This window comes from Salvelinus alpinus, chromosome 38 (genome assembly GCF_045679555.1).
Source record: "Salvelinus alpinus chromosome 38, SLU_Salpinus.1, whole genome shotgun sequence".
Classification (NCBI taxonomy): Eukaryota; Metazoa; Chordata; class Actinopteri; order Salmoniformes; family Salmonidae; genus Salvelinus; species Salvelinus alpinus.
Window position 1 is genome coordinate 2,129,303 of NC_092123.1, and position 142,857 is coordinate 2,272,159.

At 43.4% G+C, this 142,857-nt stretch overlaps 7 protein-coding genes and 1 pseudogene across 14 annotated transcripts; 5 read left to right on the top strand and 3 right to left on the bottom strand.

Annotated features, from left to right (window-relative positions):
• The window catches only part of LOC139566226 (complex I assembly factor TIMMDC1, mitochondrial-like), a 7,689-nt pseudogene extending 2,327 nt beyond the window's left edge, over positions 1 to 5,362 (top strand).
• A 1,246-nt stretch (positions 5,363 to 6,608) lies between these two features.
• On the bottom strand, positions 6,609 to 38,787 carry LOC139566400 (ATP-binding cassette sub-family C member 4-like). The gene is made up of 8 exons (XM_071387537.1): positions 36,662 to 38,787; positions 35,753 to 35,873; positions 35,359 to 35,583; positions 35,181 to 35,270; positions 34,523 to 34,686; positions 33,873 to 33,998; positions 6,876 to 7,087; positions 6,609 to 6,780 (listed from the first exon to the last, which is right to left on the bottom strand). The coding sequence occupies exons 1-7, from the start codon at positions 36,715 to 36,717 to the stop codon at positions 7,069 to 7,071; spliced, it is 801 nt and encodes a 266-aa protein (XP_071243638.1). The 5' UTR covers positions 36,718 to 38,787; the 3' UTR covers positions 6,609 to 6,780; positions 6,876 to 7,068.
• Positions 38,788 to 39,961: 1,174 nt separating this feature from the next.
• Positions 39,962 to 57,220, top strand: LOC139566439 (ATP-binding cassette sub-family C member 4-like). Its single transcript, XM_071387610.1, has 22 exons — positions 39,962 to 40,285; positions 40,399 to 40,506; positions 40,615 to 40,704; positions 41,818 to 42,009; positions 42,129 to 42,223; positions 42,320 to 42,406; positions 42,942 to 43,038; positions 43,264 to 43,482; positions 43,616 to 43,738; positions 43,931 to 43,968; positions 44,074 to 44,180; positions 44,335 to 44,481; positions 46,816 to 46,895; positions 47,032 to 47,182; positions 47,278 to 47,544; positions 53,612 to 53,712; positions 54,108 to 54,455; positions 54,595 to 54,684; positions 54,792 to 54,964; positions 55,210 to 55,315; positions 56,043 to 56,177; positions 56,266 to 57,220. Exons 1-22 carry the CDS (start codon positions 39,962 to 39,964, stop codon positions 56,341 to 56,343), a joined length of 3,156 nt encoding a protein of 1,051 aa, XP_071243711.1. The 3' UTR covers positions 56,344 to 57,220.
• A 1,463-nt stretch (positions 57,221 to 58,683) lies between these two features.
• LOC139566438 (ATP-binding cassette sub-family C member 4-like) lies at positions 58,684 to 91,920 on the bottom strand. Of its 3 annotated transcripts, XM_071387607.1 has the most exons (30): positions 91,694 to 91,904; positions 89,875 to 89,985; positions 88,474 to 88,594; positions 88,092 to 88,316; positions 87,518 to 87,607; positions 86,408 to 86,571; positions 84,725 to 84,850; positions 82,096 to 82,345; positions 81,265 to 81,372; positions 80,460 to 80,549; positions 79,538 to 79,729; positions 78,856 to 78,950; positions 78,673 to 78,759; positions 73,046 to 73,142; positions 72,598 to 72,807; positions 71,828 to 71,965; positions 71,670 to 71,707; positions 71,446 to 71,552; positions 71,158 to 71,304; positions 70,941 to 71,020; positions 70,694 to 70,844; positions 70,496 to 70,615; positions 70,224 to 70,334; positions 68,455 to 68,555; positions 67,196 to 67,543; positions 66,980 to 67,069; positions 66,703 to 66,875; positions 66,047 to 66,152; positions 64,623 to 64,757; positions 58,684 to 64,453 (listed from the first exon to the last, which is right to left on the bottom strand). In XM_071387607.1, exons 1-30 carry the CDS (start codon positions 91,765 to 91,767, stop codon positions 64,367 to 64,369), a joined length of 3,972 nt encoding a protein of 1,323 aa, XP_071243708.1. In that variant the 5' UTR covers positions 91,768 to 91,904; the 3' UTR covers positions 58,684 to 64,366. The 3 variants fall into 3 exon arrangements, with proteins under 3 accessions (XP_071243708.1, XP_071243709.1, XP_071243710.1); XM_071387608.1 differs by lacking the exons at positions 88,092 to 88,316; positions 88,474 to 88,594; positions 91,694 to 91,904; XM_071387609.1 differs by lacking the exons at positions 58,684 to 64,453; positions 64,623 to 64,757; positions 66,047 to 66,152; ... (2 more) ...; positions 67,196 to 67,543; positions 68,455 to 68,555 and having other exon boundaries at positions 70,227 to 70,361; positions 91,694 to 91,920.
• Positions 91,921 to 117,276: 25,356 nt separating this feature from the next.
• On the top strand, positions 117,277 to 118,880 carry LOC139566317 (claudin-10-like). The gene is made up of 4 exons (XM_071387431.1): positions 117,277 to 117,653; positions 118,276 to 118,437; positions 118,521 to 118,602; positions 118,734 to 118,880. Exons 1-4 carry the CDS (start codon positions 117,434 to 117,436, stop codon positions 118,852 to 118,854), a joined length of 585 nt encoding a protein of 194 aa, XP_071243532.1. The 5' UTR covers positions 117,277 to 117,433; the 3' UTR covers positions 118,855 to 118,880.
• A 3,359-nt stretch (positions 118,881 to 122,239) lies between these two features.
• Positions 122,240 to 124,649, top strand: LOC139566431 (claudin-10-like). The gene is made up of 5 exons (XM_071387597.1): positions 122,240 to 122,723; positions 123,026 to 123,187; positions 123,293 to 123,374; positions 123,469 to 123,579; positions 123,685 to 124,649. Exons 1-5 carry the CDS (start codon positions 122,492 to 122,494, stop codon positions 124,082 to 124,084), a joined length of 987 nt encoding a protein of 328 aa, XP_071243698.1. The 5' UTR covers positions 122,240 to 122,491; the 3' UTR covers positions 124,085 to 124,649.
• Positions 124,650 to 127,298: 2,649 nt separating this feature from the next.
• On the top strand, positions 127,299 to 130,285 carry cldn10d (claudin 10d). The gene is made up of 5 exons (XM_071387316.1): positions 127,299 to 127,732; positions 128,787 to 128,948; positions 129,226 to 129,307; positions 129,410 to 129,517; positions 129,628 to 130,285. The coding sequence occupies exons 1-5, from the start codon at positions 127,501 to 127,503 to the stop codon at positions 129,806 to 129,808; spliced, it is 765 nt and encodes a 254-aa protein (XP_071243417.1). The 5' UTR covers positions 127,299 to 127,500; the 3' UTR covers positions 129,809 to 130,285.
• On the bottom strand, positions 130,015 to 142,039 carry LOC139566259 (cilium assembly protein DZIP1-like). Of its 6 annotated transcripts, none has more exons than XM_071387315.1 (19): positions 141,884 to 142,039; positions 141,040 to 141,139; positions 140,087 to 140,658; positions 137,864 to 137,948; positions 137,402 to 137,535; positions 137,134 to 137,280; positions 136,884 to 137,009; positions 136,736 to 136,798; positions 136,443 to 136,571; positions 136,095 to 136,143; positions 135,875 to 135,925; positions 135,593 to 135,652; positions 135,046 to 135,203; positions 134,618 to 134,822; positions 131,874 to 132,009; positions 131,262 to 131,647; positions 130,957 to 131,084; positions 130,647 to 130,809; positions 130,015 to 130,556 (listed from the first exon to the last, which is right to left on the bottom strand). In XM_071387315.1, exons 3-19 carry the CDS (start codon positions 140,111 to 140,113, stop codon positions 130,477 to 130,479), a joined length of 2,127 nt encoding a protein of 708 aa, XP_071243416.1. In that variant the 5' UTR covers positions 140,114 to 140,658; positions 141,040 to 141,139; positions 141,884 to 142,039; the 3' UTR covers positions 130,015 to 130,476. The 6 variants fall into 6 exon arrangements, with proteins under 6 accessions (XP_071243416.1, XP_071243412.1, XP_071243411.1 ...); XM_071387311.1 differs by having other exon boundaries at positions 137,864 to 137,903; positions 140,087 to 140,625; positions 140,919 to 141,139; XM_071387310.1 differs by having other exon boundaries at positions 140,087 to 140,625; positions 140,919 to 141,139.
• Positions 142,040 to 142,857: the final 818 nt, after the last annotated feature.

A 142,857-nucleotide genomic window follows, 5' to 3' on the forward strand; every position in this document is an offset into this window, starting at 1 on the left:
TAGTATACCCTCAGCCACTACGCAGCAGCAGGAGGTGAGTTACTTCAAATGGAGAGAATGCCTCAATGTATTATACACACCCACACTTATTCAATTACTTTACAGTAATAATTCATAAGCCATAGAGTACCAGTCATAAGTTTGGACACACCTACTCATTCAAGGGTTTTTCTTTATTTTTACTATTTTCTACATTGTAGAATAATAGTGAAGACAGCAAAACTATTACATAAGACATATGGAATCATATAGTAACCAAAAAAGTGTTAAACAAATCAAAATATATTTTATATTTGAGATTCTTCAAAGTGGGGAGGCCCTTTGTCTTGATGAAAGCTTTGCACACTCTTGTCATTCTCTCATCCACCTTCATGAGGAATGCTCTTCAGAGGCTCCCACATATGCCGAGCACTTGTTGGCTGCTTTTCCTTCACTCTGTGGTCCAACTCATCCCAAACCATCTCAATTGGTTAGAGGTCGGGTGATTGTGGAGGCCAGGTCATCTGATGCAGCACTCCATCACTCTCCTTCTTGGTCAAATAGCCCTTACACAGCATGGAGGTGTGTTGGATCATTGTCCTTTTGAAAAACAAATGATAGCCCCACTAAGCGCTAACCAGATGGGATAGTGTATCGCTGCAGAATGCTGTGGTAGCCATGCTGGTTATGTGTGCCTTGAATTCTAAATAAATCACCCGACAGTGTCACCAGCAAAGCACACCATCACACCTCCTCCATGCTTCATGGTGGGAACTACAAATGCGGCAATCATTTGTTCACCTACTCTGCTTCTCACAAAGACACGGCGTTTGGAACCAAAAATCTCACATTTTCCACCAGTCTAATGTCTATTGCTTGTGTTTCTTGGCCCAAGCAAATCTCTTCTTATTATTAGTGTTCTTTAGTAGTGGTTTCTTTGCAGAAATTTGACAATGAAGGCCTGATTCACGCAGTCTCCTCTGAACAGTTGATGTTGAAATGTGTCTGTTACTTAAACTCAGTGAAGCATTTATTTGGGCTGCGATTTCTGAGGGTGGTAACTCTAATGAACTTATCCCCTGCAGCAGAGGTAACTCTGTGTCTTCCTTTCCTGTGGCGGTGCTCATGAGAGCCACTTTCATCATAGCGCTTGATGTTTTTTGTTACTGCACTTTAAGAAACTTTCAAAGTTCTTGAAATTCTCCGATTGACTGACTTTCATGTCTTAAAGTAATGATGGACTGTCGTTTCTCTTTGCTTATTTGAGCTGTTCTTGACATAATATGGACTTGGTCTTTTACTGTTAATTATGATATAATTTATTAGATAAGAAAACGCTGATAATGAATATACTTTTCCTACAGTGTCTTCAGAAAGTATTCATACCCCTTGAATTATTCTACATTTTGTTGTTACAGCCTGAATTCAAAATGGATTAAATATATTTTTTGTCACCCATCTACACACAATACCCCATAATGGAAAAAGTGAAAACATGTTTTAAGATATTTCAGCAAATTTGTTGAAAACTGAAAAACCTATCTAATTTACATAAGTATTCACACCCATTTGCTATGTTGAGCTCCGGTGCATACAATTTCCTTTGATCATCCTTGAGATGTCGCTACAACTTGATTGGAGTCCACCTGTGGCCAATTCAATTGTTTGGACATGATTTAGAAAGAAACACACTTGTCTTGATAAAGTCCCACAGTTGACAGTGCATACATAACAGTAAATATTCGAGAGAGAATTGTGAGGAGGCATATATCTGGGAAAGGGTATAAAACCATTTCTAGTGTTGAAATTTTCCAAGAGCACAGTGGTCTCCATCATTTGGGAAATCTGGGATTTATGGGAGAGTGGCCAGACGGTAGCCACTCTTGAGAAAAAGGCACATGACAGCACGCCTGGAGTTTGCAAAAAGGCACGTGAAAGACTCAGAGCATAAGGCAAAAGATTCTGTGGTCTGATGATTTGACCTGAATGGAAAGCGCTATGTCTGGAGAAAACCAGGCACAGCTCATCACCCATCTAACACCATCCCTACCGTAAAGCATGGTAGTGGTAGCATCATGCTATGGGGATGCTTTTCAGTGGCATGTACTGGGAGACTGGTAAGGACAGAGGGAACAATTAATGGAGACAAATACAGGCAAATCATTAATGACAACCTGCTTCATTGCAAACAACCATAGACTGGGGCAAAGATTTACGTTCTAACAGGACAATGACCCCAAGCATACAGCCAAAGCAACGCTGGAATGGCTTCAGAACAAGACTGTGAAAGTCCTTGAGTGGCCCAGACTTGAATCCCATTGAAAATCTGTGGAAATACACCACCGCAAGGAAGAATGGGAGAAAATTCCCAAATCCAGATGTGCAAAGCTGATAGACATACCCAAGACGACTCAAAGCTGTATCCCCACCAAAGGTGCTTCTACAAAGTATTGACTTGAGTGTGAATAGTTATGTAAATGAGACATTTCTGTATTTCATTTTCAATACATTTGCTAATTTCTAAAAACATATTTTCACTTGTACTTTTGAATTCAGCCTGTAACACAACAATGTAGAATAAGTCAAGGGTATGAATACTTTCTGAAGGCACTTGGTAAGTGTGATTTTGTAAATGTGTGAGTATGACATTCCTGCCTGTGTGGGTTTGAGCAGCTGTGACAGGAGGCCTATTCAGGCTGAACCTGGGTCTGGGAGGACTGGTGGCAGGCACGGCCATAGGAGCAACCATGGGGTGAGATATGATATAAGGGTTTTCAGTGGCAAAATAACGGGCTGGTTTTGAACAAAGGGGTTACCTGGACTAATAGTGTTTACAGTGGAGAAGAGGTTTGAGGAGCAGTTTGAGGGAGCCAGATACTGCAGGGCAAGCCCGGACTATGGTAAAATATGAACTATGAAGCCTGAAGAATGTGAGAAGCAAGTCTCTGGCTGCCAGCTGCGCCCCCTCCCTGCAACCCCTCTGCTACCCAGCTGCCCCCCTCCCTCCCCCTAACCATGCGCTGGGTGCCAGAGGGACTCATGTGCGTTGCAGAGGGTTGTGTTTTGGGCAGAAGAGCAGGGAGGGAGGCCAAGGCAGCAGCTGCCCCTCTATTTTTACCACCCCATTGTTATGCCAGCGTTTCATCTCCATCCAGCTCCCGCTATCTCTGCTGCACTAGTCCCTTCTGTCCTCTCCTCTTCACCTGTCTTCTCCCTCTTTTTCCTCTCCTGCCTCTCTTCCCCCTTTTGATTTGTATGTATATCTAATGTGTCCGTGAAGGTTTTTAGAGTAGTAATGGACTGGGTGTATGTGATCCAACATCCATGTTGCTGTGTCTCCAGAGCGAAGCAGAGTGCTGTCCATGTCTGCCTCAGTGCCCAGCCACCTGGACTGTGTGTTTGATGTGTGCAAACAGTCCCGGGAGCACCCACAGCCTCAGCCAGGTGCAACGTGGGGCGTGGGGGGATGAAAGCAGGCAGCTAATCAGATAACACATCACGCTCCAAATGTCTGCCCCTACCTCCCTCATAGTCCTGACACATGGACGAGGTGATAGGGGCGGGGCGGGTTACTAAGTGAGTGACAGCCACCACAGCTCTTCATGCTAAACTCAGTTTAGGGGGGTTGGAATGAGAGCTGTAGTTGATATCGTGTGAAATGCTCAGAGAGGCAGCAACATGGCGTCCATCTCTGAAGTTGGCCAAACTCTCTGTATTGTATAACAGTCTGAGAGTAAGTGACAGCCACAGTGACAGAATTTAATGTGACGCAGAACATTGACATGTTGGAATGAAGGTGATGTCAGCTCGGCTCATGTCATCTCGTCAGGGTGCCGGCAGGAGCTCTGATCATCGCCATGCAGGGATTGGCTGGAGCTCTGATCATCGCCATGCAGGGATTGGCAGGAGAAACGGTCTGGGAGAGGAGGAGGAGGAGGGAGCGCAGAGAGCTGTATGAACTAAAACTGGCAGAATGGTACATTCCATGGGCATCAAAACACACACACACACAACACTTTTACTCCTAGTATTCACTCACTTTTTCCTACGCCCTCAAGGAGTGCCCGTTTGTAGTTGACGGATGACCTGACTGCTGATTTGAGCAGCAGTGGGCGGACCCAGGATGTAGACAAGGACATACAGAAGATCCAGGAGCTGCTCAGTTTACCACGGAACGAGTCCTTGGCCCAGGACTGACAGCAGCTGAAATACTCAGATACCAATCATAGCCATCCTCACAGACAGACAATGGTGGGTGGGACTTTCCTCACCCCTGAGGACATACTGGTTTCTGTTGATGTTGACTACTCTATTCTTTTTACTTCTGTTGAATGGAAAAGGGGCCCTACTTATTCGCTCAACAAAATATGTATTGATGCTGTATTATGATTTATACTGTAAATGTGATTGCTTTGTCTGGAACTTTTAAATGATTTCCAACATATTTAATATAAATGGCAATAATGACACAGTATTTTCAGGTCTGAAATTCACTGCATTAGTCATAACATTGTGTGCAAAGTACATGAGGCTGAGAGCCAGTGGGTCTGAAGTTGTGTTCCCATTATTCAGAAGAACTTTGAGGAAAAGCACTACATTTTAGTCATTTAGCTAGACGCTCTTATCCAGAGCAACTTAGGGTTGTGTCTTGCTCAAGCGCACATCAACAGATTTTTCACTTAGTCAGCTCGGGATTCAAACCAGCGACCTTAACCTCTAGGCTGCCTGCTGCCCAGTGTGTAGGTTAAGACACAATCACATTGCCATTATGTTCAGATAAATGAACAAGCAACCGACTGCTAGGCAATTCCATGGTAATGATGCCGAGACTCCGATTTTTCAATTTAAAATGTATGCCAAACAAAAACCAATGATTGCAAAGTTAAACAAACCATAAAACTCTATGCACAAGGACGACTTAACAATTTCCATTGAACATTTTACAAAAACATTGGAAGAACAGTGCAAATACGACGTTTGTTAACAGAAGAATGGTTTGTGCCGTCCTTCTGTTACCAAACTTTGCATCTGCACTGTTCAAGTAAATGCATTTTTGTAAAAATATTAAACATTTAGAATTGAAAAATCGGGGGGGTCTCAGCATTCTGTTAGCATGGAATTAACCTGTTTTATTCTTTCTTAATCACAGTGGGGCGTGTGTCTAGAAACATACAAATTGAATTACAATCTGTGTGTCTGTGTGTTTCCATGTTTGTGATGTTGGCCCCTAGGCTTGTCAGCAGCAACTAGGTCAACCATAGCCTATGCCCCTGCTGTAAACAAGATGTGGCACAGTAGCAGCTGGGGCTCGGAACAGGACTCAGACTGACAACATATAGCCACAGCTAACATTCTAATTCTACTTTAAAGGTTTGGTCAGTGACGATCGGTTACAGCTGTGTGCTTTATTGTGTCATTAAGTTATGATTTTTTTATTTATTTAACTAGGCAAGTCAGTTAAGAACAAATTCTTATTTTCAATGAAGGCATAGGAACAGTGGGTTAACTGCCTTGTTCAGGGGCAGAACGACAGATTTTTACCTTGTCAGCTCGGGGATTCGATCTTGCAACCTTTCGGTCACAAGTCCAACACTAACCACTACCTGCTGCCCCATCATCTGAATGAATTACATTTCATGTCCTATCAGAGGTAATCTCCTCAGATCAACAAGTGATGTAAGCATTATTATGCAAATTCGTTTTTGTTGAAATGCAACGCAATAGTGTCTCCTTTTGTTCCAGGGAGCTATTACTAAAGAAATGCATTCCTCTTCACCTCCCAGCTGAAGGCTAGCCTACAGTCCAATTTAAATAATTGGATTGGAATGGCATTAGGAATGTATGGAATTTATTTTCAGGGCACTGGGCAGCATGTTTTAGACAAAATGACAGGCTTTTAAAACATATTTTACCAAAACAATTCATGCTGCTGTACATTGCATATATTGTATAACATCTCTACGCCTACAGTGTGTATGTAAAGCTGTCAAAGCTAATGGGATCTCCGTATAGGGCAGGCACACTATAACCGAAATAACATTGGAAAGGTAGGTGTCTATAGAAAAGCAACCTCAGAGGTAACGTGAGAAAATGCGAATGAAAACCGACCAATTTTGTGCAGTTGAAAACCTCACCACTGTCAGTTCCTTGTCTCACTGCATCAATATTGACATCGCCATGTGCCCGCTAACAACGTTGGGTTACGGAAGTAGCCTTGGTTCTCTGAGTAGAGTCTGTCGCCAAGCGATTTATGGGAACTCAATCACGCGATGTGATTGAAATGCATAATATCAAATGTTTAAGTGATAATTTTTTACAACGGGTTACCAACGTATTGAAATAATGATCGACATATTTTAATTAAAAAAGTAATTTTGATACATGTATTCGTACTATTTCATCCTTCCACGCTCTGGATAAGAGCGTCTGCTAAATGACTTAAATGTAAATGTAAATATAGTCCCGACACAAATCTAGGGTTGCTAGAGACGCGACCCAGTCGTTCGTTTTTTTTGTTCTGTATCTGTGGACGCGACCCAGTCGTTCTTCTAAATGCCATACTGACTGGCAACATTCTTATTTATCCCTTGCGGGACACTGTTCAGACAAAATAAAGACAATCCATGATATTCATTTGAGCTGATTTTAATAAATGAAACCATACATTCACGTTGTTATCCACCACAGCTGACTTAAGTGATAATGCCCGAGAGGCCGGTGTTTGTTGGATATATTGGCACCGGTGTCTCCCTTGGGTCCAGATGATTCTTTATGGCCTCGTTATATGCGAGAGTGGCGTATCTGAGAGAGAGGATGCATTGTTATTATATTGTTTTCCAGTAGCCTAATTACGGGTGCAACTTAGAAATTACACAAACAGGTTATGAACAACATACCTTAGGCCGTTGGGCTTTAGTTGTCTGTTCCCCACTTTTCCTCTTCGACCCAGATGTAACTGGAGGTCGAACCACACTTTCTGGACCAGACCGCTTGGTGTTGCGGGATTCAGAGCCTGGGAGTTTTGGAGCTGGGCCATGTCCTTATCGGTGAAGGGAGGGTGGCTGTTTGTGATATATTTTCCTTGCCGTCTTAGCTGTTCGATGTTTCCCTGAAATACATGATTCGATGTGGTAAATTCAGTGTCCTGCATAAGGCACCAGCTGCAACCGATGGGTGGGTCATTTAGAAACCCGTTGAGCCCACTCCGGAGTGCCAGGTAGCTACTTATGCTGTACCGCCCCTTCCCATTTCGTACATTTCCATAAAACTGTCGGAGAAGGATGTTAAATTCTTCCTTAATGACCGTTTTGAAGTCAACAACTGTTTTATTCTCTGCTAGCCAGCCCTCGAAGCAACGCACAGCTCAGTTTGTATCTTAACTGTGTTTTTTTCCGTTGCGGCTTTTCTCTAGGTCATTCAATGCGGTATCCTTCAAATCTGCATGCCTGGGTATTATTGGCATCTATTTTTCCCATTCATCCATAGTCATGCCGCCGAAAAGATCAGAATAAATGTTCCACTCATCCATTATAGTTTTCGCAACAAAGTATCGATTTAGCCAGCCAACTGAAAAAGTTGTGCATGTTGCTATGACAACCAGCTCAAATTGCTGTCAGTGTCGTTCTGATACATTCATTTTATATGGGACGGTGGAGATCGCAATTCAACATTGAAACAATATTGAAAAGGTCAGAGAAACAGACAGCAAGGTTTATACAAGTCTCTGCTGTTGAAAACCAAATGCTGGTCTATAAAATAAATGGGAGATCATGTCTAGATGCTTTTAATAGTGGAGATCAAGTTTATACATTTCCTGGCAGGGTGGATGAGACAGTGGATTGTGCAGTGAGATGGAACAGAGTAAATAGGCATTTCAACGTCATAGATTTAGCCGGTGGTAATTTGTGAAATAGACAGCGACTGGAATGCGGTTTTAACCAATCAGCATTCAGGATTAGAACCAACCGTTGTACAGTCACTCCACACCCTTACTGTACCCACGTGACCTGTCATTATAAAAGGTGGCGTGGCGTTACATACTGTCTATTACTTTACATAACCCCATGGAGGTGGCGGAACGACATGAAAGCTTAGCGACCTGTTACTCTACTCTGAGAACCAAGGTTACATCCGTAATGTTCTCTTTCGTTTTCGTAACATGTCACCAAACAACCTATGGGAGAGGCTGTACCAAAGAGTTCTTTCTGACAACAGAGTGGGATAACCCCCCATTTAACTTAGTCCAGATGAGTCCCAGGGACGTCCTTGTATCCACACAGGATGCAGCAAAATATAATTACCCAACAGGGTAACACAGAATTTCACCTGTCATATACAACCTTATACACAAGCAAGCTGAAAGCTAGAACTTAAAACATGAGGCTTCAACTGGGTGCAACAGCACCAAGAGAGGAACGCCACTGTTTAGAACGTCCATCTCACTGATGGTTTACATTTACATTACATTTAAGTCATTTAGCAGACGCTCTTATCCAGAGCGACTTACAAGTACATACATTCATACTTTTTTTGTTTGTTGTACTGGTTGATAAGTATGTACAAGGTTCACGGTATCGGTCACTTTTCTGGGTTGAGCTAGTGTGCTGTGTCCAGATTCACACCCCCCCACTGATGTTGTGGGCATAACATTGAGTGTGTAGTACCTCATGAAAGTCATGGGTGTTTCCCAACTTGCATCAGCACAGATAGAGTCCAGGGAGGCCCCTCTGAACAGGGCCCATGAAGTGACCATACCCCTGGTGGAGCGTATAGTTTTGACAATGCACCAATGTACCAGTCTCTGCTTCAAAACAGTGCAACCTTTGGTGTTCTCCACATAACACACAAAAAACTGTTCCGGTTGACAAACAGTGCTTGTTGCAGCAAGATAGGCAGTCAATTCCCTAACTGGGCAAAGGGTATGCAACTCATGACTCTCTTGTGGGGAGGCAGGTGAAATGCTGCTATGATTAAGGGCTGGTTAGCATGTGATGATGAAAGCACCTTAGGTAAGAATGCTAGATTTGACAGAAGCACTGCCTTTTAGAGCCATTTTCTGCTGAAGTGAGGCTGGAAGGATGGGTAGAAAGAGCATGTAATTATCCAACACGCTTGGCTGAAACAATAGCCAATTGACTGAGAGCTCACATACACTATATATACAAAATGATGTGGACACCCTTTCAAATGAGTGGTTTCGGCTATTTCAACCACACCCGTTACTGACAGGTGTATAAGATCGAGCACAAAGCCGTGCGATCTCCATAGACAAACATTGGCAGTAGAATGGTCTTACTGAAGAGCTCAGTGACTTTCAACGTGGCATCATCATAGGATGCCCCTTTCCAACAAGTCAGTTTGTCAAATTTCTGCCATGCTAGAGCTGCCCCTGTCAACTGTAAGTGTTGTTATTGTGAAGTGGAAATGTCTAGAAGCAACAACGGCTCAGCCGCAAAGTGGTAGGCCACACAAGCTGACAGAACGGGACCGCCGAGTGCTGAAGTAAAAATCTGTCCTCGGTTGCAACACACTACCGAGTTCCAAACTGCCTCTGGAAGCAACATCAGCACAATAACTGTTGGTTGGGAGCTTCATGAAATGGGTTTCCATGGCTGAGCAGCCGCACACAAGTCTAAGATCCCCATGCGCAATGCCAAGCTTCGGCTGGAGTGGTGTAAAGCTCGCCGCCATTGGACTCTGGAGTGATGAATCACGCTTCACCATCTGGCAGTCCGACAGACGCATCTAGGTTTGGCGGATGCCAGGAGAACGCTACCTGCCCCAATGCATAGTGCCAACTGTAAAGTTTGGTGTTGGAGGAATAATGTTCTGGGGCTATTTTTCATGGTTCGGGCTAGGCCCCTTAGTTCCATTGAAGGGAAATCCTAATGTTACAGCATACAATGACATTCTAGACAATCCTGTGCTCCCAACTTTGTGGCAACAGTTTGGGAAAGGTCCTTTCCTGTTTCCTGTTTCTGCTTGACAATGCCCCCATGCACAAAGCGAGTTCCATACAGAAATGGTTTGTCAAGATTGGTTTGGAAGAACTTGACTGTCCTGCACAGAACCCTGACCTCAACCCCATTGACCTTTGGGATCAATTGGAACGCTGACTGCGAGCCAGGCCTAATCGTCCAACATCAGTGCCCGGCCTCACTAATGCTCTTGTGGCTGAATGGAAGCAAGTCCCCGCAGTAATGTTCCAACATCTAGTGGAAAGCCTTCCCAGAAGAGTGGAGGCTGTTGTAGCAGCAAAGGGGGGACCAACTCCATTTTAATGCCCATGATTTTGGAATGAGATGTTCAACCAGCAGGTGGCCACATACTTTTGGTCATGTAGTGTAGGTCAAGTGAAGACAGAGGCTCAAATGGTGGGCTCATAAGTGATCATAGGACAACAGCTAACGCCCATGAGGGTATTAAAGGAGCGTTGGAGGGCCGTAGCCTGTGGGCACCTTTAATGAATTGTAATTCTAGAATGCCCCTGATGATGCACCTGCAATCTGGCCATGCCATATACACTTTTAATGTATACTGAACAAAAATATAAACGCAACAATTTCAACGATTTTACTGAGTTCATATAAGGAAATCAGTCAATTACAAAACATTAATTAGGCCCTAATCTATGGATTTCACATGACTAAGCAGGGGCTTTATTACAGACAGAAATACTCCTCAGTGTCGTCAACCGTCCAGTTGGCTTGTCTCAGATGATCTTACAGATGAAGAAGCTGGCTGTAGAGGTCCTGGCTGGCATGGTTACATGTGGTTGTAAGGCCGGTTCAACATACTGCCAAATTCTCTAAAACGACGTTGGAGGCTGTTTATGGTAGATACATGAACATTCAATTCTCTGGCAACAGCTCTGGTGGACATTCCTGCAGTCAACATGCCAGTTGCGTGCGCTCTCAAAACTTGAGACATCTGTGGCATTGTGTTGTGTGACAAAACTGCACATTTAAGAGTGGTATTTTATTGTCCCCAGTACAAGGTATACCTGTGTAATGATCATGCTGTTTAATCAGCTTCTTGATGTGCCACACCTGTCAGGTGGATGGATTATCTTGGCAAAGGAGAAATGCTCACTAACAGGGATGCAAAAGAAGAGAAACAAAGCTTTTTGTGCGTATGGAACATCTCTGGGAACTTTTATTTCTGCTCATGAGACATGGGACCAACACTTCAGTATAGATGGGGACTTCCCTGCAGACATAAGCTACTGGAGAAAAGTCAAATTACAGAACAAATTCCACTTTCCAGCAAAGAGGATGCCCTCTCTGCCTGAACTGTATCAATTACCAAGGAGGGCAACCCTGCAGCTACAAGGCAGTCACGTTCAGGGGCCACATCCACAACTTCAGTATGCTGGGTTAGGGTGCCAAAGCTTGCCGTTCGCTTGTGACAGGAGGTCCTTTCGAAGAGGGGAATCCCATGATTGGGTGGTTGTCAGCTGTACAAGGTCTGAAAACCAGTGATGCTGTGGCCAATGTGGATCAACAAGTAGAACTGACGTGCTCTCGAGACTGATCTTCCTCAAGACCTTGATGGAGCAAGGGAATTGTTGGAAACTCTTCTAGCAGCCCACTGTATCCGCCAGGCTGAAGGATAAGGGCCTCCACTAGAGAGAAGGTATGCTGCCTGATTCTCCACACCCGGCAGGTGTATTGCTCTGAGGGATGTAAGGTGTCTGTTTGCCCAAAGCAGTAGCTCCATTACTACCTGCTGCAGTGCTATAGACCTCAGTCCGCCCTAGTGGTTGATGTGTGCAACCACGTTGTCCTATAGTACTGGGAGGAAGTGACGGAGTGCAAGGTGAACCGCATTGAGCTCCAGTACGTTGATGTGAGGTGTTGTCCATGGTGCTGACCATACAAGATAGACCCCTGACTAGTTCAAGGCTGTTCCTCATCCCTGTAGGGAGGTGGCTGTGGTCAAAGTCACCTGGTTGTAAACTGTGGCTAGGAGAACTCCACTGGGAGTTTGAAGTGCTAGGCACCACCATTGTATTGCTCTCCAGCAACTCATTGAAATTGTCAGCTTTTTGTGTTAGTCTCTTCTGGGACACCAGCACTGTATTGGCCACATGTGGAGCAAGCCCAACGGTACACCATGGACTGCAGCAGCTAGGAGGCCTAGGAGCCTCTGACTCTCTAGCACTGTCACCTGTTTTCTCAGTTTGAATGTTGAAAGGCAATTTGGCAACGACACCACTCTTTCTGGAGAGAGTGTTGCTCACATGATTTGAGTGTACAGTGTCAAGCCGAGGGGCGAGTGAAATAACTGAACACACAATTTTTCGAAGGTAAATCTCAGGTATTTTCTGTGTGCAGGTAGAATGGGGATATGAAAGTATGCGTCTTTCAGGTCCACTGTGGTGAACCAATAACCTGGTTTTACTGACTGAAGGATGGTTTTGATTAGCAGCATTTTGAAGGGAAGTGCTGAATGATTATGATTAAGACACCTTAGGTCCAGGATCAGACCGAGGCCTCTGCCCTTTTTTGGCACCAGAAAATAGATTTCGCTCTCTCCCACAGAGGAGGGGAGGGGGGGGGGCTGCTGGATGATCGACCTTCACACTCTGTCGTAAATTACCAGAGGGAGACTCTCTCTCTCTACCCTTTAGTATCAACCAAAGGAATGCCCAAAACTCTAACGTCCAAAAAGTGAACACTGGAACAATATTTCTAACATCCGATTGTGTGGAATGATGAGAGATGGTCTATGGAAAACTAATATCTATTTTGTGATGTCATTAAAAATGGTATAAAAATGGCAATGTCTTAACAATCCTATGAATAGGACTGGAATTTTTGTTTTCTAATGAGATAATTGTTTTTCCTATAAGCTATGCACGTAACTAGCCACGTCCGAGTGAGCTCAGAGATCGTATCAGCATGACGGAATGTCCCCTTGGCCAGAGTGCATAAAAAGCCTTGGTGACTAAATCAACCTTTAGACCAGGAAAGGTGAGGAGGAGAGAGCTACATGTTTTGAAATGGTTGACGCTTTGAACCTCAACACGAGGTGAAGAAATTAACTCACCTTCCTTCAGAGAGACTAAGAGCTGCAGCTCATGTCCATCGTGATCCAAATCCTGAATGCCAACACGAGGAGGAAGAGAGGAGAAGCTCACCTCAGACAAATCACTGGTACAGTTGATTAGCTGTTTTAAGCCAGGTATCGAGAAAAGTGAATTTAAGTGAGGCTATCTTACTACGCTCATCATCAATGGGAATCATTTAAACTACAGACAATTTAGAAGAGGTACATTGTGACCTCTTGTGGACAATCAGAGCCTTACACCAACAGGAAATCCCACCACAACAACTTTTCGAGAAGGCTTGGTTCCGACTGAGATTAACCATGAATGAAGGAATTTCACACGTAAATACATTCATTATTTCTTATACCAAGCGGGCGGTGGTTTGGGTGCAAGGTATATGATTAATGTGAGAATAGTTATAGAATGTGTCTCTTTTTCTCTGTCTCTCTTTTTCTCCATCTCTGTGTAATAAGCCATTATATTTTGTCAGTCCACTAGGGACCCTTGTCTCATGTAAGTGTGTATGCGTATTCTGTGTTATTATTTAGTTAGCTAGTAAATAAATGATTAAACCAATTTGTGTAGTACTGAATAATGTTCAAGGCTGGGGTTCTTGCAGATCCAAGAAGGTTACAAATGTTCAGTATGAGAATTGATAAGAGGTTATGATTAATATGTTGACTGTGTTATGGATGTTATAGGTAAAGACCTTATAGAGTTTAATTCGGGAGATGGTAACTCTCTAAACAACTTCTTCCGTCGTGCCCCAAATCCTAATGAGTTAATTGTTACACAATGAATAGAAATCGGGTAATATTAAACATAGCTAGTGGATTAAATAAATAATCAGATTAATGAAGGTAAAGTCACGACACTTACGATTGGCCAACAACAAGCTACACGCGCCACTCTCGTGAAAAGCAAGAGCAGCAGCATAAATTATAACATTTCTCTGTCTCTCTCCATACTGCAGCATCGCGTTTGGATCTGTACAGGTCCTTCCGGACAACTCAGTTATAATTACACATACCCGAGACCCGTGACAATCATATCAGATTCGACCCAGACCCGTGACAATATATATATATAGAATTCTGTATCCGAACCCGCTCAGGTCCAGGATCTAGTCTCGGGTATTCGGGCACAGGTGGATTCGTGAAGACCTCTAGTCTGAACTGTGACGGAGAGATCAGGCAGAATAAGCGAAGCAAATGATTTGTCCATATGGTGGAAATGGTCTAAACTCTTTGCATCTGCACTATGAACTGTAGTTAAGCTGTACATTTGCTTGGCATGGCTAGGGTTCTGTCATTTGGCATGGTCAAAGTGCATTGGAGCTCACGCACAAAGTAACGGGATGGATGTCTCAGTCTTTGAAGAACTGAATTCATCAAACTTGGATGAGGATGCCAAGGCAGTAGGTGTATGCTACACACTGAGGTTCCTCCTTACACACTCTCAAAGATTTCAGACAAGGATATTTTCTGGTCGACTGTCACTGCCAAGTCGGCAGGCTGGGACTGGTCGATGCTAGAGCTGTGGTTCATAGCATCATCATTAGAGTGCACGTAGTCTCTGTCATAATAGTGGGAAAGTGTCACCCGATTCAATAACGACGCTCCGTTCAGAGGTTGGGTTTGGTACCGGCGGGGGAAAGCTGGCCATGATGTGCACGAGGGCAGACTCAATAGTTGCAATACGACTGTCCAGTGACTTAATCTCCTTGGCATCTCAGTGCATCGAGATTTGTGCCCAGGATGAGGGATGGCGTTTATTGGGCGGTGGTTCACGAGAGGAGTGAGTCGAGATTTCAATGTTCTCGGTTTTAATTTCTGACAGTGACTGTAAACATTGACGGTATTTAGTGTCTCAATCACATTACAGGAAGGAGTTCCCATAGGTAATTTGGCGACCCGTTACAAAAACGAAAGAGAACTGCTTGTAAAAATTAAAAACCTCTTAGGGATCGGATCTTGCTAGCGGGATCAAATTTGACAACATCCTGTGAAATTGGAGCGCTCCAAATTCAAATTACAAAATCGTAATATTAAACATTCATGAACATACAAGTGTCTTAAATAATTTAAAAGGTTAACTTCTTGTTAATCCAACCGCTTTGTCAGATTTCAGAAGGCTTTACGGCAAAAGCATACCATGCGATTATTTGAGGACATCGCCATTGATTTCAGTAATCCACTCCTTCAACATGCATACAAAGGAATCCAAACATCTACCGGTAAACTTTGTCCAAACAAGTCAAACAATGTTTCTAATCAATCCTCAGGTACCCTAATATGTAAATAAATGATAATATTTCAGACGGAAAGAACGGTGTTCAATAGAAAAGGATAATAATGAATAGCGCGCCCTCATTCACGCATGCCAAAAGCCTACCTTTCCTGATGAGAACACCTTGGATAAACTACAACTACTTGTTAATTTTTCAAGCAACAAGCCTGAAACCCTGCATAAAGACTTGACATCTAGTGGAAGCCATAGGAACTGCAAGCTGGGAGCTATTTTTTGTATATCCCATAGGCTTGCATTGAAAAGGCCTGTGAAAAAAATTCTGGATGGATTTTCCTCGGGTTTTCACCTGTCAAATCAGTTATGTTATTCTCACAGACATAATTTTAACAGTTTTAGAAACTTCAGCGTGTTTTCTATCCAATGCTACTAATTATATGCATATCATAACTTCTGGGCCTGAGTAACAGACAGTTTACTTTGGGCACCTCAGTCAGCTGGAAATTTAGGATACTGCCCCCTAGCCTTAAGTTAATTTTAAGGAAGTAATTTAGCCATTCATTGTACTCATTGCAATCTGTAGAGTTGTTATTTTCTCAAGTTTTCTTGTGACATTCCTGGATTACTCATTATATTAATAAAGTTTGATTAATCAACAAATACGTTAGTCAGTTGAAAAAAGGTTAAGGGTACAAGACTATGTACATACTGTACACTGCTGTTGGCAAAATCACAAAATATCCCATCAAGCCAAGCGGGTAAAGCTTCCCGTTGTCACAGTTCCAAGACCAGTCAGAAACACCCAGCTAACCCTATGCTAATGGCGCCGCTGCATCTCAAAACTCAACTTGGATCCGCGTTAAGTAGCAATGATATCCTTCTCCACCGTCGTCTTACGACAGATATCTCGAACCAGTCATGACTTCAATAAAACAATACATAATTTAAGTTGCTTTCCAGCGAATTTCTTAGTTACATGTTTATATAACTAACAAAAGAGTTTTGAAGTTGAGGGTGCAGTATTTATGAAGATTCGCAATGAGGACGAAAACAAGCATAGTTCAGCTAGCCAGCTAGTTTAGCCCAGTAGCGGTGCGTGAGTAAAATCCCTTGGGAAGCCAATCCAGGAAAAAAAGCCATAATTGTGTTGTTTGCTCTATAACCTGTTAGTTCATATGCCTTGCTACTGTGACATATAGCGTGATATATAGGCCTAAGGCGGAGACAATAAGACAGTGGCAGAAATACATTTAACCACACCTTTGTTTCATCACAAAAATGAGAGCAACAAAGCATATTACATGGAACAAACAGTTACATCAGTGGAGGCCGCTGAGGGGAAGACGGCTCGTAATAATGGCTGGAACAGAGCGAGGGAATAGCATCAAACCATATGTTTGATGTATTTGATACCTTTACCCTATTCTGCTCCAGCCATTACCACAAGCCTGTCTTCCCCAATTAAGGTGGCACCAACCTCCTGTGAGTTACATGACCTACAGCATGATCAAGGAAGTTAATGTTTCCGTCATTTTCGGATCACTAAACAACTATTGATTTAGAACCACAGAGTTACCGCAAGTCGCAAAGAAAACAGGAGCTGCCTCCACTATTCCAGTACCGTTTGAACTTCAACATTTCAACATCATCAAATCATATATGCTTTGTCTAATACAGTGACAACCAAAAGATACCAAAAACAATTTAGTCCAATCAACGTAAGCTAAATACGATGTGACTGTCTATAGTACTGATTACTGTGTGTGTGTGTGTGCGTGCAAGTAGAAAAAACATGACTCACCCTACTTGTAGCGAAACGCCAATGACATCCTTCATGTTGATGAAACGGTCAATGACTCTGTCATACAGTAGGCCTAAACACTTAGTTGTTGTTGTCCTAGGCTACCTGGCTAAAATGTTTGCTCGCTAGCCTAACTTACTCTCAAGGGCAACAATGCGCCAGGCCAGCTAGATTACATTAACCTACTACATCTAGCTACATATTTAACTTCCATCCTCTCAGGCCAGGGGCACAATGTATGAATTTATGTTTGGATCAGAATCGTCATTGTAATCATTGGCCAGTACGGAGATTTAAGTAAAACCAGCACAAATCCCTATCTCCATCAATGGCTAATTTAGGAACGAGACGATTTTAGCTAGCTAGCCACTGGAGAACAACGACACTACACGATGCATCAATTCAAGTTTCTGTAAATGATGTTTTGCTTTTGATATGATTGGTGTGAAGCCAAATCCAAACGGGCTTTTTTTTGGTATGCCAGGACCATTCACAGTTGAGCTCACACAGTTTAGCTCAACGCTGATTGCCTATTATTTTATTTGGTATCAAGGGAGGCCAAATACTCGCTGGCTTTCCTTACATTCAATGCTATGGGCAGCAACAATGTCATACCCTTTTTGGCCAGACAGCATCAGATGGGCTACACATACTGAGACAGAGGGGATATATTTTGCTCACTCGGATGCTTTCTCCATTGAGATACAAGGAAAATTATGAAACACAGAGACAAATAAATGATTTTATATGTTTTTTGGGGGGGAGGCCTGGTTTCCTTGGCATCTATGAATAGTGGAGGCTGCTGAGGGTAGAACGGCTCATAATAATGGCTGGAACGGAACTAATGGAATGGCATCAAACACATGGAAACCATTTGTTTGATGTATTTGATACCATTCCACCTATTATGCTCCAGTCATTAACACGAGCCCGTTCTCTCCAATTAAGGTGCCACCAACCTCATGTGATGAATACCTGCCACTGGTTTAGCCAGGGAAACCAGTTCTTATTATACCTCGGTAGGAAAACCGGGGAAAACTAGCTCAGGCCATGTGCGTGTGTGTATGCCATCCCACCCATTCCGCTTCTGTCATTAACATGAGCAGTTCTCCCCAATTAAGGTGCCACCAACCTCATGTCATGAATACCTGCCACTGGTTTAGCCAGGGAAACCCGTTCTTACTATACCTCAGTGAGAAAACCAGCTCTGGCCACAAGACTAATTCAGGAGAACTTTTGTTTTATGGCCTTATATCAGGAGCTGGTGACGAAAGGTTTGATTAAACAATTCAGACTGAAACAAATAAATCAGATGACTTATTTATATGTAAGTATAGCAAATCAATATACAATCCCGAAATCAGCTGTAATTGTCAATAGTAAAACAAAGCTTAAAACGATATTTGAGTGAACTCTGAACCCTAAACACAGAAAATGAATGGTGAATTCGACTGGACACAGTAGACTCCTCCTCGTATTTATTTACACATTTTGGCGTGGTGTCATTGCACAATGGAACAACTGAAGAAAGATGTGAAATTTAATCCATCAACAACAGCCAATTTCTTTTCACGGGTGTTTTTCTGGTAAGTACTTGTTTACAGTTAACACTGTAGCTCGATCTTTTAAAAGTAGCCAGTTAATAAAGTGGCTGGCTATTAAGGGTGCGTTCATAAATTCGCTCTGGCTATCTACTCCGATTTCAGAGCACTCTTGTCTGAGTGTGCCAGAGTTCAGAATAACAGGAATTTACGAACGCTCAACACCCGTTGACTATGGCAGGTGTCAGTAAACGTAGGCCAAAAAAGCGTGATTAAATTGTTGCCAGCAGCACAGTCACCAATGATATGGGTAACATAAAAACAGCCTAACCAGCTCTGCTAGGGCGAGTAAAATGGTCAGAGGTCTCTTCTCATTTGGGTCTGGAAGTAGCTGTATTTGGGTCTGGAAGTAGCTGTAATGTAGTGAACATTATGCCACAATCCAGTCCGTGTATTCATTCTGTGGGGTTCCAGTTCCATGTTTTACAGTAGCCAGACAGTAGGAGTGATATGCCATGTGAACTATAACGCCGGCATACTTAGGAGTAAAGTTAAACTAAAGTATACGAACGCCCGGACATCAGTCCTTCTAAACATAAGACATCTAAACAACTGTGGATGTTACATTTGGCGACGAGTGAAACGCACAAGAGGCGAATGCAATTTACAAGACGAACTACGTGCCTATGTGAGTAAACGCAGATAGCAACAACAGCCTAGTTAACATTGTACATTACAATACCATGATGTGCACACAGGACCCAGTTCAATCGGCTCGAGGTCGAAAAAATGGATCAACAGATTCAACAATTTTCTAGTGGCATTAGACATCGCGGATAACACACAAAGGGCATTACTGTTACACTATGCAGGGTCGGATGTGTACGATATATTTGACACACTGCAAGATACCGGAGCAGCTGATGGCTATGACACAGCTGTAGTCAAGCTCAATGCATATTTCTGTCCAAAAGTCAACACAGAATATGAAACCTACGTTCAGGCAAACAAGACAAAATGAAAACGAAACCTTGGATGCTTACCACACAAGATTGGGGCAATTAGCATACACATGCGAGTTTGCAAACGTTGATAAAGAAGTCACAGATAATACTAAGCTGCAGTTCCGCGCGCCTCCGCTGGATGGCGCTAAAGGATGGTTCAATGGCTTTCCAACAGCTACTTGATACAGGCAGGGCAGATGTCGGATAAACAAGCTGCAGGCATTGAGAATGCTCAATCAAAATCACAAAAATAACTCTCAGTGCGTGTTGTACAAAATAAAAAATATAACAAAAGCCAGGGCTATGAAAGTGACAAACGTCAAAACAATAACTGTGGAGGAAAATTCCCACATGATGGAGGACAAACAAACTGCCCTGCAGGGGGGAAAAGATGTGAAGGATGTGGAAAGTTGAATCACTTTCAAGAATGTTGTAGATCAAACCACAGAGTCCACTCCTCCATGCTGAAAAACTAACCCAATGGCGTCCGAAACAGTCACATGATGACCAGACACAAAAACAAAACACCTCACCAAGCTTGGATGATTATGTGTGTACACTACAGAAACCGTCGCAACCACACATCCAAGTTACCATTATGAACACAACTGTGGATGTTATTAGTGATTTGGGAGCACGTGTTAACATTGTTGATGAAAAAACAGGCTAAGGCAAATATCTTTGCTTATGGCTCACCCGAACAATTTCCACTGAGAGAAATTCACTTCACCAATCCGCTCCAAGACTAAGACGGTGGATACCACTTTCTATGTAATCAAAGGTGACTCTGGCTCACTACTTAGCTGTCAGACAGCAACAGACATTGGACTTCTGAAAATAATCAACCCACTATCCACCCCAGCTGATGGTTCATTTATAAGCCAGCTTACCAATGAATACCAGGTCCTCTCAACAAAAAAAACAACGTACACCAAATGGCATGTGAGGAGTGCTACCCGAACAAGCATAACACAGTGTATGCATGTATGTATATTTATTTATTTTAACAAAGTCATGGAAACTGGAAAGAGGTGTCCGGCTCGTTTTTCAAGTTAAGTCGCCATTGTCTATTACTCCTCAGTTGAGTTGACTTCACATTTGATAGCTAATGTAATTGATTTGTTTGCCAGAGCAAGTCTAGACCGCACAAGCTGTATTATGCCGACAACAGTGCAGTTTGTCAGCCAGGTGTATCTCTACAGCATGGGCATACCTCTGGGTGAAGTGGACATCCCCATGCATGCACCGTATCAAAATATGACTAATTCAGTACCATCCCGTTCTCGATGCTTTGCCTGAAATCATAACCAGTAGTGCACATACCCAGTAGTGCACATACCCAGTAGTGCACATACCCAGTAGTACACATACCCAGTAGTGCACATACCCGGTAGTGCACATACCCGGTAGTGCACATACCCGGTAGTGCACATACCCGGTAGTGCACATACCCGGTAGTGCACATACCCGGTAGTGCACATACCCGGTAGTGCACATACCCGGTAGTGCACATACCCGGCAGTGCACATACCCGGCAGTCCACATACCCGGCAGTGCACATACCCGGCAGTGCACATACCCGGCAGTGCACATACCCGGCAGTGCACATACCCGGCAGTGCACATACCCGGCAGTGCACATACCCGGCAGTGCACATACCCGGCAGTGCACATACCCGGCAGTGCACATACCCGGCAGTGCACATACCCGGCAGTGCACATACCCGGCAGTGCACATACCCGGCAGTGCACATACCCGGCAGTATTGGCACCCCTGGTAAAAAAAAATGTTTATGCTCAGTCTTTCATTCAAAAATCTAACCTTTTTAATTAAAATAAAAAATGAATTATCATAAAACATATTGTTTAATTAGGAGTTTTGGCAAGGAAAATGTCTTTGTTCTCCATATGCTCTCTCTCTCCATACTGAGAGTTTCCACCAGGAATTTATGACTGTTGTAAAACCTGATGTGAGAGAGGGAGGGAGCCACGATATACACCCAAAAGAGTCATGACGTGACACATTGTTTTTAAGAGTGTTTAATCATGATTTCTGCTGACAGACTTGATAGGCTACATATGTTTTATTATTAAGTTATTGACGGTTCTAAGTTCCCTAGTGGCCAATTTCAAAGCTGCAAAAAAAAAACTTGTTGAGGCGACCCTCAGATAAACACATTTTTTGTGCCCTCTCGGATAAGTGATCATACCTTCTGTAAAATTTAAGAGTTAATGTGTTGATATATGCACATTATAGTAATTAATACCCATGAAATATGCTATTTCTTACCAATTGATAAAATGGGTTTTTCATGCTAGCATTCGTGCCTGCATGTCACACAGTAGCAACATAACTTGCTGATCTACAACAAAATAATATGCATTTTGTCTTATTTTACAGTTAAATTAACCTTGCATTGTTATACAGTGCCTTGGGATGGTATTCAAATCCCTTGACTTTTTCCATATTTTGCTACGTTACAGCCTTATTCTGAAATTGATCAAATAGAACATTCCACAGCAATCTACACACAATACCCCATAATGAGAAAGTGAAAACAAGTTGAGTAATTTTGACTAATTTCTTAAAAATAAGACATCAATACCTTATTTACGTACAGTCGGAAGTTTACATACACCTTAGCCAAATACATTTAACCTCGGTTTTTCAGTTTTTTAAACTCAGTTTTTATTTTAGGTCAGTTAGGGTCACCACTTTTATTTTAAGAATGTGAAATGTCAAAATAATAGTTGAGAGGATGATTTATTTCAGCTTTTATTTCTTTCATCACATTCCCAGTGGGTCAGAAGTTTACATGCACTCAATTAGTATTTGGTAGCATTGCTTTTAAATTGTTTAACTTCGGTCAAATGTTTTGGGTAGCCTTCCACAAGCTTCCCACAATAGGTTGGATGAATTTTGGCCCATTCCTCCTGACAGAGCTGGTGTAACTGAGTCGGATTTGTAGGCCTCCTTGCTCGCACACGCTTTTCAGTTCTGCCCACAAATTTTCTATAGGATTGCGGTCAGGGCTTTGTGATGGCCACTCCAATACTTTGACTTTGTTGTCCTTAAGCCATTTAGTCACAACTTTGGAAGTATGCTTGGGGTCATTGTCCATTTGGAAGACCCATTTGCGACCAAGCTTTAACTTCCTGACTGATGTCTTCAGATGTTGCTTCAATATATCCACATCATTTGCCTACCTCATGATGCCATCTATTTTGTGAAGTGCACCAGTCCCTCCTGCAGCAAAGCACCCCCACAACATGATGCTGCCACACCCGTGCTTCACGGTTGGGATGGTGTTCTTCGGCTTGCAAGCATCCCCCTTGCTACTCAAAACATAACGATGGTCATTATGGCCAAACAGTTCTATTTTTGTTTCATCAGACCAGAGGACATTTCTCCAAAAAGTACGATCTTTGTCACCATGTGCAGTTGCAAACCGTAGTCTGGCTTTTTTATGGCGGTTTTGGAGCAGTGGCTTCTTCCTTGCTGAGCGGCCTTTCAGGTTATGTCGATATAGGACTCGTTTTACTGTGGATATAGATACCTTTGTACCCGTTTCCTCCAGTATCTTCACAGGGTCCTTTGTTTTTGTTCTGGGATTGATTTGCACTTTGCGCACCAACGTATGTTCATCTCTAGGAGATACTACGCGTCTACTTCCTGAGCGGTATGAGAGCTGTGTGGTCCCATGGTGTTTATGCTTGCGTACTATTGTTTGTTCAGATGAATGTGGTACCTTCAGGTGTTTGGAAATTGCTCCCAAGGATGAACCAGACCTGTGGAGGTCTACAATTATTTAAGTCTTGTTTCTTTTGATTTTCCCATGATGTCAAGCAAAGAGGCACTGAGTGTGAAGGCAGGCCTTGAAATACATCCACAGGTACACCTCCGATAGGCTAATTGACATCATTTGAGTCAATCAGAAGCTTCTAAAGCCATGACATAATTTTCTGGAATTTTCCAAGCTGTTTAAAGGCACAGTCAACTTAGTGTATGTAAACTTCTGACCCACTGGAATTGTGATACAGTGACTTATAAGTGAAATAATCTGTCTGTAAACAATTGTTGGAAAAATGACTTGTCATGCACAAAGATGTCCTAACCGACTTGCCAAACCTATAGTTTGTTAACAAGAAATCTGTGGAGTGGTTGAAAAACAAGTTTTAATGACTCCAACCTAAGTGTATGTAAACTTCCAACTTCAACTGTAAGTATTCAGGCCCTTTGCAATGAGACTCGGAATTAACCTCCGGTGCATCCTGTTTTCATTGATCATCCTTGATGTTTCTACAACTTGATTGGAGTCCACCTGTGGTAAATTCAATTGATTGGACATGATTTGGAAAGGAACAGACCTGTCTATATAAGGTCCCACAGTTGACAGTGCATGTCAGAGCAAATACCAAGCCATGAGGTTGAAGCAATTGTCCGCAGCGCTCCGAGACAGAATTGTGTCGAGGCACAGATCTGGGAAATGGTACCAAAACATTTCTGCAGCATTGAAGGTCCCCAAGAACACAGTGGCCTTCATCATTCTTAAATGGAAGAAGTTTAGAACCACCAAGACTCTTCCTAGAGCTGGCCGCCCGGCCAAAATGAGAAATCTGGGGAGAAGGGCCTTGGTCAGGGAGGTGACCAAGAACTCGAAGGTCACGCACCTAAAAACGCTCAGACCATGAGAAACAAGATTCTCTGGTCTGATGAAACCAAGATTGAACTCTTCGGCCTGATTGCCAAGCGTCACTTCTGGAGGCAACCTGGCACCATACCTATGGTGAAGCATTGTGGTGGCAGCATCATGCTGTGGGGTGTTTTTCAGCGGCAGGGATTGGGAGACTAGTCAGGATCCTTGATGAAAACCTTCTCAGGACCTCAGACTGGGGCCAACGTTCACCTTCCAACAGGAAAATTACCTTAAGTACACAGCCAAGACAACGCAGAAGTGGCTTTGGGACAAGTCTCTGAATGTCCTTGAGTGGCCTAGCCAGAGCCCGGACTTGAACTCGATTGAACATCTCTGGAGAGATCTGAAAATAGCTGTGCAGCAACGCTCCCCATCCAACCTGACAGAGCTTGAGAGGATCTGCAGAGAAGAATGGGAGAAACTCCCCAAATACAGGTGTGCCAAGCTTGTACCGTCATACCCAAGAAGACTCAAAGCTGTAATTGCTGCCAAAGTGCCTAGAGCAAGTACTGCGTACAGGGTCTGAATACTTATGTAAATGTGATCCTTTTTAAATTTATTTTTATATATACATTAAAAAAACGTTTTGCTTTGTCATTATGGGTGTGTGTGTGTTTGTAGATTTGGGGGGGGGTGTAATCAATTTTAGAATAATGCTGTAACAAGATGTGGGAAAAGTAAAGTGGTCTGAATACTTTCCAAAGGGGATACATTTTAAATTTGACGTTTTTACAAGTTTGGTTTGAAGGGTAGCGTAGCACAAAAGCACTCCCTCTATGCAGAATGTAAATGGCTATAAATAAATATGGTTCAACTGGCATTAGATAGACAAGTTCAACTAACAAGAATAGCAGTACAGCAAATGTGAATCAACTTTCAGATAATGAATTGAAAGTGGTGTGTGTTAGTCTTTGTGCATGGCTTCTTATTCACAGAGGGCCAGTGTGGGTACAGGGTTGTGTTCTAACCAAACAAAATCACACCTGATTCAACCAATCAGGTCTTGAGTTAAGTCTTCGATTAGTTGAATCAGGTGTGTGTACTGGTTGGCAAGAACAAAAGCCTAAGTGTACATTCATATCTGTGGATACAATTGGACACCCCCCTGTTACGAGTGCTACTTTCATCATGATGAATAGTAATGATCAGTTTATTTGAGTAACTTTAGGGGACATTTTACTTAAATGTCCGTTTGTAAGTTTTAGACATTTGGAAATTAATTATGTAAGAGGTGGGCTTATTTGGAACACACACGGGCTGAAAGCGTACATTCGGTACCCATTAAGCTCAGTCTGGACTTTAAACATATTTTATCAAATATTTGTATCTCTTGTTAAATGTTGTAAGTAAAGTCATAAAACTTGATCAGAGATTTATCTTAAATTTTTCTCCACTTAATTTCTTTATTTGATCCCCCCCCCCCCACAAAAAAAATATTGAGGGCAGTATGTATTGGACATTTCTAAACTTAGATTTTGGTGGGCTTATTAGGTACACACAAATACTAAAATATAGTTTTTGGGTGGAATTTTCCTTTAAGTGTCAGTGGTCTTTTTAAAGAGAATCTGGATATTCTCTGCTGTTACATGCTCATTTCAGGTATTAAAACCCCAAATATGGTTGTACTTGTATTACCCTTGTTTATATTTTTGTTGTCTTTTGAGTCTTGTAAAGCATCTATTACATTTGAGAGCAGTTACATTTCTCCAGCCACATCCTTCAGTTGAAGTGGCGGGGCTGGCCACAGACAATGCTTCCTGATTATCCATTCAGCGTTTTCCAGGGTTAGGAAATACCACAAAATCAGTAGAGCAAAGCAAGCAAACTGATCACAGGTCAGTCAAAAAGTTAAGCATCTATCCCATGTGTCATAAAGCACCACTAGAGTTCAGAGAGAATGTTGCACAGTGTTGATGCACAGTGTTGATGAACTGGTTGTTTTGAGCAAGATAATGTTCTTTCAAGCTGAAAAACAAGGTAACAGTAGCTAGGTTTCCATTCAATTAGCGACAGATTTCCATGCAAATATAAAAAGAATCTGCATAAAACAAGTTGCACGTTTTAGACCAGAGATGTTTACATCAAACTGACTTTTTGCAGATAAAAGGCTGTGCATGATTATGCAATGCACATCAAAATAACTTTTGCCATTTAAATTGGGTGCACGTTTTGGTTTTTGCCCTACCACTATACAGCAGATAAAAATAATTCAAGCTCGATGATGAGTTGGTTATTTCAATCAGCTGTGTAGTGGCAGGGCAAAAAACTAAACGTGTACCCAGGGAGGGCCCCAGGACCGAGTTTGGGAAACCCTGCTTTAACCAACAGCTCGCAAATCAAATCAAATCAAGTTTATTTTGTATTTCTAGCTCAGTGCCTCTTTGCTTGACATCATGGGACAATCAAAAGAAAACAGCCAATGCAATTGTAGACCTCCACAAGTCTGGTTCATCCTTGTTAGCAATTTCTAAACGCCTGAAGGTACCACGTTCATCTGTACAAACAATAGTATGCAAGTATAAACACCATGGGACCATGCAGCCGCCATACCGCTCAGGAAGGAGACGTGTTCTGTCTCTTAGAGATGAATGTACTTTGGTGCGAGAAGTGCAAATCAATCCCAGAACAACCGCAAAGGACCATGTGAAGGTACTGGAGAAAACAGGTACAAAAGTATCCATATCCACATTGAAACGAGTCCTATATTGACATGACCTGAAAGGCCGCTCAGCAAGGAAGCCACTGCTCCAAAACCGCCATAAAAAAGCCAGACTACGGTTTGCAACTGCACATGGGACAAAGATCATACTTTTTGGAGTAATGTCCTCTGGTCTGATGAAACAAAAATAGAACTGTTTGGCCATAATGACCATTGTTATTTTTGGAGGAACAAGGGGGAGGCTTGCAAGCCGAAGAACACCATCCCAACCGTGAAGCACAGGGCTGGCAGCATCATGTTGTGGGGGTGCTTTGCTGCAGGAGGGACTGGTGCACTTCACAAAATAGATGGCATCATGAGGAGAGGAAATTATGTGGATATATTGAAGCAACATCTCAAGAAATCAGTCAGGAAGTTAAAGCTTGGTCGCAAATGGGTCTTCCAAATGGACAATGACCCGACGCATACTTCCAAAGTTGTGGCAAAATGGCTTAAGGACAACAAAGTCAAGGTATTGGAGTGGCCATCACAACGCCCTGACCTCAAGCCTATATAAAATTTGTGGGCAGAACTGAAAAAGCGTAGGTGAGCAAGGAGGCCTAAAAACCTGACTCAGTTACACCAGCTCTGTCAGGAGGAATGGGCCAAAATTCACCCAACTTATTGTGGGAAGCTTGTGGAAGGCTACCTGAAACGTTTGACCTAAGTTAAACAATTTAAAGGCAATGCTACCAAATACTACTTGAGCCTATGTAAACTTCTGACCCACTGGGAATGTGATGAAAGAAATAAATGCTGAAAAAAATCATTCTCTACTATTATTCCGACATTTCACATTCTTACAATAAAGTGGTGATCCTAACTGACCTAGTATAGGGAATTTGTACTAGGATTAAATGTCAGGAATTGTGAAAAACGTATTTCAAATGTATTTGGCTAAGGTGTGTAAACTTCCGACTACAACTGTACATCACGGACAAAGCACATGCCTGCAATCCTTACATCGTAGCGCAGCAGGAGAGAGTGGTTTCATCATGGGAAAATAATAGATCAATTTTTAAAAAGTTTGTCATAGATGGACAAGATTAATATGAGATGAAATGAGAGTTCCTAATGAGTTCAGGAAGCCAAGCTAGAGCTCAGACGTTCACAGCGATGGGGGCAGACGTTTTGATCAAGAGCGAACTTTAGAAAATATGAACATTTTCTCAAACAATAAACATACAGAAATGTATTTTACAGTCATAAGGAACGTGAAATATTAGTAGTTTTATAATTTTATTATGCTATATTTAGAAAGCATATACAGTAAGTCATTTCAAACCATATTCATACAGTTTTGTTGAACAGGAAATAAAATTAAAAAATGTCACTGTGTACTTGAGCTTGTGTCCTCAAGTGTCTACACCTAAGCAATTTATAACTATTTTTACCAGAAAGGTATGATTTTAGCCTTTCTTTGAGTACACATTACTAGTTATTGTTTATGACCCTCATGATAAATAATTACTTTTGGGGATTATATAGATTACATTTAACTGGTTAATCCCGAAAAATGTCTCCAAGTTTTCACCATCATTATAAGGCCCTAGTTATTTTGTTGCTTTGACAAAGTCATTTCTGAAGATGATTATTTATTTAATGTGAGTGATTCATCTTATCACATGAAATGTCTGTCCCTCATTTTAAGGTCAACTCCGTTACATTAACTGAACACTGGTTTTAAAAGAAACAAACATCTTATAGTCAAGTCAGAGTATAATAATGTGTTTTGTAGTAGAAAACTGAGTGGGTTGAGCATAACCCTGTTACAACAAGCTTCCATTCCCCCTGTTAATGGAATTTATGGATGATTTAAGATGAAATCGTCAACCCCGTTACAGTCTACCCTGTTAAGGTCAACACTTACTTTATTTGGCACATAATAGGCACTTACTATAGTCCATTTTATTTCACCTCTTGAAATTGAAAAAAAAAATAATAATTCTTAAAAAAGGAAAGGTTCACTCATTTTGAATGTTATATTGTTTTTGTGCATCTCTGAGTGACGTTCTACCGATTCCCTGGGTCATTTCATGGTTTCGTGTGTATCCGAGTCATTGGCGTTCAAGCAGGCAGAACTCCGTCCGGTATGACGTAGCACTGTGATAAAGTCGCTCTCGCTACACTGGAAGTTAATAGGAATACTTTTAGATTGTGAAAACGTCTATAATACGTCAGATTTCAATACTGGCCCATGTCATAACTCAAATGTCTTCTCTCGAATGAGCCATTGATGATATTCGTGCTTCTACACCTGCATTGCTTGCTGTTTGGGGTTTTAGGCTGGGTTTCTGTACAGCACTTTGATATATCAGCTGATGTAAGAAGGGCTATATAAATAAATAAAAAATGATATTCCTACCTCGAGAAATGTGTAATTTAACTGAGGGTCTTCTGGCACATTTTTCCTATTTACCTGCCTCTTTAGTTCAGGGTGCATTGCATGGTGCCGTAGCCAGAGAAAGTATAGAAAGAGATAGGAATCCAATGATTTGAAGAAACGTATAACGCCCCACCCAGCAGACTGTCGACCAATCGCGTTCACGGTGTCATGTGGTTGCTAAGCTAATCATCACACAATCCCTTCTCAAAGTCAGTGTATATGTACACTGCTCAAAAAAATAAAGGGAACACTTAAACAACACAATGTAACTCCAAGTCAATCACACTTCTGTGAAATCAAACTGTCCACTTAGGAAGCAACACTGATTGACAATAAATTTCACATGCTGTTGTGCAAATGGAATAGACAAAAGGTGGAAATTATAGGCAATTAGCAAGACACCCCCAATAAAGGAGGGGTTCTGCAGGTGGTGACCACAGACCACTTCTCAGTTCCTATGCTTCCTGGCTGATGTTTTGGTCACTTTTGAATGCTGGCGGTGCTTTCACTCTAGTGGTAGCATGAGACGGAGTCTACAACCCACACAAGTGGCTCAGGTAGTGCAGCTCATCCAGGATGGCACATCAATGCGAGCTGTGGCAAGAAGGTTTGCTGTGTCTGTCAGCGTAGTGTCCAGAGCATGGAGGTGCTACCAGGAGATAGGCCAGTACATCAGGAGACGTGGAGGAGGCCGTAGGAGGGCAACAACCCAGCAGCAGGACCGCTACCTCCGCCTTTGTGCAAGGAGGAGCACTGCCAGAGCCCTGCAAAATGACCTCCAGCAGGCTTTGTCTGCTCAAACGGTCAGAAACAGACTCCATGAGGGTGGTATGAGGGCCCGACATCCACAGGTGGGGGTTGTGCTTACAGCCCAACACCGTGCAGGACGTTTGGCATTTGCCAGAGAACACCAAGATTGGCAAATTCGCCACTGGCGCCCTGTGCTCTTCACAGATGAAAGCAGGTTCACACGCACATGTGACAGACGTGACAGAGTCTGGAGACGCCGTGGAGAACGTTCTGCTGCCTGCAACATCCTCCAGCATGACCGGTTTGGCGGTGGGTCAGTCATGGTGTGGGGTGGCATTTCTTTGGGGGGCCGCACAGCCCTCCATGTGCTCGCCAGAGGTAGCCTGACTGCCATTAGGTACCGAGATGATCCTCAGACCCCTTGTGAGACCATATGCTGGTGCGGTTGGCCCTGGGTTCCTCCTAATGCAAGACAATGCTAGACCTCATGTGGCTGGAGTGTGTCAGCAGTTCCTGCAAGAGGAAGGCATTGATGCTATGGACTGGCCCGCCCGTTCCCCAGACCTGAATCCAATTGAGCACATCTGGGACATCATGTCTCGCTCCATCCACCAACGCCACGTTGCACCACAGACTGTCCAGGAGTTGGCGGATGCTTTAGTCCAGGTCTGGGAGGAGATCCCTCAGGAGACCATCCGCCACCTCATCAGGAGCATGCCCAGGCATTGTAGGGAGGTCATACAGGCACGTGGAGGCCACACACACTACTGAGCCTCATTTTGACTTGTTCTAAGGACATTACATCAAAGTTGGATCAGCCTGTAGTGTGGATTTCCACTTTAATTTTGAGTGTGACTCCAAATCCAGACCTCCATGGGTTGATAAATTTGATTTCCATTGATAATTTTTGTGTGATTTTGTTGTCAGCACATTCAACTATGTAAAGAAAAAAGTATTTAATAAGAATATTTCATTCATTCAGATCTAGGATGTGTTATTTTAGTGTTCCCTTTATTTTTTTGAGCAGTGTATATGACAAGAATCCTGTCTATTTTCCTCGAAAGTACGTAATGTCACGATTACAAAGCTGTACGACATGACAGATAAGTTAAATACCTCACATCTCGGGAAAGGATTTGTAATGTTGTACTTTTTGTTGACGAAATTCATGCTAATGTGTTTTTTTAAGCTAGCGCCCAATAGACTCCCATTCAGTCCTTGAAGGAGAGCGCTCCTTGTCCCAGAATCGCCCAGAATGCACCGCGCGGCCCAGTGACGTGCATGGGTAAGGTTTCCTATCTCCTCAAAAGTATATCTGTCATTGCGAATGTTAGACCAATCTGAGAGACACATCGATCTGCAGTTTGAACATGGTGAGATTGTAGATTGTAGACTCCTAAATTGAGAGTGCAGTTTGTTTAGGCAATTTTAAAGCTAACTACAGTAGCTACTTTACATGCTGATATTGTCTTTGGTATTATTGTGTGTAGCTAACTTGGCTACAAAGCTAGGTAGCTAGCCAGCCCATAGAGAGAGAGCATTGCGGATTTTGTAGTCGACTTGAGCTGGAACCGATTTCCACAACGATTTTCCATGTTGCTACCAACCTTATTATAACACCAAAATGAAACATTTGTTCACAAAAAATATTGTTCTCACAGTGTTATTTAACACTATAAATGTAAGGAATGAGTGGTTTTTGATGGATTTCTCCTTTAAGTTGAACATGTGCACAAAAATGCCTAAGTTACACTACACAAAAGGTATTAATTTGGTGGAATGACCTTTTTATTTTCAGGTTTTTGATATTCCCCTTTGAAAACAACAGTTGCAAGCTTGCAAACGTTATTTTCAATTTAAATCAATACATCTTAATTGACCCAGAAGGGATATTCATATAAAAGATATAGCTGCAAGCAGCCATGGCGGGGTTCATGCACCATCGCTCCACAGCACCACCATCAGGACAAAATAGACTGAGACAGTACAAGGAATGAGAACGTTAAAGAGATTGATCCCATCTAGCTGAGGGTCGTTAGTTTATCATACCGTTTGTGTATCCAGCTAATATTTTATTTGTTTTACCTTTATTTAACTAGGCAAGTCAGTTAAGAACAAATTCTTATTTTCAATGACGGCCTAGGAACACTGCCTTGTTCAGGGGCAGAACAACAGATTTGTACCATGTCAGCTCGGGGATTTGAACTTGCAACCTTTCAGTTACTAGCCCAAAGCTCTAACCACTAGGCTACGCTGCCGCCCCATAATAGAAATAAACATATACAATTTATGTTACTATTGTAAACTCAGCAAAAAAACGAACGTCCCTTTTTCAGGACCCTGTCTTTAAAAGATCATTCGTAAAAAGCTAAATAACTTCACAGATCTTCATTGTAAAGGGTTTAAACACTGTTTCCCATGCTTGTTCAATGAACCATAAACAATTAATGAACATGCAACTGTGGAACGGTCGTTAAGACACTAACAGCTTACAGACAGTAGGCAATTAAGGTCACGGTTATGAAAACTTAGGACACTAAAGAGGCCTTTTAACTGATTCTGAAAAACACCAAAAGAAAGATGAACAGGGTCCCTGCTCATCTGCGTGATGACTGCAGATGTGGCCAGGGCAATAAATTGCAATGTTTGTGCTGTGAGACGCCTAAGACAGCGCTACAGGGGAGACAGGACGGACAGCTGATCGTCCTCGCAGTGGCAGACCACGTGAAACAACACCTGAACAGGATCGGTACATCCGAACATCACACCTGCGGGACAGGTACAGGACGGCAACAACAACTGCCCGAGTTACACCAGGAACACACAATCCCTCCATCAGTGCTCAGACTGTCCGCAATAGGCTGAGAGAAGCTGGACTGAGGGCTTGTAGGCCTGTTGTAAGGCAGGTCCTCAACAGACATCACCGGCAACAACGTCGCCTATGGGTACAAACCCACCGTCGCTGGACCAGACAGGACTGGCAAAAAGTGCTCTTCACTGACAAGTCACGGTTCTCACTTTGGGGTGATGGTCGGATTGGTGTTTATCGTCCAAGGAATGAGCGTTACACCGAGGCCTGTACTCTGGCGCGGGATCGATTTGGTGGTGGAGGGTCCGTCATGGTCTGGGGCGGGCAATCTCAACGCTGTGTGTTACAGGGAAGACATCCTCCTCCCTCATGTGGTACCCTTCCTGCAGGCTCATCCTGACATGACCCTCCAGCATGACAATGCCACCAGCCATACTGCTCGTTCTGTGCGTGATTTCCTGCAAGACAGGAATGTCAGTGTTCTGCCATGGCCAGCGAAGAGCCCGGATCTCAATCCCATTGAGCACGTCTGGGACCTGTTGGATCCGAGGGTGAGGGCTAGGGCCATTCCCCCCAGAAATGTCCAGGAACTTGCAGGTGCCTTGGTAGAAGAGTGGGGTAACATCTCACAGCAAGAACTGGCAAATCTGGTGCAGTCCATGAGGAGGAGATGCACTGCAGTACTTAATGCAGCTGGTGGCCACACCAGATACTGACTGTTACTTTTGATTTTGACCCCCCCTTTGTTCAGGGACACATTATTCAATTTCTGTTAGTCACATGTCTGTGGAACTTGTTCTGTTTATGTCTCAGTTGTTGAATCTTGTTATGTTTATACAAATATTTACTCATGTTAAGGTTGCTGAAAATAAACGCAGTTGACAGTGAGAGGACGTTTCTTAGTTTTTACCTTCTGACATCATTGACCAGTGCTGAGAAGGGCTTCTCCCAGGCATACATTTTGATGATCCTGATTCCAGACACCACTTCATTCATGGTGCGTATCCTATTGTCAGTCAAGGCAGCGGTTTTACTCCTGCAAGAAAAGGAGGTCACTCAGTCAGTTCAGTCACATCTCTTTGTGAACAGAAACTACTGACGTTTCCTGAGTTTAACGAGTCGATGGCAATGTTTCAATTGCATTCAACTAAGAACTCTTTCGTAGAATCAGAGAAGTCTGCATTGCTTTAGGGTTTCATAACGCCTAATCAAAGCTATTACTTCCAGCACTTGTTTTGTTGATTGTGTGAACAACTGCCCAAGCATGAGTTCACGGTTCAATTGCCAGCCAACATATGAAGCTAACTTTTCTTCACATGTGCTTGGAATGTTCTAAGAGGTAAATCATTAGTCAAAACAGAAAAGGGGTTTAAGACAAGGACATCATTTTAACATATAGGTTGACCTATGGGTTACCATTGAACAGGTAGCTCTGACATAGTCAATGAAGCATAGGAGCCACTCACTGAAAAACATTGCCCCCTATAGATAAGGACGAGGACAACTTCTCAAGAAGACCCCACTAAGTTCAAGCCATGTCATGTAACTTATGTAATTCACCTGAGGGAGCCGAAGAGCTTTCCAAACATGGTCTGTAGTGGCAGGAGGAACACAAGGACAGCCACGCCTGCCAGGCACGACGGGCCAATCTCATACCACAGGAGTATGATAACCACCACAGCCTGCAGAGGTGCTATCCAGAGGTAGTGCAGATTGGTGGTCACCTGCAAAGACCAGTGATCCTTGGTTCACTTAGCTGTTACATGTTTCTATGTAGTTGCATTTAGCATAACACAGATAATGAGCCTTCGAGCTGGATTCATGACCTACTACAGCGGCCAACAGGCCACGCTTGTCTTCATAAGCTGCATGGGCTCCCCATGTTATATACGTTCAGTCTGGTTTGAGTTTAGCATCGGATAATTGTAAACATTTGTGCTACGCAGCAATCTGCATTTTCCATTCATCCATGACTTTGTTCTCTCTGTGGATTTAACTTATGTACTTTAGTTGCAAAGACAGGATGACAGACGGCTCAAAGGCATTGCGGATATTGGTGCATTCCATTCCTGTACATTTGACGAAGGGTCAATTGTTATATGTGGCCTCTGTCATATAAGCTACAGCCATACTCTTCAGAAACCTACGGAATGAACTGAGGGAGATGATGTGCTCAACCATTTCATCCAAAGTAACCGCATTTACTTCCTGCTTTTACCTCATCAAACTTGTTGACATCGTTGGATAGCAGGTTCACTATTTGGCCTGTGGTTGTTTTTCCCATCGCTGCACTGCTGAGACACAGGGCCTATGGGGGAAATTACATTTACTAGTAAATTGTTCTTAAAGATTTTAGTTTGTATAATGCTGTATGCAGGTATGTAGCGTATAATGACCTTCTTGTAGATCATGTGACACATGGCCACTCGTATCTTCATGCCGGTCCTCAGGACGTGGTAGTAATAATGAATTTGGAGGACGGTCAGCGCGACAGTGGACAGAGAGATACCAGCAGCGTAGCCTAAGGCCTCATACAGCGCGTTCATATCATCAGGATCGTACTTCTCAAAGTACTGGATCAGCTTTCCCAAGAACACTGGCTGGATCACCTTAATCACCTCCTATTGGAGGAACAAGAGAAGAGGTAGAGAGATTTCAACCTGAACTCAAATCCACTTATTTACACTGTAAAAGCTGACATATATGAATAGAAAACCCACTTACTATGTACTATATGTACATAGGTCAAATGTTATGTTCAAGAACCAGAAAACGTATATTTCTACATACTACAGTGAAACTAAAGATCCCCAGCACTGCGTAGGGTTTCCCATAGCACTTCACAATGGCTTTGGTGAGTTTGGGCATCCGCAGCTCCTTGGCAGCCATTCGAACCTCCTTATCCCAATGCCTGGAGAGATTAGCACATTGTTAGACTATGATCAGAAAACACAACAGAGCCTAAATACACAATGGTGCTAAGTTCAGTGTTTAGCATGAAACTCCAAATAGAGCCAGGGAAAGTTCTGTCTCAATGCTCTGAAAACAAAAAATACAATAAGGGATGTAAACAATGAAGAGGGAAAGGGCTAGGCTAGGGGATAGGGCTAGGCTAGGGGAAAGGGCAATGTCCTAGGGAAAGGGCTAGGGGATAGGGCTAGGCCAGGGGATAGGGCTAGGCTAGGGGACAGGGCTAGGCTAGGGCAATGTCTAAGGGAAAGGGCTAGGCTAGGGGATAGGGCTAGGCCAGGGGACAGGGCAATGTCCTAGGGAAGGGGCTAGGGGATAGGGCTAGGCCAGGGGACAGGGCAATGTCCTAGGGAAAGGGCTAGGCTAGAGGATAGGGCAATTTCCTAGGGAAAGGGCTAGGCTAGGGGATAGGGCTAGGCTAGGGGATAGGGCAATGTCCTAGGGAAAGGGCTAGGCCAGGGGATAGGGCTAGGACAATGTCCTAGGGACAGGGCTAGGCTAGGGGATAGGACAATGTCCTAGGGACAGGGCTAGGCTAGGGGATAGGACAATGTCCTAGGGACAGGGCTAGGCTAGGGGATAGGACAATGTCCTAGGGACAGGGCTAGGCTAGGGGATAGGGCTAGGACAATGTCCTAGGGACAGGGCTAGGCTAGGGGATAGGGCTAGGCTAGGGGATAGGGCTAGGCCCTAGGGAGCAAAATAGAGCTGGGCCACAGTATGTCATACCTCTGTAGTTCCTCTCCCAGGACCTGAGAAGCATCATCAGGAAGCACATGGTACATGTCATCTTCCTCTAGCCTCCGCTTATTTCCAATACTGAATAAAGGGGTTACCCAACTTATAAAGAAAAATGAGAGAGCAGGTTAATTAACCAATGTATTAATTAACCAATGCAATAACCTATTAACCAATGCAATAATTAGCCAGTGCAATAACCAATTAACTAATGCAATAATTAACCAATGCACATTGAGGAAAGAGAACACAAAATAGGAAGTGGATGTGTATGAGCAACATTTAATCCATGAACCCCAACGTCAAAATGCACTGTACTAAATGTTCTGCTTTATGTTTTTTATTTTATTAGGATATACATGTAGTAGGAGGGCCTGGTTTGTTTGCACTGCCCTACGACAACTTGGTTGAAGAGTAACAAATTAAAATGTACCTTGAAAGATAAAGCTTCTTAATTACGAATTACTGATTCAGGGTTCAAGTGTTAACTAATAGCTCATTTGTTTTAGTTGTGTCAGCCAACTTTACATGACCTCAGGCACTCTCCCTCAGCAGTGTCACTGATAAAGGAATTAGTATGATACAGGTGGCAACTGTTGCGTGATCAATTTGCATGCAAGAACAATGTTTTTACATCTAAATGCAAGGAACACTGTGTACTTTTTCCCTTTCTCAGTACCACAAACCACACCGGTACAATTTAAAATAGAATTTGTTTGTTCGACATGGTGGGATCTTTTTGTGTCGGTAAAATTAATTATGTGAGAAATGGCAGTGGAAACCCTCTATGCGCAAATATTGATATAATAACCATAATATCGTAGTACATTTGGAGTCATGAGATATGTTGTGTGGTCCTCCCACTACGACTTGGGAAAGCATGCAGTTTAAGATACAGATTAAATCAATTATGATGAACTTCACAGGGTGCTGAATTTGCAAGATGAGGAGTTTGATGCTCCTTTCCAATAAATATCCAGGGTCTTATTCTGGCGACATGATCGATGCTTGGCTGCCGTTTGACAAATAATAAATCGCTGTTATCCATAATAATCTCATAATGTAGGTAGCCTACCCGCACTGCATCTACGTCTTGTGTCTCAGCCTCCAGTATTTATGCTGCAGTAGTTTATGTGTCGGGGGGCTAGGGTCAGTTGGTTATATCTGGAGTACTTCTCCTGTCTTATCCAGTGTCCTGTGTGAATTTAAGTATGCTCTCTCTAATTCTCTCCTTCTCTCTTTCTTTCTCTCTCTCGGAGAACCTGAGCCCTAGGACCATACGTCAGGACTACCGGGCATGATGACTCCTTGCTGTCCCCAGTCCACCTGGCCTTGCTGCTGTTCCAGTTTCAACTGTTCTGCCTGCGGTTATGGAACCCCTACCTGTCCCAGACCTGCTGCTTTCAACTCTTAATGATCGGCTATGAAAAGCCAACTGACATTTATTCCTGATTATTATTTGACCATGCTTGTCACTTATGAACATTTTGAACATCTTGGACATGTTCTGTTATAATCTCCACCCGGCACAGCCAGAAGAGGACTGGCCACCCCTCATAGCCTGGTTCCTCTCTAGGTTTCGGCCTTTCTAGGGAGTTCTTCCTAGCCACCGTGCTTCTACACCTGCATTGCTTGCTGTTTGGGGTTTTAGGCTGGGTTTCTGTACAGCACTTCGAGATATTAGCTGATGTATGAAGGGCTATATAAAATAAACTTGATTGATTGATTAAGTCAAGGTGTATGAATATAGTGTGTGCATGTCTGCATGTGTGATTTATAGTGTTTGGCCCTGTGCCAGGCACCCCTAGCAGGGACTCAGAGGGAGCAAAGCCACATGCACTTCACCAGCTGCCAACAAACAGCTATCAGTTACATCACAGGTCTAGTCCCCTGATCCCTCTGAGACCTGGCTGTAGTCTTTCTGCTTCTCTTTGTTCTTTAACACGAGGATAAGTTGCATTTATTTGTCTGAGAATGTTATTGAATGTTACATTATATGGTAGCTTTTAGTGGAATGTCTGGGGCATTTGGGGAATTCTCCAAACACTATCTCCCATATTCCTGGCTGCAGCAAAGTGCATAATAGCTGTAATAGTAATTCTGCCGTTCTTCTTCCATGTTTCCTCAATGAGTGGAAAAACCTATTAAAATCCTTCAGTATCTAAAGGACATTAAAAAAATCACCAGCAAAATCTGTCAATTTAATGTTTTTTTGCATAGGGAATCGGACAAACACGATTTGAGAAAATGAACTGCAATTTTTAAAGGAACTGGAAGACTGTCTTTTGGCTAGCTAGGTCTTTTTGCGGAAGAGCCTTCTGCAACTGTGGTGGGAAGTAGCAGAGCTACAGCGCTACAAACTAATATGACCCCACTGTGGAAATGGGAGACTCTCATGAACACAATGGTGTACTCTTTCTTTTTTTTCTCTACGACCCCAACAAGTGTCACGGAAATCATCTGAAGGTAAACCATACAAAGGAATGGAAGTATGGAGGTATTTTTGTGCCATCAAATAAGGGGTTAAATAGGTGTCCAATAAAAGTAAATATATCTACTAGAACCTTATTCCTTTATGTACATTTGGCTTTTTTCTGTTGTAATTTACTAATGTGTTATTCACTGCGAATCTATGGGTTACAGTAATAAAAGCCAAATTCAATATTTTATCAAATAACAAAAATATCAACCAAGTTTTTTTTTTTTTTAAATACACACACCTAAAGGGGTCCTAAAATTCCAAATCAAATGGCTAAATGATCCATGGTATGACCCCCCCCCCAACGGCTTAGACTTTTATAGGTTAATGGTGTTAGGTTCTAATTCTCAGAGTAAAAACTCAACGGACACTATGAAAGCTCAAACCAAGTTTATTCTTCCCAGAGGGTCAATACAGTTGCATTAGACAAAGACATTGTTCACACAAGCACTGATATTAAACCCTTTCTCCTAGGCTGAGTCTCCTCCTACACATCTGAACAGCCAAAGCATCTCTGTTGCTCAACAGAACCTTAGTGATATCTGTTCTTCCTCACTTCATCTGACCTGACCTCTACCCCAAAGGGCTCACTCCTCTTATCAATGCCTGCCACGTGATCGCTTTCCCTGCACTCAACACATTCCAAGCTTAATAGTACACACTATATACCTTCCTCCTACAGATAACCATTAACCTCTGGTGTAGACCATTGAAACATAGGCACTCAATATTTCAATAGGATACCTGATAATTAACCCTATCCCAAGTTTAGGAGCTAGAACCCAGAATCCATCAATGGAAAGGTTTAACAGATGTGTACCGGTAACAGAATGTTTTGTTTTATTACATTGTTATTATTGAAAGACTTCTTTCATTCTTCCCTCAGGGAAGAGATCTCCAAGATCATGTCAAGCTCCTACCTGCGAGGTCTCAACATGGTCTCCTTCTTTGCGGCCAGTAAGATCATAGTCTTCATCACCTTCGCCGTCTACGTCCTCCTGGGGAACACCATCTCAGCCAGCCGGGTGTTTGTGGCAGTGTCTCTGTATGGTGCCATCAAGATCACAGTGACCCTCTTCTTCCCACAGGCCATAGAGAAAGTTTTCGAGACCATCATCAGTATCCGCAGGATCAAGGTACTCTATAGATCATCTGGCACAAAATGGCTGCTGTGCCTCACCTAGGTGCAATGAGTTATTGTGGTTTAGTAAGGTTTGTTTGGCTGCATCATCTCTCTGTTGACCCACAGAATTTCCTTCTGTTGGATGAGATTGAGAGACCCAACATGAGATTTACCCTGGAGGAAAAGAAAGACGCCTCTGTTGAGATCAAGGACTTAATTTGCTACTGGGACAAGGTGAATATTCTGGTCAAATGTTGATATACAAAACAAGAATACGCCTGTCCTGTGTGGTAGTTTCATGTATTGCTATGAAATGTAATTTCTCTCTCTCTCTCTCCACAGAGTCGGGACGCTCCATCTCTCCAGAACCTGTCACTCACAGTGAAGTCGGAACAGCTCGTTGCTGTCATTGGACCTGTGGGGTCTGGAAAGGTCAGAGGTCATACATAGTACACATACTTTTGTATATATATAGTGAACACCCCTTCAAATTAGTTGATTCGGCTATTTTAGCCACACCCTTTGCTGATAGATGTATAAGATCCAGCACACAGCCATGTAATCTCTATAGACAAACATTGGCAGTAGAATGGTCTTACTGAAGAGCTCTGTGGCACCGTCATAGGATGCCACCATTCCAACAAGTCAGTTCATCAAATTTCTGCCCTGCTAGAGCTGCCCCTGGCAACTGTAAGTGCTGTTATTGTTTTTTGGAAACGTCTAGGAGCAACAATGGCTCAGCTGCGAAGTGGTTGGCCACACAAGCTCACAGAACGGGATAGGCGAGTGCTGAAGCGAGACGTGTAAAAAAAAAAGTAAAAAAAAAAAAAAAAAAAAGTCTGTCTTGGGTTGCAACACTCACTACCAAGTTCCAAACTGCCTCTGGAAGCAACGTCATCAGAAGAACTGTTCATCGGGAGCTTCATGAAATGGGTTTCCATGGCTGAGCAGCTGCACACAAGCCTAAAATCACCATGCGCAATGCCAAGTGTTGGCTGGAGTGGTGTAGTAAAGCTCGCCGCCATTGGACTCTGGAGCAGTGGAAACACACTTCCCCATCTGGCAGTCCGACAGACGAATCTGGGTTTGACAGATGCCAGGAGAACGCTACCTGTCCCAATGCATAACACTGCCCACGTGCACAAAGCGAGGTCCGTACAGAAATGGTTTGTCAAGATCGGTGTGGAAGAACTTGTCATGCCTGTACAGAGCCCTGACCTCAACCCCATCGAACACCTTTGAGAGGAATTGGAACACCACTGTGAGCCAGGCCTAATCGCACAACATCACTAATGCTCTTGAGGCTGAATGGAAGCAAGTCCCCAACATCTAGTGGAAAGCCTTCACAGAAGAGTGGAGGCTGTTATAGCAGCAAAGGGGGGGACCAACTCCATATTAATACCCATGAATTTGGAATGAGGTGTTCGATGAGCAGGTGTCCGAATACTTTTGGTCATGTAGTGTGTGTGTGTGTGTGTATATATGGTAAAATATGTAGTAAGCCATATCAGCCAGCTCACATGTTTACCAGCCCATCTCCCACAGTCCTCTCTGCTCAGCGCCATCCTGGGGGAGCTGCCTCACGACAAAGGGGTGTTGAGGGTCAAAGGTCAGCTGACCTACGCCTCCCAGCAGCCCTGGGTATTCCCTGGAACCATCCGCAGCAACATCCTGTTTGGCAAAGAGCTCCATCCTCAGAAGTATGAGAAGGTCCTGAGAGCCTGCGCCCTCAAGAGGGTAAGACACACTGAATGGAGTTCTCATGGTATTTAACGCTGGGAGCTTTGCAGTGGTTGTAATGGCTTTGTGTTCTGACTGTTAGCCCCTGTCGTCTCTGTTGTCCCTTCTGTGTTCAGGACATGGAGCTGCTGCCAGACGGCGACCTGACATTGATAGGGGACAGAGGAGCCACCCTCAGTGGGGGACAGAAAGCTAGAGTGAACCTGGCCCGGTAAGACCACAGCTCCACTTCAAACCAGAGTAGAAATGGTACATTCTATAGATGAATATCCTCCAGTCTCTATCTGAAAGCCTTGTTGTGTCTCAGGGCTGTGTACCAGGATGCTGATATCTACCTGCTGGACGACCCTCTAAGTGCTGTGGATGCTGAGGTCGGGAGACACCTGTTTGAACAGTGAGTGAACCACAGTTTCAGCTAAACAGGCTGTATTTTTTTAAACCTTTATTTTACCGGACTCGTCCCATTGAGATAAATAATTACTTTACAAGAGAGACAAAATAGCAGCTCAAAGTTTGACCCATTTACAACATAAAACACAACGCACTACAGTTTAAAAATATGCATTTACACATTGAGCAGCAAGATGATTTGGGGAGGTGTGGTGCAACTATGAAATGATGACTTCTTCCTAAATATATGGTGACATGATTCATTTTGCGTATGGTTTCCTAGAAACAAAGGGTGTCTCAACTAACCCTTTGGCTCAACTTACCCCACTACCCTCTAGTACAACTGAACTACATTCTTCCCAGACTCCGATTAGATCTACTTACTGGCTGCTGCTTTAGGGCAGGAATGGGTTTTTGTATAGCATTTACAAGTTAATGGATGTTCAGGGTCATGTGGATTCTCTGACGTTAGAACAGGCCTTCACTAGCAGTGTGAAACTGCACTTAAACTGTCTGTCTCCATGTGTCTGTGTGTCCAGGTGTATCTGTGGTATTTTGAAGAACAAGCCCCGCATCCTGGTCACCCACCAGTTGCAGTACCTCCAAGCAGCCAACCAGATCCTCGTCCTCAAGGAGGTGTGTTTCTGGCAGAATTTAACATTCTACACATGCTTTGTAACCTACGTATGACCACAGGTGCATTTCTGCTTACCTTTTTACTTTACTGAGCACATAACATGTCTGCTGTCAATCTTTATGAAAGGAATAGTTCACCCAAAGGCATATTCATTTACATATGAATACAGACTCCAGAAGTTGGGCAGGGTGTGACGTGTGTGTGTGTGTGTGTGTGTGTGTCAGGGTCACATGGTGGCGAGGGGGACATACTCCGAGCTGCAGCACTCTGGGGTTGATTTCACCTCCCTGCTGAAGAGGGACGAGGAGGAGGAGCCACAAACCAACAACAATCCCTCAGTGGTCAAACACGCCTTTTCCCAGAGCTCAATTTCCTCCTGGAATTCAGTGGTCTCCCACACCTCCTCCATGCACTCTGTTAAAGATGGAGCTGAACAGCTTCCGGTGGGTCCAAACCCCACCCACTTCCTTTCAAGCTCTTAGACACAGTCACAAGGAGGATTTTCATTCTGAAGTATCCCAGATTGTCCCTCCTTTAGTTAACAGGGTATTATGTCCATGTCTCCTCCCTGTCCAGACAGTAGCAGAGGAGAGCCGATCGGAAGGCAACATCGGCGCCACCCTCTACTTCAAGTACTTAAACGCAGGAGCCAGCATCCTGGTTATGCTGGGCACAGTCCTCCTCAGTCTCATCGCGGAGGTATTAACACATCCAAAATGTCAGGCAGTGAATAACCATATGTCACTATTCTACCGCCTAGCATCTACAGTAAATACAAGCATTTTGACTTCTGATAGATGCGTGCAAAATCAAACTCTGACCAGATTAAGGCATTGGAACCAATGACATTGCAATGATCTAACCAACTATAATATAATTTGTCACCCACAGGTAGCATACGTTCTTCAGGACTGGTGGCTGGCCTATTGGTAAGAATCATCTATTGTTACAGTAGTACATCATTTGTTTCACAGTTCAGTTGGACCATAGCAATGTGAATGTTCAAATAACAACGCTGACTGTTTGATTGACAGGGCTGGAGAGCAGGAGAAACTCAATATTAACGGCACTGTGATTGTCCAAAATGGCCTCAACATCACTCAAGAATTGGACCTCAGTTTCTACATGGGCATTTATGCAGGTATACAGAAGAGCATTACTAAATATACTGTATATTTACTTCTCCCTTCAAAGAATGGGAATATTTTCCAAGTAAGTATGAGGTTGTCCCCTTACCTGGGAGGAAGCTTGGGAAAATCGTGTAATGACTGACAAGTCACCTTCTCTGTGTTCAGGTTTGACTCTGGCCTCGGTCATCTTTGGCTTTGCCAGGAGTCTGGTGATGTTCAATGTGCTGGTAAAAGCTGCTCAGTCTCTGCACAACCGCATGTTCAACTCTATCCTCCGGACGCCTGTACGCTTCTTTGACATCAACCCAATTGGTGAGAGACCCCTCGCATGCAATAGAATCTGTTTGTGTTGTCTTTTTCTTGTTGAGTACAATACAATTTCTTGTAATTGAGTCCTGACCTCAAAATGCTTTGAAACTGGTTGGGTGAGAGAACAGACGTCATTTCCACATCTATTTTTGATTTACATTTGGTTGGGTTGTCAACTAATGTGAATTCAACAAAAATAAATAAATGTCACTCCTTGTATTTAGGTTAAAAGTTGGGTGGAGAAAAAAAAACTAAATTCCCTTAAATTTGTTAGGAATTGAAAACTGGTCAAGTTGTGGAGAAATGCTAGATGCAAAATATAAGGCAAACAACTTCTATATTTAAAAGGTTTAATAGACAAACGTTCCTCTAAGAGGTTCGCTGCAAATCTCCCCTCCAGAGGAGAGGGCGGAACTAAATACTCGTGCCTTACCTGTTCGCTGTTTCACCCTTCCGTGTCTCGTGCCAAAGCATTAAATCAAGGCTGAGACCTTGAGGTTGAATAGATTATACATTTGAAACGTCTTAATTGCTTAGGACACCCATGGTCGATTTTTATGCCTCAGAGGCCCAGATACCAGTAACTAAGACCTGATTTACGGTGCCCTCTGGTCTTAGTGTACCTACAGTCGTGGCCAAAAGTTTTGAGAATGAGACAAATATTAATTTTCACAGTCTGCTGCCTCAGTGTCTTTTAGATATTTTTGTCAGATGTTACTATGTAATGCTGAAGTATAATTACAAGCATTTCATAAGTGTCAAAGGCTTTTATTGACAATTACATGAAGTTGATGCAAAGAGTCAATATTTGCAGTGTTGACCCTTCTTTTTCAAGACCTCTGCAATCCGCCCTGGCAAGCTGTCAATTAATTTCTGGACCACATCCTGACTGATGGCAGCCCATTCTTGCATAATCAATGCTTGGAGTTTGTCAGAATGTGGGTTTTTGTTTGTCCACAAGTTCTAATTGGAATAAGGTCTGGGGAATTTCCTGGCCATGGACCCAAAATATCAATGTTTTGTTCCCCGAGCCACTTAGTTATCACTTTTGCCTTATGGCAAGGTGCTCCATCATGCTGGAAAAGGCATTGTTCGTCACCAAACTGTTCCTGGATGGTTGGGAGAAGTTGTTCTCGGAGGATGTGTTGGTACCATTCGTTTATTCATGGCTGTGTTCTCAGGCAAAATTGTGAGTGAGCCCACTCCCTTGGCTGAGAAGCAACTCCACACATGAATGGTCTCAGGATGCTTTACTATTGGCATGACACAGGACTGATGGTAGTGCTCACCTTGTCTTCTCCGGACAAGCTTTTTTCCGGATGCCCCAAACAATCGGAAAGGGGATTCATCAGAGAAAATGACTTTACCCCAGTCCTCAGCAGTCCAATCCCTATACCTTTTGCAGAATATCAGTCTGTCCCTGATGTTTTTCCTGGAGAGAAGTGGCTTCTTTGCTGCCCTTCTTGACACCAGGCCATCCTCCAAAAGTCTTCGCCTCACTGTGCGTGCAGATGCACTCACACCTGCCTGCTGCCATTCCTGAGCAAGCTCTGTACTGGTGGTGCCCCAATCCCGCAGCGGAATCAACTTTAGGAGACGGTCCTGGCGCTTGCTGGACTTTCTTGGGTGCCCTGAAGCCTTCTTCACAACAATTGAACCACTCTCCTTGAAGTTCTTGATGATCCGATAAATGGTTGATTTAGGTGCAATCTTACTGGCAGCAATATCCTTGCCTGTGAAGCCCTTTTTGTGCAAAGCAATGATGACGGCACGTGTTTCCTTGCAGATAACCATGGATGACAGAGGAAGAACAATGATTCCAAGCACCACCCTCCTTTTGAAGCTTCCGGTCTGTTATTCGAACTCAATCAGCATGACAGAGTGATCTCAAGCCTTGTCCTCGTCAACACTCACACCTGTGCTAACGACAGAATCACTGACATGTCAGCTGGTCCTTTTGTGGCAGGGCTGAAATGCAGTGGAAATGTTTTTGGGGGATTCAGTTCATTTGCATAGCAAGAACTAACTTTGCAATTCATCTGATCACTCTTCATAACATTCTGGAGTATATGCAAATTGCCATCATACAAACTGAGGCAGCAGACTGAATTTGTCATTCTCAACTTTTGGCCACGACTGTAGAGGCCAAATTCCAAAAGGGAATAGTCATTCAAAAATAGCATTCTTAGCAGGTGATGACTTTTTAAAAATCCAATAATTTTCCCACGTTGAGTAAATGTCATCACATTGAATTTTTTGTTGTTGAAATGACGTGGCAAACAATGTTGATTTAACCAGTTTTTGCCCAGTGGATTACTTTCTCCTGTTCTGTCACAGGAAGAATTCTCAACAGGTTCTCCAAGGACATCAGCCAGCTGGATTCCATGTTACCTAATACCTTTGTTGACTTCAGTCAGGTAAGTGACTTTATTACCCTAGAGGGGAACATCTATGTATTTTGTCAGGAGGATATAGATTTCCCAATCCATTATCTTTATTACATAAATCTTTTCTTCTCTTCATGTCTCCTGGGTGTTTTCGATCTTGCCACAGTCGATCCTGCAGAATATCGGCGTAGTTGTGGTGGCAGCCTCCGTTATGCCCTGGATCCTCATTCCTGTGGTTCCTCTTCTCATTATATTCCTGTTCCTGAGACGCTACTTCCTGCAGACGTCACGGGACGTCAAACGCCTGGAGTCCACCAGTGAGTGACAGGACTGACTGGGACAGGGGAGGCAAGGGACAAATGATAATTGTACATTTTCTCTTAATGTGTACAATTTCCTTTTGTGTCTGCAGGCGTGTGTGAGTTGATGCATTTCCTGTGTTCTGCAGCTCGGAGTCCTGTCTTCTCCCACCTGTCCTCGTCCCTCCAAGGTCTGTGGACGATCCGAGCTTTCAGAGCCGAGGAGAGATTCCAAAACACCTTTGACGCTCATCAGGATCTGCACTCAGAGTCCTGGTTCCTGTTCCTGGTCACCTCTCGATGGTTCGCTCTCCGACTGGATGGAATCTGCGCAGCCTTTGTCACTGTCACTGCCTTCGGCTGCCTCTTCCTCAGAGATGGTAAGAGGATAAATTATTATGGCTTCATTACACAAGCTGTTACACAATGGTAGAAATCAATGTTGGTTGCATATTACATAAAACAAATTGAATGAGTTTGGATAATCTTTCTGATCAAAGTCTTTGGCTCATTGCCTGTTCCCTAGCAACAACTTGTATTACACTTGGGGCCAAACAGTTATCCAAGCTACACTACCAGTCAGAAGTTTTAGAACACCTACTCATTCAAGGGTTTTTCTTTATTTGTACTATTATCTACTTTGTAGAATAATAGTGGAGACATCAAATAACATATGGAATCATGTAGTAAGCAAAAAAGCGTTAAACAAATCAAAATATTTTATTTGAGATTCTTCAAATAGCCACCCTTTGCCTTGATGACAGCTTTGCACACTCTTGACATTCTCTCAACCGGCTTCATGAGGTAGTCACCTGGAATGCATTTCAATTAACAGGTGTGCATTCTTAGGTTAATTTGTGTAATTTCTTTCCTTAATGCATTTTAGCCAATCAGTTGTGTTGTGACAAGGTAGGGGTGGTATACAGAAGATAGCCCTATTTGGTAAAAGACCAAGTCCATATTATGTCAAGAACAGCTCCAAAAAAGCAAAGAGAAACGACAGTCCATCATGACTTTAAGACATGAAAGTCAGTCAATATGGAAAATTAAGAACTTTGAAAGTTTCTTCAAGTGCCGTCGCAAAATCCATCAAGTGCTAGGATGAAACTGACTCTCATGCGGACCGCCACAGAAAAGGAAGACCCAAAGTTACCTCTGCCGTAGAGGATAAGTTCATTAGAGTTACCAGCCTCAAATTGCAGCCCAAATAAATGCTTCAGAATTCAAGTAACACAGATCTCAACATCAACTGTTCAGTGTGAATCAGGACGTCATGGTCGAATTGCTGCAAAGAAACCACTACTAAAAGGACACCAATAATAAGAAGAGACTTGCTTGGGCCAAGAAACACGAGCAATGGACATTAGACCGGTGGAAATTTGTCCTTTGATCTGTAGTCCAAATTGGATATTTTTGGTTCCAACCGCCGTGTCTTTGTGGAACGCGGTGTGGGTGAACGGATGATCTCTGCATGTGTATTTCCCACCGTAGCATGGAGGAGGAGGTATGATGATGTTGGGGTGCTTTGCTAGTGACACTTATTTATTTAGAATTCAAGGCAACTTAACCAGCATGGCTACCACAGCATTCTGCAGCGATCCGCCATCCCATCTGGTTTGGGCTTAATGGGACTATCATTTGTTTTCAACAAGACAATGACCCAACACCTCTAGGCTGTGTAAGGGCTATTTGACCAAGAAGGAGAGGGATGGAGTGCTGCATCAGATGAACTGGCCTCCACAATCCCCCGATCGCAACCAAATTGAGATGGTTTGGATAAGTCGGGACGCAGAGTGAAGGAAAAGCAGCCAACAAGTGTTCAGCATATGTTGGGAAAGCATTCCAGGTGAAGCTGGTTGAGAGAATATCAAGTGTGCAAAGCTGTCATCAAGGCAAAGGGTGGCTATTTGAAGAATCTCAAATATAAAATATATTTTGATTTGTTTAACACTTTTTTTGGTTACTACATGATTCCATGTGTTATTTCATAGTTTGTCTTCACCTTCATTCTAAAGAAAAAACCCTTGAATGAGTAGGTATCCTAAAACTTTTGGCCGCTAGTGTATGTCAAGAAACATAATAAGAATGTTCAATCAAATCTAATCAAAATCACATTTTATTTGTCACATGCTTCATATAAAAACAGGTGTAGACTAACAGTGAAATGCTTACTTACAGGCCCTTCCCAACAATGCAGAAAAAGAAAATAGAGAAATAATAGAAAAGTAATAATAAATAACTTGGTCTATGTGCAGGGGTATGAGGTAGATATGTACATATACAGTGCATTCGGAAAATATTCAGACACGTTCACTTTACGTTACAGCCTTATTCTAAAATGGATGAAATATTTTTTTATATACATTTTTGCAAATGTATTAAATTTAAAACATACCTTACATAAGTATTCAGACCCTTTGCTATTAGACTCGAATTGACCTCCGGTGCATCCTGTTTTCACTGATCATCCTTGATGTTTCTACAACTTGATTGGAGTCCACCTGTGGTAAATTAAATTGATTGGACATGATTTGGAAAGGCACACACCTGTTTATAAGTCGGAAGTTTACATTAAATACACCTTAGCCAAATACATTTAAAACTCAGTTTTTCACAAATCCTGACATTTAATCCTAGTAAAGATTCCCTGTCTTAGGTCAGTTAGGATCACCACTTTATTTTAAGAATGTGAAATGTCAGAATAATAGGAGTGATTTATTTCAGCTTTTTATTTCTTTCATCACATTCCCAGTGGATCAGAAGTTCACATATACTCAATTAGTATTTGGTAGCATTGCCTTTAAATTGCTTAAATTGGGTCAAATGTTTTGGGTAGCCTTCCACAAGCTTCCCACAATAAGTTAGGTGAATTTTGGCCCATTACTCCTGATAGAGCTGGTGTAACTGAGTCAGGTTTGTAGGCCTCCTTGCTCACACACGCTTTTTCAGTTCTGCCCACAGATTGTCTATAGGATTGAGGTCAGGGCTTTGTGATGACCACTAACCACTTAAGCCATTTTGCCACAACTTTGGAAGTATGCTTGGGGTCATCGTCCATTTGGAAGACCCATTTGCGACCAAGCTTTAACTTCCTGACTGATGTCTTGAGATGTTGCTTCAATATATCAACATAAGCCTCATGACGCCATCTATTTTGTGAAGTGCACCAGTCCCTCCTGCAGCAAAGCACCCCCACAACATGATGCTGCCACCCCCGTGCTTCACAGTTGGGAGCGTGTTCTTCGGCTTGCAAGCCTCCCCCTTTTTCCTCCAAACATAACGATGGTCATTATGGCCAAACAGTTCTATTTTTGTTTCATCAGACCAGAGGACATTTCTCCAAAAAGTACGATCTTATTCCCCATGTGCAGTTGCAAACTGTAGTCTGGCTTTTTTATGGCGGTTTTGGAGCAGTGGCTTCTTCCTTGCTAAGCAGCCTTTCAGATTATGTCGATATAGGACTTGTTTTACTGTGGATATAGATACTTTTACCTGTTTCCTCCAGCATCTTCACAAGGTCCTTTGCTTTTGTTCTGGGATTGATTTGCACTTCTCGCACCAAAGTACGTTCATCTCTAGGAGACAGAACACGTCTCCTTTCTGAGCGGTATGACGGCTGCGTGGTCCCATGGTGTTTATACTTGCGTACTATTGTTTGTACAGATGAACGTGGTACCTTCAGGTGTTTGGAAATTGCTCCCAAGGATGAACCAGACTTGTGGAGGTTTACAATTTTTTTTTCTGAGGTCTTGGTTGATTTCTTTTGATTTTCCCATGATGTCAAGCAAAGAGTCACTGAGTGTGAAGGTAGGCCTTGAAATAGGTGCACCTCCAATTGAATCAAATGATGTCAATTAGCCTATCAGAAGCTTCTAAAGCCATGACATTTTCTGGAATTTTCCAAGCTGTTTAAAGGCACAGTCAACTTAGTGTATGTAAACCTCTGGCACACTGGAATTGTGATACAGTGCATTTATAAATGAAATAATCTGTCCGTAAACAATAGTTGGAAAAATGACTCTCAGACCATGATAAAACCAAGATTGAACTGTTGGACTTAAGGAAACTAGGCACCGCTCATCACTTGGCCAATACCATTGCTACGGTGAAGCATGATGGTGGCAGCATCATGCTGTGGAGATGTTTTTCAGCGGCAGGGACTGGAAGACTAGTCAGGATCGAGGGAAAGATAAATGGAGCAAAGTACAGAGATCCTTGATGAAAACCTGCTCCAGAGCGCTCAGGAAAGTCCTTGAGTGGCCCAGCCAAAGCCTGGACTTGAACCCGATCAAACGACCTGAAAATAGCTGTGCAGCCACGCTTCCCATCCAACATGACAGAGTTTGAGAGGATCTGCAGAGAATGGGAGAAACTCCCCAAATACAGGTGTGCCACGCTTCTAGCGTCATACCCAATAAGATTTGAGGCTGTAATCGCTGCCAAAGATACTTCAACAAAGTACTGAGTAAATGGTCTGAATACTTATGTAAATGTCATATTTCAGTTTTTTCATTAACAAACATTTCTAAACTGTTTTTGCTTTGTCATTATGGGGTATTGTGTTGAGGATTTAAAAAAAAATCTATTTTAGAATAAGGCTGGTGTGTAATTGGTACATTTTTTTTTTAAGTGAAGGGATCTGAATACTTTCCAAAAGGCACTGTAACTAGGAATAAAGTTTACAGTGCATTCAGCATATGAGTGTGCAAAGGATAGATAATACATACAATGCTGCTACTGTTTGAGTCAAAAGAGTTATTGCAAAAAGGGTCAATGCAGATAGTCCGAGTAGCTATTTACCTAAATACTTAGCACTCTAATGGCTTTGGGTGGAAGCTGTTCAGGGGCCTGTTGGTTCCAGACTTGGTGCATCAGTAGTGCTTGTCGTGCGATAGAGAGAAGTCTTTGACACGGGTTGCTGGAGTCTTTGACAATTTTTAGGCCCTTTCTCTGATACTGCCTGGCATAGAGGTTCTGGGTGGCAGGGAGCTCGGTACTGGGCCTTACGCACTACACTCTGTAGCGCCTTGCAGTCGGATGCCAAGTAGCTGCCATACCAAGTGGTGATGCAGTCAGTGAAGATGCTCTCAAATGGTACAGTTGTAGAACTTTTTAGCCTCCTCCGACCAGGCGTTTTCATGCCCTCTTCACGACTGTGTTGGTGTGTGTGGATCATGATAGATCCTTAATGATGTGGACACAGAGGAACTTAAAGCTCTCGACCCGCTCCACTACAGCCCTGTCGATGGGGGCGTGCTCAGCCCTCCGTTTCCTGTAGTCTATGATCAGGACCTTTTGTCTTGCTGATGTTGAGGGAGAGGAGGTTGTTCTGGCACCACACTGCCAGGTCTCTGACCTCCTCCCAATAGGCTGTCTCATCGTTGTCGGTGATCAGGCTTAGCGCCATCGTGTTGTCAACTTAATGATGGTGCTGGAGTTGTGTGCGGCCACACAGTCATGTGTGAACGGAGTACAGGAGGGGACTAAGCACGCACCCCTGAGGGGCCCCTGTGTTGGATGTGTTGTTGCCTACCCTCACCACCTGGGGGCGGCCTGTCAAGAAGTCCAGGTTCCAGTTAGAGGGAGGTGTTCAGTACCAGGGTCCTTAGCTTATTGATGAGCTTGGAGGGGATGATGGTGTTGATCGCTGAGCTGTAGTCAATGAACAGCATTCTCACATAGGTGTTCCTCTTGTCCAGGTGGGAAAGGGCAGTGCGGAGTGCAATAGAGATTGAGTCATCTGTGGATCTGTTGGAATGGTATGCAAATGAGTTGGGTCTGGGATGATGGTGTTGATGTGAGCCATGAGCAGCTTTTTAAAGCATTTAAGGCTACAGATGCGAGTGCTACGGGCCATAGTCATTTAGACAGGGTACCTTGGTGTTCTTGGGCACAGGGATTATGGTGGTCTGCTTGAAATGTAGGTATTACAAACTAGATCAGTTGTAGTTGAAAATATCAGTGAAGACACTTGCCAGCTCGTCAGCGCATGCTCAGAGTACATGTCCTGGTAATCCGTCTGGCCCTGCGGCCTTGTGAATATTAACCTGTTTCAAGTTCTTACTCGCATCGGCTACGGAGAGCGTGATCAGTCGTCTGGAACAGCTGGTGCTCTCGTGCATGATTCAGTGTTGCTTGCCTTGAAGGCATTTAGATCATCTGGTAGGCTTGCATCACCGGGCAGCTCGCAGCTGGGTTTCCCTTTGTAATCAGTGATCGTTTGCAAGCCCTGCCACATCCGACCAGTGCCAGAGGATTCGATCTTAGTGCTGTATTGACGGCTCGACGGAGGTTGTTGCGGGATTTCTTATAAGTGTACGGCTTAGTGTCCGGCTCCATGAAGGGACAGCTCTAGCCTTTAGCTCAATGCAGATGTTGCCTGTAATCCATGGCTTCTGGTTGTTGACATGCTGTGTAGCCAATGAATTGAGTAAATGTTCTAATCAGGGCTGGAGGCGGGAGCTGTGGGTTTGGTGTTGTCCTACGCCGTCACCCTTCTTGGGAACTTCCAATGGACCATTCGTCAGAGTGCGGAGATGGAGAACATGGTAAGATCACATCAAAGTCCTAACTCTGGTATTGTCACTCCCCCAGCACCACAGGCCCTTTTACAGTATCTGAAAGATTTTACCTGGGAATGAATTTCCACAGGGAAAATAATCAAACACAGAGATCTGTGCCAGTGACCTGTAGAAATAAGATTCATTAGAATCAAAAGGGTTTTAGTTGCATCCTGTCATTCAGGAATCTTCAGCTGAAAAGGCCCACTTAAGAATGTAGCGTGTGGATTATTGAAGTTCTGTAAAGTTTTATAATTTAGTGCTGAGAAGCCATACTAGCATTAGACCAAGGTTAACCACGTTCCCAGTCTCAGAGTAGGCTGGTAAATCAGCTTAGAACCAGGTTTGTTTGATTGACATGGTTATTTATTTACCGTCCTCAGATGACGTCAGTGGAGAGGGTGGTGGAGTACACAGAGCTGGAGAGTGAAGCACCCTGGGAAACCCAGAAGCGTCCTCCTCCTGAGTGGCCGAGCCAAGGCCTCATCACCTTTGACCGGGTCAGCTTCTCCTACAGCTCAGACGGACCTGTGGTCCTGAAGGACATGAAGGCCATGTTCAGGCCCAAAGAGAAGGTTGGCATCGTGGGCAGGACAGGTGCGGGGAAAAGCTCCCTGGTATCGGCGCTCTTCCGCCTGGCAGAGCCAGAGGGCAGGATCTACATTGACGGAGTTCTGACCTCCGAGATCGGCCTTCATGACCTGCGCCAGAAGATGTCCATCATACCTCAGGTAGCTACTGTTGGTGGGTCTTCTGTGGCTGCTCTGTCCCTTAGTCCTTCTGAATGTAGTAAAGGAAAGGCTCCTAGTTCAGATATGGCTCTGTTAGAGCTTATTACATTTTTCTGTTTGTGGCCCCTCTGTTCTGCAGGACCCAGTGCTTTTCACCAGCACCATGAGGAAGAACCTGGACCCTTTTAGCCAGCACACAGACGAAGACCTGTGGAACGCTCTCCAAGAGGTACTGCTCCTCAGACTCCTATTGATACAGTAACGGGACATACAGGTTAATGTGTGTTTTTGGTGGCATTGAGCAGGGTCTTACTCCAGTAACTGTTTCCTCTCCAGGTCCAGCTGAAGTCTGTGGTGGAGGAGCTGCCCAATAAGATGGAGACGGTTCTGGCCGAGTCGGGCTCCAACTTCAGTGTGGGTCAGAGGCAGCTGGTCTGTCTGGCCCGAGCCGTCCTGAGGAAGAACCGCATCCTCATCATCGACGAGGCCACAGCCAACGTGGACCCCAGGTACAGAGCTGCCTCTCACAGACACAGTCTGTCCTTTAGAGCTGATGTGCTTTGAGTGGGAGGCCTCTAGTAGTCAATGAAAGCGTGATTGTTTCTTTATCTTGGTTGAGTCTTTCCTGAACTGTTTGTCTGTCCCACTTGGTTATGAATGCAACATAAGACTGGGAGGCATCTAGTAGTAGAGGAAAGTGTGTGTGTTTCTCTTCCTCCCAGCTGAGTGTGTTGTCTGTGTCCTGGCTCTGTAGAACAGATGAGTTGATCCAGAAGACGATACGAGACAAGTTCAGGGAGTGCACCGTTCTCACCATCGCCCACCGCCTCAACACCATCATAGACAGCGACCGCATTCTGGTGAGAGCTCTTCCCATCAAATAGATGTATATCTGTCACACGCACACACCTCATCAGTCATGTATATATGAGATAAAAAACGAGACTGAGCAGGGTGTGAGATGCACATTTATTCACTTTAAATTTCAGGTTGATCTGAGATCGTATCCTATGTTTGTTTAGTGAAATGAGTTTACCCTGTTTACACTTCTCTGAAGGTGCTGAGTAATTCAGCCAGTGCAGAGTGAAGTAGGGTTACTCTATTGTAAACAGCGCTAGATCAGTGGTTCCCAAACTATGGGGAGCGCCCGAGGGGTAGGCAGGGGGGTCCCCCCATCCCAAAAAATTGTTAAGGAGCGGTCTGAATTTAAACTTAATCCTGGAAGTTGTAATAGTAAAATGCACAAGGTGCAATTTCGAAATTGGGTAGTGAATCAGCAGTTGTCCTCGTCGTGACAGTCATTGCAGACCTTAGAGCTATTTATAACTTGTCATAAATGTCCAGATCATCTAGGCCATGTCAGCTAAAGTTTTTTAGCCTATTGAGTCCCATGGCAAAATGTATAGAATTGCAGTAAATACGCTAAATAAGAGGGTATGAACAGGGCACTTTCCCATAGAAAGACGGAGGGCACGGGATGTTCCACAATGCTGGAAGAGGGGCCTGAGTGAAAGTTTGGGAACCCCATAATTTCACTACAGACCAGTTTAGCCAGGTTGACTTACTGACTTTTGACCCTGCCTTCAGGTGCTAGGCGCTGGTATGATCCAGGAGTTTGACGAGCCGTACGTCCTGCTTCAGAACCAGGAGAGTGCCCTCTACAGGATAGTCCAGCAGACGGGCAAGGCTGAGGCAGCTGCCCTGCTGGAATCAGCCAAACAGGTGAGCACTGACACTGCATCCCAACCCAGCGCACACATTCTCTCAACCTAACTTGATTTCTTTACCAATTCACAATATTTTCATTCAGGCGTATATGAACAACGGCAACAGCCATGGTCCAAAAATGGCCAACGGAGTGGTGGTCTTCTTTGAGACGGTTGTGTGACGGTGCAGAAAGAGATATCTGCCCAATCACACAAGATCTTTTCCAGAGCTGATGGGTCAAAAGACCAATTAGTGAAAAGGAAAAAACCTAAATGCTATTTTTATGGTAAGATGTTTGCATGCAAAATCAGGGAAGATTTATGGAACTGACTTAAATTATTTTTTATTTAAATAAGCAAAAATGTATTTCCTTATTGACACTTTGCTGATGTGTGTTGCATCTTTAATACTACTTCCATTGACAATCATAAGAAGAGTGTTACAACAATGGAAGTAGCATTGCATTTCATACTTTGTGCCTCAATCTTTCACTATTTGAACTGCTGCTACTCCTATTGATTTATCTTACTGCACAGGGCACTGTCCTGACATGCTGCACTGTCTCTGCAATCACTTTACTGGGCAATGGAACTAATTGGCGTGTGTATTCATATACTATACGTGCAACGGAAAATTACACTTCACCATTGTACGCACATGAAAAGACATGCTGTCATTAAGCTATAAGGGATTTATGAGAATTTCTTGACCAAAGTGAGTAACCCATGTATGTCTCACATTGTTTCCATGAGTGATGGTTGTAAGGACAGTCTAGATCATTTAAAAGCAGGAATACCTACCCATCAATGTGAAAATGTATTGAACTACAAACGTATCCCCTAATGAGGCAGTATGGAGAGACCTTAGATTTTTAAAAATTACATTTTGATTCCATTGGTTTTTAAATGTTTTTGTAGTGGATGTAATTGTTTTCACAAAGGCATTCTTATTTTTATGTACCTATAGCAACAGTACCTCATTTTTACAAGTTTCAGATATATTGATTTTCCTTACATAGAAGTTTGTATTAATTAAATTTCACAATATTATTGTACAAACTTAAGTCTCTTATGTTACATCTTCAACGCAAACATGTAGTTGCTTTTCTTTGAGTTTGTTAATACTATCAGCATTGACTAAAGAAAAAGGGACATGATAGCTCCTCAATTTGACACCATCTTTTCCTAGGATGGTTTTGTAAGCCTCTTTCCACAATTTCACTTTACCCTCTTCAAACACACTTACAGTATTTCATTATCCACATTTCCAGATAAACACAGGTTTATGAAGAATTTAAATGCACAATTGTGACTTTTGCAGTGAAAAGATTCATAACTCATGATTATCTAAAGGAGAACCTTGCGAGATGTGGGTAGGATGCATTATATAAAGGCCAAGTAGGCTGCGTTTAGACAGGCAGCCTAATTCTGATATTTTTCCCACTAATTGGTCTTTTGAACAAACAGATATTCTTCAGACCTGAAAAAAATATCCAAATTGGGCTGCCTTTGTAAACGCAGCAGTTTTCCTTATCCAATCTTGTTCTGAGGACAAATGTGAATGGTTGGTTGGATGAAAGCTCAATGGGCAGAGATTGCAAGAGGTGAGAGGCAAATAAAGAACAGCCTTTTAGGGAGGCAGGTTGGAGGTGGATGGAGGGCGTTAAACACGGGTTGTGACAGGCTAGGTTGCCAGTTCGAATCTGACATGTGCCTTTCAACCTTACCCAACATTCCTCACATTTCTAATCTACGTGACTAAGGGACTGAACAGCTTTAAATATGTGAAACAACCAGTGTGGTGGCCTCCCCCTGATGGCACTGTGAAATACAGTTGAAGTTGGAAGTTTGCATACTCTTAGGTTGGAGTCATTAAAACTCGTTTTTCAACCACTCCACAAATGTCTCGTTAACAAACTATAGTTTTGGCAAGTCGGTTAGGACATTACTTTGTGCAAGACACAAGTAATTTTTCCAACAATTGCTTACAGACAGATTTCACTTATAAATGCACTGTATCACAATTCCAGTGTGCCAGAGGTTTACATACACTAAGTTGACTGTGCCTTTAAACAGCTTGGAAAATTCCAGAAAATGATGTCATGGCTTTAGAAGCTTCTGATAGGCTAATTGACATCATTTGAGTCAATTGGAGGTGTACCTATTTCAAGGCCTACCTTCACACTCAGTGACTCTTTGCTTGACATCATGGGAAAATCAAAAGAAATCAACCAAGACCTCAGAAAAAAAATGTGTAAACCTCCACAAGTCTGGTTCATCCTTGGGAGCAATTTCCAAACACCTGAAGGTACCACGTTCATCTGTACAAACAATAGTACGCAAGTATAAACACCATGGGACCACGCAGCCGTCATACCGCTCAGAAAGGAGACGTGTTCTGTCTCCTAGAGATGAACGTACTTTGGTGCGAGAAGTGCAAATCAATCCCAGAACAAAAGCAAAGGACCTTGTGAAGATGCTGGAGGAAACAGGTGTTAACTCGAAATGACACAACGACAAGGTTCCAGTTTAACAAAGTTTACTATACTATATGAACACACTACAAGTAGCCATTACACTCAAGGCTAGGTCCATCAACGACAAGACTTCCTGCGCATGCGCACTCTTGACTGAGTGATAGCCCCGTAATAACAGAAATATAGGGATACTTAAAACATGAACTTAACAATCTCCCCCTTTTCTTTAAAGACAAATAAAACATCAACATAAATGTCCAAGTATTATTCAAGATCCCCATTACAAATGGGTTGTGTGACAGTTTTTATTTGTATTACTCAAGCTGCCACTTTCCATTACTAAAAGCCTGTAGGAGCACAAGACCGGATGCTCCTTTTTTAGTCAGACAGTCAGCAAGCTGTTCCTTTGTGGTCGACCACAGAATCCGCTGGATTCTCTGTGCTTGAATAAGTTCCTTGATGCTGCTAATCTCAAAGTCTTTTCTCTGTGACAGACTTGGTTGACTTCACAGCATCAACTAATGAGTAGTTGTCAGTGACACAAACTACAGGTAGGAAGTGCCATTTTGTCCCACCAGTGATAACCTAGCGAAGCATCACTGAAGACAACCAGTTTTCAAAGAGTCATCTTTTCCAACATGCTGAAACATTAAAGTCACTTGTTGTGATTTCAGTTTACGAACAACTTTGTTTGCCTCATGAATGGTTTGTACAGTGGCGTGTTTTGTGTTAGATGCCAAGTTGCAACCATCAAACCAGGTCTACTCTGTCTCGCAGCCCATAAAATTTGTCCTATCTTTGACCTCAATTGACCAGCTTCAATTCCACATAGAGGGGAATTCCTTTGTACGGCTCTTGAAGAATCCATGTGGATGGGTTGAAGATTCTTGATATAGCTCTCCTGTTGCATCAGTATTTTTCCATCAACTGTAATAAACTCTATGCCAACATAACAAAAATGATCATGCTCCTCACGGCCAACCTAGAAAACAGCTTTGAGGTGTGGAATCACAGTTGAAGCAAAGGTCTGTGAGCCACCCCAGATAAAGTCATCAACATGACAGGCAAGTACTCCAGTCACATTGCAGTCTTGATCAAGCCAATAGAAGACTGCAGGATCCACTTGTGACATTTTTCCACCTGTATTCAGCATTGTTGCCTTGACTTTGTTGTACCAGTAGAGTGATCCATCTGCCAGTCCATACACACACTTTTTTAGTTTCCACAGTGTTTCTTCGCTTTTAGCTTCGGGCGGAGGTCGGATGTGAATGTCCCTTGACAGCTCTGTTCCCTGCAAAATTCCAGATTTGATGTCTATGGAATTAAGTTTCAATTTTTTCTGGCAGATCACTGACATCAGCAATCTGAGTGACTCCGAGGCCCATGTCGGTGAGTCTTTTGGGAGTTCTTTAGCAGCCAGCTCCTCAAAACCTCTAGCCACTAGACGTGCTTTGGGCACTATTCCAGTTACGGATTCTTTAAGGGTACACACCCACCTTGTTGAGATGCACTTTTGGCCAATGTCTTTGACTTCCTCAAACACTCAATTTTTACTCCAATTACTGAGCTCATCTAGCTTAGCTGAGTCAAATGACACGTCCTTTGTTTCAAGTACATCATCATTTTGAATGTCATTCTGTTTTTCTCGATTTTCCATTGGTTCAATTCTGATATTATCTACAAGTGACCGGTCAGCTGACCCTGTTGTACCAGAAAGTGTAGCTGGTTCAGAGTACTGCAAGTTGTACCAGTTCTTGTGTTTTGCTTTTCCTGCTCGTCCAATGACGGTTGCTGTATGTGGAATACCACTTTCTCTGTCCATGTATTTAACAGTTTGTCCAGTTTTCAGATTGGAACAACCATGTTCTCTTAACACATGTGGCTGTTGTTGAATGTTTTCCTCATTTGAATGCTCAACAGTATTACCTGTGGCATGAAGGTCTCTGCTCCATTTCCTGTGTCAGTTTCAGTGTCCATATCATTGGATGCGACATCTGGTAGGTTTGTGTCTGTTACTGTGTCCTTTTTGTCATTTTCATTAGGAGACTGATTCTCAGAAACAGCCCCTCTATCTTGTTGATCATTTACTTTCCGCAATCTTGAGTGATGCACCCTGACAATCATGCCTCCGTGCCTCACAAATATCACCACACCATCTTGACCAATGACTACTCCCGGTCCTTTCCACTCTTGACAGTCAACTCGTTTGTAGTACACTTTGTTTCCAGTTTCGTACTTCTCATCATCATTATTCCCTGAACTGCTGAGTAACTTCTGAAGTCTGTCAACTGTATCATGTCCAAACTGTTTGTAAAGCTTGAACAATACTTTGTGTTTTTCTTTAGTGCTCATGTTCTCTGTGTCAGTCAGAATCTCATTTTTGCACAATAGTGGCCTGAGGTAGTAAGTTCAAGAGTCACTGGTTGTTTAAACATCACTGCCTTGTCATTTTTTATGTCTAGTACAGCCTCTGCCTTCTTGAGGGAAGCTTTGCTTAATAGTAAGGGGATATCTGTAGGGACCACCTCTGTTTCAATGTGACACTTAGTCTGACCAATTTTTGCTGGTATCTTAACTCTCTTGGTAGAATGGACAATTCTCCCATCTCCAAATTTGAAAGCTCTGTTGCACTTCTTTCATATTTAGTTCACTGACATAGCTATCAAGCCATTTTGCACCACACACTGTCCGTGTACATGCAGTATCAATCACAGCAGATCCTAAGGATTCAACTATAAAAATCTCAGTATCAGAAGCAGATTCATTTGAAAACAGTGTAATATTACACTGCTCTATCTCTGTGTTTACATTTTCCTCTGTTAGTTTAACTTGTTCATTTTTATGAGGACAGTCTTTAACCCAATGGTAAGTGCTTTGACAAATTGCACATTTCGATCTCCTTCCATATTTGTCCAGTGGATTTGTGCCGGGAAATGGCGCCCTCTTCTGGTTGTCTTGAGAACGTGACTTGTTGGCGCCTTTTCTGTGCTGCTCGGTGTAATATGCTGCGTCACTCACTTGCATTCCATCTGTTAATGGCGCGACAGACGTCTTTTCACCAAATATTCTTTTTAGTACCGACTTCATAGATGCAAAAGTCAGCACAGTACAAGCAGTCAAAGCCAACTGTTTCTCCCTACCATCTAGACAGGAGGTATCTAGCAACTTGAACGCATCTGGGAGAACCATGTGGTACTTGCGCATTCTATCGTACCTCTGTTCGAAATCAATGATGCAGTCCGTCATTGCAACCGAAATATCTCTCGTAACACTGTCAACGTTTGAATATGCCTCGAACACACGGTCTTTCTCTTCTTTAAGGAATACAGAATCCAGTGCTGTGATCAAAGTTCCCATATCGTCATCCTTGTTCAAATCCTCAACGGATATTTCCAGTGCTGTATCTCTCGCTCTTCCCTCGAGCGATAATACCACCGCAAGTGCTTGCTTTTTCACGTCCAGATTCCCAGTTCATTTTTCCAACTTTCGTACGACCTCGTCGAAGCGAGGTGGCACATTGTAGTTAACCATCCTCTGCTACCAATGTTAACTCGAAATGACACAACGACAAGGTTCCAGTTTAACAAAGTTTACTATACTATATGAACACACTACAAGTAGCCATTACACTCAAGGCTAGGTCCATCAACGACAAGACTTCCTGCGCATGCGCACTCTTGACTGAGTGATAGCCCCGTAATAACAGAAATATAGGGATACTTAAAACATTAACACAAGTATCTATATCCACAGTAAAACGAGTCCTATATCGACATAACCTGAAAGGCTGCTCAGCAAGTTAGAAGCCACTGCTCCAAAACTGCCATAAAAAAGCCAGACTACAGTTTGCAACTGCACATTGGGACAAAGATCATACTTTTTGGAGAAATGTTCTCTGGTCTGATGAAACAAAAATAGAACCGTTTGGCCATAATGCCCATCGTTATGTTTGGAGGAAAAAGGGGGAGGCTTGCAAGCCGAAGAACACCATTCCAAACGTGAAGCACGGGGTGGCAGCATCATGTTGTGGGGGTGCTTTGCTGCAGGAGGGACTTGTGCACTTCACAAAATAGATGGCATCATAATTATGTTGATATATTGAAGCAACATCTCAAGACATCAGTCAGGAAGTTAAAGCTTGGTCGCAAATGGGTCTTCCAAATGGACGATGACCCCAAGCATACTTCCAAAGTTGTGGCAAAATGGCTTAAGGACAACAAAGTCAATGTATTGGAGTGGACATCACAAAGCCCTGACCTCAATCCTATAGAAAATCTGTGGGCAGAACTGAAAAAGCGTGTGCGAGCAAGGAGGCCTACAAACCTGACTCAGTTACACCAGCTCTATCAGGAGGAATGGGCCAAAATTCACCCAACTTATTGTGGGAAGCTTGTGGAAGGCTACACGAAATGTTTGGCCCAAGTTAAACAATTTTAAGACAATGTTACCAAATACTAATTGAGTGTATGTAAACTTCTGACCCACTGGGAATGTGATGAAAGCAATAAAAGCTGAAAGAAATAATTCTCTACTATTACTCTGACATTTCACATTCTTAAAATAAAGTGGTGATCCTAACTGACCTAAGACAGAGAATTTTTACTAGGATTAAATGTCAGGAATTGTGGAAAAACTGAGTTTAAATGTGTTTGGCTAAGGTGTATGTAAACTTCTGACTTCAACTGTAGGTACAGGGATAGGTACCAGGTCACAGGTTCTAATCTTGTTGATGCCAGAGGTTTGAATCTGTGTGGTTTGTTTTCTAACCTTACCCCAACCACTATTCCTGAACTTAAACAATCACCTTTGTTTCTGCCCTCGACAGAACATCTAATAAGGAAAACCACATTTATAAATCCTGTGACTTTCACCACGTCAACGAGATTGTAATTTTTGCCTGAGAAATTGCCCTTTGACAAAATATTTAGTGGGATTCATATTCAAACTAGCTGAGTATTGAGTTTCAGAAGACATTCGCAAGCCCTATTTGATATAGTAAATACTGCATTTGGAGCAGCGGGTGCAAATAAGTTGTAAATGAATAGACAAATCACTGGTGTACAAAGTGTCACATTTTACATGATTGATTTGGTATGGCTAAATAACTTATGTTTTTACATTGACTACACATTACTACATTTTTAATAAATATGAATTATACAAAGATGATTAATCTAAAACTGCTGCTAAAAAATGAAGGCACTAAACTACAAGACGTAGTTTATACTTTCAACCAGACAATAGGCCATGTAAATGAATCTAAGGAAAGAGTCCTCAAATTTTGGCCCTTGTAAATTGTGTACACAAGTCTGGCCAAAAATATTTATCAGTCAAGTCACGATTATACAATCAATTGTCATGTGTCTCGATGGTTATTCCTTTAAAATCGATTGGTTACTGCATGTTTGTTTGATAAATAAAAAAGCGACGTTTAACATTTAGTGTTTCCCCACCACGTACACCATCCCAACTTTCTTAGCTTTAGGAAAAATCCCTACAACTGCATAAGTGGATTTGACTCAACTCAGCCTATGACACACTGGACCAAACCGTTCCACCTCTTTGCAGCTTCCTGTCCAAATGGAGTTTCCGACATGGAGTTTTTGCAGGGTGATAAGGCACTGTTGATCTCTGTAGACTGGAGAATACCATGGGACTGCAGTACCAGCCAACTCCGAGGAGCAATACTCCATGCTTTAAAACAATAGTCAAAGTCTCCTCCAGGCTGTTACAGGGCCGTCTCAAAGATGACCAAGTTGCCGTCCGCTCCGACCCCTCCATTGGTCGTACTGGGACGACTCCGGCTGTTGTATGCCTGAATCAAGACGAGACAACCGGTGTTAGTGTATGCCAACCCGAAAAGCCAGAGGTATGTGGTGGACGCACAAGAACACAACTCCCACACATCTGTGTGGTAGCATGTCACTTTGAACAGAGTGGGAGAGTAAAGTGGACATGCTCTGTTGAGTCAGTGTGCTACTTACCTGTTTAGCTGACTGCAGGAGGGCAACGGCCTCTTGCCTGCCTGTCTGCTGGACCATCTTGAAGAAGATACCGTCGTGGTTCTGAAGTAGGGTGTAGGGCTCGTCGTATGCATGGATCTGACCCGCGTCTAGAACCTGGGAACAGAATGAAGTCATAGTAAGTAATCTATGGTCTATCATTAGGGATACAAAAAGGACCTGACAAGCCCTTGGACACACGTTCAAAAGTTTGGGGTCACTTAGAGATGTTCTTGAAAGAAAAGCAAAAAAATGTTGGTCCATTAAAATATCAAATTGATCAGAAATACAGTGTAGACATTGTTAATGACTATTGTAGCTGGAAACGGCAGATTTTTTATGGAATATCTACATAGGTGTACAGAGTCCCATTATCAGCAAACATCACTCCTGTGTTGTGTTAGCTAATCCAAGTTTATCATTTCAAAAGGCTAGTTTATCATTAGAAAACCCTTTTGCAATTATGTTAACACATCTGAAAACTGTTGTGCTGATTTTAAAGAAGCAATAAAACTGGCCTTTAGACTAGTTGAGTATCTGGATCATCAGCAGTTGTGGGCTCGATTAGGCTTAAAATAGCCAGAAACAAAGTACTTTCTTCTGAAACTTGTCAGTCTATTCTTGTTCTGAGAAATGAAGGCTATTCCATGCGAGAAATTGCCAAGAAACTGAAGATCTCAGCGCAAACTGGGTCTAACCAGAATAGAAAGAGTGGGAGGCCCTGATGAACATTTGAGCAAGAAGATAAGTACATTAGAGTATCTAGTTTGAGAAACATCTTAATCTTTTCTTTTTATTGGCCAGTCTGAGATGGGGCTTTTTCTTTGCATCTCTGCCTAGAAGGCCAGCATCCCGGAGTCGCCTCTTCACGTTGAGACTGGTGTTTTGCGGGTACTATTTAATGAAGCTGCCAGTTGAGGACTTGTGACGCGTCGGTTTCTCAAACTAGACACTAATGTACTTGTCCTCTTGCTCAGTTGTGCACCGGGGCCTCCCACTATTCTGGTTAGAGCCAGTTTGCACTATTCTGTGAAGGGAGTAGTACACAGCTTTGTATGAGATCTTCAGTTTCTTGGCAATTTCTCGCATGGAATAACCTATCAACTTTCTCAGAACAAGAATAGACTGACGAGTTTCAGAAGAAAGTACTTTTGTTTCTGACCATTTTGAGCCTGTAATCAAATGCTGATGCTCCAGATACTCAACTAGTCTAAAGAAGGCCAGTTTTATTGCTTCTTTAAATCAGGACAACAGTTTTCAGCTGTCCTAACAATTGCAAAAGGGTTTTCTAATGATCAATTAACCATTTAAAATGATAAACTTGGATTAGCTAACACAGCGTGCCATTGGAACACAGGAGTGATGGTTGATGTTGGGTGATCATTGTGTAACTGGAGAGCTCTCACCAGAATGCGGTCGCTGTCTATGATGGTGTTGAGGCGGTGGGCGATGGTGAGAACGGTGCACTCCCTGAACTTGTCTCGTATCGTCTTCTGGATCAACTCGTCTGTTCTACAGAGCCAGGACACAGACAACACACTCAGCTGGGAGGAAGAAAAACACACACACTTTCCTCTACTACTAGATGCCTCCCAGTCTTATGTTGCATTCATAACCAAGTGGGAAGCTGGTAATTACCAGTTGGATGCTTTCACCTAATTGAGAAAAGACGAGTGGCTAATTGACAACAGGCTGCATCAAACTAAAAGTACAGCTATCATGCCTGTGAACAAGTGTTCGAAAACCATATTGCTTTATTATTTTTTTAAAGTATGATTTTACTGTTTTCATTTAACTGTCAAAAATGTTATCAAGAATTTCCTTAGTAGGTGAGGTCAGCATGTGAGAAAAGTCAGAACTCAGGGATGATAGACGAGTTTCCCCACTAGTAATTACTAGTTGGAGGGGCCTTCAAGTGGATTTTCCCAGTCATAAGTGGTAAATACCCCCTTCCCACTTGGTTATGAATGGAGCATATTAGCTGCCTCTGCTGCTCAGCTCTAAAGGACAGACAGGAGGTCCTCCATGGCAACACGTGTGTATGAGAGAGGCAGCTCTGTACCTGGGGTCCACGTTGGCTGTGGCCTCGTCGATGATGAGGATGCGGTTCTTCCTCAGGATGGCTCGGGCCAGACAGACCAGCTGCCTCTGACCCACACTGAAGTTGGAGCCCGACTCGGCCAGAACCGTCTCCATCTTATTGGGCAGCTCCTCCACCACAGACTTCAGCTGGACCTGGAGAGGAAACAGTTACTGGAGTAAGACCCTGATCAATGCCACCAAAAACACACAACCTGTATGTCCCGTTACTGTATCAATAGGAGTCTGAGGAGCAGTACCTCTTGGAGAGCGTTCCACAGGTCTTCGTCTGTGTGCTGGCTAAAAGGGTCCAGGTTCTTCCTCATGGTGCCGGTGAAAAGTACCGGGTCCTGCAGAAACAGAAAAATTGAATAAGCTCTAACAGAGCCATATCTGAACTAGGAGCCTTTCCTTTTACTACATTCAGAAGGACTAAGGGACAGAGCAGCCACAGAAGACCCACCAACAGTAGCTACCTGAGGTATGATGGACATCTTCTGGCGCAGGTCATGAAGGCCGATCTCGGAGGTCAGAACTCCGTCAATGTAGATCCTGCCCTCTGGCTCTGCCAGGCGGAAGAGCGCCGATACCAGGGAGCTTTTCCCCGCACCTGTCCTGCCCACGATGCCAACCTTCTCTTTGGGCCTGAACATGGCCTTCATGTCCTTCAGGACCACAGGTCCGTCTGAGCTGTAGGAGAAGCTGACCCGGTCAAAGGTGATGAGGCCTTGGCTCGGCCACTCAGGAGGAGGACGCTTCTGGGTTTCCCAGGGTGCTTCACTCTCCAGCTCTGTGTACTCCACCACCCTCTCCACTGACGTCATCTGAGGACAGTGAATTAACCATGTTAGTCAAACAAACATGGCTTTTGTACTAGCATGGCGTCTCTAAGCAGCCCAGTACGAGCTCACTACCATCCAGGAAGGCAGGCCCAGATTCCAGCAACCCAAGCCATAGACTGTCCTCTCTGCTTCCGCACAGTAAGTGGTACCAGTGCATCAAGTCTGACACCAACAGGCTCCTGAACAGCTTCTATCCCCAAGCCATAAGACTGCTAAATAGCTAACAAAATGGCTACACAAATTATCAGAGTTGACCCTTGTATTTAATTATGTCTCTATGCTCACTCACAGGACTCTACACACTGAATAATTTCATTAGGACACACACACACACACATCATATTAGCTGCTGCTCCTCTGTTTATCATACATCCTGATGCATAGTTAACCCACCCCTATCACTCCAGTATCCCTGCACATTGTAAATATGGTACTGGAACTGACTGACCCCAAATATAGCTTACTCACTTCACATGCTCTTCTTATTTCTATTTCTCATGTGATTTTGTTCTGTTATTTTTAGTGCTGCATTGTTGGGTTTAGAGCTGGCAAGAAAAGGCATTTCACTGTACTTGTGCAGTACATTTAAACTTGAAACTAAAAGCACTATAGAGAGCTGCATTAAGAAGCTTCAGAAAACCCTCAGGCTGGATTCCTGAAAGATGTTATGGACGAACATTCCATCCTGGCATGAAAACCAGCATGAGCAAGATGAAAGGCCAAATAGACCAGGAGGCAGTTTCAGAGTGACCACTAATAGTTCTGAGAACTGGGTTACACATCTCAATCAACATTTCCAGACTAAGTTGTCTGGTGGGTTTGTAAAGCATGTAGCATCTCTGAAGGGATTGATTGTAATTACAGGTGTTCCTCTACATATCTGGTTGTCTCACCATGTTCTCCACCTCAGCACTCTGCCGTACCCCCCACTGGAACATCCCCATGAGAGTCACAGCGTAGGACAACGCCAGGCCTACAGATCCAGCCTCCACCTCTAACAAGGCCAGAGGAGAAACAAACAGGACACTGGTTAGACCCAATGCTCAATCAATCATTGCTATTCTAGATCTGGTCTGTTTTCATAACCTCCTTCAGCCCAAGTGTACAGTCTTGACCAAAAGTTTTGAAAATGACAAATATAAATTTTCACAAAGTCTTCTGCCTCAGTTTGCGTGATGGCAATTTGCATATACTCCAGAATGTTATGAAGAGTGATCAGATGAATTGCAAAGTCCCTCTTTGCCATGCAAATTAACTGAATCCCTCCCCAAAATTCCACTGCATTTCAGCCCTGCCACAAAAGGACCAGCTGACATGTCAGTGATTCTCTCATTAACACAGGTGTGAGTGTTGACGAGGACAAGGCTTGAGATCACTCTGTCATGCTGATTGAGTTCGAATAACAGACAGGAAGCTTCAAAAGGAGGGTGGTGCTTGGAATCATTGTTCTTCCTCTGTCAACCATGGTTACCTGCAAGGAAACACGTGCCGTCATCATTGCTTTGCACAAAAAGGGCTTCACAGGCAAGGATATTGCAGCAAATAAGATTGCACCTAAATCAACCATTTATCTGATCATCAAGATCTTCAAGGAGAGCGGTTCAATTGTTGTGCAGAAGGCTTCAGGGCACCCAAGAAAGTCCAGCTGGCGCCAGGACCGCCTCCTAAAGTTGATTCAGCTGTGGGATCGGGGTACCACCAGTACAGAGCTTGCTCAGGAATGGCAGCAGGCAGGTGAGAGTGCATCTGCACGCACAGTGAGGCAAAGACTTTTGGAGGATGGCCTGGTGTCAAGAAGGGCAGCAAAGAAGCCACTTCTCTCCAGGAAAAACATCAGGGAGAGACTGATATTCTGCAAAAGGTACAGGGATTGGACTGCTGAGGACTGGGGTAGTCATTTTCTCTGATGAATCCCCTTTCCGATTGTTTGGGGCATCCGGAAAAAAGCTTTCCGGAGAAGACAAGGTGAGCACTACCATCAGTCCTGTGTCATGCCAACAGTAAAGCATCCTGAGACCATTCATGTGTGGGGTTGCTTCTCAGCCAAGGGAGTGGGCTCACTCACAATTTTGCCAAAGAACACAGCCATGAATAAAGAATGGTACCAACACATCCTCCGAGAGCAACTTCTCCCAACCATCCAGGAACAGTTTGGTGACGAACAATGCCTTTTCCAGCATTATGGAGCACCTTGCCATAAGGCAAAAGTGATAACTAAGTGACTCGGGGAACAAAATATCGATATTTTGGGTCCATGGCCAGGAAACTCCCCAGACCTTAATCCCATTTAGAACTTGTGGTCAATCCTCAAGAGGCAGGTGGACAAACAAAAACTCACAAACTCCAAGCATTGATTATGCAAGAATGGGCTGCCATCAGTCAGGATGTGGCCCAGAAGTTAATGGACAGCATGCCAGTGCGGATTGCAGAGGTCTTGAAAAAGAAGGGTCAACACTGCAAATATTGACTCTTTGCATCAACTTCATGTAATTGTCAATAAAAGCCTTTAACACTTAAGTATTCCATAGTAACATCTGACAAAAATATCTAAAGACACTGAAGCAGCAAACTTTGTGGAAACTAATATTTGTGTCATTCTCAAAACTTATGGCCACGACTGTACTCTGTAATTGTGTTGGCTCTGTGTGCCGTTGTCCCTTACGGTCTCGGAGCAGAAGGCAGCCGAAGGCGGTGATGGTGACGAAGATGGCACACATGCCATCCAGGCGGATGGCGAACCAGCGAGAGGTGACCAGGAACAGGAACCAGGATTCTGAGAGACACTGATTCAGTTATATTCCTATAGAATGGACCGCACAGAGTGGAGACTGGGTAGAATGTACACATGTTATTAAATATCATTCTCCATCAATGTACTTAGACCCATTGGAGACAAACAAAGCGGAAGTAAGGCAGCATTGAAAGGACAATCACCTGAGTGCAGATCCTGATAAGCGTCAAAGGTATTTTGGAATCGCTCCTCGGCTCTGAAGGCTCGAATCGTCCACAGACCTTGGAGGGACGAGGACAGGTGGGAAAAGACTGGACTCCGAGCTGCAGAGAGACACATGGTTACTGATTACTGTCCATGTGCACGCACACTATTAAGCAAAAAAGGCCACTGGCACTCACTGGTGGATTCCAGGCGCTTGACATCTCGTGACGTCTGCAGGAAGTAGCGTCTCAGGAACAGGAAGACGATGATAAGAGGAGCCAATGGGATGAGGATCCAGGGGATGACGGAGGCCGCTACAGCAACCACACCGATGATCTGCAGGAATATCTACTCAGGAAAACAGGCCCAAAGGGAACAGGTTAACTGGTGATCGAATAGTAAATACCTTGTGAAGATGACCGGCCAAAATGTGTCGTGGCTCACCTGAATGAAGTCCACAAAGGTCCAAGGTAAGGCCGCGTCCAGTTGGCCAATGTCCTTAGAGAAGCGGTTGAGGACTCTTCCTGGGACACAGAAGACAAGACCAGGAATTTAAAGACTTTTCTTTGTCTACAGATATTAATGTTTGACCTTAAGCAAACAATGTAGCGTCTCTCAACACAGAAAATCGTTCTAGTTTGCGCATTGGCTTATGGCTCACCAATTGGGTTAATGTCAAAGAAGCGTACAGGTGTCCGGAGGATAGAGTTGAACATGCGGTTGTGCAGAGACTGAGCAGCTTTTACCAGCACATTGAACATCACCAGACTCCTGGCAAAGCCAAAGATGAGAGTTGCTCCAGTCAAACCTGAAAACACAGATTTTCCATTTTAGGACGTTACATTTTGAAAACAGACACACAAAGGGTATGGAGGAAGAAAGAGCCTGCATGACACTATTCTAGGAGTAGCAAAACAACTCCCCGAGTAGGGTTTCCACTGTGTCTCACCTGCGTAAATGCCGAGGTAAAAATCCAGGTTCAGCTGTTCAGTGACGTTGACACCATGTTGGATGGTCACAGTGCCGTTAACGTTGAGCTTCTCCTGCTCTCCTGCCCTGTCAATCACAAAGGAGACAGAGCTAAAGCAGAGAGCCAGTCCCAACACAGCATGTTAAAAGGGTAACATGACAGTTGCATGACTGGAAATGAACAGTGAAATTAAAACGTCTTACCAATAGGCCAACCACCAGTCCTGCAGAATATATGCTGCCTGCACACAAAAACATATGTTAGTAGACCTATATCATTTAATGAAGTCATCAGATTGAGTTTCTTCCACACTACTAGCGCTGCGTTTGACCATGTAGTTGTACTGGGGTTATGTCATTACCTGAGCTAGGAACTGGAGTAATACAACTCCTATCAACACCAGGATGTTGGCTCCTGCCTTCAGGTACTTGACATAGAGGCCGACGCCGATGCTCCCCTCCGAGCGGATCTCCTCGACTACTGTCTGGACAGGCTCTGCCTGCAGTTACACACAAACACCATATGATTTATTGGGGGTTATTCATTAAAGCCACTGCAAATAAAATAACATTACGTTGCACAGAAATCATGTTAAGTGAGTCATTCTGTGCACTCTGTGTAGGAGAAACTCTGTAGAGGTTCAAGCACGAGGGAAGTTGAGAACTTACACAACCCCTGTGTTAAGGAATCTGAGCATGTCAACAAGATACAAATTCACTTGTTTTTTTTTTAAAGGAAAGTACAACATGTACTTTGCTGTGGCTTGCATAGCTTCTACTAAAATTAGAAGGCAACAGTAAACACTGTCCCCCACGAATGATGCAGTGCCCCCCCCCCCCCCCCCATCTTGGGCCAAATAAGTTTAATTGTGTAAATGCCGGATTTCTATGGCAAGACATCATTCACCTAAGTCTCAAAATCGGGTCAGTGCTGTCTGAGATATGACGTGTGACGGACTTTGCTGTCTGGCAAACTTCTACTAAAGTTTGTACGCACTGCCTTGTGGACAAAAAGAGCAAGCACAGGTAACTTTTTCTTCACTCACTGCTTTGCTACAAAATATCAGGGGCAGAGTGAAAATGCTCCTAGTGACTGTATCTAAGGACTGGACCGGAAGTGGGCGGGACCCACCAGAAGCTGTTCAGTTCCATCTTTAACAGGGCGTATGGAGGAGGTATGGGAGACCTCTACATTCTGCGAGAGGGTGCGTCTGCATGGCGAGCGGCTTTCAGTCTCCGCCCCTGGGGCTTGTGGCCCCTCCTCTTCCCTCTTCAGGAGGGAGGTGAAGTCGACCCCAGAGCGCTGGAGTTCGCTGTACGTCCCCCTTGCCACCATGTGACCCTGAAACAGACACACGAAAGTCACACCCCACAACATCTGGAGTTTGTATGTAATGTATAAGTCTGTCTGCATTTATATAGGTGTTCCTACGTGTTTACACCAACTTTGTTTACAGTGTAACCCATGGTAACACGTAACCACCCCCGCTTGCAGTGCAGGTCCTACATTAACTTAAGCACAAGGTAGTGCATATGTGCTCCTATGTAGTCTTAAAGTGTGTGTGGAATGTTGAACACACCTCCTTGAGGACGAGGATCTGGTTGGCTGCTTGGAGGTACTGCAACTGGTGGGTGACCAGGATGCGGGGCTTATTCTTCAGAATACCACAGATACACCTGGACACACATGGAAATAGACACGAGACAGACCCATGGAGACAGAGGATCAGTCTGAGATGACAGCAAACCTGCCAACTCTGTCCAACTTTTTAGAGTACCAGATGCGTGTCGGCAAATTGGAGATTGGCCCTGTTTGAGAGGTGACAATCACTAGGGCCAGCTCACAAGTATTGGCTTTTTAGACATGGTTCCTAAACAACAATAAAAGCTAAATCATTTTGAAAAAATGTAAAATATGATCGCATCGACACGGATCAAACTGGCTACACAAAGCTTAAGTAGGCTACCACAAAGGGAACCTGAACGCTGTTCTCTAGAAGAGTCCGCTGTTTCAGCCTGGGTAAAGGTGCCCATTGTATTTCTTGGCAGCGCATACATCATTTCAGATTTTCAAAATTGATAAAATCTCAAATCTAGTGCAAAGGCATTTTAGAAGCATTTCCTCTATAGCTAATACCAGACACTCACTCATTCTTCATCGCGCAGTCTTCTAAACTCCCGACTCCATTTAATGCCAAGATGTTTATCTTGATTTTTGATCATTACAGTCTATCAGGTTGTGTGATCCTCGTAATGTTACGTGGTGGAAAATGTTAAGTTCATGTTTTAAGTATCCCTATATTTCTGTTATTACGGGGCTATCACTCAGTCAAGAGTGCGCATGCGCAGGAAGTTAATTCGTTGTTGGACCTAGCCTGGAGTGTAATGGCTACCTTGTAGTGTGTTCATATAGTAGAGTAAACTTTGTTAAACTGGAACCTTGTCCTTGTGTCATTTCGGATTAACATTGGTAGCAGAGAATGTCTTCTAACTACAACGTGCCACCTCGCTTCGACGAGAAGAGGTCGTACGAAAGTTGGAAAAATGAACTGGGAATCTGGACACGCGTTAATAATCTGGACGCGAAAAAGCAAGCACTTGCGGTGGTATGATCGCTCGAGGGAAGAGCGAGAGATACAGCACTGGAAATATCCGTTGAGGATTTGAACAAGGATGACGGTATGGGAACTTTGATCACAGCACTGGATTCTGTATTTCTTAAAGAAGAGAAAGACCGTGCCTACGAGGCATATTCAAACTTTGACAGTGTTACGAGAGATATTTCGGTTGCAATGGCGGACTACATCATTGATTTCGAACAGAGGTACAATAGAATGCGCAAGTACGACATGGTTCTCCCAGATGCAGTGTTAGCTTTCAAGTTGCTAGATACTGCCTGTCTAGATGGTAGGGAGAAACAGTTGGCTTTGACTGCTTGTACTGTGCTGACTTTTGCATCTATGAAGTCGGCACTAAAAAGAATATTTGGTGAGAAGACGTCTGTCGCGCCAATAACAGATGGAATGCAAGTGAGTGACGCAGAATATTACACCGAGCAGCACAGAAAAGGGGCCAACAAGTCACGTTCTCAAGACAACCAGAAGAGGGCGCCATTTCCCGGCACTAATCCACTGGACACATATGGAAGGAGATCAAAATGTGCAATTTGTCAAAGCACTTACCATTGGGTTAAAGACTGTCCTCATAAAAATGAACAAGTTAAACTAACAGAGGAAATTGTAAACACAGAGATAGAGCAGTGTAACATTACACTGTTTTCAAATGAATCTGATACTGAGATTTTTATAGTTGAATCCTTAGGATCTGCTGTGATTGATACTGCATGTACACGGACAGTGTGTGGCGCAAAATGGCTTGATAGCTATGTCAGTGAACTAAATATGAAAGAAGTACAAAATATGATTGACACACCAAGCAAAAGAGCTTTCAAATTTGGAGATGGGAGAATTGTCCATTCTATCAAGAGAGTTAAGATACCAGCAAAAATTGGTCAGACTAAGTGTCACATTGAAACAGAGGTGGTCCCTACAGATATCCCCTTACTATTAAGCAAAGCTTCCCTCAAGAAGGCAGAGGCTGTACTAGACATAAAAAATGACAAGGCAGTGATGTTTAAACAACCAGGGACTCTTGAACTTACTACCTCAGGCCACTATTGTGTAAACATTTTAGACAAAGACATCTCACAGAGTCCATGCAAAAATGAGATTCTGACAGACACAGAGCACATGGAGATTCTGACAGTCACAGAGAACATGAGCACTAAAGAAAAACACAAAGTATTGCAAAAGCTTTACAAACAGTTTGGACATGATACAGTTGACAGACTTCAGAAGTTACTCAGCAGTTCAGGGAATAATGATGATGAGAAGTACGAAACTGGAAACAAAGTGTACTACAAACGAGTTGACTGTCAAGAGTGGAAAGGACCGGGAGTAGTCATTGGTCAAGATGGTGTGGTGATATTTGTGAGGCACGAAGGCATGATTGTCAGGGTGCATCACTCAAGATTGCGGAAAGTAAATGATCAAAAAGATAGAGGGGCTGTAGCTGAGAGAACATGGTTGTTCCAATCTGAAAACAGGACAAACTGTTAAATACATGGACAGAGAAAGTGGTATTCCACATACAGCAACCGTCATTGGACGAGCAGGAAAAGTAAAACACAAGAACTGGTACAACTTGCAGTACTCTGAACCAGCTACACTTTCTGGTACAACAGGGTCAGCTGACCTGTCACTTGTAGATAATATCAGAATTGAATCAATGGAAAATCGAGAAAAACAGAATGACATTCAAAATGATGATGTACTTGAAACAAAGGACGTGTCATTTGACTCAGCTAAGCTAGATGAGCTCAGTAATTGGAGGAAAAATGGAGTGTTTGAGGAAGTCAAAGACATTGGCCAAAAGTGCGTATCAACAAGGTGGGTGTGTACCCTTAAAGAATCCTTAACTGGAATAGTGCCCAAAGCACGTCTAGTGGCTAGAGGTTTTGAGGGGCTGGCTGCTAAAGAACTCCCAAAAGACACACCGACATCAGAGTCATTCAGATTGCTGATGTCAGTGATCTGCCAGAAAAAATGGAAACTTAATTCCATAGACATCAAATCTGGATTTTTGCAGGGAACAGAGCTGTCAAGGGACATTCACATCCGACCGAAGCTAAAAGTGAAGGAACACTGTGGAAACTAAAAAAGTGTGTGTATGGACTGGCAGATGGATCACTCTACTGGTACAACAAAGTCAAGGCAACAATGCTGAATACAGGTGGAAAAATGTCACAAGTGGATCCTGCAGTCTTCTATTGGCTTGATCAAGACTGCAATGTGACTGGAGTACTTGCCTGTCATGTTGATGACTTTATCTGGGGTGGCTCACAGACCTTTGCTTCAACTGTGATTCCACACCTCAAAGCTGTTTTCTAGGTTGGCCGTGAGGAGCATGATCATTTTTGTTATGTTGGCATAGAGTTTATTACAGTTGATGGAAAAATACTGATGCAACAGGAGAGCTATATCAAGAATCTTCAACCCATCCACATGGATTCTTCAAGAGCCGTACAAAGGAATTCCCCTCTATGTGGAATTGAAGCTGGTCAATTGAGGTCAAAGATAGGACAAATTTTATGGGCTGCGAGACAGAGTAGACCTGGTTTGATGGTTGCAACTTGGCATCTAACACAAAACACGCCACTGTACAAACCATTCATGAGGCAAACAAAGTTGTTCGTAAACTGAAATCACAACAAGTGACTTTAATGTTTCAGCATGTTGGAAAAGATGACTCTTTGAAAACTGGTTGTCTTCAGTGATGCTTCGCTAGGTTATCACTGGTGGGACAAAATGGCACTTCCTACCTGTAGTTTGTGTCACTGACAACTACTCATTAGTTGATGCTGTGAAGTCAACCAAGTCTGTCACAGAGAAAAGACTTTGAGATTAGCAGCATCAAGGAACTTATTCAAGCACAGAGAATCCAGCGGATTCTGTGGTCGACCACAAAGGAACAGCTTGCTGACTGTCTGACTAAAAAGGGAGCATCCGTTCTTGTGCTCCTACAGGCTCTCGCTCCTACAGGCTCTCAGTAATGGAAAGTGGCAGCTTGAGTAATACAAATAAAAACTGTCACACAACCCATTTGTAATGGGGATCTTGAATAATACTTGGACATTTAATTATGTTTTTGATGGTTTTTTTGTCTTTAAAGAAAAGGGGGAGATTGTTAAATTCATGTTTTAAGTATCCCTATAAATCCCATTTCGGATTAACAGAAAATACAACTAATGAGACGCAGTATTAAATGTATATCACACTCGCCCAAATGCGACCAGTTATTTTCATATTTGCATTTCATTTCTTTCACTAGCAAATGCGAGTGAACTGCTGACACTTTAGAGCCCACTGAATGTCCAGCTTATGTTTGCTAACGTTAACTTGAAAAAATGCGTTTACCTTTCCACAACACACGGAGTCAAAGGGATTTGTCCATGTGTACGTACAGCTGACAGTCGGCAAACTCAGCATCACATCAAACAGGAGGGGCAGACGCGGGGTAGCTACGTCGAATAATGACGTATTAAATTGCCATATCTGTTAACTCCACACATGTCTGTATTGCAGCTCGAGAATCGGGATGATTTACTCAGTGGATGTATTTATTAAAATCAATTCAGGCCCTATTCATTTCTGCATACTTTTAACTCAATCTCGTACATGGACAGAATTGCATAGTTGGTAGGTAAAATGTGTGCATGTTGGCAGGTCTGTGACAGCATCCACAACAAAAACACAGATTTACACTTACAATGCTATTGAAACCTGTTCTAACCATTATAGCTTTTTGTGCAGCCCACCCCTCATCACTGCCCTGCCGGTTCCATTATGAACACTTTCCAGGGGACCATGTCATGTGACAGGAAGAGGTAGAGTACGGCTCTGTTGCCATTGTGTGCTTGACAGTGGCAGCAGCACCACTCCTTTTCCTGCCTTCCTACCCTCACTGGTCCCCACCGGGCCCCTCTGCTGTGATCAGAGGCTTGGGCTGCTTTGATGGAGACCTCAGGGAGGTTGGAATAGAACGCTCCAGACTTTCTGCTACCCTGCCAGATAAATAACCAGCCACCAACAAAGGACTGGGGGACAGGAGCAGGAACAGAATCCTTCATAACGCCCCAGAACAATAGTGGAAGTACCGTACATATTCCAGTTTATGCTTCAGTAAGTCAGTAGTTCTTCCACTGTATTACATACTTCAGTAAGAGAGGAACACATTGCTGTATGCTTTGCTCATGATCCTTGAGCTAATGTCCTTGCTTAGCCAATGTTACCGTAGCACATCTTGTTTAGACTTGGTGAGCTACCCTGTGGCAATCCCCGTGACCCCTTATAAAGGACAAGGAGAGTGAGGATTACAGTGCTGCAAAATGGATGCACTTGCACAGAAGTCAATTCTACATCTATTCCACATTGGTTCAACATCATTTCATTGAAATGACGTGGACACAACTTGGATTCAACCAGTGTGTGCCCAGTCGGTTCGTGTGTTCTATCGTTTTGCTCTTTTACAGTCATGTTGAGACGGTGTACTGAGAGCAAAGTTCTAGCAGTGTATTATTGTATTGCGTCACTATTCAGTTGTGTATAAAAAAATAAAAACTGTTTAGCTGAAACTGTGGTTCACTCACTGTTCAAACAGGTGTCTCCCGACCTCAGCATCCACAGCACTTAGAGGGTCGTCCAGCAGGTAGATATCAGCATCCTGGTACACAGCCCTGAGACACAACAAGGCTTTCAGATAGAGACTGGAGGATATTCATCTATAGAATTTCTCATTTCTACTTCTACTTGAAGTGGAGCTGTGGGTTTACCGGGCCAGGTTCACTCTAGCTTTCTGTCCCCCACTGAGGGTGGCTCCTCTGTCCCCTATCAATGTCAGATCGCCGTCTGGCAGCAGCTCCATGTCCTGAACACAGAAGGGACAACAAAGACGACAGGAGTTAATAGGACCCACAATCCCTCAAACAGGAGGACCATAATGACTATGTGCAGGACGTGATCTTCCACACACAGAGGGAATGCAGTTTGTACACAGTGAAAGAGGACAGTGTTAGTGTTACAGAGTGCACGGCTGGGGAAGTGACACTCACTACAGATCACTGTGTGTTTGAAGTGTTCTCCATGGCAAGTGAATGTGTGGCTGAAAGTCCAGTCCTCTGATCAAAGAGGAAGTGTGTTTGTAGAGCAGATGTCCGTTTCATGGGATGTGGTTGTGAGCGTGAATCTCACATTGTGTTCAATAGGGCAGAGGGGACAGAGCATGAATCTGGTCTCACATTGTGTTCAATAGGGCAGAGGGGACAGAGAGTGTGTATGTGTTCATGAACGAGTGTTGACAGCTCTGATGGAAGGCGTACCACCTAGAGCCCAAGGTGTTGGTTCTCTTTGCAGTCAAAGTTCAAGAGATCCAACGGTCTCAATGGAGCTTCAATCCTTGCATTTAGCAATCTCCCAGCGTTAAATACCATGAGAACTCCATCCAGTGTGTCTTACCCTCTTGAGGGCGCAGGCTCTCAGGACCTTCTCATACTTCTGAGGATGGAGCTCTTTGCCAAACAGGATGTTGCTGCGGATGGTTCCAGGGAACACCCAGGGCTGCTGGGAGGCATAGGTCAGCTGACCTTTGACCTTCAACACCCCTTTGTCGTGAGGCAACTCCCCCAGGATGGCGCTGAGCAGAGAGGACTGTGGGAAATTTGAAGGGGGAACAGGTGAGCTTGATAAGAACATACACTGAGTGTACAAAACACTAGGAACACCTTCCCAATATTGAGTTGCGCACCCCCCCCCCCCTTTTGCCCTCAGAATAGCCTCAAAATCGTCAGGGCATGGACTCTACATGGTGTCGAAAGCGTTACACAGAGATGCAGGTCCATGTGGACTCCAATGCTTCCCACATTTGTGTCAAGTTGGCTGGATGTTCTTTGGGTGGTGGACCCTTCTTGATACACACAGGAAAACTGTTGAACGTGAAAAACCCTACAGCGTTGCAGTTCTTGACACACTCAAACCAGTCGCCTGGCACCTACTACCATACCCCATTCAAAGGCACTTAAATCTTTTGTCTTGCCCATTCACCCTCAATGGCACCATGTCTCAAGGTTTAAAAATCCTTATTTAACCTGTCCCCTCACCTTCGTCTACACTGATTAAATTGGATTTAACAAGTGACATCAGTAAGGTATCATAGCATTGACCTGGTCAGTCTCATGGAAAGATCAGGTATTCATAATGTTTTGTACACTCAGTGTACACAAAGAAAGGCACTGTCACAGTCAGAGGAGAAAACCTCTGTTTACAAATCCTGCAATACCCGTTTCTGATTCACACGGTAGAAAAATAAATATTCCAGTTGCCTTGCTGTCCTCATACAGTGATGTAATAGGCTGGCACACCAAGAAACATGACCTCTGACCTTTCCAGCCCCCACAGGTCCAATGACAGCGACAAGCTGCTCTGACTTTACTGTGAGTGACAGGTTCTGGAGAGACGGGGCGTCCTGACTCTGTAAAGAGTGAGAGAGGGGACATTTCAGGTTAGACTTTATTATAAGACTTGTAATACAGTGAGAGGTTAGCATGTCTTGGGGGTATGATATAACTTTCTCACTCATCATTATTCACAAATCATTCAGGACTATCCATAATCATGGTAGCAGCCACATTAATGTAGAAGTGTTTAGAAACATTATATTCTTATTTACAATAAGCAACATTTAACATTTAATTTCTATTAGGCACAAAATAATCTGAAACAACCAAAACAAACAGCAAATGCATCCAACACGTTTGTAGAGTCACAAGCTTGATGTAATCAGTGTGTGCTAGGAATATGGGACCAAATACTAAACTGTTGACTACTTTAATACACAAGTGAATTTGTCCCAATACTTTTGGTCCCCTAAAATGGGAGGACATTGTACAAAAAGGTGCTGCAATTTCTAAACGGTTCACCCTATATGGATGAAAATACCGTCAAATTAAAGCTGAGTCTGCACCTTAACCTCCATAGTAATATTTCAAATCTGGAGTGTGTATACAGTGAGTCAAAGTGCTGGAGTAGAGACAAAACAACAAAATTGCCTCTGTCCCAATACTTTGAGCTCACTGTATACACACACACAACAAGTAGCATCAAGCTGTAATAAAGGTGTGTGAGATAGCAGTAAACAGCACTGTAGCTGTATTTAGGAGTCTGGATGGAGGCGGTTGAACATTCACCGTGTCCCAGTAGCAAATCAGGTCCTGGATCTCCACATTGGGCTCTTGCTTCTCCTCCTGGAGGAATCCATGTTCGCTTTTCACAATCTCATCCAATAGGAGAAAAGTCTGAGAGTGGAAACAAGAGAGAACCAGTGATATACAGCCATGTCTCATCGTCGAGATGGATCCCAGGCTTTGTTTACAATCGTGTTGGATCGAGATGACACATTTAACAACTTGAAGATCTTGATAACAATGATGCCTGTTACGTCCCTGGCTTTGAACAATCAGATGACATACAGTAATGAAAAGCCTGGCTGTGGCTCAGATAAGTCCCATGATGATTTTACAGTCACTGATCATAAAGATGATAATGTGACAGGATTACATAATGAGTCTTGGGAGTTCAGCCAGAGCTGGGACTTGTGTGTAAAATTAACTAAAAAGGAACCCAGCGCAGAGACGACACCTGCACTGTCAGAAGCCAACACGTGCAGAAGACGAGCCTTGCACAACCTCAGGAGAGCTCTGGTATTGTATGGTTCACACAGAGATAATACTTACATATGTCAGAGATAATGCATACAGTAATGCACAATAACCAGAACAACTTGCTGGATTAAAACCACCCAAGAAAGAATGTGATGATTCACATAAGCGCTTAGCTGCTTTTACGTCTTCATTTCACATGGTTTCTTTTTAACGAGGGACAATGCGTCATAGCATCTCTACCTTGGATTAACTACAGATGCTGTGTGCTTCCCAGTAACTTTACCATATGATATCACAAATAAATACTGAAACTCCTTAAAAGGGTTGCAGTCTCAGAAGCTCACATGTATTTTGTACCTTGATCCTGCGGACGCTGATGCGCGTCTCAGCCAGTTTCTCTACGGCCGAGGGGAAGAAGAGGGTGACGGTGAGGCGGACGGCACTGTACAAAGACACGGCCACAAACACCCGGCTGGCTGAGATGGTGTTCCCCAGGAGGACATAGACGGTGAAGGTGATGAAGACGATGATCTTACTGGCCGCAAAGAAGGAGGCCATGTTGAGGCCTCGCAGGTAGGAGCTCGACATGATCTTGGAGATCTCTTTCCTGGGGGAAGAATGGAAGAGAAGCGTTCCGTAACAAAAACAAACCCAGGAAGCATTTCAATAAATATAAGACCACAGAGAAACAAGTCTGCATATAAATATGCCTGAGGATGCTACATGATTGACAAGAAAACCAGGAAGACGACACACTGATAACATGGCTTTGATGACTGTTGGTTTATCTGGCCACTTTTCTTAGCCCTGCGAGTATGTGTAAACACGTGTTAATATTCAAATGGAGAGGAGCAGGGGTTGTCCTGTTGCATGGGGAGAGGTTGCACCACAGATTCACTCAGTGACATTATGAATCACTGCACGAGGAATCCTTATGTAGCCCTTTATAAAATTGCTCAGATTGACTATTTTTATCACTGGGATGAACCATGGGCACCTTGTTCTACTTATACTAACAGCCAGGTGACAGATTTAGACAGCCTTATGACTGGATAGTAGCAGCAGGTCCATGTCACAGCTCTGAGGTGGAGAAGCTGTGATAGAGCTTGTCGACACCTGTTAACATGCCAGTGGCTTTGTGTCAGCTCTGTGATCTGTTGTCCATTTTAAGACATCGTAATATACACTGAGTGTACAAAACAATAAGGTCACCTTCTTAATATTGCGTTGCACCCCACTTTTGCCCTCAGAGGAGCCTCAATTCGTTAGGTGGTGGACCATTCTTGACACACACAGGAAACTGTTCAGTGTGAAACTCAGCAGCGTTGCAGTTCTTGACACAAACCGGTGTGCATAGCACCTACTAGCTGTACGATATTTAGCTGGCAAACAGTTGTGAACTTCAAGCGTAACTTGATCACCTCTCTTGCACTGGACAACAGTCGTCACGAAGGCTTCCGTTAACTCTGTGTGCTCTTTGTAAACAAACATACCATGATTGGCTCAATCAGCTGCTTTGGGGAAGGGCTTCATAATGAGAAAAACAAACAGGCAAAATGAACAACACCATCTGCTTTATCTATTAACCTAGTGCACAAGATAACTGCAGGTATTTATTTATAAAACATATACATACACTCAGTGTCCAGTTTATTAGGTACACCACCCCAACAGTAATTCACATGGCTGTGGCTTGCTATATAAAGCAGGCAGACAGGCATGCAGTTACTGTTCGATTTGAACGTTAGAATGGGCAAAGCGAGTGACCTAAGAGACTAAGCATGGTATGATCGTCGGTGCCAGGCGGGCCGCTTCCAGTATCTCAGCAACGGCAGTGACTAGGATTACACAGAATGGTGCGACAAACAAAAAACATCCAGTCAGCGGTAGTCCTGTGTGCGAAAACAGCTAGTTGATGAGCTCGAAGGAGAATGGCCAGAATCAGGCAGCCACAAACAGGCAAAGAACGGCGCAGTACAACACTGGTGTGCAGAACGGCAACTCGGAACACACAACTCCTCGGTCCTTGCAACAGATGACCACACCGGGGTTCCACTCCTATCAGCTAAAAACAAGAAGATGCGGCTCCAATGGGCACGCCATCACCAACGCTGGATAATTGAGGAGTGGAAAAACATTAACTGGTCCAACGGTAGAGTCAGGATTTGGCGTAAGCAGCATGAGTCCATGGCCCCATCCTGCCTGGTGTCAATAGTACAGGCTGGTGGCGGTGTTGTAATGGTGTGGGGGAATGTTTTCCTGGCTCACGCTAGGTCCATTGATACTAATTGAGCAAAGTTTCTAATCTCTGAAGAATTCAGACCGTTCTGGAGGAAAAGGTGGGTCCAACCCGGTACTAGATGGGTGTACCTAATAAATTGGCCACTGAGTATATTTTGACAGTATTGAAAATCATACCGTGGGTATTTCAAAATACCCCAGTATACCACCCAAGCCTAATGAAAAGGGTTAATCACTAGGATTTCAGTCGATTTGACTGACAATTGTATGTTTGTATAACTTATACATTTGTGTCAGTGTTACTTTGGCACAAAGTACTAGATAAGCTTATCTAGACAATGCATTGAGTCTATCTAAAATGTCTGGACAAACCCTCAGGAGACAGACATGAATGTAGTTAGTGTGTTTGACAATTTCCTTAAACGTCGTTACAACATCACAAGAAGCTATTGTTGGTGTCGATTCCTCATCACAGAAAAATAAGAGGAAGGTATTTGGTTAAAACACATCATGGGACCGTCACTCGCGTCAGCAATCCTAACAGGATAACCGGCTGAATTGAATCATGGGTGATGGCAGAATTCTTGAAATAACACATTTCACAATCTGTAATGGGCTTTGGACAATAGTGCTTGTTATGCCTTATTACAGTAACACTATCTACAAATCTAACACTATCTCAATATTGAGTTTGTTCTGTGCAGTGGGATCAGTTCAAAATCTTCAATGTTATACTTTTTTTTACCTTCTGACATCATTGACCAGTGCTGAGAAGGGCTTCTCCCAGGCATACATTTTGATGATCCTGATTCCAGACACCACTTCATTCATGGTGCGTATCCTATTGTCAGTCAAGGCAGCTGTTTTACTCCTGCAAGAAAAGGAGGTCACTCAGTCAGTTCAGTCATATCTCTTTGTGAACAGAAACTACTGACGTTTCCTGAGTTTTTAGTTCTGAGCAATTTTTAAGACTGTAAAAACACCAGCTCTGTTCCAAAGTATTCCCACGCATAATAAGAGCTACATTTGTATACAATCATATGCAAGTAAGGTTTGAAATTACTATGATTTAGTCAAATGTTACATCTGTTTGGGCTTATTGCGGTCAATTTGCAGTCTACAAATTATTTGTAATCGTGTTCAAGCCCCCTGACCATCTGCTCAATAAAAAATCTCACAGCTAAATCTAGTTGACCATCCCTGCATTAGGTTAAAAAAATTATTAAAAGACCACTATATATTTCTTAGACAAACCTGATTTAATGACAAGACAGCCAATTGTGCTCTCATGCGGTCCACGCGAGGCTTACCTTCTCATGCGGTCCACGCGAGGCTTACCTTCTCATGCGGTCCACGCGAGGCTTACCTTCTCATGCGGTCCACGCGAGGCTTACCTTCTCATGCGGTTCACGCGAGGCTTACCTTCTCATGCGGTCCACGCGAGGCTTACCTTCTCATGCGGTCCACGCGAGGCTTACCTTCTCATGCGGTCCACGCGAGGCTTACCTTCTCATGCGGTCCACGCGATGCTTACCTTCTCATGCGGTCCACGCGAGGCTTACCTTCTCATGCGGTCCACGCGAGGCTTACCTTCTCATGCGGTCCACGCGAGGCTTACCTTCTCATGCGGTCCACGCGAGGCTTACCTTCTCATGCGGTCCACGCGAGGCTTACCGTCTCATGCGGTCCACGCGAGGCTTACCGTCTCATGCGGTCCACGCGAGGCTTACGTTCACATGCGGTCCACGCGAGGGTTACCGTCTCATGCGGTCCACGCGAGGGTTACCGTCTCATGCGGTCCACGCGAGGGTTACGTTCACATGCGGTCCACGCGAGGGTTACCGTCTCATGCGGTCCACGCGAGGGTTACCGTCTCATGCGGTCCACGCGAGGGTTACCTTCTCATGCGGTCCACGTGAGGGTTACCTTCTCATGCGGTCCACGCGAGGGTTACCGTCTCATGCGGTCCACGCGAGGGTTACGTTCACGTGCGGTCCACGCGAGGGTTACGCTCACGTGCGGTCCACGCGAGGGTTACCGTCTCATGCGGTCCACGCGAGGGTTACGTTCACGTGCGGTCCACGCGAGGGTTACGCTCACGTGCGGTCCACGCGAGGGTTACGTTTACGTGCGGTCCACGCGAGGGTTACGTTCACGTGCGGTCCACGCGAGGGTTACGTTCACGTGCGGTCCACGCGAGGGTTACGCTCACGTGCGGTCCACGCGAGGGTTACGCTCACATGCGGTCCACGCGAGGGTTACGCTCACATGCGGTCCACGCTAGAAGCAGGCCAAAGATCAGTTTACAAAGCCATTGGTATGTTCATTGGGTTTCGTATTGGGCGAGAAAAGGAGGAAGGCACTCACTGAAATCCCTGCTTGTTCTGAAAAATCTTAAGCTCAAACTCCTATCTACGTTGTGTGTTACCTGAACTTGGAGAAGAGCCTTCCGAACATGGTCTGCGTTGGCATGAGGATGACGAGGACAGCCATGCCTGCGAGGCATGACGGGCCAATCTCCACCCACAGCAGCCCCAGGACGGCCGCTGCCTGGAGAGGCCCCACCCACAGGAAGTGCAGGAAAATAGTCACCTGTAACCAAGGGGGGGGGGGGGGGATCATGTGTTGGAACTCATAGGGTGACAGTATTTCTAAACGACAACAGGATTTTGGGAGATTATTGTACATCAGTTGTCTCAAATTCCCACCAGTGACTTACGGGCCTGATGTGGCCCACAAGCCATGAGTTCTAGACCTCTGGGTTCTAGACCTTCTAGGCCATGAGTTCTAGACCTCTGGGTTACATCTACAACATGGCTGCTTCATCTACACTGTAGTTTGATGCTACAGTCACTGCATCGGACTGTGTACGTTCCGTTCAGCCATGTTCTAAACAGTCATCTGTAGCAGCATCTTTCCTTGACTTTGAATCATTGACCACAACATGCATCAGAACAGTAGGGCAGTGTTTCCCCAACCGTGGTCCTTGAGTACCCCTAACAGTACACCCTTTCATTGTAGCCCTTGACAAACGCACCTCATTCAACTCATTGAGGGCTTGATTAGTTGACCAGTTGAATCAGGTGTGCTTGTCCATGGTTACAATAACAATGTGTACACTGGAGTAACAACTCAAATGTTAATTTGTCTGCCAGGTGCTCGGAGAAGCCTGTGACTGACCTTTATCAGAATGCACAGTACTGTACTTCAGTCTGTCACCAAGAAACAGATCCCTTTAGATGCCAAAATAGGTTAAGTTTTCACCCCAGGTGTCAGCACACTGATCAAAATTAAACTTGGGTGTTAACCTACATGGTGCCAGTCAAAGTAACAACTCAGTCAGCCTTGTGCAACTTATGCAACCTTCCAGGGTTGAAGTAACAGAGCTGATATTGGATTAGGTCTGTCTGCACAGTGGATCAAAAGTACAGGTTCATTTTCAACTGCTTTTTTCTGCTGTTGCTATTAGACCAAGTCAGCAATATACAAAGTGATGACAAAATATATATATTACCCTTATGTATTACAGGGTTCATACCTCATCAAACTTGTTGACATCGTTGGATAGCAGGTTCACTATTTGGCCTGTGGTTGTTTTTCCCATCGCTGCACTGCTGAGACACAGGGCCTGGGGTGACACAGACATTACCAAGTTAATCATTGCAAACTCAATAAATAACACCAGTGATTTGTCACTGTCACAATACAAAGAAAATACCTACACGTCAGTTTGGAAAGGCTGTTATACCCTAGAGCAGTGCTTCCCAGCCCTCTCCTCAGGGACCACTAGTCGCTACACATCTTCGTTGTAGCCCTAAACTGGCACATTCTTATATATAAATATGAGAGAGAGATGAGAGAGAGAGAGAGAGAGAGAGAGAGAGAGAGAGAGAGAGAGAGAGAGAGAGAGAGAGAGAGAGAGAGAGAGAGAGAGAGAGAGAGAGAGAGAGAGAGAGAGAGAGAGAGAGAGAGAGAGAGAGAGAGAGAGAGAGAGAGAGAGAGAGAGAGAGAGAGAGCAGAGAGAGAGAGAGAGAGAGAGAGAGAGAGAGAGAGAGAGAGAGAGAGAGAGAGAGAGAGAGAGAGAGAGAGAGAGAGAGAGATCTTATAAAGACCTTCTTGTAGATCATGTGACACATGGCTACTCGCATCTTCATGCCGGTCCTCTGGACGTGGTAGAAGTAGAGGTGATGCGTGACGGCCAGGATCAGGGTGGACAGACAGACACCAGCAGCGTAGCCAAAGGCCTCATACAGTGCGTCCATATTATCAGGATCGTACTTCTCAAAGTACTGGATCAGCTTTCCCAAGAACACTGGCTGGATCACCTTAATCACCTCCTATTGGAGGAACAAGAGAAGAGGTAGAGAATACAACAGAGGATATGAGGTGAATCCACAGCTTGATATATAAACATATGGCTAAGATAACATTGAAATTCCCTAGCAGGGCTGAGTACCGGTAAGTCTTCCACAAGTCGTGGTTTTTTCTACATACCTCAATAAGAGTAAAGATCCCCAGCACTGCGTAGGGTTTCCAATAGCACTTGATGAGGACTTTGGTGAGTTTGGGAGGCCTGAGATCTTTAGCAGCCTTCTGCACCTCATGGTCCCAGTGCCTGAGGAAAGACGGCTTTCCGTTTACTATGGGAGAATCGCAATTGAAATGACTTGATTTCTCACGTCCTCGCCAATGAGTTTTGAGAAGGAGGCGAGGACCGACAACGCAAGAAGTCCCTATAGGTACCTGGATGTTCAATTCTGCATTGCATCATGTGGTGATACAATTGCACTTAAAAATGGACAATCTAGGATTGGTACAGACATTTCTTTACATTTAAATTAGTGACATAGATCACACATGGAACACCTTTAAATAGTTCTGAAGTAACTACATTGATTTGTCATTTTAAAATATATCGAGGTCATTTTCCCTGCAAAAACAAGGAGTTTTTATTATTCAAACCACCTGTGGGTCAGATTGGACCCCCTCCAATGTTTGACACCCATGTTTCGATAAAGACAACAGATTGGTCAGCCTGACCACATTTAACAGACGTAGGATATTTTAGTTAAATTTGTGTACCTCCATTTAGTATGATATGCTACGTTGCGAATGGAATAATGGTCCGGTTACTTAAGACAGAAACAAAAGTTGGGTGGTTGGCCAGGGAGAATGGGTCCGTCCAGCAACTCAAAGGTTGCATGTTTTAGTCGCGTCGGGGACAACTGTAGCATTTTAGCTAACCGTTCCCCTAACCTCTACTTTGCAGGTATGGAGAATTTAAGTTAATACTCCTAACCTGCTGCTTTAGCCGCTAACGTTAGCCACAAATGCTAATGACGCAACAAGAAGCCTGGCCTCAGAGCAAGACGTATAATACTATACATCCTCCAAGATGCTTGATACATTCAGTCATCCAATTTGTATGATGTGGTACGACCGTTATTCCATTTGTAAGGTAACATATCATACTAAATGGAGGGATACAAATGTACATTCCAAATCTACAAATTGCCCTGAGTCCAGGTTGGATAGGTGAATCTAGACAACTTTATTTTCTCATATTTCTCTCATTTTTTCATTTACATGCTTCCTTTGATTGAGCTATTTCATAATCGTCCTTGAACGCAGGCAGGACAGGCAGTCTGTAAAATATTAACAATGACATGTTAAATGCAGCAACTCCTTTCCATCTATTTATCAAAGGGTAAACAGCCAACAGAATATGGCTGTCATGATATGCTTGGTGTATAGTAGTGGGAGGATAAACATCCTCAGGTGGGCGATAAGCAACTGGTTCGAAGACCATTCCGCTATTACGTTCTATTTGGCCTTAATTAACCACAATTCAACAGGCCACTTCTGACTTAGTTCAGATATATATGTTTGCCATACCTCTGTAGTTCCTCTCCCAGACTCTCAGATCCATCCTCCGGAAGCACTTTGTACATGTCATCTTCCTCTAGCCTCCGTTTGTATCCAATGCGGAACAAAGGATTTAGCCAGCTAATGAAAAAGGGAATAGAAGAGGTAGAGATGAAGAGAAGAGTTCAATACATGTAGTGTTACATTCAGGATGAGCAGGGCAATGCATGCACTAGACCAGGGGTTCACAAACTCGGTCCTGGCCCCCGGGTGCACGTTCCCCCCCAGCACTACACATCTGATTCAAATATTAAAATCTTGATGATGAGTTAGTTATTTGAATCACTGTGTAGTGCTAGTGAAAAATAAAAATAAAAAACTTGCACTCAGGGAGGCCCCCGGACCAAGTTTGGGAAACCTTGCAGTAGACCAGTGCTTCCTAACCTTTTTCACCAATGCCCCCCTTTCATCTACGGCTAGGAATTACCAGGATCCTCACGATATTATCCCAATACTTAAGTGCCGATATTATATGATTGTGATTCTATACTGTGATTTTATTGCGACTCGATGTTCCAAACATATTGCTCACCATGTGTCTGCTGCAGAGGGACAAGAGAGCCATGAGAAAACGAGTTTTGATCCGTCATAGAAATAAAAGTGCTGAAATGAATTGGCTCCCTACTTAGAAAGATGGAGAACAAGCTATGAAGGAAAAATACTGGAGATTTGGTACAGAAAACTAGCAAAACAATATTGGTATAGTCAAAACAATACATCATCAAAAATAATATCCCGATATGTAGCTATCAATTTTTTCCCCGATGACTACTTTCATAATTGGTGAACATCACCTGGACATTTCTGACAAGTTATAAATAGCTCTAAGGTCTGCAAAGACAAGAGGACAACTGCTGATTCACTACCCAAATTCGAAATGTCACCTTGTGCATTCTACTATTACAACTTTCAAGAGTAAGTTGAACGCCTGACTGAGTTTATAAAAAGTTTATAAAAATAAAAATAAATGTTTATTCTTCATCTCCCACTACCTCTCCAGGCCCTCAGCAGTAGACAATCTACTCTATTTGTGACATAAGCCTACTGGTAGCATGTCTTTGTAAAAAGCATTTATTGCAAATGCTTGAGTACCCAACTGTGTGCACTGTGCATGTAAAATGTACTAATTGTCAGCAAATGCCTTAGCAAACAGCAAATTATGTTTTAAAGAATTACTCCAGTCATCTTTTCAGCTCATTTGTACTCGGGAAAAAAACGATTTTGCTCAAAACATTTGTTTTACCCATTTGTACATTACTGTATTTATACGTGGTGCTGGGGTATTGTTTTTCAACAGGAAATGTAAAAAAATTGCTGGAGTGCGTCTTTAATGTAGATATAAAGCACAGCTTGTCTCATTCAAGTCAAAACGAGGCATCCATCCTTTCCTTTCACGCAGAGGTTTACATCGGCGTGTATCCGAGACAAATGAGATGGCGATTAATAGCCTAGTTTGGGCAAACAATATTCTTGATTCATAAATTACTGGAATCTTATTTGGCATCATAATTAATCCAAGAATCAACCGGAAATTGTGATTTCACCGTGGGGAAAACCATAGAATTACATGGGTAAAACGCACTTTGTGTTAAACCATACTAATGATTTGAGTTATAAGTGTTTATTATGACGTTATACCTAATTTAATTAAACAGCTAATCGTTTAACCCCTCAAACTAAAATTAACAGAATACGTTTCGAATAGCCTAACGATACCACTTTCAGTAAACACTATAACGACTAGCTCAACTTTATTTCAATAACCCGGCGGAGAAGGTTGTTGACTTACCAGAAGAACACCTGGGAGAAAAGATTAGCTGTTGCCGATGGATTCGTCTTCGCATCTTTTTTTACCGGTTCCATATTTCCCTGCTAGCATTATTCAAAGGCTTGGCCAACTTCCTCGCGTGCAGTGCGACAAAGTCTGCTACCTCCACTCTTCAAAACGGTTACTTTATTTCCTGTGGTGTAACTTGGTTGCATGCACATGGTACTGGGTTAGGTTACAAGACAGACAGCCAAGAGAATTATGTCAAGCCAATCACTGATCTCGAGTCGGAATTGTGCTGTGGCACGCTACGCGCTAGCTAGCGCCAAACTGGGTCGTCACTAGTTACCAGTCATAATCCCCGCCTTTTTCTAAAATGTATCTTCTTAAAATTTGTTTTTAACCTAACCCTAATATTAACCCCACTGCTAACCTAACCTTAAATTAAGACCAAAAAGCAAATTTTGGTTTTCATGAATTTTTACGAAAGTTCATTTTGACTTTGTGGCTGTGGTAACTAGTGGAAACCAGAGAGAGCGGTGGAAATATAGTAATTGGTGGCAATCAATAGCATCGGTCTCATTCGGTAATGTCCAAAATGTAAATACATAGTACTGCATGCTACATCCTTTCTAGGATTAGAGCCAAGTTGACTCTAAGGGCAACTTCTACCTGGAGCTAACTTCGAGTTCATGAACCACCTGGTACACTTGAAGAATGTTCATGTTCGTTGAGAACAGGTTCAATATTTGGCACTTAAGTGCCTATTTTGTGCCAAATAAAATAACACGGTTGACCTTAACGGGGGTTGACGATTTATTTTTAAGTCAGCCATAAATCCCTTTGTGACAGGGGAAATGGAAGGTCATTGTGTGAAACGGAGTGGCAATTGAATGCAAGCTTCACAAATTTGTGTTCATTGCATCGACCTGCTCAGTTTTCTACCACAAAAACAGTAGAACCAGCTCACCTGCTTTTATTCTACGATTTGACAATTAGATGTTCAATGTTTCATTTGAATAAAAAAAAAAATAGTTTCACCATATTAAAACGAGAGTTCAGTTCCAGTAACAGGGTTGACCTTAAAGTGACGGGCAGACGTCAATCACTAATCACATGAAATAAATAGTAATCTTCAGAAATGAATTTGTCAAAGCAACAAAATAACTAGGGCTTTATAATGATGGTGAAAACTTGGAGACATTTTGGGATTATGTGGGTTAAAATCTTCCTAGAAGTGACAAAGGGTTGACATAGGCTGAATATTGGCACTTCAGCAAGCCTGTATTAATATAAAAAAAATCTGGTTTATTGAATTCTTCATGTGTTCTATATTAAATGGCAGTTCATTTAATATAACATTCTTTTAAAATTCAATATTGGTGCCTAATTTCTACTTATAATATCAAAGAAAAGGCACTCTTTTTGTGGAACAACCCTCTAACAAATTTAAATGAGAGCTACAGTCTTGATAGTTTGAGCACATCAACATCAAACATATCACCCTGTAAATGTGTGAAACCCAATATAACAGTTATGTACCATACCTGTTTGTTTTTTGGTTACAAACAAATAATAAAACTAAAACAATAGGGTTCCTGCATCTTCGGTGCTAAGAACCCTAAATAGGTGTAAACCTGACTGTGTGTTCATGTTCCTGAATCCCGGCTAACAAAAACGTATCCTTAGAACACATGTATCCTATCAGCCTATCTCTCTAATCTGGTTTCTCTCTCTAGCAGAATGGATAGTAAACAGTGACACCATAACAACCATCTGTTATATATTAGTGCTGTGGCAAATATGTACTCAATGAGGGGGTAACCTTCAAGCAATTCATTTTAACCACATGTAGCCACACAGAGAGCAACAACTTTTCAATATGCTCAAAACCTTTCCGCATGCACATACACTATTCTTGACTCAAAGCATTTTTGAATGTAATTTTCAACAGTAAAAGCTACTGTAGACCTGCTGTAAGGCTCACTGAGCATCGCTCTCTCTCGCCTCTCTCTGTATAGCCACATATATACCTGGCGCTAACATGCGTCCTTTGTCCTGATTTTGTCCACATTCTGATTGTGCCCATATTTTCAGAAATGTGTCTACACATTGTGTTCGCATTGTGACCAGATTTCCTGGTCCCTCCCTGTATGCAAATTATTTAACAGCTACTCTTTCAAAATAATATGTGTTCATTTATTTTAAGACACATATTGATGCCATAAGTCAATGGTCCCACTGAGCACACACTGGTTGAATCAACGTTGTTTCCACTTCATTTCAATGAAATTACGTTGAACCAACGTAGAATAGACGTGGGTGCTACCTTTCAATGATTTTAGAAGGTGCAATAATAATGTTTTAAATGGTTTCACTGTCCATATCTGTATAGACCTGTAAGATATCCGGACGCAATGCGTGTCAGGAAGATTGACTACTTCCAGAGGTGGTCAGGAAGATCGAATCACAATCAGATCACAATGCATCTTTTAATCCTTTTAACCTGTTTGAAAATGTGGACAGATCAGGACAAAGGATTAATGTTAGAACCAGGTATAAATGGGGCTTCTCTCTCTGCTACCCTATAAAGATAAATCAATGAAAGAGCGGATTGCAGGTGACAGATGCACTATTACACACTCCAGGTGGGTCCTTCTTCAGATAAAGGACCTGGTGAGAGATACCCCCCCTCCCCCTTCCCCCCTCATTCCTATCCTCCATCCCTGATCTGCCCTTTCACCACAGACAAAGGAGTGGCTCGGGCACTTTTGAGGAAGCAGACAAGTCGTGTCCTAACTCTTTCTCTCGCTTTCACTTTCTCTCAATTCAATTCAAAGAGCTTTATTGGCATGGGGAACATGTTTACATTGCCAAAGCAAGTGGAATAGACAATAAACAAAAAGAGAAATAAAGAAGGGAAATAAACAATCATAAATTATCAGTAAACATTACACTCACAAAAGTTTTAAAATAATATAGACATTTCAAATGTTATATTATTGTCTATGTTTTAACAATGTGAAAATAGTTGAACTATGAAAGGCGAAAATAAATAAACAGATAAATACTGGTTGTATTTACAGTGGTGTTTGTTCTCCACTGGTTGCCCTTTTCTTGTGGCAACAAGTCACATATCTTGCTGCTGTGGTGGTATACTGTGGAATTTCACATAATCACACAATTATTTGTGTTTCTGTGTAATCTGAGGGAAATATAGAGAATTATTGTGTCTCAAATCAAATTTTATTAGTCACATGCGTCGACTACAACAGGTGTAGTAGACCTTACAGTGAAATGCTTACTTACGAGCCCCTAACCAACAATGCAGTTTAAAAAAAATACGGATAAGAATAATAAATAAAAGTAACAAGTAATTAAAGAGCAGCAGTAAAATAACAACAGCAAGACTATATACAGGGGGCTACTGGTACAGAGTCAATATGCATGGGAACCGGTTAGTTGAGGTAATATGTACATGAAGGTAGAGTTATTAAAGTGACTATGCATAGATGATAACAACAGAGAGTAAAAGAGGGGGCAATGCAAATAGTCTGGGAGGCCATTTGATTAGATGTTCTGGAGTCTTATTGCTTGGGGGTAGAAGCTGTTTAGAAGCCTTCTTGGACCTAGACTTGGCGGTCCGGTACTGTTTGCCGTGCGGTAGCAGAGAGAACAATCTATGACTATGGTGGCTGGAGTCTTTGACAATCATAGTGAAGGCGTAGGCTCAGGTTTTATGGGTCTCTTTGTTTTTGGTTGGACAGGTTGGTTGGATAGGTTCATTCTTCATCAAAGCATTTGTCATTGTAGTTAATTTTCTTAGGTTGTCTGGTTGAAATGTTTAGATTTGATAGGGAGGCTGAGAGGTCAAATGTACTATTTAGACTTTCTACTACCAAGTTTACACCTTGGCTATTGCAGCAAAATGTTTTGTCCCCCCTTTTTCTCCTAATATCAATTACGATCTTGTCTCATCACTGCAACTTCCCAACGGGCTCACGAGACGCGAAGGTCGAGTCATGCGTCCCCCGAAACATGACCTGCCAAAAAACACCCACCCGCTTAGCACCGATGTGTACGAGGAAACACTGTTCAACTGACGATCAGTCAGCCTGCAGGTGCCCGGCCCGCCACAAGGAGTCACTAGAGTGAGATGAGCCAAGTAAAGCCTCCCCGGCCAAACCCTCCTCTAACCTGGACAACGCTGGGCCAATTGTGCGCTGCCCTATGGGACTCCAACTCACGGCCGGTTGTGACACAGCCTGGGATCGAACCCAGGTTTGTAGAGATGCCTCAAGCACTGCGATGCAGTGCCTTAGACCGCTGCGCCACTCGGGAGGCCACATTTTTTTGCAATTTACAAATAAAGAATATTAATAATTACAAAAATAAATAGCATTAGTGTTTAGTGAGTCCGTCAGATCAGAGGCAATAGAGATGACCAGGGATTTTCTCTTAATACGTGTGTGAATTGGACCCTTTTCCTGTCCTGCTAAGCATTCAAAATGTAACAAACTTTTGGGTATCAGAGAAAATGTACGGAGTAAGAAGTACATCATTTTATTTAGGAATCTAGTGAAGTAAAAATTGTCCAAAATATATATAGTAAGGTACAAATAACCCCAAAAACTACTTAAGTAAAAATACTTTAAAAGTACTACTTAAGTACTTTACCACCACCGCCATGAAGTTGTCTGAAAGGAATTTAATTTGTTGTTGGCTAATTGTTTTCTGTGTCAGGTATGCGCACATGGCTGTAAGGGAGTCAGGTGCAGGAGAGCAGATATTGGGTAGCCAACGGAGCCTTTTATTTAGGCGAACCAAAACCACACGGCAAAGTGAACACGAAATAACAATACGGGTTAACATAACCCAGCGCAACAGACTAACGTGCGCATAACATGAAACAGAATAAACAATACCACACAAAGACATGGGGGAAACAGAGGGTTAAATACACAACACATAATGAGGGAAATGAGAACCAGGTGTGTGGGAAAACAAGACAAGACAAATGAAAAATGGATCGGCGATGGCTAGAAGACCGGCGAGCATCGCCCAAACAAGGCGAGGCATCGACTTCGGCAGAAGTCGTGACATTCTGGTAGATTTCCACACTATTTTCCTTCCGTCTATAGCATTTCTTAATAGTATGCAGTTTCGTCGGCTTTGATGCCTCATGATTGAGTATTGCTCTGTTCAAGAAGACTGTGATTTTGCTATGATCTGATAGAGGTGTCAGTGGTCTGACTGTGAACTCTCTGAGATACTCTGGGTTGAGGTCCGTGATAAACTAGTCTACAGTACTGCTGCCAAGGCATGAGCTGTAGGTGTACCTATTGTGAGATTCCCCTCGAAGCCTACCTTTGACTATGTACAGACCCAGTGTGCGACAGAACTGCAGGAGTTGTGACCCATTTTTGTTGGTTGTTTTGTCATAGTTGTGTCTAGGGAGGATATTGTGGGAGGAATGCTGTTTTACTGGAATAATGAGTGAAGGTGACACTTGTGACTGGTGACTTGCAGGCCCTGAAGCCCACCGTGAAGACTCAATCACATTTTTTATGACATTGTTTGGATGGCTGACCATTTGTGGGCTAACACAGGGGTCAGACACACCTTATCTGTGTTTTTTTCCAGGACGGGATGTTCCCATGCAATTCCTGGGGTCACTGATGCCAGAAGAGGAATGAAATAGACAAAATGAACGTTACTGTGTGAATGAAATTGTCATGTTTGCATTGTTTCAAGAGTTTATAAAGAGCTATGACTTATTGTATATTTAATTGTACTGCAAGTGCTAAGGATTTATTGTTACAGGGAAGCTGTATTCTTTTGTTTGTTGGACGGGGATAGTTCAAAGAGGAGTGACACAGAGGTGCGCTCCTATCATTTAAATTGATTAGATAAGAATCTGGGTGTGTTGTTCCTGTCTTTTGTTTTTACGAGTAAAGTGCAAAGAAATGCTAATTCAGGTTGGGGGTGAGTTTCCGCTTGAATTTGGTTAAAAGGGCAGTGAATTCTCTCATACTTTGAGAACATTCACTGTCTTCTTGGTAAGCAACTCCAGTGTGGATTTTGCCTTGTGTTTTAGGTTATTGTCCTGCTGAAAAGAGAATTCATCACCCAGTGTCTGGTAGAAAGCAGACTGAACCAGGTTTTCCTCTAGGATTTTGTCTGTGCTTAGCTCCATTTATTTGTTATCCTGAAAAACTCCCCAGTCCTTAACAATTACAAGCATACCCATAACATGATGCAGCCACCACTATGCTTGAAAATATGAAGAGTGGTAATGTGTTGTATTGGATTCAAAGGACGTTGGTGGCACCTTAATTGGGGAGGACGGGCTCCTGGTAATGGCTGGAGCGGAATAATAAGAATGGTATCAAATGCATTTAACACATGGTTTCCATGTGTTTGATGCCATTTAATTTCCTCCGTTCCAGCCATTATTATGAGCTGTCCCTCAGCAGCATCCACTGGTTGGATTTGCCCCAAACACAACACTGTCTTGAGGACAAAACGTTTATTGCCCTGCCAAATTTTTTACAGTATTACTTTAGTGCCTTGTTGCAAACAGGATGCATGTCTTGGAATATTTGTATCTTGTACAGGCTTCCTTCCTTTCCCTCTGTCATTTAGGTTAATATTGTGGAGTAACTACAATGTTGTTGATCCAGCCTCAGTTTCATCCTTACACAGCCATTCAACTCTGTAACTATTTTAAAGTCACAATTGGCCTCATGGTGAAATCAAGGAGCGGTTTCCTTTCTCTCCGGCAACTGAGTTAGGAAGGACGCCTGAATATTTGTAGTGACAGGGTGTATTGATACACCATCCAAAATGTAATTAATAACTTCACCATGCTCAAAGGGATATTCAATGTATGCTATTTTTACCCATCTACCAATAGGTGCTCTTCTTTGCGAGGCATTGGAAAACCTCCCTGGTCTTTGTGGTTGAATCTGTGTTTGAAAGTCCATGCAACTGATTATGTGACTTGTTAAGCACATTTTTACTCCTGAACTTATTTAGGCTTGCCATAAGAGGATGAATCAAAACCTTGAATTTGAATTTAATCCATTTTAAATATATATAACAAAATGTGGAAAAAGTCAAGGGGTGTGAATACTTTCTCAAGGCACTGTTGGTAGCACACAGGAGGACATTTTTCTCTGAGATTATTTCCTTATTTATTTCTAACCAGATGTAAAATGTTCCTGTTTTTATTATTTAATTGAGTGGGTTAGGTCTGCACTATACCAAATTAGCATACCCCCTGAGTCTCTTCCCTGTTTCACACCAGGTCATTTGGTGGATGGGACTACCAGCTCTCTAACCTAGATGGAAACAAGTGGGTCCATCTCCTCTGTACCATGTTTCTTGTAGGAGGACAATGTCTATATTTCCCAATTTCTTTGAAGTCTGGGTTCCTGCTCTTTAGTCCAATGGCAGATCTTGTATATTCCAGGATGAAATGGTCAAAGCTTCGTGTTACACAGTGTCCAGTGTTGTTATTTGCATGTTTTAGGCTCGGACCACTAGGTGTGAGCTGAGCATCTGGTGCATGCCTCTTAGGCTGCAGGATGTGGCTTGGGCGGGTGTATTAGTGGGGTTTGGGCCTGTTGCTCTGCTTACAGCCTTTCGCTCTCTCTTTCTCTATAACTTTCTCATTCTCTTCAATATAGCAAAGAACAGAGATAACACCCTCTGGGTGTGGTGCATTTGCTGAAACTTAAAACAGCAGAGTCATGCTATCCTGCTGTAGCTTTTTAGCTCCTCTCTGGGGCCAGAGCTCAGGGAGAACAGCCAACAAGGGATTACACTGTTGCCCTGCTCAACCAACTCAGTCAAATTCATCAAGAAAGGATCAAGGCTATTCCCTTATTGAAACCTTGTGATACGATTAATCTTCTACATCAGTGTTGTTAGAGCCGATTTGGACATATTTGTATGAAAGACAGAACATACAGAGCTCCATGTACATTTGTGTAAATATTAATGTATATGATGAAATATTAGGTACGTACCTTTATGATTTATATTTACCTGATTGAGATATATTCGTTTGTTGTTAGTGTAACTTAGTTTTTGCCTCCCCCCCTTGTCCATTCATTGTACTGTGTTAAGTGTGTTAGTATAAAGGCAGGAAGTTGGGCCTTCGGAGGGAGGAGTCCTTGCTAGACGCGGGAGCGGTATAGTTTTTTGACCATACAGACAGGTCATATTATGTATTTTCCATATCAAGTAATCTATGCTTTAAGTTGATTGGAGAATACTTTTTTTGTTAGATATAAGAAGAATAAACATTTTTGTTGCACCATATCCCTGGATCTCATTGAATGTTTGGCCGTTTGGCGTCCGAAACAACCCCGCTTCAGGTTTGGGCAGTGGCTATGGTAAAGAGGAAAGGAAGCCACTACAGTGTTTTTCCTAATCCTTTCTTCCCCTCTTCGTTTTCTATTTCAGCCATAATCAAAGGACTGGAAAAAGTAAATGCATGTCATCATCAATCAATCAATCAAGTTTATTTTATATAGCCCTTCGTACATCAGCTAATATCTCGAAGTGCTGTACAGAAACCCAGCCTAAAACCCCAAACAGCAAGCAATGCAGGTGTCATATTCATAAATTGAATATGTGTGAAGTGTGGTAATCTTGGGATTATGGAACGGAAAAGACTAGAAAACATGATGCAATACACACTAAAAACAAATGGTTCTATATAGTGCCAAATAAGGGTTCTTTGGCTTGTAACCATTGTGGATCCCTTTTAGGTTTGAAGGTTCTATAAAGAACCATGCTCATATGGTTCTAAATGGAACCTGCATGGTGCTATAAAGAACCCTTTCCTACAGTTCTATAAAGAACCATTAAAAAAGGTTCTAGGGGCCTCCCGGGTGGCGCAGTGGTCTAGGGCACTGCATCGCAGCGCTAGCTGTGCCACCAGAGTCTCTGGGTTCGCGCCCAGGCTCTGTCGCGGCCGGCCGCGACCGGGAGTTCCGTGGGGCGATGCACAATTGGCCTAGTGTCGTCTGGGTTAGGGAGGGTTTGGCCGGTAGGGATATCCTTGTCTCATCGCGCTCCAGCGACTCCTGTGGCGGGTCGGGTGCAGTGCGCGCTAACCAAGGGGGCCAGGTGCACGGTGTTTCCTCCGACACATTGGTGTGGCTGGCTTCCGGGTTGGAGGCGCGCTGTGTTAAGAAGCAGTGCGGCTTGGTTGGGTTGTGCTTCGGAGGACGCATGGCTTTCGACCTTCGTCTCTCCCGAGCCCGTACGGGAGTTGTAGCGATGAGACAAGATAGTAATTACTAGCGATTGGATAACACTAAAATTGGGGAGAAAAGGGGGTAAAATTTTATTTAAAAAAAAAGGTTCTATATAGCACCAAAAAGGGTTCTTCTATAGTTACAACGCTTTTTGGGGCTATATAGAACCCTTTTTAAGGTGATTTTTGTTTATGTTCCAAAATATTCCCACGCATAATAGAGAGACATGCGCCCTTAGAACAGCCTCAATTCGTCAGGGCATGGACTCTACAAGCTGGCCCATGTTTACTCCAATGCTTCCCACAGTTCTGTCAAGTTGGCTGGATGTCCTTTGGGTGGTGAACCATTCTTAGTACATACAGGAAACTGTTTAGTGTGAAAAACCCAGCAGCGTTACAGTTCCTGGCACCTACTACCATCCCTCGTTCAAAGGCACTTAAATATTTTGTCTTGCCCATTCACCCTCTGAATGGCACACACATGCCTCAATTGTCTCAAAGCTTAAAAATCCTTCTTTAAGCTGTCTCCCCCCCTTCATCTACACTGATTGAAGTAGATATAGGAAGTGATATCAATAAGAGATCATAGCTTTCACCTGGTCAGTCTATGTCATGGAAAGAATAGGTGTGATTATGTTTTAGCAGATGCTCTTATCCAGAGCGACTAGGGTAAAGTTCCTTGCTCAAGGGCACACCAACAGATTTTTCACCTAGTCAGCTCAGGGATTTGAACCAGTGACCAGTGGCCCAACGCTCTTAACCGCTAGGCTACCTGCCGCCAAATATTATATCTGTTTGCGCTTCTTGTGGTCAATTTGCAGTCTGCAAATTATTTGTAATTATGTTCTGGACCCTTGGCCATCCGCTGGTGCCAGGACAACAACCTCTCCCTCAACGTGTTCAAGACAAAGGAGATGATTGTGGACAACAGGAAAAAGAGGACTGAGCACGCCCCCATTCTCATCGACGGGGCTGCAGTGGAGCAGGTTGAGAGCTTCAAGTTACTTGGCATCCACAACACCAACAAACTAACATGGTCTAAGCACACCAAGACAGTCGTGAAGGGGGCACAATAAAACCTACTCCCCCTCAGGAGACTGAAAAGATTTGGCATTGGTCCTCAGATCCTCAAAAGGTTCTACAGCTGCACCATCGAGAGCATCCTGACTGGTTGCATCACTGTCTGGTATGACAACTGCTCGGCCATGACCGCAAGGCTCTACAGAGGGTAGTGGGCACGGCCCAGTACATCACTGGGGCCAAGTTTCCTGCCATCGGGACCTCTATACTAGGCGATGTCAGAGGAAGGCCCTAAAAATTGTCAAAGACTCCAGCCACCATAGTCATAGATTGTTCTCTCTACTACCACACGGCAAGCGGTACCGGAGTGCCAAGTCTAGGTTCAAGAGGCTTCTAAACAGCTTCTACCCTCAAGCCATAAGACTCCTGAACATCTAGTCAAATGGCTACCCAGACTTTTTGCATTGTCCACCCCCCCACCACACCACTGCCACTCTGTTGTCATCTATGCATAGTCACTTTAATAACTACCTACATTTACATACTACCTCATCTAACCGGTATATATTGTTATTTTTTTACTACTGCTCTTTAATTACTTGTTAGTTTTCTCTTATTCTTATCCATATTTTTTTTTAAACTGCACTGTTGGTTAGGGGCTCGTAAGTAAGCATTTTACTGTAAGGTCTACATCTATTGTATTTGGCACGTATGACTAATACAATTTGATTTGAAGTGGCACTCTCTCAACTGTAGAATCACACTATTAAAAAACATATTATTTTGACCTTAGTTTTTATTTGACACTTTTCTGAATGAAGCTGAACCTCGTGCTGGTTTCCCAGCCACAGATGAAGCTTACTAAAAGTTGTTTTATAATAAAGTGGAAAATCTCTAAGAATATTCTTTGTCTTAATGCTTGGTCTGTGTCTGGGAAAATAACCCTACATGAAAGTCAGTCACCAGGTGAAGAACCATGCCTTTGAGATGCCATACTGTGTTCATATGAGAAGGGTGACATATTGTTGTCCTGTCTAAGGCTTTGGCAACACACCCAGATGACTGTACTCAAGAGGTTTTATTTATTTTAGGGAGGCATGTTTCCTAGCGTTTACAGAGGTGAGCCAGCGACTGGAAAGTTGCAAGTTTGAATTCTGGGTCTGACAGTAAAAATCTTGTGGGAAGGGAGCTGGGAAGGTTACTTGTATCAACGTCATTGCCTCCTGTTGTGCCCTTGAGCAAGGCACTTAACCCCCCACATCAACTGCTCCAGTGTGGCAGCCCCCTGCTCCAATCTCTTTCAGAGGGGTTGGGATAAGATCTTATCTTAATGGTCTTTCTCAGGAATTCTGCCTTATCTGCATTGTTCTCATCCACCCACATACCTCTGGGAAATAGAGGTGTTGTGTTCACATTCTGTAGGTCTGGTCATCTGATTGGACGTTCACTTTTAAAGTATGCTATTGGCCAACAACTCAAACAGGTCAGATGGTTATAAAAGGGAATCAGATTCCTTGTATGTTTCTCTATCTCTCTGTGAAAATGTATGCACTCACTACTGTACGTCGCTCTGGATAAGAGGGTCTGCTAAACGACAAAAATAAATAAACGTTTTGCTATAGCTACTGTCATGGAGTTTTACATTTAACCAGGTAAGTCAGTTAAGAACAAACCCAGATGACGCTGGGACAATTGTGCGCCACCCAATCACAGCCAGATGTGATGCAGCCTGGATTCGAACGAGGGACTGCAGTGAAACCTCTTGCACTGAGATGCAGTGCCTTAGACCCCTGCACCACTCAAAGATGAGGACCAAGAGCAAGTGAGGTGATGTAGTGTCCACAACTAAAGAATCATTGTGGAATCTGAAAAGACACATATCCCAAAAGCATGATGGTGTATTTACTACGTGCACATGCTAAAATAAAGGAACGAAGTGGGTAGCTAATGAAGAAGGCCCACACACTGTTAAAGAGAGGAACGAAGTGGGGTAGCTAATGAAGAAGGCCTACACACTGTTAAAGAGAGGAACGAAGTGGGTAGCTAATGAAGAAGGCCCACACACTGTTAAATAGAGTAACGAAGTGGGTAGCTAATGAAGAAGGCCTACACACTGTTAAAGAGAGGAACGAAGTGGGGTAGCTAATGAAGAAGGCCTACACACTGTTAAAGAGAGGAACGAAGTGGGTAGCTAATGAAGAAGGCCCACACACTGTTAAAGAGAGGAACGAAGTGGGGTAGCTAATGAAGAAGGCCTACACACTGTTAAAGAGAGGAACGAAGTGGGTAGCTAATGAAGAAGGCCCACACACTGTTAAATAGAGGAACGAAGTGGGTAGCTAATGAAGGCCCACACACTGTTAAAGAGAGGAACGAAGTGGGTAGCTAATGAAGAAGGCCCACACACTGTTAAATAGAGGAACGAAGTGGGTAGCTAATGAAGAAGGCCTACACAATGTTAAATAGAGGAACGAAGTGGGTAGCTAATGAAGAAGGCCCACACACTGTTAAATAGAGGAACGAAGTGGGTAGCTAATGAAGAAAGCCCACACACTGTTAAAGAGAGGAACGAAGTGGGTAGCTAATGAAGAAGGCCCACACACTGTTAAATAGAGGAACGAAGTGGGGTAGCTAATGAAGAAGGCCTACACACTGTTAAAGAGAGGCACGAAGTGGGTAGCTAATGAAGAAGGCCTAAACACTGTTAAAGAGAGGAACGAAGTGGGTAGCTAATGAAGAAGGCCCACACACTGTTAAAGAGAGGAACGAAGTGGGTAGCTAATGAAGAAGGCCCACACACTGTTAAATAGAGGAACGAAGTGGGGTAGCTAATGAAGAAGGCCTACACACTGTTAAAGATAGGCACGAAGTGGGTAGCTAATGAAGAAGGCCTAAACACTGTTAAAGAGAGGAACGAAGTGGGTAGCTAATGAAGAAGGCCTAAACACTGTTAAAGAGAGGAACGAAGTGGGTAGCTAATGAAGAAGGCCCACACACTGTTAAATAGAGGAACGAAGTGGGGTAGCTAATGAAGAAGGCCCACACACTGTTAAATAGAGGAACGAAGTGGGTAGCTAATGAAGAAGGCCTACACACTGTTAAATAGAGGAACGAAGTGGGTAGCTAATGAAGAAGGCCCACACACTGTTAAATAGAGGAACGAAGTGGGTAGCTAATGAAGAAGGCCTACACACTGTTAAAGAGAGGAACGAAGTGGGTAGCTAATGAAGAAGGCCCACACACTGTTAAAGAGAGGAACGAAGTGGGTAGCTAATGAAGAAGGCCCACACACTGTTAAATAGAGGAACGAAGTGGGGTAGCTAATGAAGAAGGCCTACACACTGTTAAAGAGAGGAACGAAGTGGGTAGCTAATGAAGAAGGCCTACACACTGTTAAATAAAGGAACGAAGTGGGGTAGCTAATGAAGAAGGCCCACACACTGTTAAAGAGAGGAACGAAGTGGGTAGCTAATGAAGAAGGCCTACACACTGTTAAATAGAGGAACGAAGTGGGTAGCTAATGAAGAAGGCCCACACACTGTTAAAGAGAGGAACGAAGTGGGTAGCTAATGAAGAAGGCCCACACACTGTTAAATAGAGGAACGAAGTGGGTAGCTAATGAAGAAGGCCTACACACTGTTAAATAGAGGAACGAAGTGGGTAGCTAATGAAGAAGGCCTACACACTGTTAAATAGAGGAACGAAGTGGGTAGCTAATGAAGAAGGCCTACACACTGTTAAATAGAGGAACGAAGTGGGTAGCTAATGAAGAAGGCCCACACACTGTTAAAGAGAGGAACGAAGTGGGTAGCTAATGAAGAAGGCCTACACACTGTTAAATAGAGGAACGAAGTGGGTAGCTAATGAAGAAGGCCCACACACTGTTAAAGAGAGGAACGAAGTGGGTAGCTAATGAAGAAGGCCCACACACTGTTAAATAGAGGAACGAAGTGGGTAGCTAATGAAGAAGGCCTACACACTGTTAAATAGAGGAACGAAGTGGGTAGCTAATGAAGAAGGCCTACACACTGTTAAATAGAGGAACGAAGTGGGTAGCTAATGAAGAAGGCCTACACACTGTTAAATAGAGGAACGAAGTGGGTAGCTAATGAAGAAGGCCCACACAATGTTAAAGAGAGGAACGAAGTGGGTAGCTAATGAAGAAGGCCCACACACTGTTAAATAGAGGAACGAAGTGGGTAGCTAATGAAGAAGGCCCACACAATGTTAAAGAGAGGAACGAAGTGGGTAGCTAATGAAGAAGGCCCACACACTGTTAAATAGAGGAACGAAGTGGGTAGCTAATGAAGAAGGCCCACACACTGTTAAATAGAGGAACGAAGTGGGTAGCTAATGAAGAAGGCCCACACACTGTTAAAGAGAGGCACGAAGTGGGTAGCTAATGAAGAAGGCCCACACACTGTTAAAGCCTCCAATTCACCGCTTTCACAACGTTTTGATCCGAAACGGATCTTTATCAGGTCAAACAAAATGCTCACATCCCAAAATATGCACATTTCACCTCACATTACCATTGCGGACATGACGCATGGTGGGTGAAAAAACAATGCGTATCTTTAATAATGTAAATTTAACCTTTTTAACTAGGCAAGTCAGTTAAGAACAAATTATTACTTACAATGACAGCCTACAATGAGATTGGTACATGTAGTTGTTCCAGAAAATATATTTACAAAATGACTAAGTAGGTGACCTGGGGGAAAAAAACCTACAAACACACAAAAAAAAAAAAAAAATATTATTATTATTATTATAAAAATAATCCCTCTCTCAAAAAACAACCGCACATGGCACACATCTCTTTTAACAGGGAAATCATAATGAGTAAATTGGACACACCTGAGTGTTGTTAATGTCTCTAGGGCGGTCTCTGCGCCCTCTGGTGACAGGTGGAACTATGACAGAAGGCATGACAAATCAAAGTGACATATTCATGTAAGAAATGGTCTGATATCAAAGAAATGGTCCCGCACACCTGAAATGGTCTGATACCTCTAGGAGACATGGTACACAAATGGTGAATCCAATACAATTCTCTTCTCAATAATAGATGATCACCCCGGTGTTGAACGAGGAGAACTGTAGCTCGAACACCAGAGAACACTGAGTGAGGAACCCCTTGCATCCTCCCTGGTGGCCGTCACACCGCTCGGGGGCTGGGATCTTGGGTTCCCGGTGCAGGTTCCCTGGAGGAGCTACGGCGACGCCTGTAGCCCTGGGCGATGAAACTTGGACATTGTCTCCTCCTGGGTTGAGGTTGGACTGTAGTTGGAGGGAGTCGGTAAGTGCCCGGAGGGTCTCTGATATTTGGGAGAGTTGTTCTTACTGGCGCCCCATCAGTACTCCTTGGTGGGTTACAAAATTCTTGATCTGGGTGATCTCTGCTGGGTCCATGTTTGGGCAGAAGCTTGCTGTGACGTGGTAAGGTTGGACTCAGGTGCAGAGAAGAGACCAGATGAGGAATCAGTGGTTAAGGATAAACATAATACTTTATTGAGAAATGGAAGCCACAGGATAACAGTACACTTGAAAAACCAGTCACTCTGTGTACTACAAATCCTGCATATGCGACTGTATTGGCTAATGGGGAGGTTATTTTTTTAGGGGTGTAGGGTGGAAGCTGTCTCCGAGTAACAGAGAATTCCTGTCCGTCTGCTTCCTGTATAGATCCGTGCTAACCCCCCCCTCTCTCTTAATCAAAATGTCAAGAAAACTTGTTTCATGCGCATCAAAGGCTAGCGTGAATTTAAAATGTTGACTGCTTGTATTGATGAAGGAGTGGAATCGATGAAGTTCCTCTGCTGTTCCCTGGAGTTGAAGAAATACGTCATCAGTGAAGCGTTTCCAGAGTCTGATATGACGCAATAATGAATTGTTAGGACTGAAAATCACATTCTTCCCAAACAACCCCACATGCAGATTGGAATAATTCAGTGCCATTTTACTACCCATAGCAGTTCCCTTCTGTTGAATGACCATGTCATTGTCAAACATGAAAACGTTCTTAGAACAATCTCAGCAAGTTCAACAGTATGGTTAGTGCTAGGGAGTGTGCCAGTGGGTCGTTGACTAAGACAGTGTGCCATGGATTTTAGGCCTCTCTGGAGGGGGATATTAGTATACAGTGATTCAACATCAAAGCAAGCGTCTCCCCATTGATATTGTGCGCTGTCTTAAGGGTGTTAATCATGTCCATAGAATCGTGTACATCTGCAGAGGGACACAACACTGGGTTTTAGAAAGGGATCTACTAAAGCAGAAATATTTTCAGTCAAGGAACCAATGGAGGCCACAATAGGTCTCCCTGGTGGCTTATCCAATCTTTTGTGGATTTTTGGTAAGGCATGAATAACGCTCCTGATTAGATCTACTTTCATGAATTCGCATTATTTTTGCATAATGTCTCGACTTTCCACAAGAGACTTCAGCTTGCAGTGAATCTCCTCTTTGAACAGTGGTGTGGGGTCACGTGACAATTTCTGATAGAAAGTTGTGTGGTTCAATTGTGTCACGGTCGTTTGTAGAATTAACGGACCAAGGCGCAGCGTGCATAGAGTACCACATGTTTAATAAAGAAACTCACCAAAACAATACAGAACAAAAAGTGAAGTCAAATGCAGTGCACACTTGCAACTACACACAAACAAACATAAACAATATCCCATAACCCACAGGTGGAAAAAATGCTACTTAAGTATGATCCCCAATTAGAGACAACGAAAGCCAGCTGCCTCTAATTGGGAATCATACACAAACCCCAACATAGAAAAAACAACCTAGAACCCCACATAGAAAATATAAACCTGACCTACTCCACCATAGAAAATAAAGGCTCTCTATGGTCAGGACATGACAAATTGTCCCCAGATCTCATTGACATCACGGTTTAACAACACCACAGCTAATTAAGTGTGTCATTGTAGCAAAGTATTTCTAAACAAAAAATCGGATCTCTTAAAACTTTCCTTAATTTTTCTTCTATCTATACAATAGGCCATAGTTGATTTTGGATCAATAGGCCTGGCATATTCCAACTTTCAAGGAGTTTTCCATTTTGCCTAAAAACCTTTAGGTCTACCTATAGAAGAAGAAAAAAACTCTGCATTCCTGCTCAGACTGGCAAGAGTGGCCAAAAGGGTGTTTAGCATCCCCAGTGGCTCTGCAAGCATGGTGAGAAGATATTCTCCGCTGCTGGCCTGCTCTCCAGGCACCATTGCATGAGCCTGAAGCCACACACTCTGGCCAAACTGGTGTATCTAAATATCAATTCAAAGGCACTTTAGACTGAGTCTAATAGTGTGCCGCACTCGCAAATGCTTCACAAAGTATTGATTTATAGGCTATAGCCTTGAAATATTTGAAATAATATAGCCTAAATAATTCATTTCTGTTCCTTCTTAGGGTCCCTGTCTGTCTCCTGACCTATTTAGAGTGTTTATATGCTGTTTAATATGACATCTATTTGAAATGATGAGCACTTCTTACATTCACCTTTTCATGTTTATTATAATACTTTTCATTCAAATCATATGATTTGGTTTCAATACTTCAAAACCAAATGGTAGGTCCATGTAGTCACAAAAATAGATGGGTGTTTAAATAGTGATTTTAATTAATGGAGCGAATTTGGATGATTATTTTTTGTGATTTTCTGACCGCTCAACTCTGCTCACATACTCTGGGTGAGGTATTCTCTCTCTCTCTCTCACACACACACACACACACACACACACACACACACACACACACACACACACACAGATAATCTACCCATAACCTGTGCCTTTGCACCCACTATTTAAGGGTCAGAAAGTGTGACCTCAATGGAAATTCACTGACCTTTGTAATGTCTACAACACAGTATACTAATGGTAGGAAAGTGAAGTGGCATTCTGTCAACCGTAGAATCACTCTATTAAAAAACAGATTATCTTGTTATCTTATTATCTCGCACACCACATCCTCACCTCCCCTTGTTTATAGAGGTGCACATGGTCAATGCATCACCCTCTGTAATAGTTTATTGTAAATGGTTTTCTTGAGAGACGGACTCACTCTTCACAGGTTTTACTCACATCTACATTTCAGGTTTCTTTTTCTTTTTTGTTTGACTGGCTCTAATTACTGACACAGAGGGAAATTAGTCCACAATAGTGACTGTTCAGAGGAAAATGCAGTGCCTTTAATTGAACTGCCCCAACAACATTTCTCCTATTTACTGAGTCAACTTAACAATTGCCGTTCAGGAGTGCAATAGCAGTGGGATGAGTCATTCAAACAGGTTGCTGGAAGTTGTAATGAGTGCGCTGAGAGTCAGGGAGTGTTTTAATAAATGAAACAATAAACACGTAACACAAACAACGCACCGACATGAAACAGAGTCAATAACACCTGAGGAAAGAACCAAGGGGAGTGACAGATGTAGGGAAGGTAATCAAGGAGGTGATGGAGTCCAGGTGAGTGTCATGAGGCGCTGGTGCGCTTGACGATGGTGACAGATGTGCGGGATAATCAGCAGCCTGATGACCTAGAGGATGGAGGGGGAGTATAAGGGACAGTAGCCCCTCCCCGACGCGCGGCTCCAGCCGCAGGACGCCATCAAAGGGAACGAACCCGGGGATCAGGAGCGGACCGGTCACCCCTGCTGAGGAACATGTCACGCCAGCTGAAGCACGGGAACCTGTCGAGTCAGCTGTGGTGCGGGAACCTGACAGATCGGTTGAGGCAGGGGAGCCTGGCGATCCGGCTGAGGCATGAGATCCTGACGAGCCGGTGGAAGCAGGGGAGCCTGGCGATCCGGTGGAGGCATGAGAGCCTGTAGCAGTTCCCAGACCCAATGTCATTACCCGGACATAAAAATAAAATAAAAAAATCACTCCCTGATGCTTCCCTTAGGTGAGGTGTTATTCTGTAACGAGTGCGCTGAGATGATGATAGTGATAGATGTGCAGATGATGATGTGCAAGTAGAGATACTGGGGTGCAAAAGAGCAAGAGGATAAATAACAATATGGGGATGAGGTGGTTGGGTGTGCTATTTACAGATTGGCTGTGTACAGGTAAGCTGCTCTGACAGCTGATGCTTAAAGTTAGAGAGGGAGATATAAGACTCCAGCTTCAGTGATATTTGCGATTCGTTCCAGTCATTGGCAGCAGAGAACTGGAAGGAAAGGCGGCCAAAGTAAGTGTTGGCTTTGGGGATGACCAGTGAAATATACCTGCTTGAGCGCGTGCTACGGGTGGGTTGCTATGGTGACCCGTGAGCTGAGATAAGGTGAGGCTTTACCTAGGAAAGACTTATAGATGACCTGGAGCCAGTGGGTTTGGCGATAAATATGTAGTGAGGGCCAGCCAATGAGAGCATAAAGGTCGCAGTGGTAGGTAGTATATGGGGCTTTGGTGACAAAATGGATGGCATTGTGATAGACTACATCCAGTTTGCTGAGTAGAGTGTTGGAGGCTATTTTGCAAATGACATCGCTGAAGTCAAGGATCGGTAGGATAGTCAGTTTTAAGAGAGTATGTTTGGCAGCAGGAGTGAAGGAGGCTCTGTTGCGAAATAGGAAGCTAATTCTAGATTTTATTTTGGATTGGAGATGCTTAATGTGAGTCTGGAAGGAGAGTTTACAGTCTAACCAGACACCTAGGTATTTGTAGTTGTCCACATATTCTAGGTCAGAACCGTCCAGAGTAGTGATGCTGGTCGGGCGGGCGCGTGCAACAATCGGTTGAAGAGCATGCATTTAGTTTTACTAGTATTTAAAAGCAGTTGGAGTCCACGGAAGGAGTGTTGTATGGCATTGAAGCTTGTTTGGAGGTTTGTTAACACAGTGTCCAAGGAAGGGCCAGATGTATACAGAATGGTGTCGTCTGCGTAGAGGTGGATCAGAGAATCACCAGCAGCAAGAGCGACATCGTTGATATATACAGAGAAAAGAGTCGTCCCGAGAATTGAACCCTGTGGTACCCCCATAGAGACTGCCAGAGGTCCGGACAACATGTCCTCCGATTTGACACACTGAACTCTATCTGAGAAGTAGTTGGTGAACCAGGCGAGACAGTCATTTGAGAAGCCAAGGCTATTGAGTCTGCCGATAATAATGCAGTGATTGACAGAGTCGAAAGCCTTGGCCAGGTCGATGAAGATGGCTGCACAGTACCGTCTTTTATCGATGGCGGTTATGATATCGTTTAGGACCTTGAGCATGGCTGAGGTAGCACCCATGACCAGCTCGGAAACCAGATTGCTTAGTGGAGAAGGTACGGTGGGATTCAAAGTGGTCGGTGATCTATTTATTAACTTGGCTTTCGAAGATTTTAGAAAGGCAGGGCAGGATGGATATATGTCTATAACAGTTTGGGTATAGAGTGTCTCCCCCTATGAAGAGAGGGTGGCAGCGTAGCCTAGTGGTTAGAGCATTGGACTAGTAACTGAAAGGTTGCAAGATCAAATCCCTGAACTGACAAGGTACAAATCTGCCGTTCTGCCCCTGAACAGGCAGTTAACCCACTGTTCGTAGGCCATTAAAAATAAGGATTTCTTCTTAACTGACTTGCCTAGTTAAATAAATAAAAAGAGGGGGATGACCGTGGCAGCTTTCCAATCTTTGGGGATCTCAGACGATATGAAAGAGAGGTTGAACAGGCTAATAATAGGGGTTGCAAAAAATTTCGGCAAAAAAATAAAGTCCAGATTGTCTAGCCCAGCTGATTTGTAGTGATCCAGATTTTGCAGCTCTTTCAGAACATCAGCTGTCTGGATTTGGGTGAAGAAGAAGCAGGGGGGGGGGGGGGGACTAGGGCAAGTTGCTGCAGGGGGTGCTGAGCTGTTGGCCTGGGCCTGGGTAGGGGTAGCCAGGTGGCCAGCCGTAGAAAAATGCTTATTTAAATGATTGATTATGGTAGATTTAACAGTGGTAACTACTCTTAACAGAGTTTTTGGAAAATGTGGTCACATAAAAAAACGGAGGGAGATTTTACCGTCATTTTGTTACCAAACTTTACATCTGCACTGTTCTTCGAGCAAATGTGTTTTTGTAAAATTTGATGTGGAAATTGTTCAAAGTAGTCCTTGTGCATTAGACTGAGTCTCAGTCATTCTGTTACAGTGGAATTGCCCAGTAGCTATTCATTCAGGTCCCTAGAATAGATACTTTGGTCTTTAATGTAAAACTGGACTTACAGTTTCTGGTCAATATGTAACCAGCCACAGGAAGACACATCCACAATAACAGGAAACTAAGGACAATATGTGTGATCTCTCTCTCTCTCGCAGGGGCGAAAATCTGATATCAACCTTGGAGGGGACAATTACATTACATTTTCTCAAGAGCAATTCCTGAGGGGGACACCAAAAGTAGTGCTGTAACACATAGCCTACGTTGTAATATGTTAAATGTATATTGAGGAACCATAATTCCTACAACTGAATAATTGATAGGTACAGTAGTTAACTGAAGGGTTTAACCAACTTGTTCAAATGTTTAAATCATTATAATACTACTACTAATAATAGTTATAGCAGTGCTCCTTACCAGTCCAGTATGTATGCAGGTATTCGGACTTACAACTAGCAATATCAAGAAAGGCCAGTAGGTAACAATGGTACTGTACACTGTATGGGTGTAGTTTTCATAAATACAATGAACATGGTGTGATCTCATCTAAAAGAGTCTCCATTGAGAACCATCACAAAGTTAGTCTCCGTATTGAATTGACCTTTTAATTTTACTTTTTCTGATACATTTATATAGTCATTAAATGTGCCACTGGCCTGAGTCTACTACAATATCTTTACAAGAACAAAAAGCTTAAAATAAGTACAGTTCTAAAAGCAAAATAACTACTTCAATGAAAAACCCAAATAAATCAAACAAAATATCCTTCAGTCAGTGTCTCAACTCTTCAAACAGCAGCTATGGACAAGTATGTCGCACAAAGTATGCAATTTTAAATAAAATAACATGAAATAAATAATTTGTAAGTGTACTGTCATGTACTAAAAACTACTCTCCTCGAGGCTGCTTAGTACCCGCTCATACTGCCCTAGCACAGCTCTAATAGCAGTATTCCGCACAGTCCACCTTGTTGGACATAGGGGTTTCCGGGTGGGCAGATGTGTTTCTTTGGACGTGGCAATTGATTCAAACATGCTCTTAAACCTTCCTGACTGGCCATAGAGGACACCTAACTGATGGACCCAAGAAAGGGAATCCCGGATCAGTGGGGAGGCTGAGCAGCAAGCCTGTGTAATCAGATTTACACAGTGTGCTCCACAATGGACATAGAGGGCTAATGGCTGCTGCCTTCTCACAATTGCCTGTGCACCTGTGTATTTTCCTGCCATGTTTGAGGCACCATCGTAACTCTGCCCACGTAAGCCAGACATGGGCAAATTGAGCCTCAACAACACTTCAGTTGCCACTTTCGCAATGCCCTCGCCTGTTGTCTCCGACACCCTGTATAGCCCAATAAACTCCTCGTGAGGGACAAGGTCATGGTCAACATAATGCAAAAAGACACTCTCCTGTTCAGCACCAGAGACATCTTGAGTACCATCAACAATTAATGAAAATTGTACAATCGGAAGAGACCTAATCTCAGCTGCAATGCCTCGAATGATTGTATTGGCCATGATGTTCAGAATTTCATTCTGTGCTTTGGGGCCTCTTGAAACGTCAACACTCTGTTGGCAAGAGTTTGCGGTTCAAAAATTGTGGGTGTGGCTGATATGGTTTTGTGCCATCACTGAGGTAACTGGACAATGCTGTGCCACTGTCCCCTATACTGGTGCTGCTGGCAACAAGGGTGACACCTGGTCCTGCCGTGGCTGTGACATTGTTCTCTGAAGTCTCTCTCCCTGGCTCTTTCCCTTTCACCACCCTCACTGACTCAGTCTGTCTCCTAGAAAAGAAATACGGTGTTTGCCGTACTCCTAACTACCGGTACCCAAAACTACACAATTAATCACAACAGCAATACCATTGCCGTAAACAAATCTTAGTTTAGTCATCAGTTTAAGTTGAGAGCTGGGGTATCCATGGCATTTTCCAATTATGTCCCTATTTTACAAGTCAAAAAAATTGAGAACCTTTCATAATGTTGCCAAACAAAGACTCAACAAACTTACCTGAGACTCCCTGTCTCTGCCAATCTGTCCCTGCATATCTGTCCCCAACTCTGCTGTCTGTGTGCCATCTGTTGCCTGCTCTGCCTAACGACATCATTGTGAAACATTTCCATTAGCATTTCACTTCTTTCTTATGAACATTTTATCAACTCGTCTTTGAGATATTAGGCTACTAGAGTTCTTACTATGCGTTTTGGTGTACTGAAAAATACTGCCATTTTTCTACCTGGCTGGCTGGCCGGTCTAGCTGCACACACACACATTTACACAACATATGCTACAACCTTTTCTAATTCTAGTTTGTTTCATATTGGCTGGCTTCCAACAATAGCTGAATTTGTAAAGCTAGCGAGCACCAATTCCGTTTCTGTGGTGTTTGCTATAATCTAAAAAAAATAAAATAAAAAGTGAAATAAAATAAATTTAAAAAAGTTCACTAGCGACAACTTAGCTTTTGCAACGAGACCATTAAATATATTTAAGACAATGGTATAAGAGAGTGTAGTTCTGTTCAGTTTGGACTTCAGTTTATCGCTAACCTTATCACAGGGACTTTGAAGCACTACAGCTGAATGATGATCTTGGAATAAAATGACGATAGCAAAGATTCCATCTTTGACGACGCCACATAAATGGAATAGGTACTAGCTAGCTTGATAGTTAATGTTTGCTTTAGTTTGCGCGCTAGCTCTGCAAATTCAGCTAGTGTGTGAACCCTGCCAACATAAAAATGTAAACATTACTATGGCGCGATTGACTGGATTAACCTCACGTCAGTTACGTACATTGAGTGCCTTTCGGACAGTAGATACGAACCCTCTATTACCTTGCCAGCTAAAGAACTGGCAGTGGATCAAACCATTGTGAGGCAAAGGGCGGGGTGGTCGCAATCTTTTGAAACTTAAAAAGGCGCTATTAAGTGTCTATAATCAGCACAACTGCTTTCATTGCGTATTATTAATATTATTGAAATTACATAGTTATGTTTACAGTGATAGATTGGGGGGGACAAATCATATTTTTCCCAGGATGGGGGGGTCGTGTCCCCCCCGTCCCCCCTGGGATTTCCGCCTATGCTCTCTCGACCTCCCTCCTTCAACCTCCCTCAGCCAAACACCCCCTATCCACAGGAATTACCATTTCTGCAGCAAATGGTAACATGACAAAACATGTTGACATTTGCTGAAATTTCATCTTCTACGTCATTTTCAACATACAGAAACAACCTCTACTTTCCTTCCATCTGCACTGATGTGAAGGAAATAAACCAGTGAATACTTGCCCATTGCCCATGGCTTTCACCAATCCTGTGTTTGTTTGATCTGGATATTTTCAGATAAAACAAAGAGATGGCTCATCATGGCTCAGTATACCCTCATGCGGTTGCATGAATATTTTATATTTTCTCTCCACTGGGTGGGGCTATGAGTCAACAGATAGGCCTACCGAACACCAGATAACTGCGACATTTATAACACATGTATGAAACATTTATAGCAGGACATTTTATAATTAAATCAATGAATTGTATCATTTCAACTAGCATAATTGTAAAGAAACTATGTGACACTAACCTTTGCAACGAGTGAACAACGGTCTTCCTCTGTCTATCTATATGCTGAACAGTCGCTTATTGTCAATTTTCTGTCATACACATGCCAGTGTCTTAGCGCTGTTTCCTGTCCACCAACAAACATTTCAAATCCTTTCAATTAGCTTACTGATCCACTCACTGACCCCCCATCTATCACTCAAATCACTACTGTGGAGTGATGTGTGTGTGTGTGTGTGTGTGTGTGTGTGTGTGTGTGTGTGTGTGTGTGTGTGTGTGTGTGTGTGTGTGTGTGTGTGTGTGTGTGTGTGTGTGTGTGTGTGAGTGTGTGTGTGTGTGTGTTAGCGTGGCTGGGTGGATGGGTATGTGTGTGTGAAAGAGAGAGAGCATGTGTGTGTGTTTGATTCACTGTGTGTGTGTCAGTGTGTGTGTCTCTGTGTGTGTCTCAGTGTGTGTGTGTATGTGTGTGCGTGTGTCTCAGTGTGTGTGTGTGCGTGTGTGTCAGTGAGTGATGTGTATCCTTGGGATTGGTCCACAGGTAGAGGTGCAGAGTCTTGAACACAGAGCCCTCCCTGTTGAGCATAAACCAGGCTACGACATCTTAACCACTGACACACTTCACCTCCTAACCATTCATCCTGGACTGCCTCTCTGCTCTGCTCTCCATCCACTATCCTCCACAGGCATACAGTCTCGTCTGCCACAATTGCTGTTTACCAGCTTACCTGACCCAGCTCTACAACAGACAGGACAGGACTATCTGAGGAGGATGAGCAACATGGCCACGGAGATCGTTGCCTTCATCCTGAACATATCTGGATGGATCCTGGTCTGCTCCACGTTGCCTACTGACTACTGGAAGGTGTCCTCCGTGGATGGGACGGTCATCACCACGGCGACCTTCTGGTCCAACCTGTGGAAGACCTGCGTCACGGATTCTACAGGAGTGTCCAACTGTAAAGATTTCCCCTCCATGCTGGCTCTGGACGGTCAGTTCAAACTTTAGCTGGTTGCTATTTTAGCTGTGATGTTGTATTGTCATTGTAATTGTATGTGATTATGTGTATTTTTGTGTTTGCGTATGTGTTTGTGTGTGTGCATGCGTGTGTCTGTGATTATAATGGATATATATATATATATGTGTGTGTGTGTGTGTGTGTGTATGTGTGTGTGTGTGTGTGTGTGTGTGTGTGTGTGTGTGTGTGTGTGTGTGTGTGTGTGTGTATGTGTGTGTGTGTGTGTGTGTGTGTGTGTGTGTGTGATTTCTTTGACCTAATCACAGATGTGTTACATCCTGAGCATCCGTCTCCTGGGATGAATGGCTGGCTCTGAAAAAAGTGGTATTTGGAATTTGATAACCCTATTGGTTTGTTGGCTTAAGCCCAAGAGCCTCTAAAACATACACTACCAGAGGCCAGAGCAGCATTTGAACCGGGTGTTCAAGCTGCCATTTGAGGATACAATGCTTTTAAAGTGGCAATGAGAGGAAAACTGAGAAAGTCAGAGCACTTTTACAAGTGTGAGATAACTCTGTGTTTGTCTCTTTATCTCTCTCTCCCTCACACCCACACACATCCACACATCCCCACACACACACACCCACCCACCCAGTGTATATCCAGGTGTGTCGAGGCCTGATGATTGCGTCTGTGTGCCTGGGGTTCTTTGGAGCCACCCTGGCCCTGATTGGAATGAAGTGTACCAGGATCGGAGGCTCAGAGAGCACCAAGGCCAGACTAACAGGCCTCTCAGGCCTTCACTTCATACTCAATGGTGAATATTCATTATATTGTGTGCTTGTTGAACTACTCCTTGCTATTTAGACCAGAGCTGAGTCCTCTCCGTTTTCTCTGCAGGGCTTTGCTCCTTGACTGCATGCTCCCTGTACGCACACAGGATCACATCAGAGTTCTTTGACCCACTCTTTTTTGCTCAAAAGTAAGTGTTCAGCTTAACTGTGCTACTTAATGTCCTACTGTACTGCATGTTGACAAATGAAATGCAGTGAGCACATGTATTTACTAACTGGTCACTGGCTTTACTGGCTATGCCCGTCCTCTCGTGGCCAGGTTTGAACTGGGCGCAGCGCTCTTCATCGGATGGGCTGGCTCTGTGCTCTGCATTTCAGGAGGACTCATATTCTGCCTCTCCCTGTCAGAGGGCTCCAGGCAAGTTTGTACAATTAATTAAATGATGATCAATTACAGAAAATGATTACTTCGATAGACGTGTTCCCCCCCCCTCCCATTTACTCACTGTGTTATGTAATCTGTAAGTACTGTACGTTTCTCAACATCATGTTGACTGAGACAGAAATTGAAAGTAATCCATAATAGAGTAGACGGATCGTAAAGCTTGTCATTCAGTAAGTCAATGAAGCAGTTTAATATGAACTGTAATTAAGTTGTTTAAGTACTGGGATATCCAGGGATCACTGTCAACATCTTGTCTCATAGTGATAACAGTATAAAGACATGCACTGTATGTTGATGACTGAATGTTTTCTTTGTGTATAGCATCAACGTATTTATGTGAAAGTCACCTTGGCTAGCGGGCCTAGGGAACTAGTGTATGGGGTGGGATGAATTGGCCTAGATCCGGAGACTTCTGTCTTCTGAACTAGAACTGTTTTTACCATGGAAATGGAATGAGGACACTGTATATCTCAAAGGAGTAACCCTTAGTGTTTTCCTCTAGTCGAGCAGAGTACTCCTACAGTGGTGCTACGTCTATGGTAACCAAGCGTCACAAACCCGGCAAGTCTGCCAACAGTTTCTACAAATCGCCAGTTTCCACAGACCCCCGAGACCCAGCAGAACACTCAAGGCAGTTTGGAAAGAATGCCTATGTGTGACAACGGACGGACCACTGGCATTGGCATATGGTCATATGAGGTGACCGTGGACTATTTGACCCTTGGGTTAAGCTTGTTGAGGTCACCTTTTCATACCTCTTCAACCAGAACCCCAATTCCTTATTGAGACGGATTCCTGTGTGATTACGTTACCCAAGGGTGTGATGCATGCTACCTGCTTTTATTTTCCTTAATATGGCATTTCGTTCCAATGCACTGTTCATAGAACATCGTTTTTGATATGCCAAAGGAGACTCCTTCCTGTCCCTGTGCCTCTGCTGTATACCTGACGACTTGAACGATGTCACCCCCTGTGGCACAAAGAATGCTGGGGGAAATAACCCTTGAAATCAGCAAGAGGAAATAGACAAGCTGTTGGCTCCTCTCTAAAACCACATTAGGTAATAGGCCTCTTCTGTCAACGGGCGATAAACAAAATAAATCAGATAAGCTTGTTTTCTTCACAGGGCAGGAAATTTGGTTGGCTAGGATCACACTATGAGCTCCTGGGTCACCTTGAAGGGACAAACGAACTGGTGCTCTTCCAAATCCATTGTTGTTCATTAGATATGCCTGAGGAACAAATATCAGGAATATGTGTCCGTTTGAGGTCATCTAAAAACATTACTCAGTTGTTTAATTCCTGTACATCTCCCAATATGTTGTAATCAGTGGCAATGTCAATAAATGTTCGTTTTTTTTGCATACAAGAAGGAATTCAGTGATAATTTTCTCTGAATGATCTGTTGAAAGAACATTAATTCAGTATAAAGAAAAGGGCGATTGAATAAGTGGACTTTTTAATTGGGGGATTTAACACTTTGACATGGACCTCTGTATGAGTGTCTCATGACAATTACCTCCGGAACTCAACTGTGGAGCCAGTGCCTGTCTGCCGTATGCTGTCACTCTTTAGCAGACCACAAGTGAAGCCTAGATGAAGAAAGAGTCAATAAAGAACATTGTGTGCTCTCAAGAACTGTCAAGTTCTTGTATTTTTGCAATATACCTCACACTGAAAGATGGCCCCCTACCAGCCACCACGGACAGAAAGGGGCTTCCGTTGTCTCGACTGATCACAGAGTTACCAATCAACAAGTCCTGCCCCAGTTGATCTTTGTTCGGACCCGGATATGGGAATTGGAAGTTTCCTCCACTGCCTGCCATCTATCTCCACCTTCTGATCAATTGAAACCTTAACCCTGTTACGTGAATCCTCTTGGCCCTCCGAGCCGGGGGACTCTCACCAGCTGGCATGGAGCTACAGCTGGCAGCTGCCCCGTGCTCCCTGCTCCAGTCCTGTGTATCCGTAAACAAGTGTCAGGTGTCCCGCAGCTCTGGTTGGTCAGAGGACCTACTCTGACTACACTACTAAGTTAGGATGATAGCCAGACATCTAGACAAAATCAATAATGGTGAGTGATTTCCCATTTTGATGTCCATATTTTTCAGAATGAATCCAGAGATGAATGCGCCGTTTAAAAAATATACAGTTTTATTGCATGCCACATGATTCACAAGCATCCATAATTCATGTCTATTTTGTTACATCAGATTCTAAATTAAAACATGAAGGCCACCAGCAGAATCCTTGCCCCAAAAAGCAGTTTATTTATGCCAAATTTACAGCTATTTATTTGTGCCAGAAAATCCATTATGGACAATTATACTACTTTTAAACATACAAAAGAATCAAGTACTTTTCCATACAAAATACACAAGTTGAGTGTGATTTGGACTGTGGTTGAAGTACGGTTTAGTTGCATTTCAACAAGACACCACCAGAGAGCAGTATATCTATACTTTATTAAGAGGACGATAGAATCAAACTATTGACAGATAGAAATTCAAACAATGTTCTGTGCATGCATCTTTGGATGGAATCTTACTTAACATTTCTTAAATTGTCATGGTAGGTTATTATGCAGCAGGTATTTGTGCTTAATAACCCATAATTAACGTGAGGCCCTGCCAGCCAACACAACCCCTCTTTTGTTCTTTCTCCATTATTAGCCCATCATTAATGAAAAGCATGAATTACCACCATATAGGTCCATGCATCACAACAGTGGGTCCATTCCAATGTCCCATCTACTTTGCCAATAACTTTGCCAATAAGCCGAGGGACTCGGTACAAAGAAGACCCTTCTCATCTTCACTCACCACAAGAAAATCCATCACTCCCCATGCAACTAATACCATCAGAGAGAGCCGTGGATTTAAGCATAATTATATGAGGTCAAAGACGTTATGTTTTAATCATATAAGTGAAGCAGGCAGCACACCTAGCTAATAACCTACCGCAGCCCGAGGCAATGTCAACGGACAATGGAGGCGCTTCAACAGACTCTGAAGTTGTAATTCCTCAGGTAATGAGTTCTTATTGAACTAGTTAAGGTCAGACCAGCACTGTATTTAAAATAATAATAATCTTGAGATGAGGTCAAGTTTTGCAATAGCCTTTGGGCCATACTAGGTCATGTTTATGTCCTTCGAATACATTTGATCAGAATTAGTCAAATAATTCAAAACCCAAGGAATCAGCTAGGGACATAGAGATGGAGGTTTTTGAAACGTGAGATAAATGCTTAGGTCAACATTTTTAGCACCCAAACAAGGTCCTGGGAACCTGAGCAGCAACAGACCCATATCCACCCTCATGCAGTATGGGAAAAGTGACAACCAGGTAGAGCGACAAAATGACTGTCTCATTAGTCATACTGAGCCCTGCTACCAAGCTGTATGACTGGGATGAGCAGGTTTCTTCTCTATCACAGCACAGCAGGAGACTCAGGCTCCACTGGATGGTGGCTCCACCGAGGGGACACACCATTGTATAGACGAGAGAAAAAGGAATCGCCAATAAGTCAGATCTCGAGAAAAGAAGCGCAACAGAGACGGTCATAATAAGATAACTTGAGGGTTATCTAGATATAGAGCATATAGACTGACTCCACACACCAGAGTATCAGGATGAAAATCCGCGTGATGCAGATCTGGGGCTTCCTGATGACAGTGCTGGGCTGGATCTTTGTGGCATGCACCATGGCCATGGAGGGCTGGAAGATCACGTCCATCGGGGGCATGGGCGGCTCGGCTGTCATCAAGGTGGCCTGGTACTGGTCTAACCTGTGGAAGGCCTGCTTCACCGACTCCACTTCTGTCACCAACTGCCAAGACTTCCCTGTGCTCTGGTCCGTGGACAGTAAGTACCGTAGAGACATGCATAATATATAGTGTTCTAATTCTATTTCTGTGGTGGGTATGAAGTTGTATATAAACAAGAGGGACACATCGGAAGACAGCCTGTTAAGTTAATTTACCCCCCAAAAATAGGTTTAAAACTAATTATGTTAATATGTGACTATTACTGCACTCTATCTTTTAAGCAAAGTTCTGTGAGTTTAGACTGTTTCAGTACAGTGACATTGGTTATTCCACTGAAATTATAAAGCCTACTGTAGTGTAAAATGTGACCTTGCGTTCGGTTGTGTTCTAATCAACCAGACCACATCCAGATTGTGAGGGGCCTGCTGATGGGTGCTCTGTCTGTGGGGATGCTGGGGTTCGTACTCAGTCTCATTGGGATGGAGTGCACCTTCCTCGGGGGCAAGGACAAGGCGAAGCACAGGAAGCTCTTCACTGGAGGAGTCTGTCACATCATCAGTGGTAAACATGGTCTTTCAGTTCACTTCTTCCTCTGTGAAAGCAACCTGGTAGATGCACACTGTAGCAGATTGAGAGTAGATGACTGACTCATTTTGTCTTATGCAGGCTTTCTGGCTGCGTCGGGATATGCTGTCTACGCAAAATACGTCTCCGGGGAATACTTCAACCCCTATTTTGACGGATTAAAGTGAGTTGACTTGGATGCAGGTTTTTCCATTCAGTTACAAGATAATATTGATTCTCTCTCTCTCTCTCTCTCTCACACACACTCTCACACACAGGTTTGACCTGGGGACTCCTCTGTTTCTTGGCTGGGTGGGATCAGCTTTCCATATGACAGGGGGTTGGTTCTACTTGGCCTCTGTGTGCAAACTGCTCTGTGAGGACGAGAGGTGAGTACAAGCATAGCCAGCCTCACCATGGAATAGTTATTCATTTATTAATAACACACTTGTCATTGATTTGTTCTTTCTCATTTTGTATGTTATCTCTCCCAGCAAAACTCTAGTCATCCCTGAACTTCCCGAGGTTGAGATCGACCAGGCCAAGTCCACCACAGTACAGTCCCCAGTATCCCAGATCACCTCAAAGATCAAGGTTTCATCTGCATCTAAGATTTCTTCAAAATCTGCACGCTCAGATGTGTCTGCCATCTCCTCAAGGTCTGGTCAGTCCGGTCGCGCGTCCAATTCAGAGCGGTCTGGACGGTCCTCGAACTCCGGGCAGTCCTCGAAATTTGGCGGTGGGTCTTTGACGTCTGGTCGTCCATCGAGGTCGAGGTCTCATGGGTCAGTGCACTCTGAGGTGAGCAGCGGCAGCAGTAGTACAGTGTCCTCTTTATCCAGTGGGTCAAGGAGGAGCGAGAGAGAACCGTTTATCAAAAACTCCTACTTATGACCTGGTTCTGTTCATAGTATGTGTGATTTTGACTGGACCGAACTGAAGTAACAATTGTATATACTGTATATGATGATTAGGGCGGTCAGAGTTATCCGTTAACTTTTTTGAATTTTAGTGAACTAATGTTTTTGAATCGCGATTAATCACATTGTCTGAAAGCTTTCAAAATACAGTGAAAACTTCCAAAATACATAATTTATACAGCTAAAAACAACAATTCGATATCAAAACAAGTTGACAATGAGGTTCAATTAAGTGTGCTTTGTCAATTTACCTGATTTGCTAACTGTTACTTAGGACAACTCAATTTGAGCAAATTCTGAATTTGCAATGAATCACAACAAATCCTTTTGATTAACTCAATTAAATGTTTGAATCGTTTGACAGCCCAATAATGATCCAATTGTGATTCTGTATGTGGGGGAAAGTCTCTGTATCTAATGGCCTGTTTCCTGGGAGTGTTTCATTATCATCAAATGAACTGCTTCATCACATTTATTGTTTCATGTATTGCTATTGATAATGTCATTAAAGCAGGGCTGTTCTGCCTTTCATCAAGTTCTGTCTGACTCCGTGTTGTGTTGTTCTCCCTTTTCAAATGATTCAACTGTAGTCTAATCAAAATCAAGATATTTTAAAATATAGAAATAATCACCAACTCTTTTAGATGTTACTTTCCTAATATTGTCAGCAGTCGTATCTGCCCAAGCAGTCAGGGAGGTTGCCTGTAAACAGTCTCTGTTTTTGGTGTTGCCACTCAATTCTGCACGGACACTGTTTCCTATTTAAACCAAGAGTGATATGCCGCACAGCTGACAGACCGATGCTCCAATCTTGTGCTCTTCTAAGTGAATATGGAATCATTTTTAATGGATGCATTTTTGTGAATTCCGTGACTAGATTGGATGAAATCAGTAACTTTGTAATAGCTCCAGTAACTTACCGTCGGTAGTCCCTGTGAGCGATCCTCTCCACCTGTCCAGACAGAGGAATGTGGAGGAGGTTGGTTCAGATCCTGGGCCTCGAGGTGTCCATGCTGGACTGGGTGTTTGTGGCCTGCACCCTGGCTATCGACTACTGGAGGGTGGCCCAGGTCGGGCGCCACGGTGGGTCCTCAATTGTCAGTGTGACCTGGTTCTGGTCCAACCTGTGGAAGCACTGCTCTGAGGACTCCACCACTGTAGTCAACTGTGTGGATGGTGAAACGTGGTTTGAGTACTAGAATCTCTCGTCTCGTATCTGGTATCTCTGTGTGGAATAATCAGGAGTCTTATGGGTGCAGTGTCTGCTAATATGAATTTTTCTCTAAATTGAACTTAACCTGCCAATATGCTTTAATTAATTAACACAGCTATGATACATAGTGACTAATACAACAATACATGATAGTTGCGATATATTTTATTTGGCTAAGCTAGGTTCGATTCAACTTACGTTGGAGGAAACCAGAGAACCAATGACAAACTGCTATTACAGCTGCCTCTCTCAGGACACATACAAATCACCTTAATTTAGAGGGTTTAAAGTTCTTCATCCCGACTGTGAAATGTTTTTTCTTCTTTGTTGTTGGTTCCTGATCACACAATAACACAATAAACAAGTCAATGACACAGTAGAAAAAAGAAAGTCTATACACAGTGTGTGCAAAAGGCATGAGGAGGTAGGCAATAAATAGGCCATGGGAGCGAATAATTACAATTTAGCAGATTAACACTGGAGTGATAAATGAGCAGATGATGATGTGCAAGTAGAGATACTGGTGTGCAAAAGAGCAGAAAAATAAATAAAATAAAAACAGTATGGGGATGAGGTAGGTAGATTGGGTGGGCTATTTACAGATGGACTATGTACAGCTTCAGCGATCGGTTAGCTGCTCAGATAGTTGATGTTTAAAGTTGGTGAGGGAAATAAAAGTCTCCAACTTCAGCAATTTTTGCAATTTGTTCCAGTCACTGGCAGCAGAGAACTGGAAGGAAAGGCGGCCAAATGAGGTGTTGGCTTTGGGGATGATCAGTGAGATATACTGATAGGGAAGATGTTGGAATAACAAACTGTATGGGAATGCCAAGCTGTTTTTTGTCTACATTTTCCCTACTCAGGTATGATATTGGATCTGCTCTTTGGCTTGGCCTAGTGGGAGGCTTCCTCATCCTATTAGGACCCATTCTGTTCTCTGCCACTATATTCACAGTAGCCCATTCAAAAGGGTTAAATGTACAGTACAGTATAAGCGACAATAAGCATACATGCCTAATTTACATACACCACATAAGCATGCTTCTCTGAGTATTTCCTTACCTCTCTAATCTTACTACATTTGCACACACTGTATATAGATTTTTCTATTGTGTTATTGACTGTACGTTTGTTTATCCCATGTGTTATCCCATCGCTGTGTCGTTGTTTTTGATTTAACTGCTATGCTTTATCTTGGCCAGGTCGTAGTTGTAAATGAGAACTTGTTCTCAACTGCCTACCTGGTTAAATAAAGGTGAAATAAAATTAAAATAAATGAATGGTGTATTTTCAGTTATCAGTCTACAATGCGATTTGCATAAACGTTGAGTGCATGTTTTCTGAATATATCTTAATTCGCTTAATATAATTTCTCTAGCAGGGTGGAATTGGCCCCTTCCTCCAGATTTCCCATGGTGCCCCTCACCAGAGAATTCTCAACTGGAGAAAACAGCCAATCCAAACAGTCCCAGGAGCCAAAGGGATCCAACAAGACCCACGTCTACAGTGACTGGTTGTGATTGTGTGGCATGTGCACGTTGCACTGGGAATTAAGTGTTTTTGTATGTAACTGTTCCATGTGTATTAGCATGTTTTTCCATTTTAAAATGCTATTTTAATTATTGTGGCAAAACAAATTGTCCAATAAAGATCTACTTTGGGATACTGTCCTCAGCTCTACTCTATAGGCTATATTACATAGATCATTATCAATTTGTCCAGAGAATATTGACATGAATCAGTTACATGCACCAGTATCTTGTGACCTTAGCTGGGAGGGAGCAGTTCACACACTGTGATGTGAGATAAAGGGCTATGAGAGAGAGACCTAGTCAAACCCCCATACGAGGGGAGGGAGAGCGGGAAACAGTTTCACCACTCCCAATCCCTTACACTATCTCCCCCTGGATCGTGGGAAAAGACGTTTGCTTACTGAGCAAAACCATGTGAGATAAGCCAAATGTCCACAATGCTGGTTTGACTGGGTGACATAACAATGCAAGTGCCTGACTGCACCTTGACTTCCACAGACCGAAGATCCCTGAGCAACTCTGGAACTTCACTCCAGCTTTGTTCACTACACCCATCTCTCTGGTAAATCCTCTTCGTAAACGTAGCTTTTTTCCCCCGGAACCACTGCCAAGCTCAAGGAGAGCATCCTCCTTATCACCATCATCATGAAGCACAGGACGGTGATGATGTACATGGAGATAGGCTGCTTTGTGTCGTGTCTGGCTGGCTGGATTCTGGTGAGCTCCACCCTGGCTATAGAGTACTGGACCTGGTCTGAAGTGGGCAGCGTGGTGCTCACCACCGGCAACTACTTCTCTAACCTCTGGAAGGACTGTGTCTCAGACTCCACGGGCGTGTCCGACTGCAAAGAGTACCCCTCCATGCTGGGACTACCAGGTATGTTCTGGTCAGCTTGTCACAACTTCCATGGATGTGTGATTCTGTCCTAATATGGACACCGTACATCTCATGATACATGATGGGATAGTGACGCTTACAACTTGGAGGGTTATCTCAATCTTCAGTGCAGTTCAGTGCAGTTGATTGTCATTCAGCATTCAGCAGATGCTCTTATACAGTACTACATTACAGGCAGATAATGGGGCAGAGCAGAAGTATGAATATGAATATCATGATCAACATTTTGCAGACGGAACTAGCGATACCATAGAGTGGAATCCACAAACTCCAATTTACACTGACTGTACAAAACATTAAAAACACCTGCTCTTTCCATGACAGACTGACCAGGTGAATATAGGTGAAAGCTATGATCCTATTGATGCCACTTGCTAAATCCACTTCAATCGGTGTAGAGGAGGAGAAAGCTTAAAGAATGATTTTTAAGCCTCGAGACAATTAAAACATCGATTGTGTATGTGTGTCATTCAGAGGGTGAATGGGCAAGACAAAAGCCTTAAATGCCCTTTGACAGGGTATGGTAGTAGGTGCCAGGTGCACCAGTTTGTGTCAAGAACTGCAATGCTGCTGGCTTTTTCACACTCAACAGCTTCCTGTGTGCATCAAGAATGGTCCACCACCCAAAGGAAATCTAGCCAACTTGACACAATTTTGGGAAGCATTGGAGTGAACATGGGCCAGCATCCCTGTGGAAGGCTTTTGACACATATCTTCCTTCAGATTTCAGTCATTTAACAGACACTCAGAGCAACTTAGTGCATACATTTTCATACTGGTCCTCCATGTGAATTGAACACACAACCCTGGCTTTGCAAGTGCCATGCTCTAACAATTGAGCCACACGGGACTTGTAGTACATTGTAGAGTCCATACTCTGATGAATTGTAGCTGTTCTGAGGGCAAAAGGGGGTTGGTACAACTCAATATTAGGAAGTTGTTCCTAATGTTTTGTATCCTCAGTGTATAATACATAACTGTAGTCCTGTACTTTGGCTTCCTGTTTAACTGAGTGTTCTACTCTCTGCATCAGCGTTCCTTCACTCAGTAAGGGCTCTGTCCATCTGTTCTGTCATCCTCGGGTTCTTCGCTGGAGTCCTCACACTGATAGGGATGAAGTGCACCAAGATTGGAGGGTCAGAGCTCGCCAACGCACGGGTCACCTTCGCCGGGGGAATCACCTATCTGGCGTCTGGTAAGATATGTTTATGGAGTACCTGATTAGTAACCAAAGTGGCGCAGCGGTCCCGAGTGGGGCAGCGGTCTAAGGCACTGCATCTCAGTGCTAGAGGTGTCACTACAGAGCCTGGTTCGATTCCAGGCTGTATCACAAGTGGCTGTGATTGGGAGTCCTATAGGGCAGTGCACAATTGGCCCAGTGTCGTCTAGGTTAGGCCGTCACTGTAAATAAGAATTAGTTCTTAACTGACTTGCCTAGTTAAATATGATAATAATAGCTGTTTTCCTCCTAGGATTTGCTGGCCTGATCGTGTACTCCTGGTGGGGTAACAAAGTAAGATCAGAGTTTGTGGATCCCAATTTCAAGGCACAGAAGTGAGTGAATTTTTTTCAATGAGACTGCTGGAACACACTAGAACAACATTGGTTTCAAGTAGTTAAGTATACAGTATATGCTTTCTAATTTTTTCTCTTCAGATTTGAAATCGGAGCAGCGGTTTTTATTGGCTGGGGAGGCTCGATCTTGCTCATCACCGGTGGTTTCGTACTCAGCTTCTTCTCTGGAAAGGAGGGCCTACGCTCAACGTAATACATTCCACAAAATTCCTGCTTCACTCAAAAGACAATAGTTGGCATCAGAGGAATATATTTTGTGTCGGATATGTTCATCTCAGTTCTCTTGCTCCGTCTTCCAGATCAAAGAAAAGGCCCCGCAGACCTAACTCCTATGCCACAGCTCGGACCAGACGCACATACATGATGCCAAACTCTTCCAGTGTGACTCCAATGCCACAATTGGTCCAAGGGAGCAGAGGTGGCAGAAAGATCAGGACAACAAGGACCACTGGGACGTTTAGCAGGGACGATTTTGTTTGAGCTGCAGTAGCTCCTGTACCGCAGGAAATACACTGCTTCATATCATTGGTCGTTAGTTACCATGAAAACATTGTGAGAACTGAATCAATTTGATTTGGTAACTGTCTCGCCACCTACACCTTGTAGATAGATACCTTATGTATGAATGTTTTACTAACATATAACTGTGTTCCTTTTGTGAACTGAATTGACATCAAGGAAAGGGATGAATGTTTTCATTTGATAAAAAAATAAATAATGTTTATTGCTAGCATGTATAAATATTTTAGATACAAAAACACATTTTCTTTTCTTTCATAGGACACACAAATGTCTTACAAATGCCATGTAAATTGTTTTGACACAAATCATACAAGTACCTCACATGGAGTGCAATATCACATTTCATAAAACCTCTAAGTTGACAATTCACTATAGCTAATTTATAATCTGTATATGAAATAAAAACACTGAAAATCGCCACAAGGCAGATGGCTACCACTGTCATAGGTGTATGTCTCTAGAGATCCAGCAGAGGATCTCTTCGTTAAGACTCTTTTATATGCAACTGTAATTCTAACAGTATCGGTAAATCATGTATAAGTATATTTGCCTTCCAAAGAATTCCTATGGGCGTCATATTGAGTTTTGTCATTGTAGAACTGTAAACCTGTATCACCTCCATATTACTATATATCATCGTCACTCCAGTCGCTGACAGAGACCAGGCTGCTCTTCAGAGTGCTGCCGGTTCCTGCTTCATTCAAACCTGGGGAATGGATAAACATCATCAGAGGGTGAAGGTGAAGGATAAAGGGACCTGAATGGAGCCGGGTCTGTGAGAGTGAGTGAGACTGACCTGTTTTCTGCCCCTTCCCGGTGGATGTTCCCCAGACACTGGTAGTGCTGTCTGAGTCCAGGCTCTTCCTCACGGGGGCGGTGGGCTTGCCCACGGGGGCGGGTACCGATAGGTCATCCAACGAGGAGATATCCCAGTCATCCTCATCATCATCGTTTGTATACTGAAACGCCACATAACAGTCCAGATGAACACGATTAGGATATGGGAACATTCTGACGTCAGCAAATGTTCTGTTTGTTCTCTGTGTCTTATGTTACTCTGAGTTGATGATGACACTGCAGAGAGGAGACGAGAGAGGATTTCTCACCTTGACTTCCCGTACAACGTCTTTGTCTTTCCTCTCTGGTAAGGTGCTCACTCCCCCTAGTGGCTTCTTTGGTCCTCTGTCTGCAAGCTGCTTCTCCAGGCTCTTAGTCAAGTCCTTGACCAGGTTATCTGGAAAGACAAATATGGTCAGCACAACACATAAAAACCTATGGGCAACAGTTTTCAATACAACTAAAAAAGAAAAGGCTGTAGACTTGGGATATGTGTGTTGTTATCTGAAATTAGCACTTAATACCACACAAAGGAGTAAATCATAGCAGTAAAAACAACAAAAGTCCCTCTTACTGTTTGTAGTCTTCTGTACGTTCCCATTCTTGTCTTTGTAGTTCTGGAGCTGTTGTGGGTCGATCTCCTCCAACTCACTCCCCTCTGTCCACTCTCCCTCCCTCTCTACCACAGTGACCCCCATTTTGGTTGTGTTGACCGCAGCGCTTCTGGGCTGCTGGGGTTTATATGGCTGAGCCTGGGTGGTCCTGGGCTGGCCAGATCTGGCCTGGGCCGGTTTGGACTGGGTGAGTTTGTGATGGGGGGTGGTCTTGGGTTGTGTTGGTTTGGGCTGGGACGCTCTGTGATGAGGGACTCTCTGCTGCTGCCTGGGTTTCTGAGGTGGCTTCTCCTCTTCAGACTCCTCCTCCTCTGTTGACTTGTCGTCTGAGCTGAAGGGAGGGGTCCTATGAGGCCAAAGGCAATGTCATAATTTGAAATGAACATACAATCAATCACTCCCTTATAAGGTAATAAGACACAGCTTGTAAGACAACTCACTTTCTATGGTATCCTTCTCAATGCAACAGACTACGTACTCAGATTTCTGATACCACATAAATGAAGCCAGTGGCGAGGTAGTCTCTGGCATGCATTGAGACAAACAGCAGGAGATTCTGACTAGGTACGTACTTGGGAGTGGAGGTCTTGGGCAGGGTACTGGTAAGGGTCCGGGGGGCAGGCTGTTTGGCAGGCGCTGCTGGTGGTCCTGACATCACTTGGGTCACCTTGGAGGAAAGGCTGCTGGACCGTTGTCTGGCCTGGGTCACTTTCGGGAGGGACAGAACAACAACAATCAGCTGATTAGTTCATTTGAGGACGTCTCGAGTCCTCAGTAGGTTAAAACGGTGACGGACATGACTCCTGTTGGGAGCAGCTTAAGGCTTAAATGTTACATTGATTAAGGGGTCCTTGTTTAATGTCACCAGCAGCGTGTTAGCAAACTATCACAAGAGAATGGAATGGACTCATGAGATGAAACATGAACCCCTCAGCAAAATCCACATTGAATGAGTTAAAAGTTCTAAGTCCTCATACTCCCCACATGCTATAGACCACCAAGTGCTAACAGTCAGTATCTGGATAATATCTGTGAAATGCTTGACAATGTATGTGATATCAACAGAGAAGTATATTTCCTGGGTGATTTAAATATTGACTGGCTCTCATCAAGCTGCTCACTCAAGAACAAACTTCAAACTGTAACCAGTGCCTGCAACCTGTTTCAGGTTGTCAGTCAACCTGCCAGGGTAGTTACATACAACACAGGAATGAAATCATCAACATGTATTGATCACATCTTTACTAATGATGCAGAATTGTGCTTTAAAGCAGTATCCAAATCCATAGGATGTAGTGATTACAATATAATATCCATATCTAGGAAAACCAAAGTTCCAAAGGCTGGGCCTAATATAGTGTATAAGAGGTCATACAATACGTTTTGTAGCATCAACATTCATATGTTGATGATGTAAAGAATATTTGCTGGTCTGTGGTGTGTAATGTGGAGCAACCAGACGCTGCACTTGACGCATTTATGTAAATTGCTTATTCCAGTTACTAATAAGCACGCACCCATTAAGAAAATGATTGTAAAAACTGTTCAATCCCCTTGGGATTGAAGGAAATTGAAAAATTGTATGGTTGAGAGGGATGAGGCAAAAGGTATGGCAAATAAGCTGGCAGCCCAACTGACTGGCAAACTTACAGAAAATTAAGAACTAAGCTAAATAAAAATAAACTATACTATGAAACAAAGAAGTGATATAAAGAATGATAGTAAAAAGCTTTGTAGCACCTTAAATGTAAATTAATTTTAAATTTAAAGGGAATCTAAAGTTATTCCGCTACCCAAGAATAGTAAAGCCCCCTTTACTGGCTCAAATAGCCGACCAATCAGCCCGTTACCAAACCCTAGTAAACTTCTGAAAAAAATTGTGTTTGACCAGATATGCTATTTCACAGTAAACAAATTGACAACAGACATTCAGCACGCATATTGGGAAGGACACTCAACAAGCATAGCACTTACACAAATGGCTGATGATTGGATGAGAGAAATTGACGATAAAATGATTGTGAGGGCTGTCTTGTTAGACTTCAGTGCAGCTTTTGACATTATTGATCATAGTCTGCTGCTGGAAAAACATATGTTATGGCTTTGCACCCCCTGCTATAATGTGGAGAAAGAGTTACTTGTCTAACAGAACACAGAGGGTTTTCTTTAATGGAAGCCTCTCCAACATAATCCAGGTAGAAGCAGGAATTCCCCAGGGTAGCTGTTTAGGACCCTTGCTTTTTTCAATCTTTACTATCGACATGCCACTGGCTTTGAGTAAGGCCAGTGTGTCTATGTATGCGGATGACTCACCACTATACGGGTCAGCTACTACAGAGACTGAAATGGGTAGAAAGGAATAAGTTAGTCCTAAATATTTCCAAAACTAAAAGCATTGTATTTGGGACAAATCATTCACTAAACCCTAAACCTCAACTACATCTCGAAATGAATAATGTGAAATTGAGCAAGTTGAGGTGACTAAACTGCTTGGAGTAACACTGAACTGTAAACTGTCATGGTTAAAAACATATTGAAACAACAGTAGCCAAGATGGGGAGAAGTCTGTCCATAAAAAAGCGCTGCTCTGCCTTCTTAACAACACTATCAACAAGGCAGGTCCTACAGGCCCTGGTTTTGTCGCACCTAGACTACTGTTCAGTAGTGTGGCCATGTGCTACAAAGAGGGACTTGGGAAAATTGCAGTTGGCTCAGAACAGTGCAGCACGGCTGGCCCCTAAAAGTACACGGAGAGCTAACATTAATGAGATGCATGTCAATCTCTCATGGCTCGGTGTGGAAGAGAGATTGACTGCATCATTACTTGTCTTTGTAAGAGGTGTTGACATGCTGAAGGCACCGCCCCCCTGCATACCCCACAAGACATGCCACCAGAGGTCTCTTCACAGTCCCCAAGTCCAGAACAGACTATGGGAGGCGCACAGTACTACATAGAGCCATGACTACATGGAACTCTATTCCACATCAGGTAACTGATGCAAGCAATAGAATCAGATTTAAAAAGCAGGTAAAAATACACCTTATGGAACAGCGGGGACTGTGAAATAACACAAACACAGGCAGACACATGCATACACACACATGATAACATACGCACTATACACACGCATGTGGATGTGTGGTAGTGGTGTATGGGCCTGAGGGCACACACGTAGTGTGTTGTGACTTACGTAATGGTTGTATTGTAATGTTTTTAAAATTGTATAACTGCCTTAACTTTGCCGGACCCCAGGAAGAGTAGCTGCTGCCTTGGCAGCACCTAATGGGGATCCATAATAAATACAAATACATGTACCTTGAGTGGGTTGTTTTGGTTTGACCCGCTGCTCGGGGGCAGAGTCACTCCCCGTCCTCTTGTCCTTCAGTCTCAGACGCAGTGTGTGAGCCACATCCTCACGGTGACGCCAGTAGTCCGGAATGTCCCTCGCTGTACTCTCTCTCTCCATGCGCACCTTAGCCATGAGATCACTGTACTCACTGCCTCCGAGTCCCCTCAGCCCCTACAGAGTTGTGTAGATTAGAAAACGGAAGACGCTTAACTACCATAAGGATTATCTTTACTGGGGAAACAAATGATCCCTCAAGTCTATTAGTGAACTCGATTTGTTGTATGTTTTTGATGGTGTATCGCTCAGGCTGACTCTTTAATGACATAGATCTTCCACAGAGTGTGATTTTAAAGATTCCATCGTGTATTTGTACTCATGAAGGTACAGTACATACCGGTTTGACTCCCAGGGACTCAAGCTTCTCTAGGAGTGCCTGCTCCAGGGCGGGACGCAGCTCCCTCTTGATGTTGGGGTTCTTCCTCAGGACACTGGTCACAGAAGACGGCTGCTTCATTACAACAACTGGCTTCTTCTCAGACACGCTGGACGAGTCTATGACAAGCACCAGACAGGTACAGTACACTTACACACATACACTTGATAACACACTCAAAATAACACTGACGCCTTTGTAGTTTCAGAGGACAGGCTGGGCAAGCATGAAAATGATTTGAGAGAGGTGCATATGACCTTCCTTTTCTTCCATCTACAAAGGACCTGTGCCATAGATAACTACAGCTAACAGCCACAGGATTCTGGAGAGCGACGGGCAGAAGAGGAGAACATCTTGCTGCTTTTTTGGGCCAACGTGGCTTTGACTGACTCGACTTCACAAATGCTCACTGACTACATGGCAGGCATCACAGACCGACTCACACGTCCGTGCAGAGAGCATGCATGGAGCAGACAGAAAGACGCTGCTGCCGTCTAGACTGTGTTACCTTTGTCCTCCTCAGACAGCTCCTCTATAGGATCCAGTTTAGGAGCAGAGGGAGGCAGCTCTGATTGGACAACACAGGGGGTCAGAGGTCAGACAAGAGCGGGAATTAGGAGGGAACTCTTGATCTTTAATGGTGTCTCGTTGGGAGGTCTGATCAACAGGGAGAGATCGCTGACAGAACAGTCTTGTTACGTGCTTGCCTACCTTTTCTCTGAGCAAAAGGACGCAGACGTCTAAATTGACTGAGCTACATATTGTTGGGAATCTCCTGCTAATAACCTACCCTTCACTACTCTCTTTGGTTTAGGCTCTGGTGCTGGGGCTGTTATGATCACTGAAACATACAAAGTAGGAACAATTGTCAGTAATAACAGGTTCTTTACAGAACTACAAACCGCTAATATCCAAGTTCAAGCTAACATCCAGATTCAAGCTAATATCCAAATTTGACAAATATAAACATAGTAATACAAAAAATAAAGTCAAAGAAAAAGTATGCATACCTGGAACTTCAACTACTTTAGTAGGTGGATTTGAGGACATATGCTTTATCTGTGAAATGAAGACGTACAATTAGCTACATTACTTAATTATATATTTTTTTTATGTTTTGTATTCAAAGCTGTTGAACCCCAAGGGCATGATCTAATTTAATTTAACTTCTTAACACGCTTATGAAGTCAGAGTGGCCCTGACGACTACACTATATGAGCGTGTGAAAACATGACACGTCCATCCGGCGCCATCAATCCAGGATTTCCTGTATGAGGGCCAAGTAGGCGCCCTGTTTCCTGATATTCCCAGCTGCCCCGGTGGCCGGGTCGCCAGGGGGTGGTGGTGAGTGAACTGACCTGCTCTCGCTGAGAGAAGATGATTAGGTCCCGCTCCTGAAGCCGCTGGTCACTCTCCTCCTTCTGCCTCTGGCTCTGCTGCTGCCACTCCAACACAGACGACTCCAACCTGCTAAACTGATCCTGCCACTGAGAGGAGACATAGGACAGACGTAGACGTTAGAGATCCCACTGCGATGGCTGCCTCTTTCAAGGCTCTCCGCTGACCATTAACTATTCAACAGAACTCACAAGTAGTTCTGTTAACCAGTATTCTTCATGAAAGCTTCACAGATATGTCATCCACATCTTACCTGATTCTTCTCGCTCTCATGGTTAGCCTTCATTTTTTCTATTTTTGATGTAAACCTTTCTTCCTGTAACAAAATAAATAGTTGATCTTTTTTTTTTTTAATCACAACTTGAAATATTTAAGAGAAGAAGTACTGCTTAGCTGCTTACCAGTTTCTTGTGTTTCTGATCCATCTTCTGGACCACAACCTTGTTTTTTTCATCCATGTCTTGGTCAGTCTGCTGGGGAGCAGGACTGGGCCTCCTCTCAGGATTGGTCAACTGGACATCCACTTTCTGTACAGATCACATCCAATCATTCAAACAAAAACTTCCCTGAATTACAGAACCAAATCACCAACGCATCAGTTTGAACTGGACACAGAACCATGAAAGTCAGCGCTTTGACAAATGGACTAACTTGTTGAAGAAGAGCGTTCCTGTTGTGAAGCATCTCGATCTCCCCCCGGAAACCCTCTCTCATCTCCTCCATCTTCCTGTGTTCTTCTTCCTTCCAGCTCTCTAGCTTTCTCATCAAATCCTGGTGCATGGACTGCTGGTCTCTTTCCTACAGATGAAAGAGAATGAAAATGGTCAAAAGCTCTAAACAAATACGCAAGTGCAAACATTGCATTCAATAACGAAGCTGATCAAAGCCATGGAAACAAGCACGGTTCTTATTGTCCCACCTGAGAGGCTTTGGCCAAGAGGGCTTGCCTCTGTGACTCCAGCTCAGATGTGGTGTAACTCAGCTGCCCTTTCAGCCGACTGATCTCCTCATCTGCAATGCTCTTCACTTCCCTCTGGTTGACTGTCCTTAACTCTGACAGAAACAATCACAGAGACATACTAATGAAGAAAAAGTTAGCCTAACTATCAAAGATACACCTCTCTCTTTCTGCTAGACTGTGTGGGAGTGTGTGACATGTCTACTGCTGCAAACTAGAGCGGGATGTCATGGGAACTGGTTTTCCAGCATTGAAGGAACACTGTGGTGCGCTTGGGGACAGCCATACCAGTGGCTCCCTATGGGACTGTCAGGGGAGACAGGGTGGTTGGCTGTTGCGAACCTTCTTACCTGACTGATGGTTACTTTCCCTACCGTTGTCTCTAAACTGATGATCAAACCTTTTAAAGCTCTCTTGACTTACGGCTGTCGTACTCGTCTGGATGGCGACGTTGCATATGATTCTGGAGAAAGGAGGAATTCATGAAGGCTTTATCACAATGTTGACACTAAAGGAAAAGAAAAGGAAACGTAATTATAGATCTACAGTACATTCCCATGCAAAGATTGCAATGAATCAATGGTCTGAATACATGTTGTTTGCTACCTTCACTTATAGATCAAATGTAAAGCCAATTTCGTAATAGGCAACTTGGGCTGTGTGTAAAAATTGAACACATCTGAACCCAAAGCTCAAGCCACGACTATACCATCGACCATTAAACTTTAGGGACTGTTTCCTGGGAGACAGATCGACATAGCGACTATACCATCTACCATTAAACTTTAGGGACTGTTTCCTGGGAGACAGATCAACATAGTGACTATACTATATACCATTAAGCTTTAGGAACTGTTTCCTGGCAGACAGATCAACATAGTGACTATACTATCTACCATTAAGCTTTAGGGACTGTTTCCTGGCAGACAGATCAACATAGTGACTATACTATCTACCATTAAGCTTTAGGAACTGTTTCCTGGCAGACAGATCAACATAGTGACTATACTATCTACCATTAAGCTTTAGGAACTGTTTCCTGGCAGACAGATCAACATAGCGTGAGTGACGTGATTCTCCCCGGATGCCTGGCATCACCTCGCTCCAGCTCACAGGGGGAGTGACAGATGGGGCAGATTAAACGCTGGAGCAACCACATCACACACCCCATTTAACGCCCGACACCAACACAGCTTGCATCTGTGCCTTCATTCAAATTGAACTGCATTGCCACCTTGTTGCCTCGCGTGCTGGTGCTCTACCATGCTGCAGGGGAAGTTTCTACAACAGAGACCCTTGTTGTTGTGTGCTGTAATTACATTGCTGCTCTGGAATAACTTTGGAAATCGCCAGTGAAATTGAATTAGGTATGGTCATTGATAGAATCAAGGCGGTTGTGTATCTGTTGGCATCCGTTTGCCTTGTCTTGATGTGCGAGACGGTAATAAAAAAGCGGACTTAAACATTCATTTTCTAGATTGCATTGACAACACACAGGCTGAAATAGGCAGGACGTTTCTTGAATGATAAAAGCACTACAATTTAGGCAACATTTCTGTGCTTCGCAGACAATTAGGCTAGATACTGTGTATCAGATACACTGTGCATTTTGTATATCTGTTGAAGTTTCTGTATCTGTAAAATGTAGCTTGACGCAATACATTTGAGTACCTGTGTGAAACAATCAACCCATCTAGGTCTATTTTTGGATGCATGGTGGCCCATCAATAATTGAGCTGTACAGACGCCTCGGTTATCAACGTGCCTGTTAGCCGGGCAGGGCACTCTCACCTAGCAACAATGCTCAGTCATATGAAACACTAGTTGTTGTCTTGGCCAAAGCTGGGCCCTATTCACCAGCAATGCCCTTTAAAAGTATAAGGATATATCCTTCTATTCTACATCTTTTCAATAAATGCATACATTTCTGGTGTAGAAAGTAGAACATCAAAACGTCACGTTGACTCGAGACCAATGTCATTATGAAAACATGAATGAGGGTAGGGGAGGTGGTTCAGTCATTTTGGTTATGTCTCTTGCCACCCTTTTGTAAGTGGGCTGAAAGAAGTAGGTCTAATTATCCCCAGCTGACACCACCTGCTCAGAGCACAATAGGTCCCAAAACAAGGCTGATAATGATTACGTCTACCAATCCTTATAAAGTGGCCACATTACAGCTACGGGACGAGGTGAACCTATTTCCAACACTATGTCTCTGATTTAAATGGTATAATTAATTTAAACCAAATCAAATTCGATTTGTCACATGCGTCGTAAACAACAGTAGACTAACAGTGAAATGCTTACTTATGGGCCCTTCCCAACAATGCAGAGATAAAAACAATAACAATTATAGGAAAATAATAACACGAGGAATAAATACAGATTGAGTAATGATAACTTGGCTATATACACAGGGGTACGAGGTAATTGAGGTAGATATGTACAAAGATGAACCTCCTGTTAGCATTCTCACTCCTCTGACAATGATAATTGAACAAAACTAAAGTAGCTCTGAATACCGCCTGGAGAACAATGGCTAAGAGGAGGACCCAGGAGGAAGGGGGGTGGGGGGACTAACTGTTGTACAATACACATGGAAACAGACACCGAGAAAAAGCGGCAGCGTGAGGAGGTGTTCAGTACCTTATGGTAATTAGTCATGTTGATCATAGCCTGCTGGTTGAGGGCAATGATTTTCTTCCTCTGCTTCAGCTCCGTCTTCAGTACCTTGGCCTGGTCCGCCTGCTTCTGCTGCTGGGCCAGGAGCTGCTGGTGCTCGCGGGCCTGGGTCTGCAGCCTCTCCTCAGCCACCCCCAGGCTCAGGGTCAAGTACTCCTGGGAGTGCAGCAGGTACTCCACTGTCAGCTGGGCCAGGCGGAAGAGCTTGAGCAGCGCTGGGTCCACGGGGCTCTGGCAGCGGACACAACGCTCTCCCTCCACGTTGCAGAAGGTCACCCCTGTGATGTGCTCCTGCAGGGTCTGGAAGTCCAGTTCGCTGGCCACCAGGTCCACGTCCACCGCCGCGGACGGAATTTGAAGGGCGGGATGGTGGTGGATGTGGAGGCAGACATGGCTGGTGGGGGTGGTGCTGGAAAACACCGGCTGCTGGAGGAGGGCTGGCTCAGGGGGGAGTTTAGGAGGGAGGGGATCCCAGCTGATGAGTGGGTACCTTGTGTCTCTGGCTGGTATGGGTAATAGACGTTATTGTAAAATGGCTGAAAAAAACAAGACATTTATACTAGGTTATTATTTTGGATTTGACTTGTGACAGACAACAACGAAGAGATTATTGTGTGTTACAGATTAGAAATGCAGCATCTCAATCAAGGTCAGGGAGAAACAAACCTTATGCAGGGATCACAGCAGTACAACAGCAGCATGAACACAGAGAATATGGAAGAAAAAAAGCAAAGATTCCACCACTCAGCACATGAATGAACCATATGAGATGACACAAAAAAGGCTAAGCATTTACATTTGTATTCGATGGTAATCTTCCCAGTTCTGCTGATGTCGAGTTGATGCCGTGTTGTCCTTACCATCGTGGATTTCATGAGCCTTTATGAGATTGAACATAGAGAACGAGTAGTCGTTACCTATTGGTGCACGCCCCCTTCAGCTGTACGCCGCGACACCGAGGCAGGGCGTCCTCTCGATCACCATGGAGACAGAAGTGCGTCCCACTTTACGGGCTCCCTGGGGAGACACGTTATCAAAATATTGCACCTAATCAATCCTAAATGATTCCACAATGCACGCGACTGCAGCATCAACAGCATCCTCGCAAGCAAGCTGGATGTTTTCGTGAAGCCACTCATGCCACTGCAGTAATAACATATGACCATTTTTAATTAATGTTCTGTTATTCTACCCACGTGATATCTGTCTGGCTAACATCTGCAACAAAAATGCTTAAACTTCAGTCTTTTTTATATTTCCCTCAAATTACGGGCACTGTACCTCAAAACAGTTCAAGTTGGGACAAGTTGAGCCCAGCAAAAGAACAGAACGCATGTGGAGAAAAAGTGTATTTTTTTTAACGTTAGCTAACGTTACCTAGCTATAAATGTAACTAGGCCATATTAGTTAATAGCGGAGTAACTAGTTATTTAGCTAGCTAAGTAACGTTTATTTTGTAGACATGAACAAAATAGCAACCAGTAAGTTAGCTAGCTCACACGTCTGTATTTTCAAAAACATCCCTAGCTAGTTAGCGGACTAAACTCCACTCCATGGTGAAGGAATGGAGTGGAGTTTAGTCCGTTAGTTACTACTGTCAGCTCGCTAACATTAGCTAGCTAAATTGGCTTACAGACATTTAATTTAACAGCAAACAAATATATTGAACATGGACTTCATTGTATGTGCCTTTTGAATGTATCTCATAAAATAAATACCATTCTGATCTAATTCTACGTTTTAGTTAGAACGCAAACTTACCGCCCGCAACGTTTTTAAAGTCCATAAAAACTGTTTTTCCACGGGCCTCAAACTTTACTGAGCTCTTCGGTTGGAGAGACTGGAGAGACCGCGGTGACGTAGCAGCTGCTGCACACATTCCAAAAGCTCTGCTCATTGCGTGTCCCCTCTCAAAAGAGGGTGGAGGGGAATTAGGGAACTCAAACTGCTGAGATTTAGGAAAGGGGGATTGACAAATGTGGGTGTTAGTCTATTATCCCCTGAATACGCAATTGCATATACCATATACACATTTAGAGTCACAGTGCTTTTAACATTTTGTTGGCTGTTGGCCGTTACTTTTTAGCCACAGCGCTCAAAGTGGTGTTCGTTTTTAAGCGGTTTTTAGTGGCTAAAGGACTCCCCCTTGTGGTGTAGATTATGAACTTCCCCACAGAGATGTGTGCCTTGTTCTGCCAGAAGATGTCAGTAGTAGGTCCTTTATAAAAATGTTTATGATTATCCATCACTGGCATGTCAGCTGGGAAACATGTCAGCTGTTTAAGTTGAGGGCAGTCAGGCCAAACAGCTGTGGGGGCAGGGAGAGAACACAGCACCTCCTTGTCAAAAGAGACAGAAAGACACTGTGGTGTGCATCGTGCCAGTCAGCACACTCAGGCACGCACACACACACACACACACACACACACACACACACACACACACACACACACACACACACACACACACACACACACACACACAGTGAACATTACATTGTTCATTTAACAGATCATCTAGTGCTGAACCTGCTGTTGGAGTCCCGCTGCTGTGGTAGACTGACAGTAGACGCTATGTGAGCAGTGGATCCTGGTACATTTCCCTGGTCAGTCCCCAGACTGCACCACTAGCAGCAGATAGAGGTCCTGATAAATAGAGGATTTAATTCAGACAGACAGACAGGATAGCCCCAGGCAGGCAGACAGACAGACCGACAGGATAGCCCCAGGCAGACA

Coding starts and splice junctions, on each gene's coding strand:
- LOC139566400 (XM_071387537.1), bottom strand. CDS start 36,717: ATGTACCATGTGCTTCCTGATGATGCTTCTCAGGTCCTGGGAGAGGAA. Junction 35,271..35,358: donor GTCACATGATCTACAAGAAG/GTCATTATACGC, acceptor TTTCCCCCATAG/GCCCTGTGTCTCAGCAGTGC. Junction 33,999..34,522: donor AAGCTCTTCGGCTCCCTCAG/GTGAATTACATA, acceptor CTTTTCTTGCAG/GAGTAAAACCGCTGCCTTGA.
- LOC139566439 (XM_071387610.1), top strand. CDS start 39,962: ATGTGTACCGGTAACAGAATGTTTTGTTTTATTACATTGTTATTATTG. Junction 53,713..54,107: donor GTGCGGAGATGGAGAACATG/GTAAGATCACAT, acceptor TACCGTCCTCAG/ATGACGTCAGTGGAGAGGGT. Junction 54,685..54,791: donor TGTGGAACGCTCTCCAAGAG/GTACTGCTCCTC, acceptor TTTCCTCTCCAG/GTCCAGCTGAAGTCTGTGGT.
- LOC139566438 (XM_071387607.1), bottom strand. CDS start 91,767: ATGGAACCGGTAAAAAAAGATGCGAAGACGAATCCATCGGCAACAGCT. Junction 73,143..78,672: donor GGGAGACACCTGTTTGAACA/GTGAGTGAACCA, acceptor ATGTGTGTCCAG/GTGTATCTGTGGTATTCTGA. Junction 71,708..71,827: donor TACTCCAGTTCCTAGCTCAG/GTAATGACATAA, acceptor TTTTGTGTGCAG/GCAGCATATATTCTGCAGGA.
- LOC139566317 (XM_071387431.1), top strand. CDS start 117,434: ATGAGCAACATGGCCACGGAGATCGTTGCCTTCATCCTGAACATATCT. Junction 117,654..118,275: donor CTCCATGCTGGCTCTGGACG/GTCAGTTCAAAC, acceptor CCACCCACCCAG/TGTATATCCAGGTGTGTCGA. Junction 118,603..118,733: donor CCACTCTTTTTTGCTCAAAA/GTAAGTGTTCAG, acceptor TCTCGTGGCCAG/GTTTGAACTGGGCGCAGCGC.
- LOC139566431 (XM_071387597.1), top strand. CDS start 122,492: ATGAAAATCCGCGTGATGCAGATCTGGGGCTTCCTGATGACAGTGCTG. Junction 123,375..123,468: donor CCCTATTTTGACGGATTAAA/GTGAGTTGACTT, acceptor TCTCACACACAG/GTTTGACCTGGGGACTCCTC. Junction 123,580..123,684: donor CTGCTCTGTGAGGACGAGAG/GTGAGTACAAGC, acceptor TATCTCTCCCAG/CAAAACTCTAGTCATCCCTG.
- cldn10d (XM_071387316.1), top strand. CDS start 127,501: ATGAAGCACAGGACGGTGATGATGTACATGGAGATAGGCTGCTTTGTG. Junction 127,733..128,786: donor CTCCATGCTGGGACTACCAG/GTATGTTCTGGT, acceptor TCTCTGCATCAG/CGTTCCTTCACTCAGTAAGG. Junction 128,949..129,225: donor AATCACCTATCTGGCGTCTG/GTAAGATATGTT, acceptor TTTTCCTCCTAG/GATTTGCTGGCCTGATCGTG.
- LOC139566259 (XM_071387310.1), bottom strand. CDS start 140,997: ATGAAATCCACGATGGTAAGGACAACACGGCATCAACTCGACATCAGC. Junction 140,626..140,918: donor GATTACCATCGAATACAAAT/GTAAATGCTTAG, acceptor TACCCATACCAG/CCAGAGACACAAGGTACCCA. Junction 136,144..136,442: donor TCTTCTCTCAGCGAGAGCAG/GTCAGTTCACTC, acceptor TTCATTTCACAG/ATAAAGCATATGTCCTCAAA.